The sequence below is a fragment of the Mauremys reevesii genome, linkage group 9 (assembly GCF_016161935.1).
Source record: "Mauremys reevesii isolate NIE-2019 linkage group 9, ASM1616193v1, whole genome shotgun sequence".
Lineage (NCBI taxonomy): Eukaryota > Metazoa > Chordata > Testudines > Geoemydidae > Mauremys > Mauremys reevesii.
This window is the reverse complement of record NC_052631.1, coordinates 78,070,664-78,190,344: the sequence shown is the minus strand read 5'-3', so window position 1 is coordinate 78,190,344 and position 119,681 is coordinate 78,070,664. Positions and strand designations below refer to the sequence as shown.

Genomic DNA, 119,681 nt, shown 5'->3' with positions numbered 1-119,681 from the left:
AAATATATCAACAATCACATGATTTGTGATAAAAGCACAAGAGTTGGCAGTGCTGGATGACATGAGTTTGGGGGAGCTAGAGGAGAGGCAGGATTCCTACCAAGCACTGAGACACTTGTACAGCCTGTTATGGGAGAAAATAAAACTGAGCAGAGGTCTGCAAAATAAATAAAATCACAAATAAATGCCTGCTTTCCTTCATTCTTCTCTCCCACACATGCAAAAGGCAAATATATTGACATAAGAATGGCCATACTGGGTCAGACCAAAGGTCCATCTAGTCCGACAGTGGCCAATGCCAGATGCCAAATGAACAGAACAGATAATCATAAGTGATCCATCCCGTGTCACCCATTCCCAGCTTCTGGCAAATTTGCTAGAAAGTAGGCAAAAGTATCATAAAATGGAACAGACAACAGTGATGAATGAAATAAATTCTAAAAGAGAAATTGGGAAAATGTTAAATATGTACCAGGCAAGGGCAATTAATAAGTGTTGACTTGAAAAATTATAAATTAGGCAAAAAGTGATTTTTAAAAAAATGTATTCCTATCAGTGAGGGCAATTGTTTAGAAAATTAAGACAAATAAAAAACAATATTGAGTTAACATGAGATGTCTGCCACCACCCTGATCACTCTGTGTATATGGTGTATCTCTATCCATTGCCTTTTGGCTTTCTCCTTTTAGGTCCAAATCTTGCAACTTGGCTTGTGTGGATTCACTTACCTTAGGTACTGATCCTTCAAATACTTACACATATGCATAAGTTTATGCACAAGAGTAGTCTTGTTGACTTCAGTGGAACCACTCACACTTGCAAAGTGAAACATGTTTACAGGATTGAGACTGTTTAGGGCACTTGCACATTTTTGCTTCTGTGCCTGATTCAGTAGGGAGCTATGGACCAAGTTTCACCACCATCTTGAGCGGGTTACCAGTGCCTGTGAGTCAAACTCCATTAACCCCTCTATCTGCGTCCCAGAACTCTGACACCAGCATTACTATGAAAGGACTGCGAGCTGGAAGAACATTGTGCAAACAAGGACGGAATTACTTATATTTTTAAAAACACATTGTTATTCTGTGGAAGGAAGGAGACACTTGTAGAAGATAGTGGGCAGCTTCCTTCCTTTCAGGCTAAATGGGGGAACAATTAAATACCCTTTAGTTTAGAGATAGTTGAAACAATAGTTGCCAGTGCCTAAAGCACAGGTTGCATTTAATTTTAAGGCCATTCAAGACTCTGAACTAACTGTGTGGGCAGAGGAGTTTCACTAGGGGCTGAAGGTAAATACGGGACAGGGGATTGAATTGATTGCATCTGTGTGTTTGTGATAGCAGGCAGAAGCACCACAGGAGCATGCAAAGTAGCAAAGAAGCCTTAGACGAAGGGCTTGGCTACACTTGCAGGTGTGCAGCGCTGGGAGTTAAAGCTGTCTTCGTACAGCTGTGTAGGGAAAGCGCTGGAGTGTGGCCACACTGACAGCTACCAGTGCTGCAGTGTGGCCACATTTGCAGCATTTGCAGCGGTGTTGGGAGTGGTGCATTATGGGCAGCTATCCCACAGAGCTCCTTGTCCCATTTTGGCACCATTTTGGCGCCGTGGGTTGTGGGAAGGGGGCGGAGGGTGCAGGTCATTCTGCTTCCTGTCCCAACACCTCGTGATGCATCGCTTCACATCCCAGCAATCCCTGTTGTTCCGTCCATGTTTGGCGCCATCTTGACTCTCTCAACGGTTTCTGTGCAGCGTGATTTCTGTGGGAAATGGAGCCCGAACTGCTGAGGAGTATGCTGACGAGTCTCGCCAGCACATCACGTTTGGCAGTTGAGCTGTTCCTTAAGATCCAAAGTGATGAGGAGTCTGACGATGATAGCAAGTCACCTGACGCGTATGACACTAAATTGCTTCTGGCATTCACGGAAATGCTCAGCACCATGGAACGCCGCTTTTGGGCTCGGGAAACAAACACTGAGTGGTGGGATCACATTGTCATGGAAGTCTGTGATGACGAGCAGTGGCTGCAGAACTTTCGGATGAGAAAATCCACTTTCATGGGACTGTGTGCTGAGCTCGCCCCCCACCCTGCGGCGCAAGGACATGAGATTGAGAGCTTCCCTGACAGTGGAGAAGTGGGTGGCTATTGCAATCTGGAAGCTGGCAACTCCAGACAGCTACCGATCGGTCGGGAACCAGTTTGGAGTGGGAAAGTCGACCATTGGAATCGTGTTGATGCAAGTTTGCAGGCCATTAATCACATCCTGCTAAGAAGAACCGTGACTCTGGGGAACGTGCAGGACATTGTGGATGGCTTTGCACAAATGGGTTTCCCTAACTGTGGAGGGGCGATAGATGGGACGCATATTCCTATTCTGGCACCACCCCACCTAGCGTCCGAGTATGTTAATCGGAAGGGGTATTTCTCTATGGTTCTCCAAGCGCTTGTGGATCACCGTGGGCGTTTCATTGACATTAACACAGGCTGGCCTGGAAAGGTGCATGATGCACGCATCTTTCGGAACACTGGCCTGTTGAGGAAGCTGCAGGCAGGGACTTTTTTCCCAGACTGGAAGATCACAGTAGGGGACGTTGAAATGCCCATTGTGATCCTTGGAGACCCCGCTTACCCGTTAATGCCGTGGCTCATGAAACTGTATACAGGGAAGCTTGACAGGAGCAAGGACCAGTTCAACTACAGGCTGAGCCAGTGCCGAATGACTGTGGAGTGTGCTTTTGGCCGTTTAAAGGGGTACTGGTGATCTCTGTATGGGAAGCTAGACTTGGGGGGAAGCAGCATCCCCGCGGTTATATCCGCGTGCTGTACCCTCCATAATATTTGTGAAGGGAAGGGTGAAAGATTCAGTCAGGCATGGACCGCCGAGGTTCAACGCCTGGAGGCTGAATTTGCACAGCCAAAGAGCAGGGCTACTAGAGAGGCCCAGCAAAGGGCTTCAAGGATTAGGGATCCCTGGAGGGAGGAATTTGAGGCTGAAAACCAACAGTAATGTTTGGTGCCTTGCACGGGAGTGAAGTGCAGTGATTACAATGTTAGTAGGAATCTGTTTTTCCTAAGGTGATTTGCAGTGCCTGTTTCTTTCCTGGGCTAAGGTATCTTTGACTTTCTGCAATAATAAAGACTGTTTTCAAAGCTAAGAATTCATTTATTGAAAAGAAAATAACTTTATTGACAGACACACAACATTTTGGGAACCTAAAAGGGCAGGGGGGGTGGGGTGGGGAACTGTGCAGTCACAGGTTTGAATATGTCCTGTCTGGAGTGCTGTGCAATGACTGCTGCACTTCAGGATGCCTATACTGCATGGTGATGGGGGTTGAGTGCAGAGGTTAAGGGTCGTAGTTCTCAGGGCTGGTTGGTGAACGTACAGGTGTTGGAGGCAGCTGGTGGTAGTAAGAACCTGGATGCTGGGGAAGGGGGTTTTGAGCTGACATTGGGGCACAAGGGAAAGAGCTTTGGGACGGGGGGGGGGGAGGCTCGGTAGTGCTCTGTCTGCATGGCTACGAGCGCCTGGATAGAGTCCGCTTGGCGCGCCAGGATGCTTAGCAGCTGCTTTGTGCTTTTCTTCCTGGCCGCTGCGTTTCTCTGGCAGATCCTGCTTTCCCTTTCCCTCCAGTCCTGCACGTTTTGATTCTCTCTGGCAGAGTGATCCATAACTGCTTGCAGCAGGTCGTCTTTGCTTTTTCGCGGCTTCTTCCGGAGGTTTTGGAGTCTTTGAGCTGTTGATAACACAGGCAGCTGAGAACTCAAGGTTGCTTGTGGAAAGGCAAAAAAGGCAACACTTAACAGAGGCAGCATTGTTTATATCTCAGACAGTTATTCCCACACAGTGAAGGAGTAACATTCTTCACAACAGCATAATTTTCCCATCCCAAAGAGAGTGCACATAACCCACAGGAGCCCCAAAATGGTGAGTAAGGGGGACTGATTGCTTCAGGGCTGTACTGGGGTTTCTGTGCATTGGGGAAAGCAAACAGCTGCAGGGGGCACCTACACTGAACACTCTCCCAACATTTTCCACAGGAGTTGATCCTGGAAGATATCTCGCTGCTGCGGGTCACCTGGGAAGAGCGAGAGGGTCTTCTACAGCAATGCGGATTCCGCCCTGGCCCCTATGCAGCTTGCCTGTGTGCAGCAATGGTCCCCCCCACCCCTTGCGGCACAGTGGCATGGACGCGTTAGCCTGACTGGGACAAGGATCATGGTGGCTTTCCCAATAAACTTGCGCAAGCGAAATTGCCCACGCTCTGACTGAAACTTTTGACGAGATTACCGAAGCCGATTACCACGACGTGATAGACCACATCAATGCGCTATTCCACACTTAGGCATTCATGCATGCATGCAGAACCCTCCCTCGTCTCCCGAAAAATTTCCATTCTGAAAATAAAAAGCCGCTTACCGGGAACCCGCTCCTCTGTTTGTCCTCCACCAAGTACCGGCTGCTGTGACTGGCTACCTTCCTCCTGGCTTGAGAAGAGCTCTGCATGCCTCCAGGGACTCTGGGGTGTCTCCCCCAACCCCAGTACTCTCACTCTCGGTTTCCTCCTCCTCCCCCCCCGCTCTGAAGTGTCCATCGTGGTCCTCGGATTGGCAGTGGGGTCACCCCCAAGTATCGCATCCAGCTCTTTGTAAAAACGGCAGGTCGTGGGGGCAGCGCCAGAACAGCGGTTTCCCTCGCGGGCTTTGCAATAGGCACTCCATAGCTCCTTCACTTTAACCCTGCACTGCAGCACGTCCCGGTCATGGCCCCTTTCCAGCATGGCCTTTGATACCTGCGCAAAGGTATCATAATTCCTACAGCTGGAGTGTAGCTGGGACTGCACAACTTCCTCCCCCAAACACTGATGAGGTCCAGCCGTTGCTCCTTGCTGGGGCTCGTTTGGCGTGTGGAGGCATGGTCACCTGGAAAGATTCACTGATTGCACTCCACACCTGGCTGAACAAACAGGAAAAGGATTTTTAAAATTCCCAGGGCATTTAAAGGGCGGGTCACCTGAGGCCAGGGCAGTAGAGTTCGAACTGATGAGCAGAGTGGCTGAACAGGCATTCTGGGATACCTCCGAATACCTCTGGAGGCCAATAACAGTGCTTTTGGTGGCCACACTGGCAGACCAGCGCTGCATCACCAGGGCTGCAGTCGTTATTCCCCAGGCAGAGGTGGAGTACAGCCAGCGCTGTAGCCAGGGAGATACAGCGCTGTATGTGCCTTGCAAGTGTGGACGGTGAGTGAGTTGCAGCGCTGTAAAGCCACCACCAGCGCTGCAACTCTCCAGTGTAGCCAAGCCAAAAGCAAGATAAGCTCTCATAGCTTGACCCTGAGAAAAGCCTAAAGAGGGAATTTTTGGTTGGAGTGCTGGCTGGAAAGAGGGTTGGACCTGTGAGGAAATAAACTGTCTCCTGCCATTTGATTTCTACTGTGGTCAGGGAACCAACGACATACGTGACACTTTCATCAGTTTCTCCTAATGACAACAAACCACTAAACCCCAATTTTAGTTAACCACTCAGGTCAAAAGGGGTAGCAATATTTCCCTACAAAACTATGATTTGGGGCTCCAAACTTTTCCTAGCTGAAAGCCTGGCTAAGAACCCAAGGCCCACACCTAATATGCAGGCAATAGAGAAGACTGCTGCCCTCTTCTCTTGCTATGGAGTCAGGCTCTGTGGCAATGACAAATCCCAGCATACCCGGTTCCATCATTAGCTCTGGATTTAGGCAGAGCAGGCAGCTCTCTATATTAAAGATGAGGGACGCCATGCACATCATTGTGGAGCTCTGCACAGGGCCACCTCTCACACAGACTTTGCAGACCATTAATTAATTAATTACTCATGTATTACTTTAACAAGAAAGAAAGCACGAACTATCATTATTTATCTTATAATTTTCCATGAAAGTCACCTTTGCCACTTACATTATGTACGAGCTGTGGAAAATTATGTGAGTGGTACAAAAAGAGAGGCTGTATCCTGGAGACAGCATGAATATTGTATAATGTAGCACTTGCTGTCTGTTCATTTATATACTAAAGCAAACCAGCGTGTGAAATTTAGAGACCCCACAGCACAAGTTGAAGCCGCAGTCTCCTGGGAAGCATGGATAATGGTTCTGAACAGGAAGAAGGGTTGGGGACATATTTCCCCTAAATGGAATGCATTATCAATTTTCCCCTCAGCGGGCTTTTTTGCTTTACTTTGAGGAAGACCTTTTCCTATTAGACGACTGGCTAAATGTCTCATTTCTGTACTCTCGTAGGCACTTATTTGACCCCATTACTGCAGCATCTGGGCAACTCACAACAGCCCTATATGGTGGGGAAGTGCTATTATCCCCATATCTGGGGAATAATTGGCTAGGCAGTAGTACTGCAGGAAAGGATCTGGGGGTTAGAGTGGATCACAAATGGAATATGAGACAATCATGTGATGCAACTATGAAAAAGGCTAGTATCATTTTGGGCTGTATTAACAGGCATATGGTAACACAGGGGAGGTAATTGTCCCAGTCTGATGAGGCCTCAGGTGAAATACTACAGTAGCTCCAATTCTGAGCACCACACTTTAGGCAACATGTGGCCAAATTGGAGCAAGCCCAGGGAGAGCAACAAAAATGATAAAAGAGTGAGGGTGGACCTGTTAACTCAGGGTCGGCAACCTTTCAGAAGTGGTGTGCTGAGTCTTCATTTATTCACGCTAATTTAAGGTTTCGCATGCCGGCAATACATTTTAATGTTTTTAGAAGGTCTCTTTCTATAAGTCTATAATATATAACTAAACTAGTGTTGTATGTAAAGTAAATAAGGTTTCAAAATGTTTGAGAAGCTTCATTTAAAATTAAATTAAAATGCAGAGTCCCCCCCGGACCAGTGGCCAGGACCTGGGTAGTGTGAGTGCCACTGAAAATCAGCTCCTGTGCAGCCTTCGGCACATGTGCCATAGGTTGCCTAACCCTGTGTTAACTATCTTCACCAATGTTAAGGGCTGTTGTAAAGCGGACACTGATCAATTGTTCTCCACAGCACTGAATGTGGGACAAAAAGTAATCCGTTTAATCTGCAGTGAAGTAGATTTAGGTTAGATTTTAGGAAAAACTTTCTAACTTGAAGGCTAGTTAAGTATAGAAATAGGCTTCTGAGGGAGGCTGTTGAATCCCTGTGACTGGAGGTTTTTTTAAGAACAACATAGACAAACAGCTGTCTGGGAAAGTCTAGGTTTACTCTGCTGTATCTCAGCACAGGAGCTGGATTAATTAGCCTCACAAGGTCCCTTCCAGCCTTATGATTCTTATAGAGGGGCCTGAGGCACAGGGAGACTAGTTAACTAGCCTGAGGTCACACAGGCTAGCCTGTAGCCAGGCAAGGACTTAAATACAGTTGGTCTCCAATGTTCCAGGTCGAGCACATTAACCACTGGATCACTTGTCTTCACTGTTACAGCAGTACATGATATTTCATTACTAGTCAGGGGCGGCTCTAGGAATCCCGCCATCCCAAGCAGGGCGGCATGCCGCGGGGCGTGGTCTGGCGGTCGCCGGTCCCGCAGTTCCGGGGGGACCTCTGGCAGACGTGCCTGCGGAGGGTCTGCTGGTCCCACGCCTCCGGCGGACCTCCCGCAGGCATGACTGCAGACAGGGGCGGCTCTAGCAATTTGGCCGCCCCAAGCAGTCATGCGTGCGGGAGGTGCACCGGAGCCGGGGGACCAGCGGACCTCCTGCAGGCATGACTGCGGAGGATCTGCCGGTCCCGCGGTTCCAGTGGACCTCCTGCAGCTGCGGAGGGTTCGCTGGTCCGGCGGCTCTGGTGGAGTATCCGCAGGCATGTCTGCGGGAGGTCCACCCGAGCCGCGGGACCAGCGCACCCTCCGCAGTCATGCCTGCGGGAGGTCGCTGTCCCGCAGCTCCGGTGGACCTCCCGCAGGCATGACTGCGGAAGGTCCGCCGGACCCACCTGCCGCCCTCCAGGGAAAATGCTGCCCCACGCGCGCGCTTGGCGCGCTGGGGTCTGGAGCCGGCCCTGACTGTGGAAGGTCCGCAGGAGCTGGCTGCCGCCCTGCCGGCAAAATGCCGCCCCAAGCGCGCGCTTGGCGCACTGGGGTCTAGAGCCGGCCCTGTTACTAGTACTGGCAACAGCTGTAACTGTTGCAATTCAATGTTGAGGGGAGTTTGTTTGTAACAACTATATAGGAGAAAATGCAACTGTACTTAAGGCATTGCTTTAATTTTTTTTTCATAATCTCACAACATGAGTATTAGCAGCAAAAGCCACATCATGATCTTATTGCTGTTACCCTCATCCTTTTTTCCCCCTCCCAGCCAGTGTTTGAAACCATCAACTCCCATTGACATCAATGTAACAACTTCCAGTTATTTCAGGGGAAGCAGGATTAAGCCCATAGTTCCTGATCATGCAAACCGAGCTGCAGTTAGATCCCTGGGCTCATGTCATTTCATCCCCTCCACTAGATGAAAGCATACTGGCACTCACAGCCTTACAGTGTTCTGCCTTGATGACAGGTTTTTGCTATGGAATGTATTCTTGACATTGAAAACCAAGTTAAAGCAAGGAACTGAACTGCAAAGAATGTGGATTACCATGTACATTGCTGAGGAAATCCTTGGAAGGTAGATAGGAAGGAATTTAAGTTATTACCAGGAGTCAAAACACTCACCATCATTTTAATTTCAATGCAAAATGAATGTTCTCAGATGTGCTAATGATGTGTGACTTTTCAAAGCATGGCAACAACCACCTGATGAGTAACCACACAAATGCAGCTCTGCTATTCACCTGGCTCTCATACAGCATCTGTTCTCTCCCATCACCTCCTTAACCCCATACAGACACTCCTCCACTGGAGCTCCAAGTAGGGAGAGTAGCTCTGGGTGCTCTATGCCCAGATTTTACCTAGGAAATCAGCATGGGAGATGGTACAACTGGGAGCTGTTGTTTTAAGTTTGTCAATGAAAATGTCTATCAATATCTGTCCTCTGCATCAGTGGTGCAAGTAGAAAACATTTCTTGATGGTACTGCAGTCATGGGAGGAACACAAGGGGGAGGCACATGACCACCCCTCCCTTCATGTGACTCCTCCCCACCCCGCCCTCAGCCCAGGGCCCCCATGCTCTCCCCATCCCCTCTGACACCTCCCTTTGTATATACAAACATCAACATGCTTAACTACCCACTTTCCCCCCAGTCTGTTTATATGGAATATGAGAGTTGGGTGAGGCGCCATTTCAGCATATGTATGACTTATTAAAAGACAAATTTTAAGTAGAACTGTATCCTAACCTGTTTTATCATATTGTACCAACCCAAACATTGCATTTCAATGGGGGATTCAACTTCCTTTATAGGAACAGAGTCCTGAAACTCTTACCAGCCCACAAAAGTGGTCCATAGTCATGCAAATAGTCCCATTGTCTTCAATGGGATTGATCAAATGATTAAGGGTTTTCAGGACTAGGTTCCAAGTTTGTAAATTGTTCTGGATGAAACTGACAATGCCTCAGCTGTCAGATCAGAAGGAGCTTCATTCAAATAAAGGCGGGCAGATGTGTGATAAGTCCTAGCTCCATTGCTAAGACGAGGAACATATTTTATTCAGCAAAGTTCTTGGCAGATTCCTGAGGCACCTGGTTTAAGGCCATCAGTGTCTGGCATTATAAGCTTCACTTATAGTTCTCTCACTCACAAAGCTGGAAAATGAGGCATTTGTTTTCTATGTTTTGCTGCTCCAGTTCCAGTTAACAAAATGCATGTTAGACTAGTTTGGCTGCAAAGAAGAATTCTACATACACTGGGGACAACACCTGATCCTCATGCAGAACTGGGATGACATCAGAATCCAAACATCATCTGGTCAGTGCAAGCAGAGGCGTTCCTCTAATGATTTGGACTTGATGTGATGCATTACATTATGGATGTCATGGTGGGATAATTCAGACCAATGGGGAGAAACAGAATGAAAAACACTGTTTAAATGCCTTCCGTCCGTGTCCCGTCCCCCCCCGCCCCCTCTTGAGGACTCCTGACCAAGGTAACAGCACAATACACATGCTAACAAACTTAAGCAAAGCCTTTGTTTAAGTTTGTTAGCATATGTATTGTGCTGTTAAAGCCATTTAAAGAATTAATGCCCTCCGGGGGTGGGGGAGAGAAGCCCCAAGTCTTTCCAGTACCCTGTACCTGCTAAAAAATCTCTAGCCAGTACTGCAAACTGGAGGGTATGACCCTACTTGCACTCCTGCCTCTGCTTGTCCCACAGGGGCAAGGGCACTGCAGTCTAGTCTCATGCGGGGCACAAGAAGCTCCAGGGCCAGCCCAGTATCCAGTACATACCAGCATTAGTTCTGGATGAAAAGAGAATGCAGCTGCTGAGATTCTTTGGGTTGCTGCATTATATCATTGTAGTCCAAGAAATTTAAATTTCACAAGTCTTAGTATATTACACAAAAACATCCTGCTAAGGTGAGAGGAAAGACAACAAAGGCTATAGCCAACAAAATGAAATTCAACAAAGCCAAATGTAAGGTGTTACACTTAGGGAAGAAAAACCAAATGCATAAATACATCCTAGGGGATAACTGGCTTGGCAGCACCACTGCTGAGAAGGATCTAGGAATTGTGGTGGATCACAACCTCAACATGAGTCAGCAATGCCATGCTGTTGCCAAAAAAACAAATGCAATTTTAGGTTGCATTAACAGAGGCATAGCATGCAAGTCACGGAAGATGCTAGTACCACGCTACATGTCGTTGATTAGGCCTCAGCTGGAGTACTGTGTCCAGTTTTGGTCACCAATGTATAGAAAACTTGCAGAGAACCTGGAAAGGTTATCAAAGGGATGATCATAAGGCAAACCATATGAACAAAGGCTGAAGGAAATGGGTATGTTTAGTTTGGAAAAGAGGAGTTTAAGGGGGGACATGATAGTGATTTTCAAGTACTTGAAAGGCTGCCGTAAAAAAAGATGGAGAAAAGATGTTCTCTCTTGCCACAGGGAGCAGGACAAGAGGCAATGGGTTCAAACTACAGCATAGCAGATTTAGAGTAAATCTCAGGCAAAACTTCTTAACAGTAATACAATGGAACAGACTGCTAAGGGAGGTCATGGAACAGCCATCACTGAAGGTTTTCAAAAGGAGGCTGGATAGCCATCTGTCTTGGACAGTTTATACACAACAAATCATCCATCTTGGTAGGGGCTTAGACTAGCTGATCCCTGTGATCCCTTCTGACCCTATGATTCTAAAGGTTAATCCCAGACACTGAACTAAAACCAGCATGTTTCTGGCAGGAAAGGGGGATCTACTCCACCAAAAACTGGGCAGTTTTTACATGGCCTCAGACAATGGATTAAATCAAAAGCAGCCAAAATCAGGGCATCTGCCATGTTGGCATTCACTCCTAACATACGGTATAAAAAGGAAATGCATTGCTGACAGCTTGAGCAAGGACTGATAGCATGCATCTTGTACTGGTGAAAGGGGCTACATTAACAACCCTGGAAACTGAAGTCCTCTGTTTATCCAAAGACAGTGGGAGGGCAATCCTGTTCTGGAAAGACCATTTTTAAGCATGCACAATTAGTTCACTTTTCCATCAGCCTGGTTCTTCTCTATGGAGACTAACAACTGGGACAGAGTTTGGGAATGTTTTTCACAATGTAGCTATTGGTCCACTGGGACAGCCACAAACTCCTTCTACATAAGCAACCAAGCATCCCTCAGATGATACCTTTTGATTCCTAAGGCTTGATCTGGATTCAGACAGGAAGGGTGGAGATTAGCCATTACCCACCCAGTCCTCCTGGTAGTTTTATAAATGAATGTGTTTGGCTAACTTGGAGGTACTGTAAGTATTGGCAGAAGAAAAGAATATCCACAGTGTATAGCGCTGATCAGTTAGTGAGCACTATCCAGTCAGCACAACTCTACAGTCAAAAGATCACTTTTTGGAACAATAGGATGCTTTTAGCAGTGTTGATAATGATACTTCGCACAGGATTTAGGGTGGCTTGTTTTTAGAACTCCTATTCACAGGAGGCTGTAGATGCAGCATAAGAAATGAGGGCTTTGGGGACAGAGTTTTAAAGGCATTTAGATGCCTAAAGGTGCCGAAAACCTAGTAGGGTTTTCAATAGGGCCCTGCCTAATACCCATTGATTTAAAAGGACATTTGGTGCCTAGACCCAGATCCTCAAAGCTATTTAGGCATCTAACTTCCATTGAAAGCAGTGGAAGTTAGGTGCCTATCTACACTTTTGAAAATCCCACTAGTTGCCTATATGCATCTTTAGGCACCTAAACTCCTGCTGAAGTCACACTGGAAGGCTTCCTGTAAGCAAACCCACAGCTCTGCAGTTTTAAGGAATTAGCCATGCTGGACATGCACCTTTCAACCCAACTACTGAGCTATTGTGCAATACATTTTAATAGCCCACCTTGAACAGGCGTTAGGACAAGAACAAATCAAAAACAGTAACACTATGAAGGAAATGAATGTAACAGACTTATTCTCTTCTGGGATCTCTGTTTCCCTGCTCTCTGATCTTGAATTTACAGGGAATATCAGAATTCCCTCAGATTACTCAGTGAAGCATCCTGTTTTCACATGGAGCGTACAATAGCTCTGATATTTAGCATAATGGCTCTCTTCTAGCTGTGAAGAATGAAATCTCTTTAAAAGTCTCCCTGAGTCAGCTGCTAATGGCTTCCTTTATGTTTTGTACAGCTCTACCAACACCTCCCCCACCCCACAATCATTTAGTAAATAATTACTGATCCTTTCTGAAGTTAAAAGTAAATCAAAGTGACACTGTCTCATTTTTTAACCTGATGTCCAAACAAACGTGTTTCCACCTCACTTGATTATCTTATTAAGACACGTTCAGTCCAGACCTCTCACTGTGAAGCATATGTTGTGGAGGAGATGTAGGGGAAAAGGCCCTAAATAAACACAGCAGTTCTATATACAGGCCAATGGAAAATTACATAATTATCCTGAGTGGTCATTAAGTTTCCAGTATCAAAGAGCGCTTTAACCTGCCTGTTAGCTATGACTACTTTCCACAAGTTAGGCTTCACTCTATTTTTCTCCTTAAGTATTAAATGATATGTCATTAACTGTATGTAAATGGAAGAGGAGGAAGACAGATTATTATAAAAGTCTGTGTAATGTCCATGCTCCACAGGAAGTGCACTAAAAGATCAAAGTACCCAAAATGCTTTCCTCAGAAATTGTGACACGTCAGACGTCTACACTTGGCTGGGGACCTGCTAGTAAAAAGAATGTTTTGCTCAGATTCTGCATCATTAGAATTTATGTTCCATATTGCAAACGAAGCTTACCGTCTCGCTGCCTATGGCAAAGACCACCTGTAAAGCCAACTGCTTTGGAGGGTTCTTTAGAAAGGCGCGCTTCTTGGTTAAGAAAGGGTCTGAACTTTTGTAACTTGCAAATTCTTAAATTTTGGCAAACTTTCGCAGAGGTAAACAATGTTTTTTCTCAGTCCACGTCTCGCTGCCTGTTAAGATGGATTGTATCTATTTGCATCCACATTGGCTCCATCTTCATCTTTCAAGAAATACCCTGGGTGGACTTGTCAAGATACAAATGCTATTTTGAAGCAGTGTAAAGCAAACAGTAAAAAATGTACATTTTCAATTTTTTTTTTCTAATTCCAAAATGTTTGGTATCGTAAACAATAGCCTCTCTCTCTCTCGCAACAGACCAGTGGCTAGTGCCATATTCAGTTATATCCAACCAATATTTTGATGATAATTATTTTGAGTTTTTGTTTTAAAATTGATCTTTAAAGGAGATAATTGGGCGCCTGATATCACTCTGATGATACCAAATGATCTGCAGCCAGCACTACCATTTCTTTTGAGACCAGACATGGATTCCTTCTCAAATTACAGCTATTTCCAAAATGATACAGACTACTATGAAGAGCAGTCATTTTCTTTATTTGATATTCATGTCCTGGTGCCTGTGACTATAATTTCCAGCATCTTGTTTTTCTTGGGTATCACTGGGAATTTGCTAACACTATTCATTTTCAAAAGATACAAGGAAATGAGGACTACAGTTAACATGTATTTATCCAGCATGGCATTGTCTGACATTCTGATTTTCCTTGGTCTGCCTTCTGATTTGTACAGGATTTGGAAATACAAACCATACATATTTGGGGATTTCCTCTGCAAATTTTTATTTTACCTCAGTGAAACCTGCACATATTGCACCATCTTGCACATCACCACTTTGAGTGTCGAGCGGTATTTTGCAATATGCTTTCCTTTGAAAGCCAAAACGACAATCACTAAATGCAGGGTGAAAAGGGTCATCCTTTCTTTATGGGGGTGGGCTCTCCTGACTGCCAGCCCAATTCTGTTCCTGTTTGGTGTGGAACACCGCAATGGAAGCCTGCCTGATGAAGCCAAGGAGTGCAATTACATAGAACGCTCAGCCCGCACAGGGCTTTTAGAAACAATGACTTGGGTTTCAACCATTTATTTTTTCCTACCAGTGCTTTGCCTGACTCTGCTCTATGGACTCATCTGTGGAAAGCTTTGGCGAACCAGGCACAAGCTGAGAGGACCTCAGGCCGCAAGCAGAGAAAAGTACCACAAGCAAACTGTCAAAATGCTAGGTAAGGATCTGGCTTGAGACCAGGCTAACCAGCTACATTTTATATCACGCTAGGTCAGACACAAAGAAAAGGTGGAAAGAGGGAGGTGAGACAGAAAAGGCAAAGAAGGGCCCTTACAGATTTAAGGTTAGTACGTTTTACTTCATTTAGTCACGTTCATGGGTTTTACTGAGATACAGGGCCCCAATTTGAATTGTGTGTAGGTCAGTCGTGGGAACAGTTGAACTCATAGTTTGCTCTGGGCTAATGCAAAGTCAGAATAGCAGCAAAAAAAAAAGTATGATGTTGCTGTGATTTTTTTTGTTTTGTTTTTTAAAATAAATCTGATCAACCTTGATTTGTATGTGTCAAGAGGGGCCTGCACTCAGCAGTCATGGTCTGACAGGTAGTTTTTCAAGCCAGCCACACTCACTTCTCCTACAGAAAGTTTCATGTGTTTTAGCAATTAAACTTTGGGCCACAATCTGAACAAAATCATGTGTCCAGGCCTAGTTAAACATTGGCTTTATTTCCACTTAAATCATGTTTAACATTTTAGTAGACTCATTACAGAACCCACTGGTCAGCATGTAGTGTGTGATCCTCTGCAGCTCAGGAACGGGGCTAGGAGGCTGAACCCACAGCAGCGTTTTCTGCTGTAATTACTCAACCTTTTAGCTCTGAAGGTCTCTGCTTCAATCCCCAGTCACAACTAAGATAGCAGTCATCACAATTTGATAAAACAAAGGATTTATTTGGGTTTATAAAGCTTCACTGAGCCTGTTCGCTCATCTCAGATGAGCAAAATACCCACTGCCCCCTTTCCCAGAGCTCACAGTGGAATCTTGCCTCTTTTCAGCTCCCTCATTTTCTGTGGGAAACAGTGAAATGCAGGAACATGGATCCATGCAGTAGAATTTATTAACTTCAGAGCTGTGCATTTTCTCCTTCCATCAACTGTTATTGTCTCCAACTTTTGTTTCCCTATTATGGTATCTAAATATTTCTCTCCTCTTTTTCAGGGTCTTTCTTCCCCGGCTTTCCCTCTCCCCACTTCTTTCTCTGCATCTTTTTTATTGTTCCATTCATCTCCCAGATTTCTTTCACTCCGCTTTTCCATCCCCTTCTGTGTTTGGGCCCACCCAGACACTTTGTTCCTCTTCTGATCCCACTTACTTCCCAGCTGAAGACCCTGCCCCACAACCCTGGGAAATATTTCACTGACAACTGAGGCAGATTTCAGGATAACAATCTAACAACGCTGAAGTACCGATGCTTCTGTAACCTAGCCGGTTTTGTTCCTTTCTTGTCACTGTACTACATACATTTTAAAGGTCTTTTATTTGAACCCTGGACACAACACTGCAGCAGGCAAACATATCTCCAGTGCTTATATCTACCTGCCAACATGAAGCAAACATGGCTGCCCAAGTCAGGTGGTAGCATGTTACGGTACATGCCATATTAATGTAGTAGTCAGAGGTTTCAGCCACAATGTAGTTTAGAGACAGAACAAACACGGTTTCAAAATTTGTACTAAATTATATTCCTTTCCTTTTTAGCTGTAGTAGTCCTGGCCTTTGTGCTGTGTTGGCTACCATTCCACATTGGCCGAATCCTCTTTGCCCAGACCACAACCATCCTGTATGACATCACTCAGTACTTCAATCTCATCGCCATGCTTCTCTTTTACCTTGGAGCATCTATAAACCCAATACTTTACAATGTCATGTCACAAAAATACAGAAAAGCAACGAGCAAAATCCTGAACTACAGTCAAGTCTGGCAATCCAGAAATTTGACAAGGAGCGAAAGAACTTCTCTTGAAGGTACAGAAGTCAGTTCTGTCATGTAAACAGTGCAGCATTGAAATAGTGTCCTGTACAGCTAGATTACAGCGGTCCACTATGCTTGTGAACTGTGTGTTAATATCAAGCCATGGCACTGGCGCATGTTGTAGGTGAAGGGGGGATTTTAATCACTCTCGGGATGGAAAAAGCTTTCTGCTTCCATCTGTGTGCACAAAATTCTCCATTAACCAGTGTCACTCCTTCTGCTTCAGGGTGATGTCATTAGTATTTCCTGCAATGTTTATAAAGTTTTAGCAGTGTCAGGATCAAGTCAAAACTATATGCAGAAGCCAGTAATGACTCAACACTCTAAGTGCCAATGGCTTCAGTTAATTGCCTTGCAATGTGTGTCCGTGTAGTTCCAACTAGCCACAAAGCTGTCATCCGCTAGTGGATTTGTCCTAAGCCCTACAACAGTGGTCCCCAACGTGGTGCCTGTGGGCACCATGGCACCCGCCAGGGCACTTATGTGCGCCCACCTAGTGCCCAGCAGGGGGAGAGAAGCCGCGGCACCACGCCTGCTGGGGACAGAACTCTGGGGCCACAGGCAGCAGACACCAGTATTATCTGTCCTCCCGGTTTCTCTCTGCACTGCCCAGAACTGGGGTTTTTTTTGGTGCCAGAACACAAAAACAAAACAAACAAACCCCAGACCACTCCGACTCTGCAGAATGGACAGAATGCCGCCCTGTAGCATGTGCTGCCCCAGGCACGTGCTTGCTCCACTGGTGCCTGGCGCCCGCCACACTCTTCTGAAAACATGAATGTGCTGTGGCCACAGAAAGGTTGGGGAGCACTGCCCTACAAGATCGCAGCTTTTGGTTATGGTTGATACAGAATCTATTCAACGTCCTCATTCAAGTTCTTAGCATTTGTTTGATGTCTGAAAACTAATCAATCCAGCTTGTCTGTTTTGAATGAAACTACCTTTGTTCTCTTCATTTTAATATATTTAATAACTGGGCAAACCTTAAAGGGAAGGGAAAGAAAAATATTAAGATGTTATGATTGGGAAAGCTGCATGTCCGTTACACAAAGGCTGACAAAGGGAAGCAGGAAAGTAAGCTACAGATTGGGAGAGGGAGGCAGAGGCAGAGAAAGTTACTTGCTGAACTTCCACAAGAAGTTTGTGACACACAGGGATGGAACCCAATTCTTGCACCAGTTCCTTAACCTCAAGGCCATCCTCAAGGGGGTAATGAAATTATATTGTTTGGACAGCCAGATTACTGCACTTACATTAAAGGCAAAGGACTTTGATGGGTAGAGAGAGGATGGAGTCTATTTCAAGCTTCATTTTCCCTGGTGGAAATCAAGGTTATGTCAAAGCAATCCTGCCTTTGTTGCTCTGTCACCATTTCACAAGAAGTTGTTTGTGTTGTTCTGACAGAGCACAACAACTTACCACACATCACTTCACACACCACCAGAGTGGTGCTATATCACATCACTCAGTGCTGCTTTCCTTTTCGAAATGTTGATCTCAATGAGACCATTTTCAATCACCACTTTTAGTCATACATGCCGCTTCTCATCTGAATAACTAGAAACGGAGTTATGTAGTACACAGTGGTTCCAAAGGATGGACTCCATCAGCTTATAGCAAACAGAACAGCATCACCAAGTTCACGCATTTCATTAGTAGATTTTAAGGTTTATTTTTTGCCCTTAATGCGTTGCCTATAATCTTGCATAGGAAAAGGGGTGGGGAGGTTAATTCTATAAGGAATAATAGGCTGTATTCTCCACTGGATGGAGCACTGTCAGGGCTGGTGCAAGGAAGTTTCGCGCCCTAGGCGAAACTTCCACCTTGCGCCAACCCCCAACTAACCCCGCCCCCGCCCGCAGCAGCTAACCCCACCTGGGGAGCCCCCCTCTGCGGAAGCTAACCCTGCCCCCCGCCACAGCAGCTAACCCCGCCCGGGGAGCCCGCCTCAGCTCTCCCCCGCTGAGCACGCCGGCGCTGCTCTAATTCTCCTCCCCTCCCAGGCTTGCGGCGCTGATTGGAGACTTAGAGCAGGGGCTGTGTGCTCAGCAGAGGCGGCGGAGTGGAGGTGATCTGGGGCGGGGAGCGGTTCCCCTGTGCACCCCGTTACTGCGGGCGGCCCTCCCCGCGCCTCCCCCCCCGCCCCAGCTCACCTCCACTCCACCTCCTCGCCTGAGCGGGCTTTTAGGTGCCCTAGGCGGCCGCCTAGTTTGCCTAAATGGTTGCACCGGCCCTGAGCACTGTGAAATCAAAGCAGTGGAAATTCCATTGTAATTGGGCCAAAAAAAGTTTGAGGGAAAGGAAGTGAGCCAATCTGGTATAATCCCTTCTCCCTTCCTGGACATATCGTGGCTGGGCAAAGCCAGGGAACAGTTGATCTACACAATTTCAGTGAGTTTCCTTTAGATGATTCCCTGGAGTTAACGAACCCATTGGAATTAACTACTGGAGTCCCGCTCTTTCCACTGCACGGGAGGTGGGGAGGGGAACAAATGGCAGCACAATCCCCCACAGAGCAACAGAGGAGGGCATTGTGAGCAGCACAGGAGGACTGGTAGTTGCCTATGGAACTTGGGAAATCTGTGCTGTGGGAGAACTACATCCCCTCCACAAATCTCCTCCCACATGGAGATATCACCTTTGGAACTGCAGGCTTCCTGAGCACCTCTCTCGTCTGTAGGTTTAAGATGATATAGCCCATGGATGCTATAAAGCAACTTAATTCCATGTTGCTGTTTCCTTCATCCTAAACTACATACTACACAGATGACAGGATTGCCCCAGAAGGAAGTTATTTTCTTATTCACAAATTAAATACACAAATACATATAATCAAATTTGAAAACTTGTATTTTTATTGGCTGTATTAAATATATTATCTATTTGATAGTTACAATTTAGTAATACAATGCATGGCAGCTTTAACATAAGTTTGAAATATCTCAAAATTACAATGCAAAAAAAATGAAGGTATCTAATATGTTAATGCCTCTAGGGTACATCAATCTGGAATGTATAACAGTCAATATAAAATCTACATTACACTATACTTTCCAGTATATTTCCTGGAAATATGAACATTTTGTGGCAATTCAGAAGCATTTTATTTTAATTTTCTAGGAAGTCATGATTTTGGTTAATATTTATTCTGAAAGCCTACTTTGTTATTTTAAAAAGATATCAGAAATGCTATTGCCAAATAAATCACTAAATGATTTGCTCTGTTTGACTAGGAGTTAAAGAAAAAATCCTTTGGCAAAAGAAATTTGCTGAAGGCAGTCTATTGTTCTCTAAAAGTAAAATATGAAAGGAAATAAAGAAGGCATATTTGTAAACTTCGACAAACTAAAGACACTAATATCTGTATAAAACTCTTTCCAACACTGAAGAGAGACTTCCATGATATAAATGATTAACTTAAAGTTCTGCTACAAGTAGAACAATACATTCAAACACACATTTTCCAGGATTTTTTAATCAAAATAAATAGAGTACAAAATGAAGAGTACATTTTTGAAAAGGTTAATTTCAGATTGCACCATAGATCTATTTTTAAGAATATTAACTGATACTATGTCATAATTTAGGATTTCCACATCTGAAATGCATCACAATGCCTCAAACTAACTTGTTAACAGCCATAGGAGAAACATCCTTAAGATGTTTTATTCTTTGAAAGAATTAGCCTGTACCCAACAGTACTATCCCACATGCAAGTGCACTGCCCCGATGTACATGAAATGTAGCTGTAGCACTTGCAAAATATGTTCAATCTGTAACACTCTATGGCGTGTTCTTTTAACGCCAAATAATTAAGATGACCCATTCTGAAACAAATGTCTAAATTTGTGGCTTCCAGCTTTCAAAACAGTTGATGTAAAGAAAATAGCTGTCAGACTTATCTTCAGATATCTAAAGAATGTGTTTGACAAGGAAAAGTCATATGTAGTGCATAGTATCCACCAAAAATATTCCTCAAAACACAGTCCAGACATGCATGACAAGTTTTGGAAAAGTTTCATAGCAAACTGAAAAGTCTCACCACCACCACCACAATGGAATGTGAACTGCCACCATTGTGATAGCAATGAATTTAAAACATTGTATAAATGTTACCTAAAAATATTTCGTGTATAGTTTGATAATTCAGATAAGGATAGAAGAGCATCCAAAAGCAGTTTGAACTTTTTTATTTTTAGGTTAAGAATAGTACAAAAACATTTGCTCAGTTTGAGCCAATAGTGAAACATTTATCATAAATGCACTCTTTCTCCTTAAAGACAAAATCTGTGCCTTCTCTGAAAATACTGAAAAGATTTAATCAGATGCACAGGAAATTACTGTTCTCTCAGGCACTGAGAATGAAAGTGTGGATTGGGCCAACAGTTATTTACCAACTGCTGAAAGCATTTAATTCAGAAATGTAAAGTACAAAAGAGGACCAATTTGCAATATTACATACAAATGTAATCACTCTGTTTGTACATTACATGCCTCTAGCATTTTTAATTAAAATTCTAAAAATGCTGGCACCTGTACTTTAACACTTGAAATATTAATTATTGAACCCCAAACATTAAAATAACTGTAAAGTAGTAATATATTTTGTTTTTCTTCTACAGTATATTAAATGTGGTTTGCTCTAGCAATGTTCTGCAGTACAGTACTGTTCTAAGCTCAAGCATTTTTGCTGCTGTATTTCATGTATACCAAACTATAACAATACTTGATTAAAAGTTGCTGATCCACTACCACTTGCCTAGTTGTACTTCAAAAGACTTTATATAAAGCCGTTTCTCTAACTGGCCAAAGGGCCTAGGCTTTGATATTGAGAAAGACTAGGGGAAGGGGGGGGAGGGAGGCAGTTTTTTGCTGTTCTATTAACCGCTAACCCCGATTACAAAGGACCCAGGATTACCCTTTCTATGGCAGTTGTGTGTTCTTTACTTAGAAAGGTTCTGCCAACCCAGTCTCAATGTCAGTCAGCAGCAAAGATGGAAACGTGTGTATCTCTTATACAATCATTTCCAGCTAGGATGTTATTTAGAATTAACCAACACAAATACCCAGAATGGTCATAAAAAGCTGAATAATGACTAGGCTTTAAACAATCTACTTGATTACAAAGTACTGAATAACAAAAGCAAAGAAAATAGCAACCACTGCAAACCCCACAAGAAGAAGAAAAGCAGCAAACCGCTCGTCATTTAACATCTTCTTAATCTTTGCAAATTTAGCTGTAGAATGAGTACACTGTGGAACCAACTCTTGTTTTTGAGATGAGAATACCGTACTGGGACTGTAAGGTCCATACAGTTCTTGTAATCCAGTAGAATCTTGATACTGGCGTCCAGCACAGACTCTGAACCGATATTCACAGTTTGTCTGAAAGTTTGTGAAACGGAATGAAGTCTCTGATCCCTTGTATACCTAAATAATAAAGAGAGTGAACAAATTGCTCATCTATTTCACTTTCCCAACATCTAGCAATTGACACAATAGGCAGTGCAACAAGAGCAGGCCTGCAAGGGTCTGGGAAGCCTTCCTCACCCATCCAATTTGAGGGCCCTAGAAATAAAAGAACCTCTGCTTTTATTTCTAAAGAGTTTCCTAGCGAACAGTCTTTAAAATGTAAAAGAACTAGGAGTGAAAACTTGCCAGTGATGTTCCCCTAATGACGACAAATTATTTGCCGTCCTTGCAAGCCTGGCCTCTGAAAAAACTACAGCCATAGGGTAGTGCCGACAGTCCATCCTAAAGGAAGAAAGCACCTGCCCCAGAGCTTACAATTTAAGATAAGCAACAAATGAAGTGCTGGGGATAGGTAGGGGGATCAAACGTACATTTATCCCTCACCCACAAACATCAAATCCCCAACTGTTCTTTAAACTTGAATTTACTATTTGGCTCATTTCATAGTACAAGTGGGGTTTGGGAGGAGATTATGGCAGTGGTTTTACAAATCCGTTCTGACAGAGTGCTCCTACCTAAGGGGTAGAGTACAAGAAAGCACAAAGTTGCTTGAAGAAAAAGTGGGCAGACAGGTAACGAGGGAGAGCCAGGCTAGTAATACTGGGATAAGAAGAGGGGCCAGATTTGTGAAGGGCCTGTTAAGATTGGCATGTATGCGAAAGAATCTCATTAACCTTCCCCCAAATAGTGAGGCTGCTCCGGTGCCTGGTGGTACACTCAGGTCGATAGGAAGTTCTTTACACATGAGATGGAACAGAAACAATTCTAGCTTTTTGAAAATTACCCTGTTCAAAACCTATTTGAGGTTTTCAGTGACATAAGGCATTCAACATTTCCAATGGTATCAAGAGCTTTGTGCATGACAGTGATACACGAAGATATGCATAAAAATTGGAAAGATCCTTTTGAGACTGCGCTGCTCCCGCTGTAATTGTTAAAACTGTTCACAGTAGTTTAATAGTTTGAGGCAGTTTGTTCAAAAATAAAAAAATAAACGGCAACCAGACTTTTCCAGGTTTAAAATCCACACGAGGGAGGATGGGTTATAGAGCTGGGTTTTAGTAGTGGTCAAGAAAGTGTGCACAAGAGGGTTGGGCAAGTCTAAAAACCAAGGGTCTTAAGTTTGTCATCTCAGAAGTGGTACAATTGTGTAAACAGAACTCGTCATGTTCCACCCCCTCCCTCTGGGGAAAAACCTGTATCATTTCTGTCTAACTTCCTAGATTAATACACTACTTTAATTCTGTGCCTCTTATGGTCTCATTAAAAATTTATAATGTGCACAGCGCTATGGCGGCAGGAGAGCTGCTACCGCCACTCACTGAGATGGTTTTATGATGTCAGCATAGAGCAGCTACATGAGCGATCTTACAGCAGCACAGCTGCATTGATGCCACTGGACGTGGCTTTAGTAACATTCAGAGACTTGATTCTCTTAAAAAAAAATTCCTTACAATAATTTTTAAAAAAATAGCAAATGAAATTTTAAAAGTTACCTGGTCAACCTCTCTCCCACTGGCAAGTTGAAGAATGTAAACAATGGAATCTGTTTTCATTGATTGTAAAGGCTCCCATGTGATTTCACAGATGTTTTCTCCCACCTGATTTACTTTGGGTGCTGAAGAAAAAAAAAAAAAAAGAAAATCCACACACAAGCTTTCAAAAAAAACTCAGAAAAACCTATTTTTTCCATGGTTAACCTGAAACCGCTGTAATCCCTTTTTTACATGACTAAGGACATGGCTTTAGTAACCCAGCCACCCCACTAATGAAGAAGTGATTCTGAATAGGGCTGTTAACAGGCTCAGGACGGGTATTCAATTTTGTGGTGGTAGGATCTCTGTTAAAAAGTAATTCTATCTTAAAGTATCTTAGTAAAGATTGAATATGGAAGCCCGTTATGCTTTGTGTCAATTTTTCCACATACAACTTGTTTACAATTTGATAGTAAGTTTTTTTAAACTGTTAGCCCCAAAACAGAGGCTGGGTCAGGATTCTTTCCATTTTGCATATCTCACCAATGAAAGGTTTTGCAGGCCAAATTATGCTCTCAGACACTGTGCAACTCTGTTGCAAAGCCTATGGGGGATGCAAAGGTGCTTCTGAAAACATAATTTGGCCGGAACAATCTTTAATCATTGGTGATGTGCCACACTGGTTTTACACCTACAGAATGTTTCATCCCAGTAGGGGGATTCCTAGCTGGCCAGATACAGTCACAGTATCCAGGAAATCTGCACTTCCTGTGTTTGACAAAGGGACTAGATAGGGGAGAGAATTTGTTTTTAATATCAAATATAAAAATGGCCACACTGGGTCAGACCAAAGGTCCATCTAGCCCAGTATCCTGTCTTCCAACAGTGGCCAATACCAAGCGCTTCAGAGGGAATGAACAGAACCGGTATGCTACTGTTGATTTTTTACGCACCAGAATTACAACAACTCTTAGAATGCTGTATGATGGAATGCTCACCTTTAAGAGATGCTGGTGGAGATTTGATTGTAGTGAAAGCATAAACTTCAGAAAACTCCCCTTCTCCAGCATCATTGTATGCCTGGATTTTAAAATAGTATGTAGTGGATTCACTGAGTCGCTGCACCTTGTACGTATGACAAGGTCCGCTATAAACAGTAACAAATCTAAAAAAAAAAATTGTACATGTTAGAACTACACAAACTAATTTATGTTAATGTTTAAACACTAAAAAGTGTGTGAAGAGTGAAAGATTTGTTTGTAAAATTTTATTACAAAAATTGTGACTTACCTTAAATTTGTTACACAAGTGTTAGACCAAACAGACCTCTTTTATTGCAATAAACAGCTCATTATGTGTATTAGTGTCATTCACAACAATAACACTGAGTTGTGGGCACAAGAGTGCCAATGCCTTCCCCCCCCCACTCATTTTAGGGGATCTATCATTAAACCTAGATTTGCACTAGGCTGGAACATTACACAGGAGGTTTGTTACACATGGTTAGTCATGCACTTTCTTTCCCAACCTCTCAAATTTTTAAGTTAGAGGAACTGCAAGCTTCTGGGGGAAAAAAGGGATTCATCCACTTTTATAATCTTAGGTCAAAAAGGAATTGTTCACCCTATTTGTTGGTTACATACACTAAACCTTTAAATTTAGAACAGATTTTTTTAAACACACAAAACAGACAATAGACTTATAGGTTAATGTATTATGTTATTATAGTGTAACAATTCACAACTTTCTTAATCTTGAATAAAACATGTTATGCAAGTGCTAAGTATTAATTTCTCATGTCATACAATGAATCAGATACACCCAATTTAGCTTTTTCACTGGAAAATGAAACTGAATATCCGATTCCACCATGAGAGTTCTAAGGAAACATACAAATGCAATTTAGACAGCAAGTGGGCTTAACACTCATAGTCTTGATTATCTTTCCAGTTTTGTCATCCAATAAACTATATCCACTAACAGAAGTGAGGAAATTAATAGTTTTATGATATACATCAGACCCATTAACTTGATAAGATCAAAAAACAGGACGTGAAGCTGTAAAACATTAGCAGGCTTCTGAATGTTCCAAATTGTACAGTAATGATCTCACCTGCCAAATTTATCCTCCATCTGCAAGTTGAACTGTGTAGGATTGGTAATTAAAGCTCTACCAGGACCTTCACCCCATTTCAGTTTAAGGCTCTGGTAGCTGAAGACCACACATTCAAGATGAGGCGGGTCAGGAGGTAGTGGTTTTGTTTTGGCTTTAATGGAATGACTGAAAGGACCAACTCCAAAGTTGTTTATGGCCTGTATTCTAATTCTTCAAGTGAGAGAGGGGGGAAAAAAGGGTTTGCTGTTAATTTACAACTACTAGGTTAAATAATGTACTAAAAAAGACACTTTTACTGATTGTAAAGTTCAATTACTGATGTACTGAAATAATCTTATACACGCCCCAATAATATTCTGCAATGAAGCAAAATGTCAACTGTCATTTGCAAAGAACCAAACACCACAGAAGTTATAAAGCTACAGTTAGAGATTTCAGAGTTGATTTTTGAAAAAAAAAAAAAAAAAAAGCTTAAGAGTTAAGATCTCTTTCAAGTTGAGCTAATATCTGGAATACAAGTGAGACAAATACTACAAGGTTTTCAGTGGGATTTTGCATAGAATAATCCTAAATAATACTGAGAAGTATTGCAGAATGGAAGCACAGTTGCTGCTGTTCATGAAGGTAAACCATGCAAGTTACAATATTTTTAAGAGTTCAGAGTTAAAGCAGGTTATGGTGTAATTTTAAAACACAAAGCAAGGAAATTTGCCTTAATTCACCCTGTTTTGACTGGGTATTTCAGCTCATCTGGTAATTCTCCTTCCCTCTCTAGTAAAGCATCTAATAAACTGTAAAACACAGGCACAATGTGATGACTAAGGACAAAATGACAGCTGTGACTATGATATTCCCTCCCCTCCCCCATTTGAGTTTTACAGGTTAACCTACAGATGTGATATTTTAACCTTATTAGCCTACTATTTTTTAAAATAGATTGAAGGGCAGTTACATACAGATGCGTATTTAACTAAAAAATAGAATGTATATTTACAATGCACATAAAGTGTACAAAATTTAATTTTACCCCTTTCATCTATCCTTCATACAGAATCACAGAAATGTAGGTCTGGAAGAGACCTCGAGAGAGCCTCTAAGTCCAGCCCCTGAAACCATCCCTGCGAGATGTTTATCTAACCTGTTCTTAAAACCCTTCAATGACAAGAATTCCACAACCCCCTTTGGAATCCTATTTCGGTACTTACTTTCTAACTATAAAGATAGTTATTTCCCAAATATTAAACCTAAATCTCCCTTGCTGCAGATTAAGACCATTACTTCTTGTGCTTCCTTCAGTAGGACACGGAGAACAATTGATCACTGTCCTCTTCATAACAGCCCTTAACATTTGAGGACTGTCATCAGGTCCCCCCTCAGTCTTCTTTTCTTAAGACTAAAAATACCCATTTTTTTTTAAACCTTTCTTCACAGGTCAGGTCTAAACCTTTTATCATTTTTGTTGCTCTCCTCTGTTCTCTCCATTTTGGCTGCATATTTCTTAAAGTGTGGTGCCCAAAACTGGATACAGTATTCCAGCTGAGGCCTCGCAAGTGCCAAGTAGAACAGAACAATTACCTCCTGTGTCTTACATATGACACTCCTATTAATACATTCCAGAATATTTGCTTTTTCGCAACTGCGTCACATCATTGGCTCACTCAGTTTGTGATCCGTTATAATCCCAATTCTTCTCAACAGTGCTACTACCGTAGCCAGTTATTCCCTATTTTGTAGGTGTGCATTTGATTTTTCCTTCCTAAGTGAAGCACACTGCACCTGTGTTTACTGAATTTCATCTTGCTGATTTCAGATCAACTCTTCAATTTGTCAAGGTCATTTTGAATTCTAATCCTGTCCTTAAACCCCTCAAGCTTGGTGTCACCAGCAAATTTAATAAGCATACTCTCCACTCCATTATCCAAGTCATTAATGAAAATATTGAATGGTATCGGACACAAGAGCGACCCCTTGGGACCCTACTAGAGACATCCTCCCACTTTAACAGCAAACCATTGATAACTAATTGAAAGACTGTACTCAGAGTAGATGTGCACCCACTTTATTGTATTTTCATATAGGCCATATTTCTGTAATTTTCTTATGAGAATGTCACATGGAAGTGTGTCAAAAGCCTACTAAAATCAAGATATATCACGTCTGCTGTTGTCTCCCCTCGCTCCACCTCCACCTCATCTACTAGGTTAGTAATCCTGTTAAAGAAGGACATTAGTTTGGTTTGGCATGATTTATTCTTGATGTCTTCTTTGATTGTGAGCTCTTTGTGGTAGAGACTTTCTACTTGTATGCAGACATTGCTTAGTATTTTGTGGAAGCTTCCAGCAAAAAACAGATATTTTGTGACTAAAAGCTACAGTTATGAAAGATCAGTTCAAGAACTCGAAGTGTGATTTGTTTTATTGTTAGGACAGAAGTCCATAATTATATAGGCAAAACAAAAGGAAACACCTTGATTTTTAGGGTGTCCAGGCTCTTCAGGCCAAGGTCCATGACCAGTGTTATAGAAACACCTACCATACTTCTAGCATTCTGGAAACACTGCCAATAATAGAAAAACTATATAGCCGATCATAATGATATTTTGCACTATAACTGAAGTTGGATTTAAATATTTTAATATGGATTTTCAATGCATTCTTTACCAAGAAGGAAAAACTATTTAAAAACAAACCCAGCTAACTGAAACCACAAAGGATTATTTAAAGCAATGCAATCCTGAAAGGAAGAATTTGAACTAGTGGTAGACTTTGCTGGACTTTTAACAGCTTTTGTGAGAAGTTGCAATCTGATGTCCTATGGACAGCTCAATGAAGCCTCTGCCACTTGTCTCCTGGCAAACAAAAGATACATGGGGAATGGGACAAAAAGTGATGACAATATTATGATGCCTTTGTGAAGTCAGTGGTATGCCTTCACCTAGAATAATGCTCTGTTCAGCTCTATTGTTTGTATTGTAGCACTACACATCTACCTCAAAAAGACAGCAGAAATAAAGCTCAAGGAAGGGTGACAAAAGCATTAGAGGCAAGGAAAGACTTTCATATGAAGAGAGCTTGAACAGACTGGTACAGTTTAGAAATGACAGAGGGGACATGACAGACGAACACACAAATAATAGTATAGAGAAGGTCACTCAGTTACTCCTGTTCACTATTTCATAACAGAAGAGGCAACAGATTTAAATCTGATTTGAAGGAAGTCCAAATTAACTTTTAAAATTCACTGTTACCAAATATCATGGATGCTAAAGTGCTTAGTCAGATTCAAAAGTTTTTTGTTTTTTTTTTAATTAAAAAAAAGATGTTTTAGGGTACAAGTCAAATACTAAACTCATGGATTTAGGAAGAAACTCCACCATCGGCAGGTTATTCCATAATTGTCCACCTTCCTCTGAAATATTTGCTACTGGCTGCTGTCAGGAGCCAAACAGGGCTAGATGGGGACTACTAGTTTGATCAAGGATCCATACTGTTTCTTTAATGCCCAGAGTACAGTTTGCACTTGGTAACATTTCCTGGTATCTGGAATGCTAATGGCCAAAGGGACTTCTCTTCACTGAAGTTCAATTAAAGCAATGTTACCATGCTGCCCACTATCACAGCCCTGATATTTTTTAAAAAGTTATACAGCACTGTAAGGATTGAGAAAAAAATCAGTAAGCTGAAAAACAGACCACACTCAGTCTGAGAGTTAAGCTCAGTCCTGCAACTGAATAAGACAAAATGGCTGGGTTGTAGCAGCAAATAAGAATGCAGGCCAATCTCACTAGCTGCCAGTTCTCCAGGTGCAGGTGGTGGATCTTATGAGGAGGGGACTACAATGGCAATGGGCTGCCACTGCCTGGTTGAGGATGCCATGGCAACTGGGTGCACAGGCCATCTTCACTGACTAGCTGCTCATCACAGTGGCAATAAGGCCAAAGATGGCTTTTTGCCCTCCCAGGAGCTTAAAGGGTTCTCAGGATCCATTTGACTGTAGCTGTAGCGGGTACGTGGGTAATACAGCTGAATGACAGAACAACTGGATGCAGCGTTGCTGTACCCATGTCAGTCCCAGGATACAAGAGAGACAATACATATCTTCTACATAACTTCTGTTGGTAAGACAGACAAGCTTTCAAGCTACACAGAGCTCTTCTTCATGTCTGGGAAACGTATTAACAGTGTCACAGCTAAACAGAAGGTGGAACAGCTTGTTTAGCATAAGTAGTTAACTTTGAATGATCCCTTGAAATGTGTGTTAAGTGGCCCATTAATACCCCTCCAGTCATTGTGGGGCTGGAGGAAGGGCAGGAGAGAAGGCAGCTAGGAGGAGTTAAGGGTTATGGATTGTTATAAGACACAAATCCAGTGTCTCTATTCAGTCCATGATTATTAGTGTCTATCCAAGTTATGAATAGCTTCACTGCTATATCTGCATGTTGGGTTCAACCCGTAATCATGTTCCATTTGTTCCTTCCCTGATTTCCTGTGACGTTTCTTTCTTTCTGCAATTGTTTCCTTAAAACCAGTGGACCTGGTGACCTCTTCAATTGTCCTGATTTAGTGTGTTGGGGCAGAATCCCCCATAAAGTTAGGGAAAGTAGCTAGGACGAATTCCATCACAGGAGGGAATTGACTTACAAAGACTAACTCTTTATCAGGCTTCTGCATTTTGTGTTTATTAATAAAATTGTAGACAAATAGGCAAATATCTAGATTTTTCTCTATGTCTCTTCATTCTGCTGTGACCTCAGCAACATACTGATACAATGTACGCTGTATTTTAGGGCTCTGAGACTCAGTGTCTTCACCTTCTGGTTTTTTTTTTCTTCTAAAAAAGTCAGTCACTCTGAAGACAACCCATTACATAAATGCACACTCTGGCTTACAGCACATTCACCTTAATGAAGTGGACTAGTAGACCAAAAAAAACCTGGAAAAAAAAATAGTCCAGAACATTGTATGTTAAAATAGCTACAAGATTGGTTTCAGAATAAAATAAGGAATAATCACCTGTACAAACTGTCAGGGTGCAGATTCTCCAGAATATGGCTCGTAACTCTACCAACAGTTACAAGTTGCTTTTCCCCATATTCTATATTATATCCAATGACATCTGACCCATGGCAACACGGTTCCTCCCACTGAATGGCAAGGCATGCTGACAAGGGACAAGGAATTTCCATCTGATCTTCTTCAAGCAGATGTAGTACTGACACTGCTGCAGGCACCGACGCTGGTGTTGTTACCACACCAATATCCCCAAATAATCCAACTCCAGCTATATTCACAGCCTGAAAGAGAGATTCTGTTGTGTTCAAAGAGTCCACATTCTTCTATCTTGTCTTTGAGAAAGCTACTGCTTTGATTTTGTGCTTCATTAAAGACATTTGCAAGAGGATGGCATTTTCCTAAACATAATGAAAACTTATCAGTCCAGAACTAAAGGCAAAATTCCACTTTAGTACGTGCAGCTCACGTGGAGGCGGAGAGAAATGAGAACAGCTGCAGAATGTCCTTAACCATTCTGTCTTGCATGATAACTCAGATCAATCTGTTCTGAAACACTTTTTGTTGTGTTCCTTCAAAATATAGTAAGCAATAGCTTGCAGATCTTGAGCACCTTCCAATAAGGACATCTGGGATAAGGGTGTAACAGGCCTGGACATGTTCCCAAGACGGCTGGCCACAACCATCTGGGGGCTTGGCTACACTGGAGAGTTGCAGCACTGGTGGTGGGTTTACAGCACTGCAACTTACTCACTGTCCACACTTGCAAGGCACATACAGCGCTGCATCTCCCTGGCTGCAGCGCTGGCTGTACTCCTGCTCTGCCTCAGGTATAACTATTGCAGCGCTAGTGATGCAGCGCTGCTCCGCCAGTGTGGCCACCAAAAGCGCTGTAATTGGCCTCCAGAATTTTCCCATAATGCTTTTAACTAAAGAACTCTCTTTGTTTTGTTATGATGCCTCTCTTTGTTTTGTTGTGAACTCGGGGCTCCCGGAGCTGCTTATCTAAAAAACAAACACAGCTCCTGTTTGCTGTGAATGAGGCAGGCAGGGGGATGAATGTCTACAGCTAGTGTTTGCTTGAGGAGAGAAACAGCACGGTGGGGGGGGGGGGGGAGGGAGTCCATCGGAGCAGCTGCTTATCTGGTCTGCAGGCTATTTGCATTTAAGAGTGAATGAGGGGTCGGGGAAATGGTCAGAATTTGCAAGGCAGGGAGCTGACAGAGCATGAACGAGGAGGTGAGAGGGGCCGAGGGTTGCACTGATATCGCCTTGGGCAAACTTAAAAGAAAGGAAGGGATCGGAACTTGCAAGGCAGGGAGCTGACACACAGTGTCAGCTCCAAAAATCCACACTCTCTCTCTCCCCCCCACGCTCCCTGTCACACTCCACCCCACCCCTCTCTTTTGAAAAGCATGTTGCAGCCACGTGAACGCTGGGATAGCTGCCCATAATGCACCACTCCCAACACCGCTGCAAATGCTGCAAATGTGGCCACACTGCAGTGCTGGTAGCTGTCAGTGTGGCCACACTCCAGTGCTTTCCCTACACAGCTGTACGAAGACAGCTGTAACTCCCAGCGCTGCACACCTGCAAGTGTAACCAAGCCCTGGGACTTTGAAGAGATGCAGAAGACATTAGTCAGTGTTTAATCAAACACTATCCTATTCCTAGGTTCGACACATTTTGGCTGGAGTGACAGAAGATGCTCTCCAAACCCTTTTCCTCGTCCAATGCATCTGTACAATTTGGACCAGATTTGTATCCGTAGTTTCTAGCTGAAGTACTTATTCAGGTGCTAATTATCTTTAGGTTTTGATTTTTAAAGTGACATGCAAAAGCAAGCCTCTCATACCTGTACTCTGCAATAATACGTGGTTGCAGGTGTAAGACCTTTCACTTCATAGCTCAGACAAGGGCCAGTGTATATGATACGCATTGATCCTTCCATTTGTCCCCAGTCCAGCCTATATTCACAAATTTCAGCACCATTGCATGCAGGACTCTGGGAAATTCAAGTCAGTGAAAGATTAGCTTTCAGATAGCTCATGATTTGTAATTATAAATATATATTTAAGATTATATCAATGTGGAATGAGTAGAGAAGAGTGTGGATTCAATAAAGTTATCAGTGAAATGAGTTGGCTGGTTTCTAACTACTCCCAAGAGGGTATATGTCGTCCTCCAACCACTACACAAATCACACTCCTTGCGACAGGGAATACAAGTATTAAAACAGGAGTAATTTGACAAAACTGCATTGAGAAGTTTGCACAGTGTGCACCCTATAGCACATCCAACTCTGGTCAGTGGTGCTTTTTCACATAAGGCACTACTGTTGAAACTATGCTAGAAAACAATGGTGTCAGAACACTTATTACTAGTACAGTCCTAGCGTGCAAAATGGAGGTTTTTCAGTTTGAAAACCATTCCATAAACAATATCCAGACCTTCCAGGTAGTCAACAGCAAGGCTATAAGTACAGCTCGTCAGAAAATCTCCATCTAGCTATTTGACTGAAACAGAAACATTCACAAAGATTGCAATTCCCACCTGGTCCCATAATTTTCCAGTAACTAGCTGTAACAGTGGTGTGCACACTGCTTAAGGAAAATGTGCTAACAGCAAATAGTCACCCACACTGTGAGAAGGGCTTAAATATCACTCAATTGTCTCAATACAAGAACAAAATCTGTAGCTGAGAACATTTACAAAACAAAATTATTCAAAGTTGACTTCTGTCTGAGTACTGGTAAAATGGGGGAAGCATTTGAAATATTCCATCAATATATTCAATTCTTCTCTTTGTGTATTTACTTATGTGCTATATATGATGCATGAAATTCTAAAGCCTTAATATGAAAAATTAAAAAAACCTACCTCCCAAGTGACCGCTACACAGGTGGCAGCCTTACAGGTTAACAAGGGTGTACTACACTGATCAGGGGGTCCTGCAGCTGTAGAAATCTCTGCTTTTTCAGAGAGAGGGCCAAACTATAAGGAAATACAATTGCAAGAGTGTGGTAATGACACAAAAACAGGACCAATGCACATTTGCTCAGTGATAAGTTGGAGAAAATAAGAGATGCCATTTTATTTTGATAGGTACTGTGATGCAAAATCTTAGTACTAACTTCACAACTCCTACTGGAGCTTTTTGGGCAGCTGCAACACAAAATGGTTGTGTGCACACAGAACCTCCACAAAGCTCCCACTCATATGGTTCTGCATACTGGCAAGCCTCTCAACTCCTCCCCCTCCAAATCTTCCTTTCGTTGAAGTCACATCTTGCTTCCAAAAGCAAGAGGCATTGCTCCAGAGGCACTCTTCTGTGACAGACATTGCTCCCACCCCTAGTTCCAACCCAGTATTGCTTGGAGGTATCCTCTCTGCCCAACACTACCACTACCCTACTCCTACCTTACCTATCACATACTGTAAGTTTAAAGTGATCTGCAAAATCTAGATGGGACATAACAGAAAATGGGATCACTAGGACAAAACTAGGAAATTTAGAGGAAATGTTTTGAAGGCATAAAGGACAGTTGGGCTCCTAATTATTCTTTGAGCCACTGATGATCTTGCACATAAATGTCACTGTCTTCTCTTTTGCAAACTAGCCCTTCAATGGGACTAATATGGAAAGCCACAGAGATGCTGCAAACAATACCACCAGGATCCTAATATACAGCTATCTTATTAGTGGTAGTACCTGTATAGTTACTTGCAAAACAAAAACTGATTATATAAAGAGATTGATTACCCCAGCTTTATTTCCTGCTCTTATCCAGAAGCAGTACATTCTCCCAGGAAGTAGATTGTTCACTGTGCATTCTCTCGTCAGACCCTGATACACTTGTCTATGTTCATCTTGTTCAGAGTTTGCCATTTCAACAACATACTCTGTTACTTCTGAGCCCCCATCTGTGGAAGGGAGATCTATGAAATATAAAGTTGCATTAATACAAAACCCAAGTAATTATTTTCAGAAAACAGCTCTTATTTTAATAACAGTTTCAAGATGGTCTGTATGAAACCATAAGTTAGATGAATTCTAAAAATAAATTTGCAGATGTTTGGTTTCAGCATCTATTTGAGCTGCAACAATTCACAAGCCTCTAATCCTTTTAAAAAACACATCTGTCTGTTAGTAAAAGATTCATATCAATCTTTTTGATCAGGCATTTATGCATATTATCTCTTACTCCTCCCCTTTACAGGATTAAAAATAAAAAAAACCAAACAAAACAAAACTTATTTTTGCTTTCAACTGCCAGTTACAAACAGTTAAAGGGTAAAGACCAACCATAGCACACTATTCCCTACCTTCTGTGCTGGCTGCTCCTTAAAGTTCTGTTAGTAATATACAGCTCTTAGTTATACTGTGTATAGCTGCCCCACAAGCTATACACGATATAACTAAGAGCTGTGCATTACAGTTTTTACATTTTTTCCTCTTGACTGAGTTTAATTACATAAGCTTTCACGTTTTTGAATTAGTCTCCTGATATTTCAATTTTAGTTTTGTGGGATAATTTTTGTTTTTAGCCTTCTATTTTTATAATGTTTAAAACCTGGAAAATGTCTATCTACAGAAACATTGGTCCTTACCCCATTGTAGAGTTATTTCTCTGGGCTTAGCTTTGTTAACCAGGCATGGAGCATGGCAAGGTCCAGGAGGAACAGCTGATGTTTGTACAGTCAGAACATCAGAAGCCTAGGAAATGATACATGTATTATTTGAAAGTTACAGTTGCGAAACACTGCACAACATTATTTTACTAACAGAGAAATAAAACTACTTTCAAGGCCTAATGTGTTTATTCTTTTCCAAGTGACTTCTTGGCTCACCGGGCTTTCACCTCCCTTACTGACACAGGAAACTCTCAGTCTGTATGAAGTACCAGGCTTGAGATGATCACACACATGTTCTCTCATGCAACCACTATATACTACTTCCCAGTTAGTTCCTGCAGGAAAAGGAAAGAAGATCAATTTACAATACATGGAGAAGGTTTTGTTATATTAAAACATTGAACTTTTCCCCATATACGTTAATCACAGAATGAAAAAAACTAAATCCTGGATTGGTTCCATTATGCATACAAACAGAATTTACCGTAATTAACTACCACTCCTATAACAAAATAAACATTCTAATTGCTACAGTAATGACAATACGTACTTACATGTAAATAGAAGTGAACAATAAATTGAATTAGGCCTTTACAATGATTGCTTACCAATTAAAGTTTCTGAAATTTCTAAAAAATACTTAGAAATGTCTGATCCTCCATTATCCTTTGGTGGATCTGAAAGAAAGTTACATTTTAGTTACAATGAATTTCAAAAATTTAGAAAAAACATGAGGTTTATGTATCATCTTGTAATCAACTATTTAGAACAGTATTTTTCATTGTGGAATATACTCATATGGGAAGTTAAACTGGAATTGCGATAATGCTGCAATAAAAGATGAAATATGAAAGCTTCATGTTCAGAAAGAGCATAAAATATAAGAGTCCTTCTATCAGAATCTGTTTTTATGAAGTATTATACACATTTTAAGACAGCAATAGAGTGGGTTGGGCTCCACAGTAAGAGTATGAGGAGACAGTAGGCCAGCTGCTAAAGTTCTGCTACTCTTTTTTTAATGAAATAAATATTTTTGCTACTTATATATATTATATGAAGACTAAGCTTTAATGTGTAAATTGCAACTTTTCTTGGAAGCCACACTCAAAGTTAAGAGTAGGGTAATCCAATTCAGTTGGTAAATATATTCTGAAGGAATAGCTGGTCATTAATGCATCTTGAAACGATATGGGATTAGGAGAAAAATATGTATTTTTAAGGCGATTACATTTAGGCTAAAACTTTCTCTGAAGCAAGGCAGCTCTGCAGGCTGCCCTGTCCGCAGGCGCTGCCAGACAATGGGAGCTGTGGGGTCAGCACTTGGGGTGGGGGAAGCATGCGGAGCCCCCTGGCTGCCCCTAAGTGTAGGAGCTAGAGGGGGTCATGCCGCTGCTTCCGGGAGCTGTGTGCAGAGCAGATCCCTGATCCCACTCCCTGGCTGGACCACTGGAGCAGGGCGAGCCCTGGACCCCGCTCCCTGTCAGGAGCTCAAGGGCCGGATTAAAACATCTGGAGGTCCAGATGCAGCCCCCAGGCTGTAGTTTTCTCACCTCTGCCTTATAGGCTCATTTCTCTTTCGAGGAGCAAGGGAAGACAAAAAAAAACAAGTTCACTTACCCCATGTAACTTTCACATTGTGTGAATGGATCTTTCCCTTTACACTTGGTTTACTTGGTGGTCCAGGTTTATCAGGAATTGTGCTGTATTCTACTACCTCACTAGGGATACTTTTTCCTTCATTGTTGCAGGCAGAGAGCTGTTAAGAATGAATATAATATATTGATTGATTGCCATGGACAAGATCAGGATAATTTGAAAACAAAGATCAAAGAGAAAGGCAATTATTTTTAAAACATTACTCTGACATCATAATAAAATAAAAATGTAACCCCACTGAAAAATTACTACTACTAGGTTAGCCTGCTATTGTCTATGGTTAGGAAACACCACACAAGTGCTACTAGCCAATAGCTCCAGAAAAAAAATAAAAGGAAATCAAATACGTAATTTGGCACATACCCTAAACTTATAAGAAGTACTCCTCCTTAGATTTTTTAAAGTGCATGAGAGTTCTTCTCCGTTGTATTTCGGCTGAAAACCATAACCCTGTAAAGCACAGAAAATTAAGACCAGGCATACAGTCACTAACAACTCTCCTGGTAAAACAATAAGAGCAGCAATTGGTCTCCACAGTTTCTCAAGCATTAAACCATTTGAAATCCCCTGGGACATTTCTAACCAAGTCTATATGGTTCTATACTATATAAAGTGTCTCTAATAAGGTGAATTACTTCATAAACAGAAGAGTATGGCAACTTCAGCAATTACGCTTTAATTTTTTTTATCATTAGATAGTATAGGCCTTTACATACTTCAGCATTTCCACTTTATGAAAAGCTGTTTTATTAATTATACAGTGTTTATGAACTGTTAATTTTGGTGCAATATTTCATATTATTACACAAACATTTACACCTGAAATTACAGACTACTCATCAAAACATTAAGAAAACCCAACTTACAGAATCTTCTTCTTCCATATCTAAAGTGTAAGTCAGAGAGTCATCTGAAGACATGCCATTAGGTGGGCTCCATTTTAATGATAACCATGTTACTCCTGCTTCAATAAACTGAGGGGGCAGTGGTGGTAAAGGCACGATTCCTGATGTATAATATGCCACTGTATCACTAAACCCACTGAAAAGTTAAATTTAAAGGTTAGTAACATTAGCTTGGGCTGTTGAGAAATTAAAGTGAGAAACAAAGAATACATTTTACCTCATTCCGATGTCATTTTTAGCAGCTAATCTGAGCAAGTACTTTGTAGAAGGAGAAAGTTTGGTTAGTTTGTATTGCTTTAGATTCCCATAGTAGCATTCTTTGAAGGCTCCACTCTTTCCCTTTAAACAAATAAAATAAAGACAGACTTAAGTAACTTTTACATAGGAACTATTTTTAAAGTTAAATTTAATCTCCTCTGCTCTCCACCTTCCTCTGTTACTCCACTAATTCAACATTTTAATAAAGGAATTAAACCTAAATATTATATGTGGGCACATTGTGATCTTATCCAAGCTGTTTATTTTTTATATTAGACCACTTTTCAAAACAGAAGGCCAGTGGCCTGACATTTTCAATGCTGGATACCAGCCAAACAGGGAAACCAATAACTTATGACTGAGGATATGTCACTAATGTGGGGAGGAGGGGAGACAGACTACAATATAGCAGAATTCCTCGAGTGGAAGGATGGTCATTAGAGCTAGAAAGACCAAGGCCTACTGGTAAGAGGGTTTGGAATGCAGAGAAAAATAACCTAAAGGATCACAGGAAGGGCTACTAAAAATTTTGAGACTTAGAGCTGGTCTACACTACAGTTAGGTCAACATAAGCTGCCTTACATTGACCTAATTATGTCAGTGTCTACACTGCAGCCTTCCTCCTGTAAGTGCCCTACTACACTGAGGCCTGGTCTACGCTACGACTTTAAGTCGAATTTAGCAGCATTACCTCGATTTAACCCTGGACCCGTCCACACAACAAAGCCCTTTTTTCTGACTTAAAGGGCTCTTTAAATTGGATTTCTTTACTCCACCTCCGATGAGGGGATTAGCGCTGAAATCGGCCTTGCCGGGTCGAATTTGGGATAGTGTGGACGCAATTTGACGGTATTGGCCTCCGGGAGCTATCCCAGAGTGCTCCATTGTGACCGCTCTGGATAGCGCTCTCAACTCAGATGCACTGGCCAGGTAGACAGGAAAAGGCCCGTAGTTAGTCGCCTCCTCACCTGGTTTTGCACGAAACAATTGTCTGCTGTTGCTCTGACGGTGGGAGGGGTGACTGACTACATGGCTTACAGGGAATTAAAAATCAACAAAAAGAGTGGCTTTGCATCAAGGAGAAACACAAACAACTGTCACACAGAATGACACCCTCAAGGATTGAACTCAAAACTCTGGGTTTAGCAGGCCATTGATTTCATGGAGGGAGGAAGCAAATGAACACAAACCAAATAGTGTCTATTTCTTGTTTTGATCCACTCCATCTATCTTTTACATCTTTAGGGTGGCAGCAGACAGTGCAGTTCGACTGCTAGCCATCATCATCTCCTGGGTGCTCGGCAGAAGACGGTGCAGTAGGACTGCTAGCCATTGTCATCTCCTGGCTGCTCGCCAGAAGATGGGAATGACCTGGCTGAGTCACTCCCATGTCTGCCCAAGCGCCTCGACCAATCTCACCAAGGTCGGCTAAAAGAGAACCCAGGAATATGACGATGATGGCTACCAATCATAATGCACTGTCTGCTGCCAAAAGGCAATGAGCTGCTGCTGCGTAGCAATGCAGTCCCACGTCTGCCAGCACCCAGGAGACGTACGGTGACGGTGAGCTGAGCGGGCTCCATGCTTGCTGTTGTATGGCGTCTGCTCAGGTAACCCAGGAAAAAAGGCGTGAAATGATTGTCTGCCATTGCTTTCATGGAGGGAGGGAGGGGCCTGATGACATGTACCCAGAACCACCCGTAACACTGTTTTTGTCCCATCAGGCATTGGGATCTCAACCCAGAATTCCAATGGGCGGCGGAGACTGCGGGAACTGTGGGATAGCTACTCAGAGCTACCCACAGTACAACATCCCGGAAGTTGACGCTAGTCTCGGTAGTGTGGACGCAGTACGCCAACTTAATGCGCTTAGAGCATTTTGGGTGGGGACACACACAATTGACTATATAAAAACGATTTCTAAAAAACGAACGTCTATAAATTCGACCTAATTTCATAGTGTAGACATACCCTGACATCATAACTCCACCTCCACCAGAGGTGTAAGGCTTATGTGAGTGTAGTTAGGGTGATGCAGTGTGTCTGTGTTACTTACATTGGCTGTTGGCTGCCTTATCAATTACACTAGAAACAGCTCCTTCTGTGTAAGACATAACCTTAGTTAAGGTAGCAATAAGCATCCAAATTCCCTTGGATACCTATGCAAACTAAGATGTTAATCCTTTGACATTTTGTCCAGTCATTACAAAACTCATTTTTAGTAAGAACTTTTGAAAGTTTTAAGTGACGTTTATGACTGTCTTCATGAAATGGACCAATCATGCTCACTAATAATGGATATATTATGAATATTACTTAGGATGGCAAAAAAATCATATACATCAAACAGTTTACAATTTAACACTGTATTCCAAGAGTAATTTAATGGAATCTCTGTTTGAAATAGCGGTAGTATTATAGATCTGGCCCAAGTTTTGTTTGTTATTTTAAAGTTGGCTATATATTGACTGGTACAATAAAAAATGTGCATCTACTTAAGCAATATACATTTTCACTCATATCTGCAAAGCATTCAAGCTTTCAAGCAAGTTTTCCATCATAAAAATAAAGGGCTTACCTCATCCCATTCTAAGAGAAAATTAGTTATTTTGGAACCATTATCATTTGAAGACTGAAATAAACAAACAAACAAAAGATAAGATCAAAGGTTTAAAAGTAGAGTTTCATTTTACATTAACACTTGGATGTTGAACTGAAAGATTTTAATACTGAGGATAGGGTTTCAAATGGTGTTACTTAGACATAACTAAGTAAGGACAATACAAACTAATTTTAACTGTACAGTTCACACTATATCTCATCTTTCCCTCCTGATACACTTATATTTAAGCACCCTTTCAGTGATCATTTCAGACTTTATTGTGATGGTCTGGGAATGTATGTTAATTTATGAATTCCAGTTTGAATTAAGAACTCATTCATTAAGAACTCTATGTTTATATACTTCTGGATGTTCTGCCACTCAATGTGACCGATATTAATGCCCACATGAATTGATGAAATTTGTATTAGCAGGACAACGGAGCCTCCCTGGAAGGACTACTGCTCTGCTAATGACTCCTATCACATCACTACCCCCTCTGAGACATGAATGTAGCAACACTAGAGCATGACGTCTCATGCTGGAACTCATGACCAAAACTGTGCTTATAAGCTGGAGGACTTTTATGCATGCAGAGAGAGACCAAAACCAGAAGATAAGACTGGGCAGGAGGAGGAATGGTGCAAAAGAATCCTGAACTCCCTGGAAAACAGTCAGACCCAAAGAACTTTCAGGAGAGTAAGTAAACTGAGGCAGGGTGTTGCATGTAAGTGTATGTTATTTTTCTATCGATCTATGTATCTCGTGTGTGTCGGTTTAGAAATTCTTTTGCAGAGTCTACATTATTTTGTTTCATCATGTACTTCCCAAAGAGAGTAACAGTAAACCAAATGGTCCACAGCTCTGGTGGAACTCTGGACCACCCAGCAGCTACTGGGGAAGCTTTGGAGAGCATAGATCCTAATGCAAGAGGAATATCTGACTTCGGGTTTGCACCTGGAGAGTGAGCCTAGAGGCCCAGAGCCAGAGACACAGTGCCTCAGTTCTGCCCAGCCCCAGGAAGCCAAGAGCACGAGGGACCAAAGGTTCTGTTTGGGTCTTGTGTAATAGCTTGGAGCATCTAGGAGAGGGAACTCATCTAGAGTTGTGACACTGGTTTTCTGATTTTCACTTGCCTACTTTACACACCAATTACCACAACTGTGCTCACAAACTGGGCATTTGCTCATACGATGACAGCATATGCAACTGCAATTGAGTTATGCACTTGTATGTTTTTGAAAATCAGGATGACAATGTATGTTTACTGAACATTAATCTATATTAAACCAGAGAGCCATATGTAATTGCAAAGACATTTTTCAGTCAAGCACATGAACAGGGATAGTCTTACAAAACTCAGTCTAATAAACACACAATGTATTGTAACATGTCTATATAGAATACATTGCATAGTCTATTCAAGAGTTAGCCTGGGGGAGGGAGGGGAGAGATCATGATGCATAAACCAAGTTAAAAATAATAGAATTCGGCTTCAGAGTTATCTTCGACATTCTATGCTATTTAATCTACCACACTGCGACCCTAAGCATTAGAGGTGTTGATGCTCCCCTCTCTCACATGCCATCGTTTCAGTAGAGAATTTTTCCAAATATTCTAGGTCATACACATGTATTTTTGCATTGACAAAAGAAATTTTTTTTATGCTGACAAAAGCATGCTACCAACTCACATATTAATGGGATACAAAGGATATTGAATAAGTAACAGAAGAAAACAGGATGACCTGGAGATGGAGAAGTGATATTTCAGCTATATTGCAGAGTAACAATCTTCACTGAGCAACTTAAAATCCAACTTTAAAAAAAGAGAACTAGTATGTTTTGCTTTGTCAAGACTTTAAATATCCCTGCCAAGTTATTTACCTTCCACTGTAAACTCAAGCTGTTTTTCGTTCTGTTGATTAGTTTAGGTGCAGCTGGAGGGTCTGGTTCACAACTTTCTGTAGTAAAACTCACCAATTCGGAAACAGATTCTTTTATGGAACTGCTTGTTGCTGAAATTCTGAATGACAAAAGACAATTAATAAAGTGTTCCAAGATTATCATCACATGAATATCCTAAAGTTCAGAACATGGAGCATCAGTTTGAGAACTGCACTTAGAGGCAGAAGGTAGAGAAAAGAGAGTAGATGGCTTATTGTATTAGAAGTGTAATACAGAGCCTTTCTTCTCTAGACCACTGGTTCAAGTATAACTCACACTGTTAGCATTGTAATTGTCCAAGAGAGGCTTAAAGAAGTGAGTTTATGATCCATTCCAGTCCACAGTGGATTGGTATTCATGTCTCAAAAATCACCACCACAAATGCCACTGTCATTGGCAGTGTCAGGGAAATAAAGGCAAATTGGAAGAGCAGCATGGAGATGCTCACAATGCAGTTTCTTTGGATTTAACCATTCTGTGGACAGAGGGGCTCAGACTCGAGGGCTGTCAATCTGGCACTGTTAGTGAGCTCTACATTTAATGTTTTTAAATATGAAAAGCACTGACGAATCAATTCTAACTGTTGATATGCCTCCAAATGAAACAATTCAGCATTTCTGGGGCTTACAGTTAACAAGCTTCATCTTTAAAGCTAGAAGCAAAAGTCAATTTTAAACCTGCTATAGACCTTTGAGAAAAGTAAACAACTTCATGTTAAACAATTTTCAAATGAATTCTGTTTTCAAGAAGCATATTTTACATGAGCCCAGTTGTCAGACTGTCAGGATGTCACCACTGTGACAAAGTAAATGATGAAACACATATGGGATTCATGATCAAAACTATATTAAAGAATGTTACCAGATGGATGAGACAGCAGAAGAGGATTACTTTATATTCAAATATGCCAAAAGGCCTTGACACTCCAGGGTATATAAAATGAATAAATTAAACTTTCAAATTATTCAGGTACAAGTCTTCCAGGTAAATTTGTATTATAAATATCTGCACAAGCTACTAAAAACTTAAATGGAGGTTAACTTCTTCTTTCGTATGGCTTGGATAGGTAGCAATAACTACAAATTTATATCTAAGTTTGACAGCCAGCATATTGCCACAGCGGTGAGCTGGTGAATGTCCTTCAAGCTCCCGGCAGAAGAACGAAGGGGACATTCAGATATTATGTGCTCCATCGTTTGTGCCTGGTGACCAGTCACATATAGGGGTTTCCCTCATTTTCCACTTAAGGAGGGCTTGTCCACATCTCCCATGATATGCCCGATGCGAGATAACACTACTCTTGAACAAGACTAGAAATTAACTAAATACAGAACCAAGGCCCCATACCTACTTGTCTTCCGACCACATCTACTTGTCTTCCACCATGTATGCATGTTTCATATTGCTTAGATTGGAGGTGGCCCTTGTGATCTAGGCAGCACATTAGACCTAAACTATGCAGCAAGACTTCATTGAATTATGCAACACACTGGAAAACATTCTGCAATTTATAGGAGTGGCGTTTCTCCTGCAGTAGGATTTGAGAGTTGTCTTCTCCTGTATCCAACAAATATTGGAGTAGAGCCCTGCGTAGGACGATTTTTAATCCTGCTCCTGTCCTGCTCCCGCTATTATGGCAGCAGGTCCCGCAGGATCCATGGGATTCCAATCCCGCTGCAGGGCTCTACACTAGTCCCGCACAGGACCCTATATTGGAGCTCCCTTTTGCTGTTGGATGCCCCCAAACTCACTACTCCAGCCAGTCTCCTTTCTTGCATAATTAGGCACTGTAGGGGCAAGGATTTGTTTGCTCTGATGGGCCTTAAGAGCTCTAGATGGCAGCTGCTGCTTTTTGCAAGCCTCTCCTCCTCTCAAATACTCCATTCTCTCTTCTGCCACTAAGGGGTCTGCTCTCCCACTACTCCAACCAGCCTCAGTTTCCCCTCCTCTAGTACTATTAAGGTTCCCTGGGGAGCAGTTTGGAAGCCTCCCCCTCACCTCAACAGAGATTAGCTCAGAGACTCCTTCTGCTCCCCCGAGACATGTGAAAGAAGGTCCAGGAAGGCTGATGATTATTCTTTTCTTTGCTGCTGTCCTTAGTCTAGAAGAATCTCCCTCTTCCTGATTCCTGCTCTACCCTTTAGAGCAGTAGCATGGAATTACAGGAAACTACTTAACTCCTCCTTTTTCAGCTGGAATCAGAGGAGACAGGCAGAGGGACAACGGTAGGCAAAAATGCTAACCAGCAAAAGGCAGGATATTTATCAATTTTGGCATTACAAATAGGACAATATTAGTACACAAGTGGCAACAATAACAGTGCATGGACACAATCACATTTTATATCAAACCCTGGTAAATAGTTCATAATCCCATCCATTTCAAGAAGGAAGAAATCATATAATTCTAATATAACAGAATATTGGGTATTCCAAGCCTATTAGGGAAGTTTCCAGTACATACCTGACATGGCAATCTGTTGCTGGTCTGAGTTCAGGAAGGGTAATTGTTGTTTCTTCTCCTCTGTAGGAACAAAGAGTGATAGCTCTCCCATGTACTTCAAAACAGGCTTATTGCAAAACAGAACTATACAATGTACATTTAGTGTCAAAGTGTCCATTATCCCCTTTATACATAATGCCTATTGGTATTACTTAAAATGATTTCCATGTGAAAAAAGTAGGTCTGCAAGACACCATACATCTCCTGATAAAAACACTGCTGATCTATGTCAGTGTATTTGAACATATGTATTGTGAAACCAGACTTACATATAGACAGATTTAAATTTTCCATTCTTGCCGCTGTTGGATACTGCTACTTCAAATATAAATGTTGCTGGAGTGAGACTCTGACTTTCTCCATTCTGTGAACTAACTGAGAGATTCCAGGACAGAACTGCTGCTCTTGCTTGTATATCAGAAACCTTTAAAAACAGTAAATAATGCAAATAGGTTTGCTTGCGATAATAAAGGTACATTAGTCATTAACATGGTACTTGCTCATTTGCCCACTAAGTTTCTCACTGGAGGAATTCTTTACTTTTAGTTAGTGGACGTGCTGAGTCTTTTTTAAGTTAGGACTTTACTGAGCTTTAATTTCAGTTTTAACTATTAATCATTCTAGGGTACTCATATCAAGGGCACTATATAAATAGACCATAGGCATATTTAAACAGTCTTAGGGTGTAAAGTGACGTTTCTATTTCACTTGCAGTGTCTGCACTAAGTACTTAGGCCAAAGTTTTCAGATTTGGTACCCTAAGAAAAATCAGGCAGCTAATGTGTGTTTACGCACAAACAAATGGCTCCATTTTCTAGCTGAGTACCCACAGTTCTCACTAACTACAGCACCTCTGAAAAAATCTGACCACTTGTTTAGATTTCTCAATACAGATTTTTTTAAGGTGCTCAAATCGAAAAGATTTGGTCCAAGTACTAAAAAGCCTTTTCTGCCATTTGGTTTTAGTTCTTCACAGCACTCCGAATTTCCTCCAAAATAAAGTTTGCACAGCTTTTTCTGGCACTAAACCCACAGGGTATCAGTGGCAGAAAAGTAGCAACATTACCATAACATAATGAATGGCAGGAAAGCTGGAGAAAAGAATGCAGCTTGCACTCTGTACAATTGATGCACAAAAGGAGTTACGTGTACTTGACTGCAATTTTAGCATATAATCTATTTAAAATATCACCATAAGAGTCCAAGATCCCAAACAGTCTGAAAATACTCAAATCTATGCTCCAATTTGATTTTAAATAAAACAGAAAATGATGCACTACTTTTTGTAAGTACTTCTTTATTCTTTAATACTTTGCACTCAACTGAGCTCAGTCCAAAATCCAGTGAACTCAGTGGACAGATTGCATCAGACTCTGAGTGCTTTTCATCACAGCATCTCAAAGCATTTACAAATATTAAATAACCTCAGAGGCAGGTATTATCCCCATTTTACAGAATGGGGAATTGAGGCACCCAGAGGTTAAGTAACTTGCTCCAGATGTCTCAGCAAGTGAGTGGCAGAGCTGAGCACAGAAAACAGAGCTCCTGATGCTTGGCCTCAAGCTCCGACCACTAAAGCATGTACTTTCAATTCACAACATTGAAAGCATTTCAAATAAAAGATCATTGAAGAACATGATTTTATACTGTTCGTAATATTTGTTATTTATCAAGAGAAAGTATACAATCAGGGGATTATACATAACATTTCAAAGACAATACTTACTACAGGTTTACCAATGCTTACGTGGAGATTGTACAACTTTTTGGATTCTGTGTCAGACTCTGAAAAGCCAAATGTAAAACTTTATTACAGTTAAAAAAAATAAAAATAAACCCCTCCGCCTCCCAAACCAGCAGATAAGAAATGCTTATCTAAGTGCAACCACAAGATGGAGTTAGCGTCATTAAGAGATTAACAATAGTATATATTACGTAAAGTTCATTTCCCCTAGTTGTTTTGGCTGCGTGATTTGTAGAATTGTCCAAAACTAACATCGTTACACAAACTCCGTTTAGTACATCCTGCACAAAGGATATATTTCCCTAATCTGAACATATCTTGGCTTACTTTGATTGAACAAAAATCTTTATATAAAAATAAAAGATGTTAAAAATTTACAACATGATTTTGTCTTGGCTGCTGTATGTACTGGTTATGTAGTTAATGCTGCATTTCCTTTGTAAACCAAATTTCTCCATGGATATAAATTTGGAAGATGCATTTGCGATTTTTAAATTACATACTAAAAATACAGCAGAACACATTTTCAGCCAGCGTTGTTATAGTCAGTCATACGCTTGTGAAAAATATTTCATTTAAAACATGTATGTAATGGAAGCCTGTACATTCAAGAGTTCAGACTGAAATTGCATTCTTAAAGGAAAACAAATGTTATTAAAAGATAAAAATGTAACCACTTTTTGCAAGGCCAAATCTTTAATAAAAGATATGTTTAGACATACCAGTGAAAGTTAGTTCCTCCTTTACTTATCTGCCAAGACCCAAATTCTGATTTCTGTTTTACTCAACTATTGAAGTGCTAAGTTTGTCATCTACAGTAGAGAAACAGACCTCTGAGTATTGCAATTTGAATCCTAATAGGTAAAGTCTTTCACTTTAAAAAAAAAAAGTGTATTTTTATTACAAGCCTACACATGCATTCCTTTAATGAACTGGGATCACAAATCATTTACATTTCATTCCTTCCTTCCTTCAAACCAGTGTGATAGACCAAGATACAGCAGTATCTCAAGTGCTTAGACAGAAGGCACAAAGCTGATTTTGCAGTTGCATAATTAATTTTTTTAAAAATTGGCACTTAGTCCATCATTGTACTCAAAGGAGTATTTGAAAACATTTAAAGAGACTGAGTAATTTCATTTTAAAATGCTGTTTACTGCTCAGACTAAAACTTTTCAACTGAAATTTCATGAAGACTTATTATAACCAAAACTCACATGAAACATTAGAATGAGAACGATTCCTGATTCTGTTATACACATTTATGGTACACCCCAACATGGAATACTGTTTTGAGTTCTGATAACACTATCTCAGGAAAGATATGGCAGTAACAAAAGAAAGTTCAGCGAAGGGACATAAAACAGAGACACAGAGGCACTTCCATATAAAAAAAATGAAAACAGTGAGACTGTTTAGTTTAGATGAGATGAGACAATATGGTAGAGGCATAAATCTGTTGACTGGTATGCAGAAGGTAAGTAAAACGCTCATGTTTATCTTCTCTCATAATACAAGAGCAAGGGGACATTCAATGAAATTGAAAGGCAACAAATGAGAAGCAATACTTTACACAATGAACAATTAACCTGTGAAACTGTGTCACAAGATGAAGGACAAGAGTTTAGCAGATTCCAAACAAGAATTAGAATTTATCTGCCCAGTGGGAATATATCCACATTTACATAAGACAATTTTAAAAGTTTGGGAAAAGAAATCCCCATGTTTCAAGGCATTAACAAACCAGTAGCTGAAGGGTTTGAACAAACTTTCTATGGGTAAGTCATTCCGTAAATGACCAATGCAATTTTGAGTACCTTTCTTTGAAGTGGCTAGTACTGGCAGTATACCAGACTAGACAGGCCACAGGTCTGATCTGGTATGGCAGTTCTATGTTGCTATCCAAAGGAGCAAGATTAACAACTGAGAAACAATACAGCTATCATGAAACTAGCACACAAATTAGAAGCTTGAAAACAGCCAAATATCCTGCAGAAGCAAGTACCCCTAAATAGTAGTAACAGGAATTTTCCTAATACATGGCTAAGAGATGCACATTCTAAATCAGCAATCGTTGCAAGTGATAAAGAGTGAATTTCTCACAACACACTTCAAATATTATGTAATCAAATGGTTACTTTTTTCAAACCCATGTATAAACTATGAAGGGATAGCTGTAGTGAAAGTGAGGAGCAAAACATTAGGAAAAAAGTTTGAACTTGATGAGTTTGTTTCTTTATGATATATAAAGCCTGAAAGGATTTTTGTTTTCAAGCAAAAAATGATTTTCTGGGTTCATATTAGAAATTGAGGTCTTGTCTGCTCTGGAAGACAGTGATGATGTATGGAAAACTAGCAAAAAAATCAAATCAGTCTCTCTCAAAACTGAGCAACTGACAAAACAGATTTTTAGTCGGGTTATAAATTGTTTAATACCACTTGAATTTCAGTGACTAACTGAAATTTTGAAGAAAGAATCTTTGTGGAAGATTCAACACCCTTCCACTTCAATTAAGTCATTTGAGGTTATAATAAACATGCTTCCAGATTCTCCCAAGAGGTACTCCAGCGAAAAACTATGGAACACCAGACTTGACATTCCCAATATTTCTAAGCTAAAAAAATTAACAATTGAAAACCTTTCAGGCCTTCTCTATAAATCCTAAAAAGGCAAAGAAATTGAAGACTTTTTATTTTATTTTGTAAGTAATTGCAAGAGACCTTACTCCTGGGGGAATTCTGCACCAAAAAAATGTAAAATTCTGCATATTTTATGTGTCAAAATAACAATATAATCATGCCAGTTTCAATTATTTTGGTAATTTATTTCAAAATACCTGTCAACAAGTATGTCTGTAACAATGCAGACAACAACAACAAAAAAAGACTCAGGATATTTTTTTTTTGGACAAACAGATTCCTTACTAGTGACATGTTTCAGAGTAGCAGCCATGTTAGTCTGTAACCGTAAAAATAACGGGAGTACTTGTGCCACCTTAGAGACTAACAAATTTATGTGAGCATAAGCTTTCATGGGCTACAGCCCACTTCATCGGATGCACAGAATGTTCCGATGCATCTGATGAAGTGGGCTGTAGCCCACAAAAGCTTATGCTCAAATAAATTTGTTAGTCTCTAAGGTGGCACAAGTACTCCTGTTCTTTTTACAGATTCCTTACTAGGCATTTTGATACAGAACTCTGAATAATAATTCATTTAAACTACAATACAGAAATGTATTTCCTGCATCCCTCAGAAGTAGTATGGGAGTCAGGGGTAATGGAGAAACTGAGGGAGAGGGAAGTAATTGCTGGGCAGGAGCCTGTCTATGAACTAGGAGTGCTATTGGGTGTGAGTGGGAAAAGTATGGAACAGGGTTTTTTGGAGGGTGGGGGGGGGAGAAGGGGAAGGAAGGGAGGGATTGTTAGGGAGCCACTCCCATGCAGACCTTGGCTGAGCTCTAGTCTCTCCTATTCAGTCAGGCACATCTGCCCTATCCCTCAGTGTCCCTGCACTCCTCCCCTCCATCCCCATGTGTGTCTGCAACCCTGCTCAGCCACTTCTCCTTCCCCGTTCCCATGTGTCCCTGCACCTCCATTCCCATTCAGCCCCTCGCTCACCCCACTAGCTCCTGTCCCCTTGCACCCAGTCTGTCCCCGCCCCCCAACCTCTCTGAACCCCAGTCTGCTTGACTCCCCAGCAGCCCTGTGTGCCCCACTGTCTGTCCCCTCATATCCCATGCCTCTCACCTGGCCGCGCAAGCAGGGCACTGTGAGGAAGACAGCCTCTCCCCTGCCCTCTCTGCCGCTGGCTGAGCCAGCTGCCCTCTCTTCTGGCACTACAGAAGCCCCTGGTGGGTGAAAGGTGTAATTGCAGTGCCTTCCTGGCAGAATGTATTTTCTTTGGGGGAAAAAAATTCTGCAAGAGACATGAATTCTGTGCATGTGCAGTGGCACACATCTCCCAGGAGTAAGACCTGTAAGATACTTTGGGTATTTCTATCAAAAAGCCTACATGACAAAAGTAGCCAGCTACTACTTACCTCCCATCTCTGAATCTGCTGGTGGGCTTGCTCTTGTTTTTACTATTTGTTTTTGCTTTATTAGCCCGCATGCTGCTTGCTGTCCCTTTCCATTTCCATATCCATTCTGAACATTTGTATTAGAAGAATTGGGAACTTTATGCGGTGAAGAAGGAGGGCTGTTAAGTTTATTATTAGTATGCCCACTAGCTTGTTTCTCCTTAAGTCTTTTCTTCAGATGTTCTTGCATTTTGACTGTCCTTTCATCTCGCTGAATAAAATTTGTCCTTCCATGGGAACGAGATTCTAAAAGACGACAACAACATTTGTATGTTTTATTCAGCACAATTTGCTTAGCTGGCAGCTGAGAAACACTCTGGAAGTTAAAAAAAAATAACTGCAACATAGCCAGGCATTGAAAAACCTTGCAAATTCTAAGTAAGTGTAAAGTGCAATGCTATCTAACTGAGTCTGTAGGAGGACAGATCTGGTGCCGCTCATAGCTGTGACAAACTGCACCCAAGTGAAGACCAAAGTCTTGACAATTTTCACACTGTTACTCAGATGAGTGTGGGCACCAGAGGAAATGATAAGAATTTCATACTGCTGATTGGCAGGGGCTTCCTATAGTTCCAGGCAATACACTCAGTGTTTTAGGATCACTTGTGTCTCAATAAGAGAGGTAGTGGTAAAAGTAGGCAGCTCAAAGTTTATTTTGGTTTTATACTACAGTAGGACCATAGAGTTATGAACAACTCAGGAATGGAGGTTGTTTGCAACTCTGAACAAAACGTTATGTTTGTTCTTTCAAAAGTTTACAACTGAACACTGACTTAATACAGCTTTGAAACTTTATTAGGCTGAAGAAAAATGCTGGTTTCCCTTTATTTTTTTGGTAGTTTACATTTAACACAGTACTGTACTGTATTTGCATTTTTGGGGGCTCAGCTGCCACCTGATTGTGCATTTCCGGTTCCAAATGAGGTGTGTGGTTGACTGGTAAGTTCATAACTTGCTGTTCATAATGATGAGGTTCTACTGTATTGCTAATTTTGCTCATATTTGTTTTAATGTAGCCCTTGCCTTTAATTTATGCCCATTTACCTTTCTCGTATTTAATCCATACCCAGTGAGTTACAGTTCTGAACCATAACCTTTTTACTATTTTTAAATCCTCTCTCAGCTTTTAAAAACATTTCCTATTTTCTCTGGTTTTTTTAATAATAAAAATAATAAATAATAATAAAAAATAAACTCAGAACTGGAAGGGACCCTGAAAGGTCGAGTCCAGCCCCCTGACTTCACTAACAGGACCAAGTACTGATTTTGCCCCAGATCCCTAAGTGGCCCCCTCAAGGATTGAACTCACAACCCTGGGTTTAGCAGGCCAATGCTCAAACCACTGAGCTATCCTTACCCCCATATCCCCTCCCCCCGCATACTCCCAATAGTTAAATCTTTCCTTTTTGCTAGTCTTTACCTAATACCCCCACCCCCAAAACTATGCCTCTTGATGAGAGCTGTCCTCCTTCCTATGACATAGCACTGCAAACAGCAGAAATAACATTTTCTAGATTCTTTAAGGATCTTAAGGGACTTAATCATTTTTGAAAATAAGATTTAGGTGCTTTATTAAAATTTTCCCTAGGTTTTTCTTCCCAAGAAGTTGCCACCACTACTATCATTGATCAAGCTCCCCACACATTATGACAGTGGGTACTCTTGCATAGCCCCATCTTGTTAAATATCCTCTTTTCTATTATTGCTCATAAAAGGAGAGCTACATAATCCTGCTATGTTACAAAAGGTTATGTCAGTAGGCTCTTTGAAAAGTTACTTGTGAACACACTCAATTAATGTGTATAGCTACGCCCACCACCCTCAACTTGGAGGACCAGTTGTGTGTGCCAAGGTTTTATTTTTTAAATTTATTTATATAAGCCATACCTGACTTTAAGAAAAAAAAAATCCCTGAATAAAATCTCCCCAGAACATAAAAGCGGTTGAAAATTTCCTCAAACTTCCCAAAAAATTCACCTTTGGGCTGAGACCAAGTATGAAGAGTTTCAACATCAGCAGAAACTTTTTCAGAAAGTTAGAAGCAATTTCTAAAATGGTATCATTATTGAATCTGCAGTAGCGAAGACTAAGATTTAAAAGGTATTAAAGATATTAAATCTAAAATATAAGATGATAGAAAAATTCTACGGTAAGTAAAATTTCTACATTGCTATCCATCGGAAAGACAGAATTCAAATAAATGTAGTTTACTCTGTGAGCCTGCACATCCGTAACACCTTTCATTTGAGGATTTCCAAACACTTTAATGAATTTAGGCATACAACATCCCTCTAAGGCAAACATTTCCCCCCACTTACAAATAGAGAAACTAAGGTTTGAAGAGGCTACAGCCTGCACCCACAAAGCCTGAGTTAGGCACCTGGGTTCCCTATACTATGAAGGGGGAAAGAGACAGGCACCTAAGAACGGGATCCACAAAAGCCAGCACGCTAGGCAGAGAGCAACCTAAGCTAGCCATTCAGAAATTCTTACCAAGAGGGATGTTTCTTAAGCACTGCCCCTTTATGGAGTTAAGTACCCTTAGCCTAGGCTGCAGGGAGGCACCTACCTCTCCTTACAAACCACAGCCAGGAACCCTAGTCCTGGAGCCAGACTGCTTAGGCTCCTGCCTAACACCACAAAATGGCCAGGTGGGGAGGGACACCCGCTTATAACCCAAGGGTTAGAATACTCACCTGGGATGTGGGAGACCCTGGTTCAATTAACTTTTCTGCCTGATAAGAAGGGATTTCCCACCTGTCAAGTCAGTGCCCTAACCACTGAACTATAGAGTGATTCTCTTGCTGTATCTGGCCCAATTAATATTTGATTATTTTAATTAAATTGGAATGGCTTTAACACTAGAATATCCCATAATCTCTCAAAATCCCTCCCAGCCATTGTGTGTGGAGTTAGGTCAGAGCACCCCTACTGGATCAAGTCCTGCAGGCCTTACTTCTCTCTCCCTGGTTTAAGGATTGCTCTAGGACTTTGGTGTGAGACAGGCATCCAGATGTCTGCCTGAGGCAGCAGTGTGCTTGCCCAGAGGAAAACAGTTAGGTAACCAGGGAACTTCTACAGTGAAAGTGAAGGTTCTGAGTTTGGGCACCTACAGAGCTAGGAGACAGCTGAGTGAGGGTTTTGTACATTGCATTGGTACCTAAATTTCAGCTTTAGGTGCCTAAATCCCTTTGTGGTTCTAGCTCTAAGTGACTTATCCAAGGTCACACAGTAAGACTGACAGAGTGACAAACAGAACACAGGTTTCTTGACTTCTAGACCTGGTGCCTTAACCAGAAGGCTATGCCTCTGTCAGTTAAAGCACAATATTAGCAAGTCTTACCTTGTTCTTGATAAACATGTGTTGGTGGAGGAGGCTGGTGAATGAACTGCGGTGGTATTTCTCCTGTCCCTGGAACTGGAGAGTACACTGGATGAGGTGGGTGGGGAAGCAAAGCAGGGTGAGGATGCATGTAATGTGGCACATGTGGTGGAGGGGGATGCATGGAAGGATGGAATTCAGACGAATGTGGTAATACCACCACCTTACGAACTCCATTTTCTTCTACCATCTGTGATACAATGTAAAATACAGAAAAAAATCAGTAATTTTTTTTGTATAATCTACATTCCTTAAAGTTTAAGATTAGATTCTAGCTTAAAATAATTGATATTCAGAACCAGATACTGACCTGTATTGCTTTGGGAGAAAAATCTCCACTGTGATGGGCCTCAATAAATTCAAACTCTTCTGCAAGAAATCCCAAATTTCTGAGAGTGCCCATTTAAAAAAAAAAGCTGAGTCTGGCAGAGATGTAAATAACCCAGAAAATATCCACAACATATTCCTGGTTACAAGTAAACTTGAACTGACTGTAAGTGCCACCTCTACTTCTTTCAACAACTATGTCAAAAGTGACATACGACCTGCCTTAGGTCTTGTCTAGACTAGGATAAAGATGTGATAGTTTTCTGTTAGCTAAAGTGCTAACTAATGGTGTAGACAATGCAGAATATACTTTAACATATGCTAATCTGGTTGATATGAAATCTTGGCTCTCCTTAGTATCTAATTTGACTGGCTTAGCACATGCTGAAGTATATATACTGCCTTGCCTATGCCAGACTTAAAATGTGCACGTGTTAGTTAACTGTGAAACAATAAGCAATGCCCTGTCCTGCTGGATCTTCAGGCCATCTGCCAGAGGCAAGCATAGGCTAAAATTTGGGATTCATCCACAGGGAAAGATCCTAGCTGATAATGGATGCAGAACACCTATAGACTTCTTGTGGTATCCGGAAGTAAATGAATCCAATATCACTTAGACGACACAGAAATGTTATCCAAGGAACTAAACTTTTCAGTATCCACTCTTCTGGTTGGTCCAAAGGCCTCTGGAATTATTATCACAAGATTTGTAAAGTTCTTTCCCCAACATCAAAAACAAGTTATCACTGATTCTAGATGAAGATTGCATCTAGCCAGAAGTTAAAGGGATAATGAGGATCTCCTGAAACCCCATTCAAGTCAAAGAACAATCAACTACCTTCCTTTCCCCTCTTCCGCACTAGCTGTTGAGTGATATATGACAGAAGAGACACTAGATGACAGAATATATGTTCTGATGAAAGAGGAAAAACAGGTACTTGAGAAGTAACCAGAATTCAGTAGAATAAGCAGAGGACTTAAACTGGTTTAAAATTAAATTGTCTGTAACCTCATCCCCTCTGACTGGCACCTCCAATCATTGTTACACATCAAAAATTTAGATTACAAAAATACTGGTGCTATAAAATGATAATGTATTGATTATCAATGGATGTAAGGAGAAAAGCCCACACTAGACGTACACTGGCAAAGACAAAATTGAGACATTAACTGATTTGCTTCTCATATACAGTCCTCAAAGTAAAATCATACAAAATTAACACTGCTTTTAAAACACCAATAATTTCTAACTAAACCATATTACTAAAAGTATGCAACACTCATGCACTTGTAGACATTTGCACATTACATATTAACGTACAGAAATCAATGTACTAGTCTTTTCAACCTCTTTCAAATTCTAAGCCCTGCACAAAATTAAATTAAGTTGCTCCTTTTAACACCTAATGCTTGAGAAGGAATTAAATACATCATCAATATTACTGTAAACATGTTATACAATTCACAGTTAAAGCAGTTTCACAAAGAGGACCGTATGTTTTATCTTGCTAGTTCTATCAAGGTCCTCTACTAGAAGGGCTGGCTATAAAAAGTCATTGTAGCATTTCATAGTTCGCTAAGCAGAAATTGTGGCTGCAGATTTATTACTTATGCCAAAAATATTTTGAAAGGCTCCTCAGTAAAAGATAAAGCAAACTGACCAAGTAAAAGAAAAATATTTTTTCAACAGAACGAGAATGTGTCAACTCATGGATTAGTACCACAAAAGTCTGCTGTGATGTGGCCTCTACATCAGTTGTAATTATATTGCAATTTGACTATTAGGATTTTTTGGAAAAAATATAGATTACCTTCTTCAATTTAAAATAACATAATGAAAAAAGCTTGTCTTTTGTGTATTGAATTTTTGTTTTAAAATATGAGTGAATTTTTCTCTAGAAATAAGTTTTCTACATCAAATGAACTAAGTATATTCACTAAAGCTAAATAAATCTAAAAGTCATGGCTAAGTTTCATGCATCTATTGAACCTAATTAGGAAAAAACTCAGTTTGACAAAGGAGATTAATGAATACAGTAAGGGTTTCAGCTACAATTTTATAGTTTGGTGTTGATACAAGTCAAGGCCCATTATTCCAGTATTTCATTCTACTAATGTAGAGACCAACATTACCACCATGTGTTTACTTTTGTACATCTTTGAGAACAGAAAGTTGAGCCCTCATTTGTACTGGGCTGAGAAAAAAGGTTTAAAACCCCCAAATTTTGTTTTAAACTTGGTTTCTACCATTATTTAAGCCTTCCACGGTGGCCACCCAAATCAGCTTAGCTGGACAGTATTTCAATACCATTTCCACAATGTTCACACTCCACTAGGGTCAAAGCATAAGTCCTCTATACTCTAGGAGTTGTTTATCTCAGATATTACTTTTTGGTCCAAATATACTAATTTCATGACACTAAACAAGGAGTTTTAGTTCTGAAAGATTTAGAATAATGAACATTCACCAGATTATTATTTTTTTTAAAAGCAATCATCACCATTAGTAAAGTTTTGGGTCTCAGAAAACAAAATCTCATTTACAGCTGATAATTTTTGCTAAATTGTAACTATTATATTGAAGTGTTAAGAGGATAAATGTTGATAAAGAGAAAGATTTTGAAATCCTTTGAGAGGTACTATAAAAGTGCAGAAGACAACCTGGAGGAAAGATCTAGGGAGTATTTACATTGGCCAGGAAAAGAAAAAAAAATAACCTCACAAGGATGAGAGGATGACATTATATCAGACTGATATAAAAGAAGAAAGTATGGGAGACAGAAGTCTCATTTATCGGCATTATGGTTAGCTCAAGTTTAAATATAGTGCTGCAAACAATGTGCTTCAGCTATATTCCAGAGGGATCCCCACAAGGAAAAACAGAGCATGCTTATTAAGTCTTTTGACTCTTTGTAGTCTAGTGCCTATTGTGATTGTTTACATCACTTGACTCATGGCATGAGGACAAATAGGCCTAGTAGAACTAAAAGATAACCTCCTCATAACAATGGACAGATCCCATATCTCAATCATTCTACATGGTTGCAGCTTTTGTCAGAGTCAGTCACAAGATACTACTGACCCGCATCACTTAGCTGAACTAGACAACTGCAGTACAATTGCTTTGATAATGCCTTTCCAGTCAGACCCAAAGAACTGATGGGAAACTACTTGCTCTCCAAAACCCTCACTAGTGTAATTCCAGAGGGATCTATCTTGTCCTACATGAGAGCTCTTGGAGAGGTGGTAAGCAACATGGATTTCATTGGCAACAATACACTGATGACATCCAGCTATATATAGTTCCCCCTACAGGTGCCAATATCGGACACCCCCATGCCTACAAGAGATAAGAATTTGGATGAAGAATGGCTGGCGCAAACTAAACCTGGGCAAGACCAAAATCATGTTGGTTGGGAGAGGCAAAAGTTGTGAAGACCAAGCTGGAACACTGAACTCCCCATCCCATCTAGTTTCTCCCACCTACCCCCAATTAAATCAGTTATGTAATACCTTGGGGTCCTATCAGGCTAATCATTAATCCGAGATGACAATGTAGCAATAGTATAAAGAAATGCCTTCCTCTCCAAATTTGAGAGGAATAGATGAAGTCTCCTACAAGAATCTGGTCAGTGAACCAATCATTCACAATTTCCTAGAAACAGAAAATGAATCTACTATATCTTGATCTAAAGGTTTAATCAATGCAGAGATACAAGTGAAAGCATCTGACTCTTCCACCTATAACCATTGCTAGCTCCCAAGTCACTTGCATCATCAGTGTAAGATTTTGTTTCTGATTTTTCAAAGCCATACACGTATGTCAGCCCATGACCCAAGGCAGCTCTGGGATAATGCAGTTAACAGGTAATGTCCTAAGTTTTGTTATCTAGTCTGGAGGTGATGCATAAGTTATGTTTCAGAGTTAAGTGTTTCACTTGAGGGAGTCTGGCAATGGAATGAGCTCCAAAAGGAGATTCAATTAATTTAAAACCAGACTACCAATTTTTGAATATGCTTCAAAATTCCTTTTTTTAATAAAACTTTTTCACATATCTGGAAAGCTTTAATACTTAAACAGACAAAAATCCATACACTCCAACTAGAACTTGCTAGAATCTGGGAAGGGCAAAGAACAGACTTCTCTAGGATTTAAATCAGGGATGGGCAAACTACGACCTGGGAGCTGCAACCAGCCGTTTTAATCCGACCCTCAAACTCCCACTGGGGAGTGGGGTCCGGGGCTTGCCCTGCTCCGGTGCTCCAGCCGGGGAGCTGGGTCGGGGCTTGCTCTGCTCCACGTGGCTCCTGGAAGCAGCGGCATGTCCCCCCTCCGGCTCCTACGTGGAGGAGCAGCCAGGGGGCTCTGCACAGTGCCCCCGCAGCTCCCATTGGCTGGGAACTGTGGCCAATGGGAGCTGCAGGGGCAGCGCCTGCAGAGGGAGCAGTGTGCAGAACTCCCTGGCTGCGCCTCCGTGTAGGAGCTGGATGGGGGACACGCTGCTGCTTCTCAGAGCTGCTTGAGGTAAGCACTGCCGAGAGCATGCCCTGATCCCCTCCCACGCCTCAACCTCCTGTCCCAGCCCTGATCCCCCTCCTACCCTTGAACCCCTCGGTCCCAGCACAGAGCACCTCCTTCACCCCCAATCCCTCATCACCAGCCCCATCTCAGAGCTAAATTACCTGTGCTGGGATTAGATACTACAGTGAGAGGTGCTATAGAAAACTAAGATTTTTCACGTGTCAACAAAGATACCAAACAGTCAGATTATAACTACTTTGGTAATGACTGACCTGAGAGTAAATCAAATCTGTGACCTAAAGGGTGAAAGGCTCTATATTCCACTACATATATCCATGATCATACAACTGGAATATCTGGCAGCAACTATTCATTTTACTGAATAGTGGCAGCACTTGTGGAATATGACTATCAACCTCATCAATCAGACTGGTATTGAAAGAAAACTCTGCAACTTACATTAGGTTTTCCTGCTGCCAATATAAGAAAAATATTGCTAAGGTTTTCAAAGCCATTAAAGGGAGCCAGGCAGGCAATTCCCATTTGTACTGGAATTGGATACTCAAGTCAATAGCCATTTTTGAAAATCTCAGCCTATATGCATAAATCAGACACCTGATATACTAGATCTGTCTTGTGAAGAAGACCATGATTTCTACAGTTATTAAACAGCTTTAGAAATTGTCTTTCATTTTTATTAGGGATGTGATAAGCCGCAACTTCTGATGCAAAAGCAAACAACTGTAAATTAATTCTTACCTGAGATACATAGCCAGGAGGCACAAATATTGGAGGCACAGAACCATTTGGTGACACCATAGGAACATGTGCTGGACCTGAAAAAGGAAAAAAGTGTAAGATTTAAAAGTATTAGCACTTTTTACCACAGTGAGTATTCCAAATTTTATACAGTCAGAAATCTCCCCACCCCTCCCCCCTTTTATTTGGTGGCCTAAAGGTAAGCACTCATTCATTTAAAAAAAAAAACGTGGCTAAGTTACTTGGGCTGCAAATCCTTATTTATGCAGCCATCTTTAGATAACTGAATTTAAAAACTAGACTTGAAAATTAGGAAAACTAAGCAAATCTTAGTGTGTACTTTTTCCATTAAAAACCCAAAATATATTTTAATAAGTGTTCATCAGCAGATATAAAGTGTCTGCTGTCTGCAGGAGCGATTCACTGTCACTCAAAACAGTGCATGGAATACAATTTTAATGTCTCACTAAAGCGTTTGGAAACTTTTCTGTCATACTGCTCGATATAAATGCTCCATTTGTATGTATACTACTTGGGTTTATTAAAAAAATATGGATAAGAAATAATCATAACCTCTTTCTGCTCTCACATACTATATATTATTTAAATATCTGTATAGGATAATGCTGGGTTTTTTTATCTCTCTGATGAGTAATGTTACTACATACTTTAATTCTGCTCATTACTCCGGCTATCTGCACTTGTAAAAAGTAGCAGCCATTTTTTTTAAAGAGAAACAACTATTATTTCCAGAAAGCTGATCTTATTAAAGATTAATAAAATGCTGAGAGAAATGAAGAGAGACTAGACAAACTTTATGGGCAAACATTCTGAGAGGTGAAAATAGGTATTGCAACTCTGGAAGTATTGTGCAAGATAATATAATCATATGAAGCACATTTTGAAACCATGCTTAAAATCTGCAGACTTGCCATTGCTACTACAGAAGAAGCTCTCCATAACTACATGGATATTAGTATTTACTCCTTAATAGCAATAGACTACAAATACCACAGTGTTGCACAGAGATTTTGCCATACAATACCCATTAAAGTAATTTGGAGTTAGGTAGCTAAAACCTCCGTAAATTGAAGTGTTAAAATCCTGACAAGATCATTACAAGTCAATAGTGTTATCTAATTAAGACAAGATTCAAATTGACTTGCACTATATATTTTATAACCAGCAAAGTTTAAGATGTAATACATCTAAGATATTTAACTCTCTTCAAGCTTAACATTTATCTTCCAGTGGATTCCTAATCATGCTTACAGTACATACTGAACAGATTTCATGTTTTCTGTCATATAGTGAATGAAACATACTCATGACTATGTAGTGGAAGTCTTATGGCAGTAGTTTTATGAAGAATCTTTTAAATATTTGTTTTTCCTGTTTAACACATTTGATTGAACTCAGTGGAATTTTCTTTTACCTTGGATACACTGGATATGTCCATCTTCAGTTCTAATAGTGAAAGTTTCTCCTGGGTTTACCTGCACAAGTATAACCTGAAAACAAAAAACCCTGTAATTTCAATAAACTTCATTTAAAATATTTTAGAGATTTAAAAAAAAACCTTTCCTTTCCAGTCTTGTCTTACAAAATTTCTTACAGAAGTAGAGGGCAAGTTTAGAAATACTGATAATGTGGGCTGAATTCCCATCAGTCTCAGTAAATTAAATTATATAGTTATCCTTTATTCTGAAACATTCAAAACTGTTCTGATAATACCTACCAGTCATTTCCTCCCTAGTTACAGCTGAAAGGTAAGCTATACTTTACTTTTTCTTGTAAACTTTGTTTTCCATAAAATTTCCCTTTTTTTACTTAAATACCACCACCACATTATCTAAAAAATAAATACTTTATCCAAAGTGAATACATTTTGCTTTACAGTCTTCTCTATGACACCGCCTCAACAATCTCAGAATTAGATTGACGAGATCGGGTATCTAGAGAGAGTATTTATAAAAGATGTTTTACCCAGGAGGATATTTTAATCAAGTTTCCACACTGAAAATAGGTTAAAATATAGTTTGACAACGAGTTTTCCAAAGACCAATTAATTTTTCTTCATAAAATTATTTCAGAACTCAGTCATTAACATTTTCCACGCCTTCTCTGAGGATGAGAAGCCTATAATTTTCCTAGACATATTCAACCTACTTAAATTTTTGCTTTATAATCAAATAGATATAACGTATTGACTGTTGTATCTGACTGTTTGAAAGAGATAAAGCCTCTGGTTGTAGTTGGTGTCAATCTTATTTCTGAAGACAAAACCCTTGTGCATTATATTTTATATTGAAAATATCTTTATAATCCATTCTTTGTACCACTGTACAGCAATAAAATAAAAAATTAAAAATAGCCTTAAGCTTTAAGTTAATTCTCAGTTTGTTTTTACAATTGTGGTGTTTGGCTCTATGGCTTGTAATAGCTTCTCTTTGGAGGAGCTGCAGCAGAAGGGATGGGGACAGCAAGTTACGCAAACACTGGCAATGTGACAATTGTTTATTAAAACCTTTTGATAAGATGTGCAGGGACAGGAAATGTTGCCAAGTTAACACTACCACCGCTGTAAAGTAAATACAGGCCCTCCAAAAGGCTTCAATGTTACTCCCAAAACAAAACTCTAGAAGGCTTATACACTAATTTCCTAGCCTTTGACACAAAATTAATATTGATTAAATAAGTTAAGTCTTAAAGGATAAAACACATTTAACCCGAGATTAACAAACAAGGTTTTAGTCAGTTCAAAATGAAGACGTGCCAGATTTTTGCCTACCTGTGCTGCTAAGTGTCATGATAAAAGTTGTTCTAATTAACAGCCCAATGGACTACACATAAAATTTTAAGTGTCTAGCTTGTCTGTATGCATAGGCTACTCAATTTAAAACCCGAGGGAGCTCACTGAGGATTATCTGTCCTGTTTTCTACTTTGTGTTTGCCTTTTTCACCCTATTGTAAAGATTAACAATGTTAGAACTATTGAGAAAGGGATAGAAAATGAGACAGAAAATATCTTAATACCACCATATAAATCCTTGGTATGCCCACAGCTTGAATACTATGTCCAGTTCTGGTTGCCTCATCTCAAGGAGGATATAGTGGAACAGAGAAGGGCAATAAAGATGATCAGGAACGGCTTCCATACAAGGAGAGTTAGGGCTGTTCACCTTAGAAAAGAGGTAACTAAGGGTGGGGAACTGATAGATGTCTATAAAATCATGAATGATGAGGATAAAGTGAATAGAAAATTGTTATTTAGCCTCTCTCACAACACAAAAACCAGAGATCACCTGATGAAGTTAGTAGGCAGAAGGTTTAATACAAACAAGAGGAAGCACCTTTTCTCACAACGCACAATTAACCTGTGGAATGCTCTGCCATGGGATGTTGTGATGGCCAAAAGTATAACTGGATTCAAAAAAAGAACTGGCTAAGTTCATGGAGGATAGGCCCATCCATGACTATTAGCCAAATCATCAGAGATGCAACCCCATATGTCTGACTGCCAAAAGCCAGGAGTACATCAATCCAAGTGCCCTGTTCTGTACACTCCACCTGAAGCTTTGGTACTATCCACTGTCAGACAGCATAAGGGGCTCGATGGACCATTGATCTGATCCAATATTGTAGTTATGTAACGTAATACAGAAAAACCTCACTACATTAAAAAACTAAGTGAATTTACTTTGTATATTGGTGGTTTTTATATGGACATTTAATTTTTGCCTCCTTTAAAGAATGATGGAAAGCAAAAAGGCTTCAGGGATTATTTACTGCTGATGTTAGTCAAGAATTAAAACACAAAGACAGATTTAAGTAATTTTTACTTCAAACAATGAGCTATAATTTTCCTTAAGATAAATGGCATCACATCCAACTAATCTTACATTCTCGATACCCTGCCAATTCATTCAGGAACAGGATGGCTGGGGGACAATTTAAACCATGTATTATAGTGAAGTTTTGCCTGTGGTTCAACCTATATCTCAAACTACATTTTCAGTGGGTTATAGGAGCAGAGTATACATAGCCTAACCACAAGAGAATGCTAGGTTTACGATGGCTAAAACCACAGGGATCCTAAACACTATCTATATAAAATGGTTTAAACAGTTAAATCCCCAATGTCTGCCATGAGGCATATTAGGAAGGCAGAAAAGCCACAGCAGAATGCATTAGAGTGCTCTCCCAGCTGCACACCTCACACACTGTGCAGTAACTCACCTTGAACCTCTCATTTCTTAAACGGCATAATGGATTTACAGACTCTTGCTGTACAACATAAGTAAGCTTATTAGAATTTGATTTTTTAATGAGTTTTGGATAATATCGATGTTTATTTTTAAACATTTATTTTTATCCATTTAAATTTTCACAGTTTGCACAAAATTATGGGTTTTATGCATCCCCCCTCCCCCTTTTATTGATGTACATTTTCACAGTTACAGGAAACTGAAGGTGCAAGCAATAGGAGAGACTGAAAATATTTAAAAGATTCAAAAAGTTAAAGATGTAAACCATTTATAGCCATTAAAACAGTCTACATCACAAGTCAATACCCTTAAATCACACTCAAGTTCAAGCAGATTTCTTACTTTGTCCAATTGTAAATTTAAATAATCATCTATTCAAGTATTTTTTCATTAGTTTGAGAGTGTATGAAAGACATCGACATTTACCAATTAAAACCTAATCATTCCAAGCCTAAATATAAGGTAAGCAGATGCTGGTGTAGGTTGTCTCGAGGTATTTGGGTGGCCCGTCCAATGACGTTATCTACTTCTCTGGTTAAGTGTCTTTATTTGGTGATGGTGGTTTTGAGTGTGTTACAGTGTATACCCCAGACTTTCTCCTCAGAGCACACTCTGTAGTCTCTGAATGCCTGGCTGCAAATATCAGATTTCTTGGTGTGTTTGGTGTGGTAAGTGGATCTATGAAGGTAGGTATGGTGATCGGTGGGTTTCTTATATATAGTTGTCTGTAGGGTTCCATTACTGAAACTGATCGTGACGTCCAGGAAGTTGTTGCTAGTGTGGGAGTGTTCCAGAGAGATTTTAATGGATGGATGGTGGTTGCTGAAGTTGTGGTGGGAAGTGAAGTCACCTGTCCAGAGGATGAAAACATCATCAACGTATCTCAGCTACATCACTGGTTTTATGATCCATTACAGAAAGTAATTTGGAGATTTAATTTTTAATTGCAACAAGCATTGTTTTGATTAGTTGACTATTAATGATTTAAACAATTTCAACCATGGCCTGTTCAGATGTAAGGTTGGGGGTGGCGGGGGGAAATCATTCCTACACTATGGCTAGTTTCATATGCATAACAGTTTGGATGCTGAAGTGTAGGTAAACCTTCTGGCAGATGACGACAACTGAGTTAGAGATTGGCCTGGTTTACAAAGTTTGCCTCTAAATTTAAAGTTTGAGGTGGTGTTCTTTTGAAGAAATTATCCTATAAATAAAGAGAACTGTGGGCTCATAGGTCACAGCTGAAACTGAAATCAGTAACTAATAATTCAAACAGTAACTTTATAACAACCTCTCCACAACACTGTACACTAATATTTGAGGAAGCATACAGAAAGGTATCACCAAATTTATAGAATTAGCTACAGAAAATTCTTCATTCTCAAAAGAAGTCCAGACATGTAGGACTTTGGAAATACCTAATTGCCTTCTGTTAACAGTCATTCTGCCAAATGCTGCAACAGCCCAACATTGTGCCATGGTATTTTAATGTATGTGTGTAAAATGGCATATTGTCTTCAACATTTTCAGAAGTGCATTCACCCCTGCAGCTCAAAGTGAAAGCGCATTGCAAAATTAGTTAAGTGAATTTAGAACTTTAACACAGTTAAAAGAATTTTCCCCAATGAGGGACTTTGTCCAACTCTACACTCTCTAGACGGATGATGTCTGTTCTCTTAAGCCTTCCAAGCAGAGGGAATGAATACCAGGATTCTAAAACCCCAAGTCCTTACAACACAAGTCTGTGAAGCACTATCTAAGTAGTATAATCTGCTCTCATTTGCATCAATTATTATGGGAAAAGGAAGAAGATAATGTTCAGAGAATAACTATAACATGTTAAAATATTAGCTTAAGATTCTTGGCAGGATACAGCACTCAGTTTTCCCATTCACTTTTCAAAGCAAGTGGCTGCCAGGAACACCTTCAGAATAAGTTTTTTGATATCCTACACAGAGAGAGGATTATGACAGTATTCAGGATTAAACTGAACTGCTTTCTATACACCAAGTGCTTTCAGGAACCTGAGATAATCCATACAGCAGGTCTCACAAGGACACACGTCTCTGTAGGGTCCAATCACTGCAGACCAGACTTAACTAGCGTTCTGCCTCTTGCCTAGCCCAGTTTAAGACACACCAGATGTCAGTTGCTGCTGGAACAAACACTAGTTTTGCGACATTATCCAAAAAACATTTTCTTCCCAAATATAGTGCAGATGCTAAATAAGTCATTGCTAAAGCAACTCTGTCTGAGAATCTATTCTTGAGGTTTGCCCACTTAATAGCTATGATATAAAAGCATGCCAGATCTTAATAAGTCAGACTGTCAGCAAGTCCTCCAAAATGGACAAATGGAATGAAACTTCCTTTAGTTTCAGGTACTATCGGTACCTCAACCAGTGAGAAGCAGAGATGAAGTTCCCCAATGATCTGATTATCTTTTTTATAACTCTGTAGATCAAGTTAAAACTCCAGCGGGATGAAGCTCTTGAACCTACCAGAGTTCTTTATTTTCCTGATGGCTCGCTGCTGCATGAAGACTCTGGGTTGAGGAAAATGGTTGCCACCAATTAGGGAAGAATGACAGCAACTACAGCTTTTATAGCAGTAGGGTTTTTCTGCAGCACCCGGCCCCACCTTTCTTTTTGCCTCAGGGATCACTATATAATTTAAGACATGACACTGGGCTGCTTTAAAACCAACAATGATGGCATCTCTGTTTTACGCTGTTTTAGGATTCCTGTAGGAAATTGCTGTGCAAGCTGTGCCTTTGGCTCCTCTTCTCCATTTACACTCTTTTGGAGTGATCTCATCCACTGAGAGCGTCAACTATGAACTTTGTGTTGATAACTCACATCTATCTTCCCTCTATCCAATCCTATCTCTCTGCTTCCTTCTGAATAGCTTGTTGTCAACTTGAACCTGACATGGCGCAAATGGAACAAGTTATTCCTCCTCCAAAACACTGCCCACTCTCTCCTATTCACTACTGCTGAAACAACCACCATCCTACAAATCACATAAGTCACAGAGCTGGGTAATTATCTTTGACTCTTCTATTCTTCATAGTCAGGCTGTGTTCAAATCATGTCAATCGTTTCTTTCTTTCAGCACCTTCAAGATCCCTCTCTTCCCTGCTCAGACAGCAAGTGGTCTCATCTAGGTCCTCAGCATCTCTCACTTTAATTACTGCAACCTCCCTTTCTTGGTGGTCTTCCGGACACCCAAATTGGGCACCAACTTCAATTTACTATTTTCCTGGTGTAACATGATGCATCAGCTATTTGAATATTCTCTCAGCCGATGAGTGACTAGAAAGAGGGATTTCCCCTTGCTAAAATGCTAGGGTAGGCTAGTTTATATGCTTTTTAGCTTTTGTTTATTGTGTGATATAAACTCTCTTTTAAAATTTCCCCAAATCCACACCCATTTAAATTCTGCTGGTAAAAGTACAAAGTATAACATATTCCTTTGCTTATTCCTTCTCTGAATACTTTCTAGTTTATCAACATCTTTAAAATAATGAGATGTCCGGAACCTAATACAACATTTCTCAGTGTGATCACGCTAGAAGTGTACAGAGACTATAACCTCTAGGTCACGTATCACTTCCTTTTTGTATTTAGTACAATGCAGTAACCTTTAGAATACCATATCAAATTGCAAACTCACTTCTAGTTAAGTGTTCCCTAGATGTACTAACTTACACTTTACCAAGCTGAATATCATTTTTTGCCCAAAGTTCTAATCTCATTAAGCACTTGTGTTATTATGTCCTCACTGATATTATGATCTCCTTCCAAATTATCATGAACAATTTTCATTAGTGTGCTATGAACTCCTTTATGTAGATTAACGAAGATATTAAATATCACCAACCTAACTGATCCTTGCTATATCCTACTACACCTCTCTCCAACATAATTATTTCTTTACGGTACTGCAGCCAATTTCTAATCCATACTGGTACTTATATTTAAAACAGTTCGTTATAATCAAAGATTTTGTGAATTATCAAATACTTTATTAAATCCAAATACACACTTTTCTTTGATCCATTAATTTTGTAATTCTATAACAAAGCAATCAAGTGCGTCTAGTGAAAAATATTCTCTCTAAGCTTTACTGCTTATTTTCATGGTTCTATCACCTTCTAGATTCTTAGTGATTTTTTTCTGGTCTCCATATTTGCGTCAGAAGTTAGACTGAAGACAGCAACAGAAAAAACTCTTCTGATTTTGAGTATCAGTACTACACTTACTTTCCTTCCATTTTCTGTTAATACCCCAATTTTCAAGGCGTTTTCAAACAAGAATTGTCAATAGTACAAGCACAATTTCTCTACTTCTTCTATAAAGCAGATAGCCCAATTATGGGCAGTGTTGAAATATGCATCACTCCAATTAACCTGCTAGGCAATTACTGCCATAGCAGGCAAAGTCTAAACTAGCAAAGAGTCTTGTGGCACCTTATAGACTAACAGACATTTTGGAGCATGAGCTTTCGTGGGTGAATACCAACTTCGTCGGAGGCATGTAGTAGAAATTTCCGGGGACAGGTATATATAAGCAAGCAAGAAGCAGGCTAGAGATAACGAGGTTAGTTCAATCAGGGAGGATGAGGCCCTGTTCTAGCAGCTGAGGTGTGAAAACCAAGGGAGGAGAAACTGGTTTTGTAGTTGGCAAGCCGTTCACGGTCTTTGTTTAATCCTGAGCTGATGGTGTCAGATTTGCAGATGAACTGAAGCTCAGCAGTTTCTCTTTGAAGTCTGGTCCTGAAGTTTTTTTGCTGCAGGATGGCCACCTTAAGATCTGCTATTGTGTGGCCAGGGAGGTTGAAGTGTTCTCCTACAGGTTTTTGTATACTGCCATTCCTAATATCTGATTTGTGTCCATTTATCCTTTTCCTTAGAGACTGTCCAGTTTGGCCGATGTACATAGCAGAGGAGCATTGCTGGCATATGATGGCGTATGTTACATTGGTGGACGTGCAGGTGAATGAACCGGTGATGGTGTGGCTGATCTGGTTAGGTCCTGCGATGGTGTCGCTGGTGTGGATATGTGGGCAGAGTTGGTATCGAGGTTTGTTGCATGGATTGGTTCCTGAGTTAGAGTTACTATGCGTCAGGTTGGCAGGTTGTCTGTGGGCGAGGAACCAACCTGAAGCATATTCTCACCAGTAACTGCACACTGCACCATAGTAACTCTAACTCAGGAACCAATCCATGCAACAAACCTCGATACCAACTCTGCCCACATATCCACACGAGCGACACCATCACAGGACCTAACCAGATCAGCCACACCATCACCGGTTCATTCACCTGCACGTCCACCAATGTAATATACGCCATCATATGCCAGCAATGCCCCTCTGCTATGTATATCGGCCAAACTGGACAGTCTCTACGGAAAAGGATAAATGGACACAAATCATATTAGGAATGGCAATCTACAAAAACCTGTAGGAGAACACTTCAACCTCCCTGGCCACACAATAGCAGATTTTAAGGTGGCCATCCTGCAGCAAAAAAATTCAGGACCAGACTTCAAAGAGAAACTGCGGAGCTCCAGTTCATCTGCAAATCTGACACCATCAGCTCAGGATTAAACAAAGACTGTGAATGGCTTGCCAATTACAGAACCAGTTTCTCCTCCCTTGGTTTTCACACCTCAGCTGCTAGAAGAGGGCCTCATCCTCCCTGATTGAACTAACCTCGTTATCTCTAGCCTGCTTCTTGCTTGCTTATATATACCTGCCCCTGGAAATTTCCACTATATGCCTCCGATGAAGTGGGTATTCACCCACGAAAGCTCATGCTCCAAAACATCTGTTAGTCTATAAGGTGCCACAAGACTCTTTGCTGCTTTTACAGATCCAGATTAACACGGCTACCCCTCTGATAAAAGTCTAAACTGACTGTTATGCATTATGGTTTTACAGGTGTACTTGCCTGTTGTATGCTGTCCCCATTAACCATATGAGGTAGAAGTGGCACTTCATTCATTATAGGTGTGGCTTCTAATGGAGGCGGCTGCTCGGCCATCATGGCTAAAATGACCATTCATTGACAGCGTCGCACATCAATCACCTGCTGAAATGAAAATACAGAATCAAGATCAGGGAGCTATTTTTATTTTAACAACTTTCTTACTAGCCTCATTTTTATAGAAGTTTGCCCTTCATATGAGATGTCTAGCAAACTTTGAAAAGAAAAATATAGCAGGGCCGATTCTCTTCTTCAGAAGAAAGATTTTTTTTATATTAATTGGTTCTTTAACTTACACCATTCATACCAACTCACTGACTTTTGAAAGTCCCAAGAACAAAAAGAAATAAGACTTCTTTATTCCACAAAAAGGCAATTATCCCAAAGATGTTAAAGTCATTTCAATTTGAGACAAAAATTTACTGCAAGAGCCACTTTTAAAAAACTAAAAAAAATGCACATATTATTGGTAATTCCAAGGATATTTAGCAATTTTGAATCTGGAGCAATATTTATTGTGTATCTGTAGGCCCATACATTACAGACACACTAAAAGCCCAAAACATTTTCTTGAGCGTGATGCTAAGGAACAGACTTGTGCCATACTTCTGCAAGTAAGTTCCTGAAATTCATTATATGCATCTTTAAACTGAAACAGCACTATCACGGAGAAATCGAAGTAAATAACTAACTAGGGCACTGTGTGTAATACAGTTTCACAACCATGTAAATTACTGCATAAAGGTGGGTTATTTTAAAAAATTGCTGAATTTTTACACTCCGGAAACTAAGCTTCAATAGAAAGAATTAAGTTTCTAAGCCTCCAGTTTAGCTCATAGGGTGGTACAAACCTCTAAGAGTTTTTACAATGCAGTTGCTTGTTATCAATAGAAATGTCTGCCACACATTGAAAAAGTGAAGTTTAGGGACAGCATAAAATAAATCAAAATGTTAGTATCAAAATTAATAGCAAGAAAGACTACTGACTGGACTGGGATGGCCACATTGGAGAAGGAAAGAGGAGTGCTGCGCAGTTTTGGGGTCTCTACTGTATATTTATGAGGTCTAATGTGCTGCATAGGATAACAGGCTACAGGAAACGCTGTATTACATTTAGCTGATATTTCTTTCTCCCTCTCCATCTTCTACAATTTAGATAGATTACTACAATGCGGCCTTGAGTATTTCAGTTTATTAAATTAGCAATCTTGCATAGGCTGAGTTAACTCAGTGTATAATAGTAAAATCTCTTTTAGTTTGCTGCATCACATTCCATATTGGGAAAAAATGATTCCTGTGATTATTTCAGCACTTAATGATTCATTTACACAATGGTAGCAATGGTAGGAGCACTAACGTAGAGTGACTGATGTAGTTTGTCACCATGCCATCTAACCCCGTTCAGAGTAGCTCTACAGCAAAGGTGGGAGAAATCCCTGAAATCCTTGGTGCATATAAGGTCAAAGAAACCTATAGCATTTAACTGAAAAACATTCCCTCACTCAGAAGAAGTTCTCATGATAACTGACGTTATAGTGGTTTTAGTTCAAAGCTACTGTAACTTCTCACAGCACAGTATTATGAAATATCAAACAGTACCAAACACAAATAAATAATGTAACTGGACACCAAACACCTTTTAGCTTTGCTTTTAGCAAAGGAATTTTAAGAGAACAAATGGGACTGCACAGGTGTGAGGGCAGAAATTGTCCCACAAATTAAATTTAAGCATGCCAACATTAGTAAGTTACTTGCATCCTGGATAAAATAATCATTCACTAAGTGATATTTTTGATCTGCTGCAAACAAAATGTACTGATATCTGACTGCATATAATTATTCCACCTAAAATAACTGTATTGTAATGTTGCCACTAGCAATCCTTAAAGTAAGAAAGTCACATGGCTTTCACTGTACAATTCCTGTTTTTAGTGGTTTAAAGCTAAATCATTAAAATTATCCATAGCATGAATTTAGTATACATGAGTCATCCAAAATTTTGCAAGACTGTCTTTGATCTAAGAATCAGTCGTATCAGAAGATGGAAATAATACTTAAAAGCTAAGAAAAAACCCTTATGGAAACAGCATATTTAAAAAGGGCTCTAGGGGTGATCCCGGCAATTACAGACCGGTAAGTCTAACGTCGGTACCGGGCAAATTAGTTGAAACAATAGTTAAGAACAAAATTGTCAGACACATAGAAAAACAAACTGTTGAGCAATAGTCAACATGGTTTCTGTAAAGGGAAATCGTGTCTTACTAATCTATTAGAGTTCTTTGAAGGGGTCAACAAACATGTGGACAAGGGGGACCTGGTGGACATAGTGTACTTGATTTCCAGAAAGCCTTTGACAAGGTCCCTCACCAAAGGCTCTTACGTAAATTAAGCTGTCATGGGATAAAAGGGAAGGTCCTTTCATGGACTGAGAACTGGTTAAGGACAGGGAACAAAGGGTAGGAATTAATGGTAAATTCTCAGAATGGAGAGGGGTAACTAGTGGTGTTCCCCAGAGGTCAGTCCTAGGACCAATCCTATTCAATTTATTCATAAATGATCTGGAAAAAGGGGTAAACAGTGAGGTGGCAAAGTTTGCAGATGATACTAAACTGCTCAAGATAGTTAAGACCAAAGCAGATTGTGAAGAACTTCAAAAAGATCTCACAAAACTAAGTGATTGGGCAACAAAATGGCAAATGAAATTTAATGTGGATAAATGTAAAGTAATGCACATTGGAAAAAATAACCCCAACTATACATACAACATGATGGGGGCTAATTTAGCTACAACGAGTCAGGAAAAAGATCTTGGAGTCATCGTGGATAGTTCGCTGAAGATGTCCACGCAGTGTGCAGAGGCGATCAAAAAAGCAAACAGGATGTTAGGAATCATTAAAAAGGGGATAGAGAATAAGATTGAGAATATATTATTGCCCTTATATAAATCCATGGTACGCCCACATCTCGAATACTGTGTACAGATGTGGTCTCCTCACCTCAAAAACGATATTCTAGCACTAGAAAAGGTTCAGAAAAGGGCAACTAAAATGATTAGGGGTTTGGAGAGGGTCCCATACGAGGAAAGATTAAAGAGACTAGGACTCTTCAGCTTGGAAAAGAGAAGACTAAGGGGGGATATGATAGAGGTATATAAAATCATGAGTGATGTCGAGAAAGTGGATAAGGAAAAGTTATTTACTTATTCCCATAATACAAGAACTAGGGGTCACCAAATGAAATTAATAGGCAGCAGGTTTAAAACAAATAAAAGGAAGTTCTTCTTCACACAGCGCACAGTCAACTTGTGGAACTCCTTACCTGAGGAGGTTGTGAAGGCTAGGACTATAACAATGTTTAAAAGGGGACTGGATAAATTCATGGTGGCTAAGTCCATAAATGGCTATTAGCCAGGATGGGTAAGAATGGTGTCCCTAGCCTCTGTTCGTCAGAGGATGGAGATGGATGGCAGGAGAGAGATTACTTGATCATTGCCTGTTAGGTTCACTCCCTCTGGGGCACTTGGCATTGGCCACTGTCGGTAGACAGATACTGGGCTAGATGGACCTTTGGTCTGACCTGGTACGGCCATTCTTATGTTCTTAGCATTCAAATAATTAATAAAAATATCATATTGTTAAAATAGGTATATAAATTATCCTAACACCTGCAACTTCAAATAAATATTTAAAGTTTCTATCCCAGTTTCAAACTTCTAACAAAATAATGTATCCTGGGGAACACTGCAACCTCAAGGAAATTTCAGATATAAATACTACTATGTTGTGGCAGCCTTAATTCAGAATTCTCTTATGTCTGAAGGTGTGCTTCTATTGACAATTTTTAAATGCTACATTATTGTAGCACGAAAGTAATCAGCATAGTAAAATACCAGTTTTCAGCCTTTACTCACTCATGTCCTGTGGTGTCCCAGATCAATTTTTCTGATTATATACTGTATATAGCAGGGGTATCAAACACACAGCCCCCATGTGGCCTGCGGAGTTATTTCCTGCAGCCGCCAAGCTCCCCTCACCTTCCACCCCCCGCGTGCCACATCCCTGCTCCTCTGCCTACCTCCAGGCGCTTCCCACCACCAAGCTTAGCACTTTCCAGGAGGGAGGGGGAAGGAGCGGGGAGCCACGTGCTCAGGGGAGGAGGTGGAAATTTGGGGAAGAGGTTGGAACAGGGGCAGGGAGGGGGCAGAGTTGGGGTGGGGACATAGCCGGCTTTAGGCTGATTCACCTAATTACCCTGAATCAGGCCCCACGTCTAAGAGGGCCCCGCGCCGGTGCCTTTTTAATTTTTACTCACCTGGCAGTGTTCTGAGGGTCTTTGGCGGCATTTTGGTGGCGGGGCCGTCACTCACTCCACGTCTTTGGTGGCATTTCAGTGGCGGGTCCTTGAGTGCCGTGAAAGACCCAGAGCGAGTGAATGACCAGCTGCCGAAGTGCTGCCGAAGACCTGGAGCGCTGCCGGGTGAGTACGAATTGGGCTCCACACTTGTTAAAGCCGGCTCTGGGTGGGGACTTTGGGGAAGGGGTTGGAATGGGGTGGGGAGTCAGTGATGTGGCCCTTGGGCCAATGTACTAGTCCTCGTGGTCATTTGAGTTTGAGATCCCTGGTATATAGTAAGAATTCACAGCCTTATCATTTCTTCTATTACAGTGGTTTCTAGAGGCACCAGTTATATAATCAAGGTCCTAAGTGCTGCAAATTTGTATTTCTTGCATTAACAGTTTGGAACAAAGGTTACTCTAGGAAGGAACACAAGCCAGAACAGGAAAAGAACAGGTTAAAATATATTTAGATAAGTTAGATGTATGCAAGTGGGCAGGGCCTGATGAAATTCGTCATAGGGTACTTAAGGAACCAGTGAAAGCAATCTTGGAACTGTTAGCAATTATCTTCAACAACTTATGGGAATAGTTAAGGTCCCAGAGTACTGCTGATCCATATGTCTAGATTTGACAGATCAGTGGTGAAACTTCCACTTAAGGGCAGGTGTGTGTATCCACAGCGAGCAGAGGTTAGCCCTGAAATCCTTCAAGGTATGGAGGGACCCATTTGTCTTCTATTGAAGAGGTGCAATTAATCGAAGGGGAGATCCTTTATGGTATTCTGGATCTCTCTAGGGAACCCTGATGTATAGACCCATGACTCTCTGAGCATGACTAATCTAATGCTAAACAGGAAAACTGTTAAAATTATTTACAAAACTAGATGATTCTTATTTAGTAAAACGAAGCCAAAGCTGCGGACACTAAAGATTCTGACCCAGACCACGTGGTGGGCCGTGGGAGAAGGAACTGGAGAGGCAGTCTGTCTGCCCTGTTCTTATCCCCTCAGTCAGAGGCATGATGTGAGCCAGGATGCATGCACAGACCAATGGACAATGCTTTCAAGTTCAGTGGCTCTAAGCGCATGATGTGCGCCAACAGGGACCATCACTCAAAGAAGAAACTTTCCTTTCCAAAACTTCAACCCCATCTGTCATTGGTGGGATATGCTATTTTAACAAAATTTATTAAATGAGCCTAGCTTAGTCTGTTGGCCAATACTGCAATAAAATAGGCTTGGAAAAGCTATTTGCACTGAATAAATCCATATGCCACCCTTTTACTATTAATAAAAGATGAACTAATACACAAATTCCAAAATTCTAATTTAGGTCAACCTGAAGCAGGAAACTAATTCCATCTGAAAGCATCATGGATTGCGCTATTTTGTAGTTTTCTGAGTTGCAAAAGCATTGTGACAGTCTGTATCCCTAAATTCACCCTTTTTACACCAAAACTATAATGGATTTTGTACAAGGTATGCCTTGTGAGGGATCATTTGAAGACTTGATGTGCTGATTATTATTGTTCTGACAAAACAGGTGTGGCAACACTGCACATAAAAGTATAAGATAACATTATTGAGACATATTCCAAGTTTAGAAAAGCATGCACAAACCAGTTCCTCAAAAACAAAAACGCACAATGACACCACTGCCAGGTGTCAACATAATCAAATGGACTATCACCTGGTTAAGCAGCCATTCTTTGGCAGAAGAAGGGTGTAAGTGAGAAATTTACATTTTGGCATTAGAATAGCTGGAGGTTCCCATGCAAACAGACTGTGTGTCATGAACCTCAGCTGGAGATGATTTTCAAAGAGGAAAATAATTACAAAAGATGAGAACAGAGAAGACAAATCCTCTCTCCCTTTATGTCTATTCACAGTAACCACAATACAGTATATAGGAAACAGGTTGGGGAGAGATCCTGGCTGAAAGATTCAGCCAGTAAAACTGCTAGAACATGTGGTAAGATAGATTTTCACTTTGAATTCACTTAGCTTGTTAAGTTAGATATTAGTTTGCATTTTACCTTTTACTTCTTTGCAACCAATTCTGACTTTAAGTGATTACAAGTAATGAGGCATTAATCTATCTTTCCGTAGTTAATAAACTTGTTTTATCTAAACCACTGTGTGTTTGGATTGAAGTTGGTTGGGAAACTCCATTTGAGATAAGGTTTGTGCAGATCATTTTCTCTTAATTAAATAATGGATTTTTAATGAGCTTGTATTGTATTTAATGAAGGTAATAGGCAGTGCAAGCACCACGTTTCTGGGGAGAAGTCTGGGACAGGGAATTTGCTAGTGTCGCTCTGTACTGTAATATAATTTAGGAGTGGCTGGCTAGAGCCCCCAAATACCAGCACTGGGAGTAATTTGCATGCTAGAGGCTGTGTGAGAGCAGACAAGGAGTGGTTGCTCTCATAGCCAAGCAGTGTAAAAGGCACCCCCCATTTTGGAAAATTGAGGTGACAGTTGTTCAACAGTCCAGATTTTACTCTAGGGAATGTCACAAGCATATTCTGAGAATTAATCAGTGGGCAGTAGCTACATTTTCTGGAACTTTGTTACCATATAGCGTAGGTTTTCAAGTCAGTATGCAATTTAACTTGTTAATTTTAGTAAAATTAGATTTTACAAATGTAATTCTTGCCAGATTCATTTCTCTCCAAATGAGGTATTAGTTGGAGGATCTGTTTCCAAACCTTCGTTTAGTTGGAATATGAATTAAAGTCTGGTATAAGAAGCACTCTGCTATTTTTTAAAATAAAGAAACAAGGCTTCTATATTCTTTTGATACCCACAAGAAACAGAGTTTTGATTTAATCTACCAGTCTGCGGTGCTTCCCACAAACAAGCCATCAACAGCACTGTTTCGGTAACAGAATCTTAAAAATCATCCATCCCTAAAAGTACTTACTCAAGTTATTTTCAGTACATATTCTTTTTAAACTTTAGTAGCTGAAGTTAACTGCACATATAATTTGGCAAATGTGCTAAAAAGTGAAAAATAGTCAAATACAATTAAATCAAATATTCTAACTTTTATATCTAAGTATCTTTGGTTCTGGTAGACTTTATTATGCAAGGTACAACAACTGAAAAAAACTTGGTTATGTTTGCATTCAACAATACTTTACAGCAAGCCTCACATTTTTGTTTCAACTTTGCGTAGTAGTTCATTTAACTATTTGGATTAAGTGCAGTGTAATATGTACACTTATAGTCACACATTTACTTCTGTATTATGCGGCTTTGTTCAAATATAGTTTCAATCCCTTTGAACACTGGCATTTTTGAGTGTGCCAGCCAAATTAACACTTAGGAAGATTCTCCTATAGCCTCCCAAGAGTTGAATTCTAGAATGCTGGATTACTGTTTACACAGAATTGAGGCAGCTAAATTTAGATACTCTATGTGTTGTATGCATAATATATAAAGATTCATAAATTTTATCTCATAGTACTAGAAGATCAGGTAAAAGTAAGTAGGTAAAAAAATGTTTCGTATTTAAACTTTCCCTCAGAAGTACACTTGAATAATTCAATATTCTGATGGTATAATTCAGGTAATCATATTTAAAAAGAAAAGTTACAAACGAAAGCAACATTTTCCATAGGCAGTCTCTATTACAAAGGCTTCTAAGAAAAACAGAGAGAAGTCTATACGACTAGCTTCCCACGAAACAAATACTGTATATAGCATTGTGACTGACCTCACTTCCCCTCTCTCTTGCTCCCCAAATCCTCTAACACGCTGCTGCAATTATTATGGATTCCCACTGACTTGGGCTCAGTATTACCAAATGCTTAAATGAACACAAGGGGTCCAAAAGCAGGGAGTGAGGGGGGTCAACCACACAGATAACAAGAAATGGGTACCGTGAAGTGACACTAGATCAGCGGTTCTCAAACTGCATCAGGACCCCGTTTTAAATGGTGTCGGCAGGGCCGGCATTAGACTAGTTGGACCTTGGGGCCGAAGCCCAAGCCCCACCGCCCAGGCCTGAAGCCGAAGCCCGAGGGCGTCAGCCGTGGGTGATGAGGCTCAGGTTACAGGCCTCCCACCTGAGGGCTTCAGCCATGGGTGGCGAGGCTCAGGTTACAGGCCTCCCATATGAGGACTGAAGCCCCTCCCCTCCGGCAGCAAGGCTCAGACTTTGGTCCCCCCTCCTGGGGTTGTGTAGTAATTTTCGTTGTCAGAAGGGGGTTGTGGTGCAATGAAGTTTGAGAACCCCTGCACCAAATGTTAGTTCCTCAGCTATGAAATTCTTTACTTAAGAACATTTTGTTAAAAAAAATAAAATAAAAAGGTTTTTCAAATATATTTTACTTCAATCAAAAAGTTAAAAGTATATGCAATATTAATATACAGGAAATGGTAAATATCAGACTTTTACTTAAATTAACAGGCGGTATCTAAGCTTAATAGGCAGTGTTTAAGATTAAGGGGGGAAAAAAAAATCAAACAGTCTTTTACCAAGTAAGTTGTTAAAACTATATCTACTGGGATTGTATAATGGAAACGCCACCAAAACTTTAACATAACATCTCTAACAAGAACCTATGATATGAAGTCATTATTAGTTTTCCTTGACAAGATATTACACCTCTTATTTTATGCAAAAACTTGCATTTGTTTTCACCATAAAAAAAATTCACAACTGGTATAATGCACCAACAGTAAAGCAACAATTTACAATAATTAACGAGTTTCTAGTTAAATGAATCTCCTAGGAAAAGCAATGTGGATATTTATAAAGTCATAGGCAGACTTGTAAAAGTAGAAAAAATCCAGTCATTTATATTCACAGCTTAATGGTCTAAAGAGAGTAGCACAGTGAGTTTTGCATGAAAAGAAGTGACAACTAATAAAACATCTTGGGAAAAACACTCCACAGAAAAGCAGCAGTGCTTTTTTGACAGCTGTTTTATCAGGGCTTGTACCGTATTTTGAGCCAGATTTTTTCTGACAGAAATAATTTTACTAATTTTTATGAACATTCATGCTACTTTTGAGTAATCTACTTTTATCTTAACACCTGAAGTAAGAATTCAGCACGTACAAGGCTCTTAATTAGTAACAATATCTACTTTAATGTAATAGGAGGGGGAAGAAAGAGAAAATTAGCCTGTTCTAAGGAGAAAAGGTTGTTTATACTCAAGGTCTGTATGGATTTTTCCCCTCCAGTCGTGTATAATCAACAAAATATAATTGCCTTTTGTTGGATTCAGATGCTAGATCAGTATTTATTTCTGGATTTAATACATTTTAGACCCAGTGACTAGGTCTCACATCAAAATATTTTCCCAATACCCAAACGTCTCCCCAGAAGGGCACCACATGTCCTTGAGAATACCATGGAACTGTGTTCCAGTTGGCCTCAGCAGACTTAACGTTATTGGCAATAAGTAATACAATTTCACACACATATACATAGTCTCATGTGATCTATTGTGATTTTTATTTTGTAAAGAAACAACAGTGTTGGCACAGGACCTCACTAATAAAAGGCCACCTGCAAATCTTTCATGTTGGGTCTGTCTAGTAGGTGTCAAACTTTTCAAACACTGCTTCAAATAATATTTAAAATGAGATGCCAGCTAATTCAGACCCAGCATTTAGGATCTGCAGAAGTTTTTTCACAAATACTGAAAACAAATTATTGGAAAAGTAAAGACTTCCTGTTAAAGCATAAATCTCAAGAAATGAGCATGACTAAACAAATCAGATTAATTGTCCAAATAAAGCAATGAGCAGAAGCTAAATAGATTGCATAAATAGTGAAAATTAATTATAGTACCACATAGATGCTAGAGTGGTCTGTATACATCTTAGATTTATTACATACTTAATACGTTTGTTTTTTAAAGTCAAGAAATTCTAAATTAGGGATAAAATCAAGAGTAATTTAAATGTACCAACCAAGAAATACTCATCTGAGTTCATCCATCAACAATAACTCTGTCCTTTCACTGCCACTTGTCCTGTAGAACAACCACACTAAGTGCTACATTAATTTTTTCATGTTGGGCATATGAATTCCTAGATTAAGGCTAGATGAGGCAATTATGATCATCTAGTTTGATCTCTTGAGTAACACAGGCCATAGAATTTCATCCAGTAATTTTTTCACCAAGCCCTTAACTTCAGGTGGAACAAGAACCTAGCTTTTACACAGATATTCGATCTTGATTTAAAGAATGATAGTATGTTATTTAGCTCTGCTTTGTCTTGAGTAAAGTTACGCTGAGAAGGAGGAAAAAAGAAAATCTGTCACCTTTACGTCCAGATAGCTGTGAGAAAGTTTAACTCCAGTCTGTATTTGTAATGTGGGCATTCTGACCTATTGGGAGGCTAAATGAAGTATCCAGCTCTTTGAGTAGTGGGGGACACGGACAGGGTCTTGCATGGATCATGTGTGGACGGGAATAAGCAGGATGCGGTCTCTGGGCTGTAACAAGGTGGTGGGGAAAATGACGTCTGCAGTCCTTAATTAGAAGCAGGGAAACCACAATTTACATGCAGATATGTAGAGTTTCTCTTAGGTAGTTGGAATCTGGCTGAAAAAAATCAAAAGGCCAAATTTGCTAAGGGGTCAGAGATACCTGGTATTGGTACCTCAAATAAATATTTCTAGATTTTCTAGATATTTCTGCTTTTTTGGTGTACAATACTTTATATTTCTGATTTTCCAATGTGTTCCCTCCGTTCCCAATAATTATGTTCTAATATAAATTAATGTTCTATTTATAACTAATTCAGAGATTGTTAGAGCTTTTTATTTTTTGGAAAAAGCTTCTTATAAACTGACGTGAAAATTTTATGAAAATTGCTACATTTGAGGCAGAGAAAAAGCTGGGGTTTCCTGGCTTGCTTTGGGACTCTATAGAACACCCTGCCAATTCCTACTGAGGCGTCCTGACTTCTGAACATCTTAAATCTAGTTTAACCTGCCAGCAGCGTTTATGACCTCTAGAGTTTACAGGCTCAAAAACCCCACACCTGCCCAAGCCATGGAACAACTAGAAACTTAAAAAAAAGAAAAGAAACAAGAAAAAAAAAAAGTCAAAAATCAGTCCCCAGTGAGAACAAAAGAAGAAATTCAGAGTTAATACAGAGCAGGCTATTTTGAGATAGGAAACATTTCACAAACTGCAATACATTCCCAGTTTTTCAAACATCAGTCAGATCTCAGACACCCTGTTGTATCACCCCAATCTTAAAATATTTCTCCCATGCCACAGGACCACACATGAGAAATTTTAGGCAGATTGGTTTATTTATGGCAAAATTAGAGTGGGTATTAAAATCAGGCTTTTAACAGAAGCCTAGTTACAATTTTAGTTCTGAAGAGACCACCGCCTCTCCATAATACTAATCTGTTCAAAGCTCGTATGTTTTTACTAAATCTTTGGAAATAATTCAGAATGATACCCAAGTGATTTTTTCTACACCGTCTTGTATAAAGTTTGGCTTCGAGCCAAAAAAAAGGCACCACAAGTTGAATTGACAGACACTGAAAATATTCTTTAGGGCTTACCCAACAAGTATGTGCAGTCAAACATTTTCTATATTTACAACTGGGAAAAATACTGTATAATTTAGGCCCGTGTTCTCAGGCTGGGAGACGTCTCTCAGTGTTAGGAAAAAAGGATAAAGTTAACTCCAGAAACAAAATATAAGATTCTTTACAAAAGAGACTACACTGCTTTATATTAAGTACATTTTGCAGGAACTCTGCTGTTTAACTCCATTCTCATCCTCCATTAATATCCAAATAAGCAGCAGAATGCCACAGTGATTTAAGGTAGTGCTATCTGCAAGATGCTCCTGTGCAGAATTACTTTCCATGTGACAGTACCAGAAGCTATATGAAATGCATGCTGGCCACAGTATGAGAGTCTTACTGCTGCTGCAGTCATATAGGAAGTGCTACTGCTCAGAAGCATATCCAAGATAGCGATTATGAACGTTCTTTTGTTGGAGGCTTTTAAACAAATGGCAGAGTACCTGGAGACACAGAAACTCATCAACACCACAGAGAAACTTTTGTTGTTGCTTTTTAACTGTTCTTCCAAAAACAGTTTCCCCAGGTAATATACAGAAAGAAGAATTGCGGTACAAATCCTTTCATGGGCCATATTCCAGACTTTGTACCAGCATAAAAGTTGTGTTGGAATCTTTCTGGAAAGAACTATATGTTTAAAAGCTGTTTTGGTTAACTTGATTTTCCTGTAGTGTAGACAGGACCAGAGAAACGAACTATCAGCAGTGGCTTTGGTATTAGGAAGACTCCCTTGCATTTATAATATGCCCTTGACATTTTTTGAGAGCTCCAATCCAAGGAAATTAATTTGCAATCATATGGATTCAAAGGGTAATCCTTTTACTGAAGCAATTTATAATCCTCTGGAGGGATTAAGTAAATATATAAGAGCTAGATAATATTGCTTTTGACCAGTAGATCTCAAAGTGATTTACAATGGAAATATCATCAGATGGGGAAACTGAGGCACAGGTGCACACTGATGTTGGAAGCTTATACATTTTTGTAGTTAGATTTAGGTGGTCAGTTGACTGACCATACCTTTGCCACATTAAGGGTTATCCCCAACTTTTAACTAAATGGTTAATTTACTTAGTATCAGGCCCAAATACACAATTTATATAATACAAACATCTATTACATTGTCATTTGGGCATGCAGTGTATCAGGTTTTTTTTGTTTTTTTTTTGTTTTTTAACACCTAACTCTCTGCATTCTGAGCATTAAAGTGATTTAAGCATTCAATGTTGAATGTGTCAGTGCCTAGAAAAAGAAAAGAAAAAAAATCACAGAAACAACACTGTGATCCACAAAGCCCAATTTAGGCCCCCCCATACAATAAATTGGGAGAGACAGGTGCCCTCAGACTGGAATTCTCAAAGTTAGCATGCTGGATGGGGAGTCGCCTAAGTTAGTCAGTAGGAGGTGCCCAGCAGAGGGGTGCGTGCTAAGCCCAGTCACTTTTCTGGAACACAGGATGCCTGGAGGCATATAGCTCTGCCAGAGATCCAGGAACTGGGGGAAAATAGGAGCTTAGCCACCTAAGTTGCATGCAGGACCCAAAACAAAACAGCTGGGGGCAGAGAAAGGATTTGAACACGGAACTGCTAAGTGAGTACCCTAACCATTAGGCTATGGAGTATTCTGATGTGGCTTCTCTGATGTGGAACAACTTCAATAGAAGAGAGTGACTTTATTAAACAACTGAATATTTAAACATTATTTGGGCCAGAGAACAAGTTAGAATGACTATAATCTTGTGGTTAGAGCAGTCATCTGAGAGATGGCAGATCCCTGTTCAAATCCCTTCTCCCTCTCAGGAGGAGAAGAAACTTGAACTATGGGTCTCCCACATCCTAGGTGAGTACCTTATTCACTAGGCTAAAGGTTATCTGGGAACACCTGCTCTGTTCCCTGACTCCGGGCTTGGCTACACTTGCAAGTTGCAGCGCTGGTAGAGGCTTTCCACACCTGCAGGGCACAACCAGCGCTGCAACTCCTGGCTGCAGCGCTGGCTGTACACCTGGCCAGGTTGGGGTGTAGCGATTGCAGCGCTGGTGATCCAGCGCTGCTCATCAAGTGGACACACACCAGCGCTTTTATTGGCCTCGGGAATAAGGAGATATCCCAGAATGCTTTTAACTAAAATTACTCCCTTTGTTTTGTTATGCAGCCTGTCTTTGTTTTGTCTGCTAATCAGCTCCTGTTTGCTGTGATCAATCTGTGAACAATCAAATGAGATCCTCCTCCCTGCTGTGAACAGCTCTGTGGAGCTCCTCGCTGCTGCTATCTAAAAACAAACATAGCTCCTGTTTGCTGTGATCATCTGTACCTGGCTGTAAACAATCAAATGAGAGGCAGGCAGAGTCGTGCAGGCTGTTTGCAATTAAGAGTTAAGACTAAGGGGTCAGAAAAATGTTCTGATTTTTCAAGTCAGGAAGCTAAACACACAGGGGTGGCTCCCAAAATCCCCTCTCTCTTCCCCGCTCCCTGTCACACTAGACCCCACTCCTGAACGCTGGGATAGCTGCCCATAATGCATCCTCCCAACAGCGCTGGAAATGCTGCAAATGTGGCCACACACCAGCGGTGTGGCCACACACCAGCGCTGGCCCTGCACAGCTGGATGACCAGCGCTGCAAACTACCAGCGCTGCAAACCGTAAGTGTAGCCAAGCCCTCCGGCTGTTTTGTATGACTCTGCCTGAGGGGTCTGATTTGCTAGGCATGCTCAGAGGCTGCCTATCGGATCAGGCCTCTGCACGAGACTTGGGCAGCCAAATGCCTGTCTTTCCCAGTTTATGAATCGCTCAGGGGGTTAGGCAGGAGACAGGTGCCCAGGCGCCTATAGTGAGACTGCAGAACGGATGCCCAGAGGAAAAAAAATTAGGCACCAAGAGACTTTAGGTACTTATAGGGTTAGGAGGCAGCTGAGAGGGCATTTTGTGGATCATAGTGGTACCTAAAAATGGGATTTAGGTGCTTAACTATCTTTGTGGATCCCATCCTTAGAGCACAATACTATGAAGGAGCCAAGTGGCTTCTGAAATGTGCTATTTCCATTTAGGTCAATGGGAATTAAGAGTACTCTACTCCTTGCAGAATTGGGCTCTTAGAGTGTTTAATTCTCCACCTACAAGGAGCAATGGGATTAAGATCTTTCCACCTACAGATGTTTTTCTGTTGGTTTGTGTGTGTGTTTAAGCAGATGAGTGCACAACAGTCTGTTTCTTTCCATTTGCTGGGAATACAAGGTGTTTTGGCATCAGCTAACTTGTTCAGTTAATGCTGTCCTGAAGCTACAAAGCATGAATTCTTCAACACTTAGCACATTAAGCTTACTTAACACAATTAAAGATAATTTCTTATGTGAAAATAGGCTAATTACATCTCAAAGCATTACTCTGGATGTTTAGGGCCTGAAGGAATCCATTTTATTTGTATGTTAACACTGTACTTTGAAATCCTACATATCTCTCTCTCATTTCTAAATCTGAAAAAATGGCCTTAAGAAGTATAGGAAAAACAGACAAAAGTGTCCGAAGATAAGCAAACAAATGACTTGGGCTAGAAACTGCAGATTTAGGTCTCAAAGGCAGAGCCAATGCTCGAGATCAAGGTTAGAGACAGAAGGTGAGAATGAAGAACCCAGAAAATAGGGAACAAAGATTGTGAAAATGTCTGTAAATGAATTCCACAACAGCTGAAACTATAAGCACAGCATTGGCTGAGAACACTTAGAAAACTGTTCGGCTGAATGCTTTGCACTTAAAATTAAAGCAACTTTAGACAGACAAGACAAGATTGTAAGCCCTTTGGGGCAAGGACAGTCTTTTTGTCATGTGTTTCTACAGTGCCTAGCACAAGAGGATCCCAGTCCATGACTGTTACCATAATACAAACAGCACAGCAGCAACATGTCAGACCCTATTCAGTCACCAAAACAGAAGCAGGTTTTTAACCTCCTCAAGAAGCTACAGGTTTCTGTAGCAAAAGCAAAATGTTTGGATGAATGCTGATCCCTTGTGAGATCTCAGTAGGAGCTGCAGGTGCTTAGAATTTCTGAAGTCCAGGCTATTTACATATGTAACTAACTTTAAGCACCCATGTTTGAAAAAATTGACCTTAATGGGAAAAAACAGAGTGAATTAGTAATTTCTTTCATTAGACACACAAGTAAAACTGAATCCTTTCTAAGGTAATTTGGATTCAGAAGAACCAAGTGCTGCTCACTCAGCGAGCTACCAGCTCTTTCTTCAGTACCTGGGGAAGAGGTAGCCTTTGTCTGAAACTACACAACCCAATATACTGCTTATTAAGCCTAGAAACAGTCTCAAGGTAATCAGTATGTCTATTCAGACTATTGTACAGAAAAGACATGGAAGTGCTTTTGACGTGGTTAACTTGAAGACCCAAGTGGCAAGGTACCAAATTCGAGCCCACTAAGTGGCTGATTTAAGTCTACTTTACCTCATGGAGGATATTAATTTGGGTACAGTATTTGAGGATTAAAAAGTTATAGGACAAGAAATGTTTGAAAATGCTTTCAGATGAAACTGTGAAATATGTAAACTCAATAAGCTTTGAAATGAAAAGTGAACAAAGAGAAGCAGCAGTCTAATAGGGAACAATGAAACATACAGATCATTTAAAAAAAATCATATCCCAGGAAAGGTTCTCTATTAAGAAACTGGTGAGACCAGTCACTTCTTTTCCAACCCAACAAAACAGTAGTAAATACAGGACTTCACAGCTTTAATACAATCAGGAGTTTGTTTTCAGGCTTACATCTGCACTAAAAAAGCAAAAGTTGTTTTCCCACTAGCTCTGAGTCAGTCTCCTTATGGGAATCAGAAATGAGCTTGGTCTACACTGTCAATTTATGATTCAGATGCAAACTTTTCCAACTTAAGAACTCATTTACAAAGCATGATTTGCTTTAGTTTTGTGCTTAAAAATAAAATAAAAAATTACAGGCCTCGCTACAAATTAAGAGAAATCTTAGGCCTGGTCTACACTACGATTTTAGGTTGAATTTAGCAGCATTACCTCGATTTAAGCCTGGACTGGTCCACAAGACGAAGCCCTTTTTTCCGACTTAAAGGGCTCTTTAAATCAATTTCTTTACTCCACCTCCATCGAGGGGATTAGCGCTGAAATCGGCCTTGCTGGGTCGAATTTGGGGTAGTGTGTACGCAATTTGACAGTATTGGCCTCTGGAAGTTATCCCAGAGTGCTCCATTGTGACTGCTCTGGACAGCAGTCTCAACTCAGATGCACTGACCAGGTAGACAGGAAAAGCCCCGGGAACCTTTGAATCTCATTTCCTGTTTGGCCAGTGTGGCAAGGTGCAGGTGAGTACAGGTCTCATCAGTAGAGGTGATCATGATGGGAGTCCCAGGATCGCAAAAAAGCTCCAGCATGGACCAAACCAGAGATACGGGATCTGCTTGCCATATGGGGAGAAAGCTGAACTCCGTTCCAGTAAACGAAATGCCAAAACGTTAGAAAAAGGCTCAAAGGGCATGAAGGTCAGAGGCCATAACACAGCAGTACTATGTGAAAATTAAGGAGCTAAGGCAATCCTACCAAAAAACCAGAGAGGCAAACAGCTGCTCCGGATCAGAGCCCCAAACATGCTGCTTCTACGATGAGCTGCATGCCATGCTAGGGGGTGCAGCCACCACTACCACAACCCTGTGCTTAATCACACAACACAGAAATGGGTTTTGGGGATTGAAGATAGCTCACAGCAAGGAAGCGGAGAAACCGGTTTCCCGAACAGCCAAGATATGTTTCTCATCCTGGACCTGGAGCCAGTAACCCCTAGACCCACCCAAGGCGTGCTCCTGAAGGCAGAGAAGGGACCTCTGGTGAGTGTACCTTTGTAAATATTACACATGGTTTAAAAGCAAGTGTGTTTAATGATTAATTTGCCCTGGCATTCACGGCCAGTACAGCTACTGGAAAAGTCTGTTAACACGTATGGGGATGGAGTGGAAATCCTCCAGGGACATCTCCATAAAGCTCTCCTGGATGTACTCCCAAAGCTTTTGCAAAAGGTTTCTGGGGAGGGCAGCCTTATTCCATCTGCCATGGTAGGACACTTTACCCAGGCCAGTAGCACGTAGTCGGGAATCATTGCAGAACAAAGCATGGCAGCTTATGGTCCTGGTGTTTGCTGGCATTCAAACAACATCCGTTCTTTATCTCGCTGTGTTATCCTCAGGAGAGTGATATCATTCATGGTCACCTGGTTGAAACAGGGTGCTTTTATTAAGGGGACATTCAGAGGTCCCCGTTCCTGCTCGGCTGTTTGGCTGTGGCTGAACAGAAATGTTCCCCACTGTTAGCCACGCGGTGGGGGGGAGGGGTGAAGCGTGAGTGATCTCTCACACCAAACCGGCAGGCCCTCAATACAAGAGGCAAAATGCAACCTTGTAACGAAAGCACATGTGCTGTGTAATGTGAACAGCAAGGTTTAACGAGAAAGAGTGTACCCATTGTTCTCTAAATTGTGTCTTTTTAACTACCACTCTCCCTTTTCCTCCACCAGCTACAAATGTTTCTCCTGCGCAGAGGCTAGCGAAGATTAGAAGGCAAAAAAACGCACTCGGGATTAAATGTTCTCTGAGCTCGTGCTGTCCTCCCACACTGACAGAGCACAGCAGAATGCATGGAGGCAGACAATGTCAGAGTGCAGGAAAGCACAATATTAACGCGAGGAGAGGTGGCAGCCTGATGATGATAGGTGGCGTCAGCTTGCTGACAGAAGGCAGGAGTCGATGCTCAGGCTGCTGGAAGATCAAACTCATATGGCTCCAGGGTATGGTTGAGCTGCAGGAGCACAGACCACCGCTACAGCCCCTGTGTAACAAACAGCCCTCCTCCCCCAGTTCCATAGCCTCCTCACCCAGGTGCCCATGAATGTGTGTGGGGGGGGTGCCCTCCGGCCACCCAGCCACTCCACCCCAGAGGATTGCCCAAGCAACAGAAGGCTGGCCTTCAATAAGTTTTAAAGTTTTTAAGTGCAGTGCAGCCTTGTCCTTCCCTCCTCCCCCACCCATTCCGGGCTACCTTTTTTTTTTTTTTTTTTTTTGGTGTGAAAAACTGATCTTTATTTTCCAGAAATATACAAACTTATTCTCTCATTTCCCCATCTTCTTCTTCTACTCCTCTGATGGACAGGACATTGTTACACCTTATCAAAACTTCACCAAGGTGTCCTGACAATGCACCATCAATGTATTCTTCTGTGTTTGCAAGCTGCATGTTCATGTAGCCGTCGACAGACACCAGGCAGCCCTTGTACTCCATCCCCCACTTCAGCTTCACCATCACCGGCTTCCCGGTCAGCCCATTCAGGAAGGGCTTGGGGATCAGGGGCAAGCTCATGGTAACGCGGCCTGGCACAAGGCAGCGGTAAAAACAAAAATTACTCGCAGGGCCACACGTGCGCCTGCCGGAGTCTAAGAGAAAAGCAGGAAGTGACGTCCGTGCCTCCACTTCCGGGAGGGACCTACCTTGGCAGTTAACCCCCTATTTGTGTAATGAATTAATAAAGAATGGATGAATGTGAAGCAACAATGACTTTATTGCCTCTGCAAGCGGTGATCAAAGGGGGGAGGAGAGGGGAGGGTGGTTAGCTTACAGGGAAGTAGAGTGAGGGCGGGGAGGTTTCATCAAGGAGAAACCAACAGAACTGTCACACTGTGGCCTGGCCAGTCATGAAACTGGTTTTCAAAGCTTCTCTGATGCGCACCGCACCCTCCTGTACTCTTCTAACCACCCTGGTGTCTGTCTGCACGTAATCAGCGGCCAGGCGATTTGTCTCAACCTCCCACCCTGCCATAAATGTCTCCCCCTTACTCTCACAGATATTCTGGAGCGCACAGCAATGGGAATATTGGTTTCGCTGAGGTCTATCCAAGTCAGTAAACTGCGCCAGCCAGTTTTAAATGTCCAAATGCACATTCTACCACCATTCTGCACTTGCTCAGCCTATAGTTGAACAGCTCTTGACTGCTGTCCAGGCTGCCTGTGTATGGCTTCATGAGCCATGGCATTAAAGGGTAGGCTGGGTCCCCAAGAATAACTATAGGTATTTCAACATCCCCAACGGTTATCTTCTGGTCTGGGAAGAAAGTCCCTTCCTGCAGCTTTTGAAACAGACCAGAGTTCCTGAAGATCCGAGCATCATATACCTTTCCCGGCCATCCCACGTTGATGTTGGTGAAACGTCCCTTGTGATCCACCAGTGCTTGCAGCAGCATTGAAAAGTACCCCTTTCGGTTTATGTACTCACTGGCTTGGTGCTCCGGTGCCAAGATAGGGATATGGGTTCCGTCAATTGCCCCACCACAGTTAGGGAATCCCACTGCAGCAAAGCCATCCACTATGACCTACACATTTCCCAGAGTCACTACCCTTGATATCAACAGCTCAGTGATTGCGTTGTCTATTTGGATCACAGCAGCCCCCACAGTAGATTTGCCCACTCCAAACTGATGCCCGACTGACCAGTAGCTGTCTGGCGTTCCAAGCTTCCACAGGGCTATCGCCACTCACTTCTCAACTGTGAGGGCTGCTTTCATCTTGGTATTCTAGCGCTTCAAGACAGGGGAAAGCAAGTCAAAGTTCCATGAAAGTGTCCTTACGCATGCGAAAGTTTCGCAGCCACTGGGAATCATCCCAGACCTGCAACACTATGCGATCCCACCAGTCTGTGCTTGTTTCCTGGGGCCAGAATCGGCGTTCTACAGCATGAACCTGCCCCATTAACACCATGATGTGCACATTGCCGGGGCCTGTACTTTATGAGAAGTCTATGTCCATGTCTATGTCCTCATCACTCTCGTCACCACGCTGCCGTCGTCTCCTCACCTGGTTTTGCTTTGGCAGGTTCTGGTTCTGCATATACTCCAGGATAATGCGTGTGGTGTTTACAGTGCTCATAATTGCCACGGTGATCTGAATGGGCTCCATGATCCCAGTGCTATGGCATCTGGGCTGAAAAAAGGCGCAAAATGATTGTCTGCTCTGATGGAGGGAGGGGCAACTGACGACATGGCTTACAGGGAATTAAAGTCCACAAAGGGGGTGGCTTTGCATCAAGGAGAAACACAAACTGTCACACAGAATGGTTCCCTCAAGGATTGAACTCAAAACCCTGGGTTTAAGCAGGCTGTTGATTTCGCAGAGGGAGGGACGGAGGAAGCAAAGGAATACAAACCAAATCCGGTCTATTTCTTGTTTTGATCCACTCCATCTATCTTTTACATCTTTAGGGTGGCAGCAGACGGTGCAGTTCGACTGCTAGCCACCGTCACCTCCTGGCTGCTCGCCAGAAGACGGTGCAGTAGGACTACTAGTCATCGTCATCTCCTGGGTGCTCGTCAGAAGATGGGAGTGACTCAGCCAGGTCATTCCCATGTCTGCCCAGGCGCCCCTGAGTGACCTCACCGAGGTCGGTTAAAAGAGCACCCAGCAGTATGAAGACGATGGCTACCAGTCGTAACGCACTGTCTGCTGCCAAAAGGCAATGAGCTGCTGCTGTGTAACAATGCAGTCCCACATCTGCCAGCACCCAGGAGACTTATGGTGACGGACAGCTGAGCAGGCTCCATGCTTGCTGTGGTATGGCGGCTGCTCAAAAGGCGCAAAACAATTGTCTGCTGTTTCTTTAATGGGGGTGGGGGGGAGAGGGCCTGATGACATGTACCCAGAATCACCCGCGACACTGTTTATGCCCCATCAGGCATTGGGATCTCAACCCAGAATTCCAATCGGTGGCGGAAACTGCAGGAACTGTGGGATAGCTACCCACAGTGCAACACTCCAGAAGTCGACGCTAGCCTCGGTACTGTGGACGCAGTCCTCCGACTTAATGCACTTAGAGCATTGTGTGTCCCCCCACAAAAAATAGATTGTATAAAAACGATGTCTGAAAAACTGACTTCTATAAATTCAACCTAATTTTGTAGTGCAGACATACCTTAAGTGTTTACTGCCTTGCTACACCAAAACAAGGGGGAAAAATCCACCTTTTTACTAAACCTCCAAAGGATATTTAAACTATCATGTCCCAGTCTGATTGCTCAGCAAGTCAGTTTAAGGCTTGTTCTCTACACGCACAATAACTCAAAGGTACGATGTTAAAATGACTTAGTTAAACTGGTTCAGCTTTGTTTGTGGATGCTCTCATGTCATGTAATCATACCTTTAGTTAAATCAGTGCAACTTTGTGTGAAGGCAAGCCCTAAATCTAACAGCACATAGGACAGGTTTATAAAATGTGAAAGCTTTCCCAATTTTGATTGAATACGTCCCACTTGAAACCTCCATTCTTTTTCCACTTTTCCTAAAATCACCAGAAAGGGAAAATGTTCTTGACAATGACTAAGATTAAGATTTTGTCACAGTTAATTTAAGTATAAGTCACAGACAGGTCGTGGGAAATAAACAAAAATTCACAGAAGCCTACAACCTGCTTGTGGACTTTTACTAAAAAAATAACGGGGAGGGGGAGGGGAGGAGAAGGGACAGGGGGACAAATGAAGTCTGAGCCCTATGGGGTGGTGAGATGGGGGGAATGAGAGCCAGACTCCTGCTGGGGGTGGGGTAGGGAAGGTTGACACAGTGGATGACAGCTCCAAGGCCCCTGCCACCCATATTGGCTGAGAGCCACGGGGCCAGCAGCTCAGAGTTCTGGGGGTCCTGCTAGCTGACAGCTCCGGTCCCAGCTGAAGATGTCACGGAGGTCTCTGAAAGTCATGGAATCCATGACTTCTGTGACCTTCATGACAAAATCTTATCCTTAACAATGACTGATTTTTGTTTCTCTTTCCACTTTGGTAAAGATTGAGGGCTAGGAATCGAGAGTGTTGTACAGAAAAATTGGGGTTGCTGTAGTTCAAATCTAACATTTAACAGGTTAGTTATATAAAATCTTAAATCTTGTATTTTAAGATACCTATGCCTGAAATGGCAAAAGTATTACCTGCTTGTGGACATTTGTTGTTGTACCCATACCAGAAAGTTAATTTTCATAGATGTTCCATGTTTTAACAATTTCCATGGCAGGAGAAACCTTTTAGATAACAATGTCTGTGTACAACCATTTAAGACTATCAATGGGAAGAAAGGAAAGAATTAGTAACATAAATAAATAGATTTGAACACACACTTTTGTACTCTTTTTATCCACTCTACTTAATATTTAGAATCTCTGGGTGGTTAAAACATTTTTTAATACCTTTATATCCTTAAGTCTTTGTAAATATTAAATGCTACCTGATTCCTGTTATTTCAAATAACTACAGCATCACAGTCCTTCGGTAATCCTAATTAGAGCAACACATTTACAGTACAGATTAACCAAGTAGCTGACTTCGCTTAAACCTCCACAAGGCAGAGCCAAATAAACCAACCCTTTTTATAGTGCTATCAGTATTGAAGATATTTACTGTAGGGCATTAAATAGCAGTAGATACGTATAATCATTGTGTTACTTTATTTATAACAGTCAGCTTAACAACTGGTTTAACAAATGTCTTTCACCAGACAAAGTAAAAACTACCTAGTTCAAGGACAGTATACCAAAGTATGGCTACCATAGAGTTCTTAGCATACAAAAATCTCTTTTGTGGGTGTTTCAAGACGGCTCTCTCCCTACACAACCAACTGTTCATTTTATGGGAGAAGTTAACTATTCTCCATAACTAAAGCACCTCTTCCCAGGTGTTTGCTTTTTATTTAGTCTTCCAGTTTCCTGCAACCTACCACTCTCTTCCTCCATGAGCCAACTTGTGTTCTTTCTCCAGTTCCATCTACTGCTTTGGAAGGTAATGAAACAAATTATACTGATTGGGAAGATTAAAATGAGCAGAGTAGCAGCCCTTTACAAAGATCAAAATGGCACGTCACAAAGTATGAAATGTGGCTTTAACAAACAGCATGTAGAAGCTGTGATACGTTATTGAAAGATGCGAGTTCACTGTATGAAAGAAAAAGTGTGTGTCTGGAACTGGGGAGAGGAGGGAAATCATACAACTGTACTAGCCAAGAAAATAAAATGCATGACTGTAAGCTGTTTGCAGCCAACACTATATACCAAATAGAAGTGCTTGAAAACACATCGAAGGGCACAGTGTTTACAATTGGTGATACATAAGGACATACAAAAGTCTATGGCTTTTTGGTGGATGTTAATTTCTATAGCACTTCTACAAGTGTCTTTTTCTCCCATCATTGTTATAAGCACAAAAATGGATAATGAGAACAACGGTTAATTAGATTCAGACCCCACAGCAAGCATTAGATGACAGATTCAAGACATACTCCTTTCAACTTTCCAGGAAGAGTTAAGAAGTTACACAGTGTATATCTATACATCAGAAAGCTCTTTTGCATTTCACAAAAACTTTTTATGCTGCAGTCACTTATTTTCCACCCATTAAAAAAACAAAATTACTCTAGCTCAATGGTTCCCAAACTATGGCCCATGCAGCTTATCCTCATCTCAAACTAAAATTAAGAGAGACAGAAAAATCTCTACATACTTTTCTAATACTGTAGATTTTTCATGAAACAATTATAATTTCTACAGGGATCTTATGGAGTTATAAATAAGAGAGAAAGGAATCCATGAGAATCTTTAGTGTTCATAGTTTGGCCTGTTTTAATAAAGAAACCCCGCTGTAGGTAGAAACAAACTGGACATAAAACAGAATTCAGCTTACTCAGATTCATCTTTATTTTTAAACCTGATTGGAACCTTCAATCTCAAGGCTATTTAGAAATATATATTTTTTTAAAATCTGAAATGTCATCTAGTTAATTATTTGATCAATATATTACTACTGATTAGGACTAAATATTTCCTTGCTGTGTGTCAGCACAGCTTCTGTTTTAGGCAGGTAAATAGTTTCTGCTATATATTGTAACTTGTTTTTTGTATCCAAATGCCACTTATGCAAGTCTCCAGTAAGATAACACCACATAGCAAAGAAAGTGTGTGTACTTAATGCCGACATAAACAAGATAAGTCCACACTGCTCCTAATTAAATAATTGATTGTGTCAGTCACAATGCTGATTTTAGAAACTGTTTTAATAGATTTTTTTCACTTATTAACTATTGAATCAATGTTTACACAGAAACATTTAATGACTTTTTCTTTCATCTTCTCCATCTATCAGTGTTTAATTTTATGTATTTTTCCATATACTCTCTGGCTCATAACTTATCCAAGTTTCTTCCAAATAAGAAATATTCAAGTGCCAAATTTAAAAATGTTGACACATTTACATTCTTTCACTTTAAAATGTTACTAAAGAACTTTAAAAAGAAAACTGTCAGTCTTCCTGATCATATGGAGCTAAGATTCACAGAACAGGGCAGAGGGTTCTATTTCTGATTATCATTAATTCACCACTGACTCGATCTTGTGCCTGTTGATTTTAACAGTGCAAACTCAACTGGGCAACTCACAACTATAATGTACTTCAGTTTTTCCTTAGGTAAAATTAAGATGAAAGTAGCCCTCTTTCCCTGAAGACTTCCTGACATCAAAAAAGGACATTAAACATTGCACACTTTTGATAGGACAGGTGAAAGACATCACAGAGCACCCAATGATCAACTCCAATAAGACCAGCAAATAAAAGGTAATAATTGGAGATATACCAATCTCCTAGAACTGGAAGGGACCTTGAAAGGTCATCGAGTCCAGCCCCCCGCCTTCACTAGCAGGACCAATTTTTGCCCCAGATCCCTAAGCGGCCCCCTCAAGGATTGAACTCACAACCCTGGGTTTAGCAGGCCAATGCTCAAACCACTGAGCTATCCCTCCCCCCAGGACAGAGAAATGTGTATGACTCTCAGTACCTAAGCAGTCTTAAGTTTACTCTTGGGGGAATTCTGTGCCACTGCACAAGTGAAGAGAGAATGTCCCCCTCAGATTTTACTCTTTTCCTGCAGAATAATTGATTTACACACCCCTTCTGCGCAGTGGTCCTGAGCATGCACATCAAGAGCAGCAAAGGGAGACATAAATCACCTGCTTGGGGGGTGAGGGAGGGCTGGACAAGTGTGCGATACTTTGTCCCTCTCACTTGCTATCAAGTTGCGCTTGGAATAGCAGGTCTGGAGATGTCCCACCCGGTGGCTCCTACCCTACACCAGGCTCAAGCTGCTAGTCCTAGCTGGGCTGAAGGAGAGACTGGGCTTCCTCTTCCCCTTCATGGGCTGCCCCCAGGCTGGGTCATACCCACCGCAAGGAACCTCCCTTGGATGCAGAAAGCGCCGCATACACACACATCTCACTTCCTGCCGCCCTCACTCCCCCAGCCACAGGAGGAGGGAATCACTGTGTGGGGAGCTGTTCCCCCCCCCTGCCCAATCTCCATACATCCAGACCTTTTCCCCCCCATCAACTCCCACCCTCCTACATCTGGAGCTTTACCCTTGCACTCAACCACCTCATCCCACCCAGACTGTACAGTGACGGGCTGAAGCTCAGGCTCTAGGGCCCTGCACAGTGGGAAGGTCCCAAAGCCATACAGATGTACTAATACGCCTAGTAAGGAATCTATATGTCAAACCACATTTCCTGAATCTTTTCTGTTATCTGTATTGTTATAGACATAATTGCTGATAGGTATTTTGAAATAAATTACCAAAATACCTGAAAATGACATGGTTATATTGTGTTATTTTGAAAATAAAATATGTAGAATTTTAAAATATTGTGCACATAATTTAATTTTTTGGCACGGAATTCCCTCGGGAGTAAAAGTTATATTTAGTGTGTACAGAACGACACACTACAACCTTGTGTATTTTTATATATACACAGACAACATACATGTAATAGCAGTGTCCATCTTAAGAGCTCAATTATGAAGCTAACAGAGTTTCAGTATTATGTAAGTATTAAAAAATAACTTGCATGTTATGAAGATGTTCTAGTACACAGTGTATTCTTTGGAAATTAAGGCCCCAGTCATTAAAGACGCTGTCCGATTATTAAAAAACTGGAAAAGATTAAAAACCTGTTTTTAATTAAAAGATTCCAACTTGTGGAACTCCTTACCTGAGGAGGTTGTGAAGGCTAGGACTATAACAATGTTTAAAAGGGGACTGGATAAATTCACGGTGGCTAAGTCCATAAATGGCTATTAGCTAGGATGGGTAAGAATGGTGTCCCTAGCCTCTGTTCGTCAGAGGATGGAGATGGATGGCAGGAGAGAGATCACTTGATCATTGCCTGTTAGGTTCACTCCCTCAGGGGCACCTGGCATTGGCCACTGTCGGTAGACAGATACTGGGCTAGATGGACCTTTGGTCTGACCCGGTATGGCCTTTCTTATGTTCTTATGTTCTTAAAAATCAATTTATAAAGTTAGGCAAAATTTCTTCAAATTTGAATTACCCTGAAAATATTTTATCTGATAGGGAATGTAAAGAAAAATCAACTATTTCTCTATTTGTGTGGCCTAGAAAAGGTGTTCTTTGTGCAAACTCAATAGCTACAAACTAAAATCTAACTACAAAAATTGCTCTACTAAAAGCTTTCCAGTAGAAGAAACTGAATTCATTGAAACTGTTAAAAGCAGACGTGTTACATTCAAGATAGGGGAAGAGTATTCAATGAACGTCAATGGATACAGTTGCTAATGAAAAAAATATTTTCTCCTTCAGAATATTACGAACAAAAATTAAGTAGTATTCTAAAGTTGACAGTGCCCTTTCAGAGGTATCTACAAGTCTAACCAAGTCATTTTAAATGTAGGTTAGTCTACAAAACAAGAAACTTCTTCTTACTTGGAATAAAATAAAGTGGTGGATCTGGCGCCAAGTTCCAACCTCTAAAGAGTGTGTATGTTAAAAGATTAAAACTTCCTTGCCCTTATGTATATGATGAGAGCCAAAGCACTTCAAGGTCTTTGCAAATGCTAGATTACTAATATGATCATCTAAATAAAGTCAATTTTAGTCAGATATACTGATTAAGATCCAGGTCTAAATATTGAAAAAATGAATCCTCAGAAAACTGAGGCAGTTTCCATATCAATCAAGAGAGACAGAACAATAGTAGATTTACATTAAGACTGGAAATAGACTAAGGGCTCCGAGCCAGTGGTCTCTCTATGCTGGTCGATACACAGAAAGGATTGTGTTAGCACCACGGAAAGAATAAATTATCGCTGCTTTTACAATAAGCTCTTCAAGAATGTAATAAAGAGTTCAGTGTGTGCTCCTCACTCAGGAATCCAAAACTTTTCAGTTAAGGTCTGGCTTGCAGTAAAGATAACAGCTGAAAACTAACCATCTTGACCTGGGTAAACTTAATCAGAATTTGCCTTATGTTGCACACTAGAAAGCAGGTAAAAGGAAAAATGTGATGTTATTTTGCTGGTATTTTGCAACAATTACATTATATTTTCTAGTAGCAATAGTTTGATTCAGAGACCTGGCATTGGTATTCATAATAATTTGAAATTTAGCGATAGGTTGACTTGAAATTAAAATAAAGATTATTTCATTTTTAAGTCTCTAAGGGAACATCACAACCTTATTAATATGAGGACATACCTGCTTTCAGAGGCATATTTTTAAGTCTCCCTTAATTACAGGGAATTAAGTATTTATGTCACAGAAAAGTATTCCCAGAACTTTTCATGCCCAATGTATTTTTTGTAGTTGACTAAGTTTTCAAAGTTCATGAATCAAAAGGTCACTAAATAATGGTTGTATTAGAGCTAGGGTTCCAGTTCTGAACTTAAAACAAATGCATATTTTTGTTTAGATACAATATACTTCATCCAGAAGAATCCCAAAATATTTTTCAAACAATGCATATACAGACAACCATATACTATAAGAACACACAGTATAACTGAAATGCAGTGACTCTACAAATTGGTGGGAGTTGCAAGTGGGGGAAAAAAGAGCATTGCCAAGGCCAATGGGACAAATTCTCTTATGAAAAGGGCACTGGAATTTTTACTGTCTACACATTGCAGACAGGATTTTGGTTTTAAAGGTCTCATCAAAACTTTTCCAAAAAATAAATAAAAAAAGATTGGTATTAGTATTGACAGACCCCCACACAGTCAACAGAATACAAAATGTTACCCCCTCCAAAAAACAACAAAACCCCAAACCACTTTAAAATGTCCTACCAAAATATTCTGCTTGACTTTGTTGCAAAGCTGGTTTCAACTTAACCTCAAAGAAGGACATAGTGTGTGATCAAGGACTGTGGCAGGAAACATATTTGTATAGACAGAGTTATCTTTATTCTCGCTAAAAAAGTGTGTACATTATGAGTTACTGTTCCAAATAATTCCAACAGTCAATTCTTTGAAAATAGTGACAGGGTATAATGCTTTAGTACAATTAATTGCTGAGCATGACAGGAAATAAGATATTTTAATATTACTTTAAAGATGAAAACTACTTGAAATATGCATATCTACAGATACACTAGAAGTTATAATTATTCAGATTCATTGCCAAGGTACTGCCTAACTGCAGCCCAGGCCAACTTTTTGAAAAAGAAAATCTTGTTGCAACAATCCTGAACCTACAAGTGAGTGATCTACTTGTAATAGCTTGTTTCAAGAAACTTTAAGATGATCAATACAAGGGATCTTCTAATAGAATCTTGTAATTAAAAATTGCAGGTTAAAATACAATGGAAAATTTTCACTACACTTTCCCCCTACCTTATTGGAAGGACAGAACTGGCAGGAGACCTTTCAACTCTGTATTATGAAATATCAGACTAATATGACCCAATCTAGTGACAAGAGATCACAATGAAATGCAATGATCCCACAAACTGCAAGACTTGGGACACAGTGAGACAAAGTCTTGGAAGGGAAGAGAGCATACCAGCTAGCTATTTTTCCAACAGGCACAAAAATCAATATAATTTTAGGTTTCAAGAAATGCAACCATTTTTCCTGTTATTCATATGTATCCCTTTTCACACATGTCCTTTCTGCCTTTTACTTGAGGAGTCTGGAAGGCAGGGGTAAGAAAAAAAAAATTCTGATAAAGACACTGGACATTATATAAACTACCACTATTTTTTGATTTTTAGCACATAAATCCAAAGATATTTTATTGGTTTAAAATACAGAAAGGATGGTCCAACGATTAGGGGACTACTCTGGAACTCAGGAAACCTGGATTCAATTCCATGCTCCACCACAGACTTAACACATGATCTTGGACCAATATCTGTGTGCCTCATGCCCCCCCCCCCATCTGTAAAATAGGGATAACAGCACTTTGCTACCTCACAGAGTGTTGCATGGACAAATACATTAAAAGATTGTGAAGCACTCTGATACTGCAGACTTATGTAAATACCTAAGATTAGAACTACGAGGTCGTGTATCTGTAAATTTAGTTGTTTTCTGTGTCAATGTTAATACTTAGGCTTTGGGCAAAGCTTGCAATGACTTCTGATACAAGTAAAATCTAAATGCCATAGAAAGAAAAGGATTTTAAAACACAAAGAAACTGGCTGGAAATTGGAAAATTCTAGTTCTTTTTAAAAATACAACATACATTCAGAGATAGGAGTCTCAACAGCAAGCTTAAAAACAAAAGATAAACCTATCTTCAGTGTTAAAACCATCCAGGAATAAGAAGTCAGCTAGCAGACAAAGAATAGTTATAAACAGGAAATAAATTCTGAGTCTGAGCTAAATACACCTGCCAGTTATGTACCACCCAGGGGCTAGTTGAAAAGATTATAGCTATACTCACTTCATAAAGTGCCTGCTGCAAATGGTTATGAAGGAAAGTTGCCATACTGCATACTGTGAAACAAGGGTCCCTGGAGGCCCCCCATCCCAAGCACCAGCACTACACACTAAAGTAACAGCACTGGCCTTTTGTTAGAAGCTAATAATAGGATAACACTGGAAAGCAGTCACAGTAGGATACCCACCTTCACGGCTGCCCCTAGCAGGAGGGGTACTGGGCAGGGGTAAAACACGGCCCTTACTAGCCATAGATCAGATGGCAGGACCGACCTACCCAGAGGAGAGAGGGTGAGGGAGGTGTTCAGTCTCTATTTGCTGATCACTCCAGTCAAGGGGAACAAGTAGAAGGCTACGTGGCATTTGCAGGCAGCAGCGCCGGCTGCTGGAGAGGGGGGGGGGGGGCGAGAGAGGAGGGAAGAGAGGGACTCCAGTCTCTGAACCCCCCCCCCAAATAAACAAACGGAAAGTAGCAGGGGGAAAATATTGGGGACTCGCTGGAGATAGCCTGAAGGGGAGGCAACAGGAAGGCTGGCTATGTTCCAGCTGGCTCCGTATGGCACACACTGGGAAGGAGATGGGGGTGGGCTCATGGGAGTAAACTCCCTTCTCAAAAGGGGGAACCTCGCTATGGTCTCAGTCCAGCACCCCATCTGCCTGTCCCACGGAAAAGGGGGAAGGAATCTTATATCCGCAACGGGACAGAAATGTAACCGCCTTCCCTGAGCGCTCCCTACACTCCTGCACCCCATCTCCCGCGGTACACGCCCTACCCCCCCATCCCGGTGCCCCCTGCATACTTCTGCCCCCATTCCCCCACGGTGCGCTCCCTGTTCCCCCGCCCCCTTCTGCCCCCCATTTCCCCACGGTGGGCTCCCTGTCCACCGCCCCCTTTTCCCCCATTCCCCCACAGTGCGCTCCTGTCCCCCCCCTTCTGCCCCCATTCCCACGGTGCGCTCCTGTTCCCCGCCCCTTCTGCCCCCATTCCCACGGTGCGCTCCTGCCCCATTCCCGCCCCTTTGCCCCATTCCCCACGGTGCGCTCCTGTCCACCGCCCCCTTTTCCCCATTCCCCACGGTGCGCTCCTGTCCCCCTTTTCCCCATTCCCCACGGTGCGCTCCTGTCCCCGCCCCTTCTGCCCCCATTCCCCACGGTGCGCTCCTGCCCCATTCCCGCCCCTTCTGCCCCCATTCCCCACGGTGCGCTCCTGCCCCATTCCCGCCCCTTCTGCCCCCATTCCCACGGTGCGCTCCTGTCCCCACCCCTTCTGCCCCCATTCCCCACGGTGCGCTCCTGTCCCCCCCCTTCTGCCCCCATTCCCCACGGTGCGCTCCTGTCCCCGCCCCCTGCCCCCATTCCCCACGGTGCGCTCCTGTCCCCGCACCCTTCTGCCCCCATTCCCCGCGGTGCCTCCTGTCCCCCGCACCCTTCTGCCCCCATTCCCCGCGGTGCGCTCCTGCCCCCCCCCTTCTGCCCCCATTCCCCACGGTGCGCTCCTGTCCCCACCCCCTTCTGTCCCCATTCCCCACGGTGCGCTCCTGTCCCCACCCCCTTCTGCCCCCATTCCCCACGGTGCGCTCCTGTCCCCGCCCCTTCTGCCCCCATTCCCCCACGGTGCGCCCCCGTTGCCCCCATTCCCCCGCGGTGCGCTCCCTGCCCCCACCTCCCGCGTTGCGCCCCCTTGCACCCTACGAGCCACCCAGTAAGCGCCCCACCCCCGTCCCCGGCAGGCCCCATGGCGCCCCCCGGCTCCTGGCACCGCACGCACCGCCCCGGCTGGGGAGCGCCCGCTCTGCCCCAGCGCCCGGGTTTCCGCTGTGCCCGGCAGCGAGTCCCTCCGGCTGGGGTAACACCACTCACCGAGCGGAGCGGAACGGGGCGCGACGCGACGCGACGCGAGCGGAACCACTGCCCAACCTCAGCGCTGCCAAGCGCCCCAGACGCCGCCAGACGGCTCCGCCATGATGGAATGCGGGCACTGCGCGTGCGCAGCTAGTACAGGCGTGATAACCAGAAAGAGGGGCGGCCGGGCGGGACAACCAATGTAATGACACCAGCGTCCCAGTTTGAACCGTTCAATCCGGCAAAAAGGACTCGGGAGGGGAAATTCCAAATGAGAACAATTTCTGGTACCCTTTCTGGTACCCATTAGTTCAAATAGGATTATAATAAAAAAAGCCCTGAGATTATAATGGGACTTGCATCCGATGAAGTGGGTATTCACCCACGAAAGCTCATGCTGCAAAACGTCTGTTAGTCTATAAGGTGCCACAGGATTCTTTGCTGCTTTTACAGATCCAGACTAACAGGGCTACCCCTCTGATATAATGGGAAGGTAGATGGAAGTATAATCAGAGACTGTGATTATACATAATTATAAATTACAAAACTAAAAGCAACACTAAAATAAGATTACTGAAGGATAGAGGAAGCAGTGGGTCTATAAGACCCAGTTGACATATTGTTATTCATTATTTGTATAACTACCACAGTGCAGTAGGCATAGGGTTGCCAACTTTCTACTCACACAAAACTGAACACCCTTGCCCCGCCCCCTGCTCAACCTCTCCTCCGTGGCCCTGCCCCCACTCACTCTCTCCCCCTCTTTCTGTTGCTCGTTCTCCCCACCCTCACTCACTCGCTCATTTTCAGCTGGCTGCCTCAAGAAGTGGGGGTGTAGGAGGGGGTGAGGGCTAGCCTCTGGCTGGGGCCAGGGATGAGGGATTTGGGGTGCAGTAGACTCTGGGCTGAGGGGTGGAACCGAGGGGTTTGGAGTATAGGAGGGGGCTCTGGGCTGAGGCAGGGGGTTGAGTTGTGGGAGGAGGTACAGGCTCTGGGCTGGGGGTGCGGGGTCCAGGGTGGGGCCAGAAATGAGGGGTTCAGGATGCAGGAGGGGGCTCCAGGCTGGGGCAGGGGGTTGGGAGCCAGGAAGGGGTCAGGGGTGCAGGCTCCAGGCAGCGCTTACGTCAAGCAGCTCTTGGAAGCAGCAGCATGTTCCCCCTCTGGCTCCTATGCAGAGGCTCTGTCAGGTGGCTCTGCACACAGCCTCATCTGCAGGTGCCGCCCCTGCAGCTCCCATTGGCCATGGTTCCCAGCCAATGGGAGCTGTGGGGGCAGTGCTTGGGGCGGGGGCAGTGTGCGGAGCCCCCTGGCTGCCCCTACATGTAGGAGCCAGAGGCAGGACATGCAGGCTGCTTCTCGGGAGTCGAGCGCCACAGAGACTAGCAGGGAGCCTGCCAGCCCTGCTGCATGGTGATGCCAACCAGACAGTCAACGGCCCAGTCAGCAGTGCTGAGCAGAGCCGCCAGGATCCACACCCGGACACCTGGTCATCCTAAGTAGGCACTTTATAGACAAATGAAGGCAGGATGCCAGCCCCGAAGAATATACAAAGGAAGCACCAGAGATTATTCTGCAAACTGCTCTGCAAGCGTGGGCCCCTATGCCCATGTGGAGCCCAATATGTGGTTAAAATTGGCCCCCCATGCGAGTCTTTCCATGTGGAGTTGGTTAGGACATAGTGGTCTAAAGCCCAATTCTGCAAATACTCAGGTGGGAGTCTAGCCTTAAAGACTATGAATCCATGAGTAGTCATGCAGAACTCTACTATACATGTGCTTAGGTAGGTGTACTGTAGAAGCAATAGATGAATAAGACTGCAGTTCCTAAGAAGGCAGGGGAGCTCGAGTATAGTCTTTCTTTAATACAATGGGGAGAAAGTGAAGAGTATGAAAATTGGAGCTGACCTTGACAACATGTAATTTAACCACCTATCTTTGACAACTTACTCACCTGAGGAAAGAAAACACTTTCCTTTTGTCACTTACCTGGCAGGACAATTTACAGTTCTCTTCCTTCTTTACTACTCTTGTGAGATGTTTGACTTTTTATTAGGACTAGTTAACAGTGACACTGTAAGAAAAAAAAGAGCTAGGACTCTATGATATTGCATTTCATACTTTGCTAGGAGATACTATCACTGAGGGCTAGTCTACACTAGAATTGCTACAGAGGTGCAACTGTGTGACTTTTTCACACCCCTGAGTGACATAAGTTATATCGACATAAGTGCTAGTGTGTACAAGCCCTGAGAGACATAATTCCAGAAGGTGGAGGAGGTTAGGTAGTCAAATTCCCAACTCGCCTGAGGTTCTGCCAGACAGCACTCCCTAAATTCAGGTGGATGTAAAATATATACATAATCTGGCACTGATTATAGACTCTAACCACTGAGCGACAGAGAACATATCAGTTCTTTTCTGCCTGTCACAGATGATCAAGATGATGAACAGGGATGGGATTCAGAATATTTTATCTTCTCCACCACTCACATGGATATGTGGGTTCCATATAGCACATAAAAAAGTTAAAAGAGTTTAACATTGTAAAGCTCCCTAACAGGAATAAGTATAAAAGGACTCATTAGTATTACATTCATTTTACAATTGGGTAAACTGAGGCAAAGAGAAGTGCTATGACTTGTCCAAGTCACACAGTAAGACAGTGAGGAAGTTATTAATAGAACCCAGGTATTCTGACTGCCAGACCCATGTTCTAATTATACTCCATCCTCATTCAGTGGGAGCTTCGATGAAGCCCACCAGTGATTTGTCCCCAGGGTTGTCCTGTTAGGAAAAACTATACAGGAAGTTCTCTTCTGAAAGTCATTTTTGGAAGGAAAATATTCAGCATCTCATCTACTCCACAAACACGCAGCAATGATTTTTGCTCTCTCCTACTTACTTCCCCTTGACAACTCACACTTCCAAATCACAGACACTTACAAGGTATATTTTGTGCAGCAGTGATTAGAGGCTTATGCAAAAAATAAAAATATGTAGGTGAAGTTCTATCTGCTATTCCATTCTACATGAGACAAGATTCTATGCAAATCTGCACACATATCCTGATTTTTTCCCTTGTAACTTGAATATCCATAGATAGTTGTGAAGTCTATTATGCATAAGCAGCACTTAACAGGTGAATTCATGTGGTTTGGTTTCCACTATATTAAACTTAGATAAACGATCGCTGTTTTAATGAATAAGGAAAATTGTTCCTGTGTGTTAGAAACCCCTGTACAGAGGGACTCTCACTACTGGTTGAAGTGATTAGCTTGATATACTAAGGTATCAACACTAAAATAAGCTACCCTAGCTAGCTAGGTGCCTTTCAAACAGCCAGTCCGGGTGAAGAAAGATCAGGGTTGGTCTTATTGTTTGCTGAATCTGTAAGTAACTAAATAATTATTTCAACGTGCAGAGTCCACCAGAAAAAACAACATTACAAATAATTCTAGTCCTTTGAATAATAAATAACTTTCCACTAAAAACTGCATTTAAAAATGGTTAACATTGTGATAGAAAGCGAAGAACGAATGGACACAATCTCCTGTAAATTTATGCATGATGGGGCACATTTAGAAAGTTGTTAAAGCGTTACCCTTTTCTCTGTGTGTGTTTGCATATACATAAGCAGGTGCTGAAAGAGTTCAGTAGAAGTCTGGGGTGAATTTGTGACTTCCCTTTAATTTATTTATGCTATTTTTTATTCCTTAACACAATTGAGAAACTGCAGCTGCTGCAGAATGAAGCTGCCTGCATGTTAAACACATTACTTAAGGAACACTTTGTGGTCTTTGTCAGCCTTCCTACTAATTTTGGGTTGTAATTTAAGGTGCTGGTTCCTTAGAACTTGGTTATCTACAGAACTACTTATCTCCCTGTGGGGTAGACTTGGATAGCCTTGGCCTCTAGTGGATGTCCTCGCCTCTGATGGATGCCAAGAAACCCATGGGATTTGGTACCTGGACCCATAGCACATTCTACATGGGGAAGAAATGGGGAAGATTTTGCCTCTTGATAGAGTGATTCAAGAGAAATCCCATACAGTGTTCTCCTCCCACTTACACCTTCTCCATGGGTTTGACTCTCTCTCTCTAAATGAATGGCCTGATCCTGAGAGGTGCTGAGCACTGGCTGTTCCTGTTTTTGTCAGCTGGAGTAGCTGTGTTCAGCACCTCTCACTATCATACCATTTAAAAGGTACTTACATTTATATCTATATTCAAATAGATTAAAATGTCAATGAAAAGGATTTGGAGGGATCAATCCTCCCTGATTGATCTAACCTCGTTATCTCTAGCTTGCTTCTTGCTTGCTTATATATACACCTGCCCCTGGAAATTTCCACTGCTTGCATCCGAAGAAGTGGGTATTCACCCACGAAAGCTCATGCTGCAAAACGTCTGTTAGTCTATAAGGTGCCACAGGATTCTTTGCTACTTCTACAGAACCAGACTAACACGGCTACCCCTCTGATACTTGGAGGGAAAGTAACTACTATTGAATGGTGAATCATATCTTAAGTAGAAATTGTTTATTTCACTGGCAATTCTAATATCCAGAAGACAGGGGCGGCTCTAGGCACCAGCAAAACAAGCTGGTGCCTAGGGCGGCAAAATCTAGGGGGCGGCCAAAGGCTGGGGCCCCAGCTCATCCCGCCGCTGCCAGCCGAGGAGCGGCCCGGGGGGTGGCGGCAGGCTGGGCCGGCAGACCTGCCGCAGTGATGCCTGCGGGAGGTCCACCGGAGCCCCGGGACGAATGGACCTGCCGCAGGCATGACTGCGGAGGGGGCGCTCGTCCCGCGGCTCAGCTGGACCTCCCGCAGGCATGACTGCGGCAGCTCAAGCGGAGCCGCCGGACCCGCGAACCGTCCGCAGCCGCAGGAGGTCCAGCCGAGCCACGCGGGACCAGCGGTCCCTCTGCAGTCATGCCCGCGGGAGGTCCGCTGCTCCCGCGGCTCCGGGGCGCCTCCCGCGCATGACTGCTTAGGGCGGCCAAAAAGATAGAGCCGCCCCTGCCAGAAGAGCAGCCATAAATCTATATCAAATGTAAGCCCTTTCATATACTTCAGAAAGATAAGCTTATGTGATGTGTTTGTTGACTAGGAACAAAAGACTGGTTAATCGTTTCACCTTTGAGAGAATTCCTGGAATCTTCAGCAGTCAGTCTCAGGAATCTTATTACTCCACAGGCTCTTACTCATCTACAGTGAAGCATATCTGCTGCCCTAAGGATTTAATTGTCTTAAGTGAAAGATATCCCCTTAATTTTTAGGGGACTCTCCGAAAAAGGTACATCAAGGTATTTTAAATTTTGAGATTGTTAATGAGAAAAACGTATTGTATAAAATAAATTTTGCAATTTCAAGCAAGAACCTACAGTACTTTATTTTGAATGGAGAGTAAGTATTTCCCCAAGATCTAACTTTTTAATTATTACCTGCTTGACATTAAAAGGGATGGCTAGTGGTGGTGTGTCTTATTCCTCATCATGGGCATAAAAGATATGATATGCAGAGTACAAAAGTTCTCTAGAGGTGAATACTTGACATTCTTTGCACTGAAAGCCCCATGGTCTCGGAGCTCCGCCGTGATTAGGAAAAGGAATTGGATCCTCTTGCAGACAATAGCCTATCCTTTAGCAGGGGGTGGAAATTCCTTTTCCCTTTTTGTTGTTGGGTTACATTATTTTTTGTCTTAATTTACCTCCTTAAATGTATTTTACATGGGTTATAGCATAGCAAGGTCTTCTCTGGTCATTCAAACTCTAGCAAACAACATCACTCACAGGAAAGCTTACAAAAATCACTGCCATTTGCTTGTGAGCCTGAGGATGAAAGGCCTAAAAACCTGCCAACATTCCACAAGCTCCAGACTTCCTCTAGAATTCAAATTGCTTCAAGTACGAGAGCTAACAGAGCTATTCCTAAACTGCAGAAATTAAATGACTGTATATTTGCTGCCTAGAATCTTATACACAAACTGTTATGGGGTAATGGCAAGGGAGAAAAAGACAAGTTTTCAGCAGAGTTTGGAAATGATACTGAGAATCAGTGAGGCTGTCATACAGGAAGTCTGTTCCAGATGGCAAGAGCTGCACAGAAGCAAGGTTTGGCACCAACAGTGGCATGTCTGCATGGAGGGACAGAGAAGAGGCCGGTGCTAGATATGAGGTAGATGGGACAAGAATCATAAGATAGTATGGAAAAGTATATGACAGGTTTTGAAAACAAGGAAGGAGAACTGGATTTTGAAATTAATGAGGAGCCAGTGGCGTTGTGTGAGGACAGGACCGATGATCAGGTTTCTTTGAACATGAGAAGGCAGGCAACACCAGTCTATGCCTGCTGGAATCTGAAGAGCTGGAATTTAGGTAAATTATAGCCTAAGAAACTACTTTTTAGTCAAGGTGAGAGGAGATGAAGATATTCATAAGAATCTGAGGGTTACTGACTTGCCGTATTTGAGTATCAAAGAAATAGATTACTGGAGCAGAAGCATTTCTTTTATCTGGATTGAGCATCACCACTCCAATAGTTCTCTCACTTCTCCATCCATAAGCCATGCAACCCTTCCTAGTGCCAGTACTTGGCTCTTATGTCCTTCACAGTTTTACTGATACTGTACCCTGATGCCTAGTGTAATTGGAATTCTTCCATGGCATATTTCTAAAGCTTCCAAGGCACCATGAGAGTATTTCAAATGCACAGAGCATTTTCTGGTACTTCAGAATGAAGGCAGACCCACAGGGGGCACTAAAATGGGTATATTGGATCCAGAAGTGGATATGTGGATGGGAGGAGAAGTTGAAAGGAGCAGAATTAAGATCAGAACAATGATGGGGGAGGAGAGACATGATGACTCAGAAAAGATAAAGGAGAAAACAGTGGGAGTGGGGAAAGAGGGCTTGGGAGAAAGAGGAAGAAAAAGCAAGAGGAGGGCTGGGCCTCTAAAAGGAGGAGGATGGTGGTGGGTGGGAAGTGTGGGTGTTATTCGCAGCTAGTCAAAAATGGAAAAAAGGTTTTGAAAAAAAAAAGTGTCCCCTTTCTTCACCAGCAAATTTTGAAATTTGAAAATATCTTACAAACTGTAGTACTAATGTTTAATAAAAGACTTAAGGTGCATTAAAAAACCCCATCAGAACAGAAAGAAGAGCAGGGGAAAAAGGAGTGAACAAAAAATAAAGAAATGAACAAGAAAATGGGGAAAAAGAACGGGGAATAAGAATTGCATTGAGTAAATCAGTAATGCATGTTGCTTTCTGCATTTCTTAACATTTTCTTGGAAGCTGGGGCACAACTCTACATTTCTGGGAAAGAGAAGAGGGAACAGAAAAGCCTGGCTAGATATTGTGCTGATGGGACTTGATTAAAAACCACTACTTACATTCATTCTTGGGCATAACTAACTGGGTTTGCAGGGTACACATTTCCAAAAAATCACTTGTCATGCTGACTGGTATCTTCTTTGAATTTCAAGCCTTAGGAACTGGGCATATGGCACTAACATTTTTCAGCACGTGCATAGCTTCACAGTGATGCCAATATTTTAACAAGGATCTCTAACAAAATCCCCCCCTCTCCTGAGTCTGTGATAGAACTTGTGTATCAGGGCTGTGTGCGGTGCACACTTACAAAAAAAATACTCATTCCTAAACCATCCATAAGAAAGGCAGGAGGCAACACCCCTGGTAAATGCACTTATATTAATCCACACTGTGGATGCTTGGATCCTTAAAATAAACTGAGTGTATATATGGGGTCAGAGCATCAGCAGGTATCAATCAGCATTGTTCCATTGATCCCAATGGAGAGAACATGTTTATACCAGCTGAGGCTCTAGCTTAGTGATACAAAAAACAATGTTCAGGTTGAAAGGAGCACGAGAGGCTAAAGACCTGGACGAATGTCTAGGAGTTTGCTTCACAGCTAAATTATTTTTGAAACATGCCTACCATTGAGTGCACTCTGATCTATTCCAAAGACAATTTTCTGTTCACATATTAATGGACCCCAGAAGTAAGTCATCTCTACACCATTGAACACTATCCAGGGAGAAAGAGGTGACTGCATCAGAGGCCTAGCAGTCATTCAAACTCTTGTCAATGTGGGGACAGGGACTTGGCCAGTAATATAATCTTTAATGAAATGGTTATACGTAAGTACAGTGATCTGAGTATGATAGCGAATTCCCCTGTAAACCAACCATTCAGAGTAGAAATCTGCCTGGAAATGAATGTGCCTAGGAGCAGTGCTAACTCATACTTCCTGCTGTTCCCTAGCACAGGGAGGAGTGCCAGTGGCAGTATTTTCTTCAGGAACTCATGGTCTGAGGTGGAGTGGGCTACACAGAGTAATAGAGAGGTGCAGCCCCTCCAAAGGGTTAGAGCTTCCTTTCACTGAAGATCCCTAGAGTCCTTGAGGGCTGCAGGCACAGTTCCTCAACTCCCAAAGCCCTCTCTTTGATGGAACATTTGCAGAAACTCCACAAGGTTCAGCTTGTAGGATATCCTGGTCCCTCTCTCACTCTTTGGAGGGTTTTCCCCAGGAGTATCCTATGTGAAGTCGTAAGACAGGACTCTGTGTGAAGTTCTCTTAGTTTAGCTTCCATTTTTGTATAAAGCTACTTATAGAAGGTAAACTGTACACTATTCAATAAAGCTTTCAAGGCAAAATTATAAGAATGTAAGAACTGCCATGCTGGGTTAGACAAATCTAGCCCCATATCCTGTCTTTGACAGTAGCCAGAACCAGAGTTTCAGAGGAAGTGTATAGAATAGGGCAGTTGGAGTGATACACCCCGTCTTTCACTCCCAGTTTCTGGCAGTCAAAGGTTTAGGGCTTCCCTGAGCATGGGGTTCTGACCCTGACCATCTTGGCTAATAGCCAGGGATGGACCTATCCTCCATGAACTTATCTAATTCTTTTTTGAACCCAGTTATCAGTTTGGCCATCACACCATCCCATGGCAATGAGTTCCACAGGTTAATTGTATCTCGTGTGGGGAAAAGTACTTCTTTTTGTTTTTGTATCATACCCACTGCCTATTAATTTCATTGGGTGCCCCTGGTTTTTGTGGGGAAGAGTAAACAACACTTCTCTATTCACTTTTTCCACACCATTGATTTTATAGACCTTTATCATATCCCCCTTAGTCATCCCTTTTCTAAGTTGACCAGTCTTAATCTTTTTAGGCTCACCTCATATGGAGGTTGTTCCATACCCTCGATCATTTCTGTTGCTCTTCTCTGAACCTTTTCCATTTCTGTTATATCCTTCTGGAGATGGGGTGTCAGGCCTGGACACAGTAATCAAGGTGTGGGCATACCATAGATTTATGTAATAGAATTAAGATATTTTCTGTCCCTTTCCTAATAGTTCCTAACTTTGTTAGTCTTTTTGACAGCTACTGCAGATTGAGCTGAAGTTTTCAGAGAACTAGTCACAGTGACTCCAAGATCTCTTTCTTTAGTGGTAACAACTAATTTAGAACCCATCATTACAGGCGTGTAGTTGGGATTATTTTTTTCCTGTGTGCATTACTTAGCCCTTGTCAATGTTGAATTTCATCTGCCATTTTGTTGTCCAGTCTCCCAGTTTTGCAGTCAGCTTTGGACATAACTGTCTTGAGTAATTTTGTATCATCCGCAAACTTTGCCATTTCACTGTTTACTCCCTTTTCTAGATCATTAATGAATATGTTGAACAGCACAGGTTTCAGTACAGATCCCTGGGCGACCCTGTGGTTTACCTCTCTCCATTGTGAAAATGGATAATTTATTCCTACCCTTTGTTTCCTATCTTTTAACCAGTTACTGAGCCATAAGAGGTCTTTCCCTGTTATCCCATGACTACTTAGTTTCCTTAAGAGTCTTTAGTGAGGGACTTTGTCAAAAACTTTCTGAAAATCCAAGCACACTACATTCACCAGATCACCCTTGTCCACATGCTTGCTGACTCTCTCAAAGAATTCTGATAGACTGGTGAGGCATGGACTTGGAATTCTGTTGTTTACTATGGTTTCTACCAATTTGCCTGATACTGAAGTTAGGCTCACTGGCCTGTAATTGCCAGGATTGCCTCTGGAATCCCTTTTATAAAGCAGTGTAACATTAACTACCTTCCAATCATCTGGTACAGAGGCTGGTTTCAGCAAAAGGCAGAGGTGAAAGTAAGCCGGTCCGGTCCGGTACAGCGTACCGGCAAGAGCCAGTACATCGTGCTGGACCGCACCGGTTTCTGCGGGCAGGATTAAAAGGGCGCTGGGCTCTCCGCAGCGGTGGAGAGCTCCGAGCTCTTTAAATCCCGCTCGCAGCTCCGGCGGCTGGGCTAGGGCCAGGATTTAAAGGGCTTGGAACTCCCCGCCACCACGGAGAGCCCAGCGCCCTTTAAATCCCACCTGCAGCTCCAGCGGCTGGGCTGGGGCCGGGATTTAAAGGGCTCAGAGATCCCCGCAGTCGCGGGAGCTCCGGGCCCTTTACATCCCGGCCCCATCCCGGCAAGGCTCAGGGCTCCTGCGGCTGCCTTTAAATCCCAGCTGGAGCTGCGGTGGGGATTTAAAGGCCCGGAGCTCTGTAGCAGCTGGAGCCCAGGGCCCTTTAATTTGCCCATGAGCCCCAGGGGCTCCCAGCCACCTCTGCAGCTGGGAGCCCCGGGTTGATTTAAAGGCCCTGGGGCTCCCAGCCACAGCCGGTGCCCCAGGGCCTTTAAATCTTGAGAGACCCCGCCTCTTCCGGTTGAGGCCACACCCTTCAGGACTCTGGCAGTACCGGTAAGTCCTGTAAGTTACTTTCACCCCTGGCAAAAGGTTACATACTACAGTTGGTAGTGCTGCAGTTTCACATTTGAGTTCCTTCAGAACTCTTGGGTGAATACCATCTGGTCCTTGTTACTTAGTACTGTTCAGTTTATCCATTTCTTTGAAAACCTCTAGCTGCACTAAAGCTAGCCACCATGTGAATGACACATCCAGACATTTATGACTATTCTAAATGGAAAAGAACAAAGTTCAACATTTGAACATGGCATATAGCATCTGCTTTATTGTTCTTTAACTAGTTTATTATATAGACTAGACTTTGAATCTATATGCTGCAAATAGTTTTAAAATATAAATACACCCCCAATGTTATTTTGGAACTTCAAACTTAAATGAGTCGCATCGAAAAACTGTAATTTTTTTAGCCAGGCTCTGTCTAAGAAAGCAATTTGGTGAATTAAGCCTTGGATCTTTGCAGCAGCTCCATCCTTGCCCCCAAAAAAGCATGAGAAGCAAAAGCTAAATTTAATCTTGCCACTGTTTATGACAGACCTTTGTAAGTAAAGAAGTTGGAACTGTCAAAGCTTCTACTTTACATATGGAATATGTCCTTTTAATAATGACAGACAACTCTGCTGAGCATGCTTAAGGCAGAGTAACTCAGATCTGCCAATCAGGGAAAACTAATTAAACCACAGCAGCTTTTAAAATGAAGGAAGAAAGGTGGATTGAAGCCCTTCAACACAACTGAAAGGATCCCTATGGGATCAAGGTAGAGTGTTTGTTTGTTTTTGAATGTTTGCAAGTGCTTGGCTAGCAGGAGCTATTTATCTGAATGACCAGCTGCAGATACTTAGCAGTAAATCTGACTTCTGACCAAAATAAATTCCTATAAATTAAAACACTAACTTTTTTGTTTGTTTTTATCTGAAAAGGCCTACCAGAATCAAGGGGACAGTGCTGTTTCTGAGAGAACTCATAATAACCAGTTCTTCTGTCTTTGCAGATCCTTGAATGTGTATATACTTAAATAGAGAAATTCTACAAGCTCTTCAGGCTTTTGGCCAAATATAATGGTGCACTCTACAGTAATGCTGGTTGGGAATTTTTCAATTAAATGTTTTTTTCATTGGAAAATGTTTATTCGTTGAAACAAACTTTTTGCAGGAAAGGTTTGGTTTTGATGAATGTCTCGACTTAAACATTTCTTTTAATGAGTTTTGAAGCTGTCAGGATGAAGCTGTCAGAATGAAAAAAAATCCTGTTTCTGGTACTTTTTGTTTTGAAATGTAAGCTAATTATAGTAAAAAAAATTAAAGTAAAAATGGTCGACATTGAAATGAACCATTTTCAAATTAATGAAATGAAAAATATTGATTGACCCAAACTGATTTTTTTTCCCAGACTATTGGTTGTGAAAACATTCAACATTTCCAATTTTTGTCCCGATTCAGGCAGCAACAGTTTTTGAAATCTCAACATTTTTGGCAGGACAGGAAAACCACTTCCCAATGTGTCAGCCAGCAACTGCCCCAGGTGAGAGTCAGATACAGTTTAAGTTCCAACACAGCCAGTCTTTATTGGTAATTTTACAACAAAGAAAAACAATATAAGACAAATGAAAACAAACTGACCTCGGGCAAATCCTATAGAAAGCATGGCAAACTTTGCCCTGCACTTTTTGGTACAGAGTAAAACCATACCTCCCAGACCTCTTTCCAGCTAGCAGCAGCATGCTAGTGTCAGAAACACACTTTCTTTTTCCTGGTGTAAATCAGGAATAACTCCATTAAAATCAATGGAATTACTTTGGTTTTACATGGTTGAGAATTAGCTCAGAATCAAGCCCAGAATGCTTGGGGCAAAGTCACCACTGGCATAAATAGGTGCAATATCCTGAAATCAATATTTGCTTACTCTAGCAGTGAATTTAGCTCAGTGGGCCAAATTCACAAGTGATGTTGAAATTACACATTGGTCAGTAGTTCTGAGTCTTAGGGAATCTAAGTGGGTGTAATGTGGATGCAGAGAAGCTGGAAGTTAGTGCTATAGGAAGAAAAGCAAGTAAGAGGGAGGATAAGAAGGTGAAAATTAAAGCAGGCACCTCACAACTCTTGCTTACACCCTCTTCCTCCTGAAGTTGCATGAACATAGATTCCCTAGCACCCACTTACTGATGTGAAACTAACATTTATATCACCCCTAATTTGATCCTGTGTGTGTAGCCTCTCATCTTAAAATATAAAGCCCATCACCAACAGTAGAGATGGCTGATTTTTGACAATAATATCAAAACTTCTCTTTCAGATGCTGGTTTTTGATATGCATATACATGAAGTAATATTTTCTCAGTATTCATTTCAGCTGTCTCCACCAACACACCATGTCCCTGTTTCTGATGCCTGACTTTTATTGACAAATGGCCCATTTCCAGTGGGCTCTTTCAGACAGAGATTTCTTCCCAAAGATGTGATAGTCTACTCTCCCCAAGGAAGGCTTGCATACATGTTTGCATGTCACTGCCATCTGGCACATCCCTGCACTGGGACCTGTGAGGAAGTATTATAGGGCTGGCTATGTTGGTTTTATACCATCTGGGGAAGCTCCTTATACCAGGAATTTCCAGGAAGCTGGTTAAGCCACCTTCCTTCTGCTTATTCCACCAGAGTGGCATGGGGAAGGAGGAATGTAACTCAGAATTGGCATCTTTGTCCCTGGATTTAAACCAGAATCAGGACCTTTGACCTGCTCTGGAATCAAAGCAGAGAGTTAAACAAGGAAGACCACAGGCCCGATTCACCACTGCCTTGCTCCTTGTAAAGTCATTTATTTCTATGCAAAGTGGGAATCAAATATTATTGGACTGGACTGGACGTGTTTTACACTTTTTATTCACTTTGTACAGCTGTAAATGACTACACAAATTGCAAGGTAGTGAAAAATCAGACCCTCTGTATCTCCAATCTGGATAATGAGAATTTTGATTAGAACAAATCTGCTCTTTCAAAATAAAAGGAGCCCAGTGGCAGGCAAGGGTTGAAGCTGTTTTCCTGTCACACATACATTATGTGAAGCTCAATGGCAGCACCCTTGTGGACAGCTGGAGTAAAGCACTGCAGCTGATTCTGAAATGGGGGAAGGAGAAATGTACCCACATTTATAATCTCAATAGAGCTATCCCTGCCCCGCCCCAAAAATAACTATTTGAAATTTGACATGAAAAAGGTCAATTTTTGTAATGAACATTTTTGTGGAAAATGGGTCCCTTTTTTTCCAAACCAGCTCTAAATCTCAAATCTAGGTGAACTGCTAGTGAAATTGCATCAGTGATACATTGCTAAAAGAAAGGGGACGCTCTTCCCTTTGTTTTCCTTTCCTTTTATTTCCTGTTTTGTGTATTTGTACAGTTTTCCTACCTTGTCAGGTGACTCAGGTTTCCCCTATTGTTCTGGCTACTTCCTGTGTTCTGAATCATCCTGCATTTAAAATTCAGGGAGAAAAACTGCTTCCCCTTTGTCATTTCAATTAAAAAAACCCCTCAAGCTGCCATATTAACTTAATCACCTACCCAACAAGAAGAGAAGGGACATTTTTTAATTTACACCCCATCAACAACCCTGTACCTCAGAAACCTAGAAAGGCAAGACACGTTAGTGAAAGACCATCAGCCTAAAACCAGTGTCAGATCTCTGACATTTAACATTAGTTTTTCATTGTTGTGCTTTATTTCTTCTTTCTCTTTCTCCTCCTTTGCCTCTCTCCAGTTCTCTTTCTATTTTAATGCTTTTCCATTTCCATATTCTTTTTGTGTTTGGTGTTTTCTTTGCTGTTCCCAACCAATCCCTTTTTCATTCTTTCCATTGCTCTAATGCTGGAGGCCAGTACTCTGTGTTTGGGTTCCATCTGGGCTCTACTTTCAGCCTGAAGTGTCCTAAAAGAGTCTGGATCTGATTGACCATTGCCCTGCACTTTGTGTAGTTATTTGCATCAATGCGAAGTGGGTGTGAAGTGGGTTAAAGAAATCAGCAGGGTAGCATTTTACATCCACTTTGCACTACTGTAAATAGCTAGACAAAGTGCACGGCCAGGGTAATGCAAGCCCTCTGATGCAGTTAAAAAGCACAGTGCATCATAAAGAATCTAGGAGCACTACAGGCTAAAAGGTAGATCAGTGAATAATACAAAGAAGGAAACTCCTAGTCGGAGGAGGATGTCTGGGATCTCTTTCAGTGCAGTGGTATGAGGGAAAATATTCAGGAGTGCTGCTGTGGTTTGGCCCAGTTGTATTCTGTGTACCCATTATAACCAGCCCACTCATTTGTTTAGTCCTCACCATCTCCAGTATGAGAATCATGAATCTGGTTTACCATGCTCAAACAAAGCTGAAAAGGTCCAAACTGATATTCTGCATGAGGAATCTGCAGTCTCCCTCCACTGTCTGTCTGATAGAGTTGATTGCTATGTGAGAGAACCTGTTATGAACATGAATAAGGACCCTTTTGTGTATGGGAAAGAAAAGGGGGGCGGGGGAAATCTGGCCTTCCCTATCTTCGCTTGCTATAAAAAACATTTGAGCTGCCGTCCTACTAGTGTCTCTTGTGAGCACATTGTTAAGTGCTGCTGGAAATTAAGTTTTTGATGCACACTGTATAAAGTTTCTCTAGAAAATATACAATTGTTTACTTTTCTTACTTTCACGTGAATTTAGTGCTCATGAAAGAGGCTGAAGTGACTGTCCTGGTGACTGAGGGCCAGAACCTCAGCTGGTGTAAACTGTCGTCATTCCATTTAAGTCAAGGGAGTCACACCAGTTTGCACTGGCTGAGGCCTGGCTTAGTAAAAGTAAAATAAAGCATGAGAAGCACAAGTGAAAGTTTTCCCCACAATGCCCTTCCATTGTGCCTCAACCCTGACCAGAGGGATCCCCTGAAGGGCTGAGGTATTCATTTTCCGTAGCCAGGCAATATTGCCCCTCTGCTAAGACTGCCAAAATGGTACCAGTTTGGAAAGTGGTATTGATAGGAAGGATGTTGCAGAAGTTTTGGGGACTAGTTTAGAACTTGGGAGACCCAGGGTCAATTTCCTGCTCTACCAGAGACTTCAGTGTGACTTAGGGTAAGTCACTTAGGCCCAGATTTTTAAAGGTACTTAGGCATTGCTGAGCTTAGGCATTAAGGTGTTGCAAAGCTAAGTTCCTTCTGAAACTAAGGGCAGGTCTACACGGCGGGGGGGGGGGGGAAATCGATCTAAGATACGCAACTTCAGCTACGTGAATAGTGTAGCTGAAGTTGAAGTACCTTAGATCGAATTACTTACCGTCCTCACGGCGCAGGATCGACATCCACGGCTCCCCATGTCGACTCCGCTACCACCGTTCGCGTTGGTGGAGTTCCGGAGTCGACAGGAGCGCGTTCGGGGATCGATATATCACGTCTAGATGAGACGCGATATATCGATCCCCGAGAAATCGATTGCTACCCGCCGATCCGGCCGGTAGTGAAGACGTACCCTGAGAGTTAGTCTCCTAAATTAGTTAGGCATTGCAACACTGAGCACTTTAGTCTCAGTGCCTCAGTTTCCCCTCTGTAAAATGGACTAATTGTGCTTCCATGCCTCACACAGTGCTGTGAGGACAAGTATGTTCAAGGTTGTGTGGTGCTCAGATACTACAGGAATGGGGACTATATAAATACCTAAGCCAGCTAGGTAGTTTTGTGACATGGACGCCACTTACAATGAGAACTGGTTTGAGACCCCAGATATTGGGACCCCAGAACTACAGTGATGGGCATGTTTTAAACAAAATACCACCAAATTCAATTCATGCACACCACTGCATAGCTAGCAGATGGTGACAAATTCTGGTCAGGACTAATAAGGGCAAATTTAAATTGACGACTTACTGATTAAAAGCTTGCTTGCATATCCAGTTCCCAACCCCTGAGCTATCCATTCCCCCACATTGCTTAAAGTGCAGATGGACAAATCAATGATTCATTTCATGAAAAGACTGAGGAAGAGAAACAGAAAGCAGATAGGCAGGGTACATCTACACTGCAATTAAAAACCTGCAGCTGGCCCATGTTAGCTGCTTGGGCTCATGGGGCTCAGGCTAAGGGGCTGTTTAATTGCCATGTTATTCAGGCTCTGGCTGCAGCCTGAGTTCTGGGACCCTCCCACCTTGCAAGGTACTAGAGCTCAGGCTCTAGCCCAAGCCCAAACACCTACCGTGCAATTAGCCCTTCAGCCTGAGACCTGTAAGCCC

General features: G+C 41.5%; 3 protein-coding genes and 1 long non-coding RNA gene across 10 annotated transcripts in view; 2 read left to right on the top strand and 2 right to left on the bottom strand.

The window, feature by feature from the left end:
* Window positions 1–9,764: 9,764 nt before the first annotated feature.
* LOC120372003 (motilin receptor-like) lies at window positions 9,765–41,177 on the top strand. 2 transcript variants are annotated; one of them, XM_039488631.1, is made up of 5 exons: window positions 9,765–9,880; window positions 14,557–14,679; window positions 16,221–16,487; window positions 26,609–26,754; window positions 41,057–41,116. In XM_039488631.1, the coding sequence occupies exons 1-4, from the start codon at window positions 9,841–9,843 to the stop codon at window positions 26,665–26,667; spliced, it is 489 nt and encodes a 162-aa protein (XP_039344565.1). In that variant the 5' UTR covers window positions 9,765–9,840; the 3' UTR covers window positions 26,668–26,754; window positions 41,057–41,116. The 2 variants fall into 2 exon arrangements, with proteins under 2 accessions (XP_039344565.1, XP_039344564.1); XM_039488630.1 differs by lacking the exon at window positions 26,609–26,754 and having other exon boundaries at window positions 41,057–41,177.
* On the bottom strand, window positions 19,332–102,783 carry LOC120372002 (fibronectin type-III domain-containing protein 3a-like). 4 transcript variants are annotated; one of them, XM_039488627.1, is made up of 26 exons: window positions 102,676–102,783; window positions 70,109–70,249; window positions 61,321–61,396; window positions 59,886–59,962; window positions 54,239–54,467; window positions 50,857–51,141; window positions 46,797–46,855; window positions 45,340–45,494; window positions 45,032–45,091; window positions 42,509–42,647; window positions 40,599–40,652; window positions 37,980–38,101; window positions 37,724–37,898; window positions 37,221–37,307; window positions 36,819–36,957; window positions 35,810–35,878; window positions 35,418–35,536; window positions 35,178–35,283; window positions 34,330–34,505; window positions 33,447–33,560; window positions 32,422–32,571; window positions 30,570–30,850; window positions 25,555–25,767; window positions 24,440–24,606; window positions 23,463–23,584; window positions 19,332–21,924 (listed from the first exon to the last, which is right to left on the bottom strand). In XM_039488627.1, the coding sequence occupies exons 2-26, from the start codon at window positions 70,217–70,219 to the stop codon at window positions 21,607–21,609; spliced, it is 3,603 nt and encodes a 1,200-aa protein (XP_039344561.1). In that variant the 5' UTR covers window positions 70,220–70,249; window positions 102,676–102,783; the 3' UTR covers window positions 19,332–21,606. The 4 variants fall into 4 exon arrangements, with proteins under 4 accessions (XP_039344561.1, XP_039344560.1, XP_039344563.1 ...); XM_039488626.1 differs by having other exon boundaries at window positions 70,109–70,246; XM_039488629.1 differs by having other exon boundaries at window positions 46,818–46,855; window positions 70,109–70,246.
* On the bottom strand, window positions 89,174–89,524 carry LOC120372004 (small nuclear ribonucleoprotein F-like). Its single transcript, XM_039488632.1, has one exon. It carries the CDS (start codon window positions 89,426–89,428, stop codon window positions 89,174–89,176), a length of 255 nt encoding a protein of 84 aa, XP_039344566.1. The 5' UTR covers window positions 89,429–89,524.
* A 10,619-nt stretch (window positions 102,784–113,402) lies between the features above and the next one.
* Window positions 113,403–119,681, top strand: part of LOC120372210 — a 10,811-nt gene continuing 4,532 nt past the window's right edge. For 2 of the 3 annotated variants that reach the window (XR_005584787.1, XR_005584785.1), the window contains exons 1-2: window positions 113,403–113,428; window positions 114,871–114,952. This is a non-coding gene — a long non-coding RNA (uncharacterized LOC120372210). Of the gene's footprint in view, window positions 113,429–114,124; window positions 114,189–114,870; window positions 114,953–119,681 lie in introns of those variants that run through there. The other variant, XR_005584786.1, reaches the window with a different exon arrangement.

Bases quoted from the DNA above. Each gene is read 5' to 3' on its own strand.
- LOC120372003 (XM_039488630.1), top strand. From the start codon at position 9,841: ATGCAGAACTGGGATGACATCAGAATCCAAACATCATCTG. The intron at 9,881-14,556 runs GTCAGTGCAAGC...TTTTCCTACCAG, and splicing joins CAGAATCCAAACATCATCTG to TGCTTTGCCTGACTCTGCTC. The intron at 14,680-16,220 runs GTAAGGATCTGG...TTTCCTTTTTAG, and splicing joins GCAAACTGTCAAAATGCTAG to CTGTAGTAGTCCTGGCCTTT.
- LOC120372002 (XM_039488627.1), bottom strand. From the start codon at position 70,219: ATGGTCATTTTAGCCATGATGGCCGAGCAGCCGCCTCCATTAGAAGCC. The intron at 45,495-46,796 runs GTAAGTATTGTC...CTGTTTTTAAAG, and splicing joins TAAGCATTGGTAAACCTGTA to GTTTCTGATATACAAGCAAG. The intron at 34,506-35,177 runs GTAAGGACCAAT...TATATTTCATAG, and splicing joins AGAAATAACTCTACAATGGG to ATCTCCCTTCCACAGATGGG.
- LOC120372004 (XM_039488632.1), bottom strand. From the start codon at position 89,428: ATGAGCTTGCCCCTGATCCCCAAGCCCTTCCTGAATGGGCTGACCGGG.